Here is a 121896-nt window from a genome sequence, read left to right as displayed (position 1 = left end):
TTTTTCACTTGACTCTTCAAGTATTTGGAAAATATCCAAAAAGTAAAAAAATCTTCCTTCTGTTTTTTTTTGTAGTTTCTACTACAGAAACAATTTCTAATTTTTAACTTGCATATATTTATGTATATGTCGTGACACAGTATAAGCAAATTTCAAGGTTAGTGTAGCCAATCCAAATTAGTGTCATAAAGGTAAAAGGGAGAAGCTGCTTCTCATCAAGTTGCATCCAGTGAAGACCAAGGACTCATTTTAATGACTTGTCAGAAAGGGGCTAACTGGTAAATAGGCATCACACCCAACTCCAGGTTGAATGATCAAACTGCTGATGTTATAGCTCTGATGTCCAACTTCCTCAAAACTTTTATTTTAGTCAAGGTCAAAGTCATCTTGGGTGGCTGACTATGCTCCCAGAAGTAAAATTTGAGACCCAATTTCTCCACTTGCCACAACCTGCATCATCCAAACTTTTTCAAGGATCTGATGCTTCTAAGATGAACATTTTAGCTCGATTTCTTTTGAGTTGGCTGCTAGGAAGTTAGGGCCAGATTTGTAGCCTGGTTCTAACATGCATTTTGTGTACAAAGTTCACTCCTGATTTAATACTGTTTTCTCCTTTGTTTCCCCTTTACTTACTTATCCTAAGTAAATTTCGTCGTGTTGCACCGTTATGTAGCTCTGCAAGCCCTCCTAAAAACTTTCTGGGAAAAGACAATGCATAAACAACCTTTAGCTAAGTTTTACCATAATCAGGATAAAAGTGAATACGCATACTAAATATCACAGGCTGATTCAGGTCAAAGATCTGAGATTTAAAAAGGGAAACATGTCTTAGCAAATTCATATTCTGCAGGATAAAATTCAACTTACAGAAATCTGAATTTCAATAGTTAAAATTAAATGTAAGATGGATTCAAACTGCCCCTAATCAATGCTTTCTAGAAGTTTCTGAATTTCCAAAATGGTTCATGAAAAAATTGAATGATTCAGGTTTTAAAAAAAGTCTGCCTGGAGAGGTGCCTGGCCATGGTACGTTATAGCATACAGGATAACCAGAGGTGGAATCTTTATTTCACAGGTTTCAAGATACAGTACAAAACGAATCTGTACATCTCTCTATTAACAGGATTTGTTTACACAATTATATTACACTTCACCAGTTTATATTGAATTTAATTAAATACAAAATAAATTTACAAAAAGTCTACCATGGTGCTCTTTCCCATGCCAGCTTACGGTCTTTTAAAACGTCTCCTAAATATTGATAGTGGTTACACCTTGATCGTATCAGTATTATGATTTTTTTTTTAATCAAAGAGAATAGTGTCATCTTGTTATTCCAAACAGGAAAGCCGGTGCATGAGACGTGACTCCCTGCACACAACCGAGACATCCTTCTCACGCGCACATCAGGTTTTTACTTGTGCAAATAGTCACTTTAAAAATACAAATCATTTTTACTTGGAATATTTTCAATTCTCTTGAAATACCAAGTGGAAGGAGAGATGTAGCTTCTTTTCAAGGACTACTACACATTTAAAAATCAGGTAGTGCCTCTGACAATATGATATTCAGAAATTTTGTATTTTCATTTACATTTGAGAGCAATGACTAATGAAAAGTATTTTCGTGAAAATAGAAGTTTCTTCTGCTTTATTTCTTGCACAGTTGTAGTCATAATATTGTATAACATAATTAAATTCACTTTCAAAACAAACACTACCTGTTATTGGGACAAATGTAGCCCACGTTGCTCTTCTTGGTAGGTAAAGGGGCTATTTCTCTGAAGCACTTTTTGTTTTGAAATGTGCATGTGAAATGTTAGTCCAAACCTCTGAAAAAGGTTTTCTGCAGATGTAGCTAGACAATATAATACACATGCTACACACATGAAGAGCTGTGGTCTTCATTTATAGGCTTGCATGCATACTTCCAAACACTGGTTTGAAGAACAAACATGAGGAGCAAAGAAAGGGAGAAAAAAAAAGCTTATACAAAATACTTAAGTTTCCTGGAGGCAACAGCAGCTCCTTAATTAAATAAAGCAACAGATCATGGCCAGATCACCAGCAGAAGTTTCTACAACTTCCCAATGGTACAGAGATAAAATGGCTTAGCAGTAAAACTCTCACAAATTAACCTTATATGCACAAAATAACCTTATATGCAAAGGGTAACACATCCTCAACAGTATTAAGATTAATGACTCACAAGTTCATCTAAATGCTAAATAATAATGAATTCTGAAAAAAAGAAACCTTTTGGTTTAATTTTTCTGTGCCATTGGATATTAACCAAAAATAAGATAAGCCTTACCCAGAATACAGAAACAAAAGCTCCAAAAACAAAAAGGAAAAAAAAAACAAACCAAGTCCCAAACCCCAATGCTACCTTTGTTAACATAAAACAAAAAGCAAAACAGATAGTCTCAAGACTCTGGAACAGTTGACTAACCAAGAAACCAAATGCACAAGAGAATAGAAGCTAAGTAGAGTACTATTGTCATCACCTTGAAGGCAGGAAGACAGACTATAAAAGGGATCGGGAGAGAAGGGCTACCACGGAGAAATGAAGCCGTACTCTGCTAGCTCTAAATTCTAACATTAAAACTCCTGAATCCTGGAGTTAGTTTAATGTCACTGACATTAACTAGCTTTAGTTACTGTCATTTTATTCAAATGGATGCCATTTGATTAGGTAGGTATTGAGCATTATTTTAGGAGAAACACCAAACCCAGTTCCTATTTGCTTAGGTATCATGTCTCTTGTACAGAATGAAAAAGGGAACAAAGTATTTTGAGACAGTCTTTAAATGAAGCCATAGGAACGAAGTTATTTTAAATTTACCATTCAAATTTCCAGTAGCAAATGACCCAGGGTAAAACAGGAGGTGGACAAAAGCCAAGAAAAAGATCTATTTGGGAGATTAATAAAAAGGACATGGCTAGTGGTACACTACCGGGAAGTTATTGCCTGGAGAACAAGACCACGCTTTCCCACCTGCCTCTGGGTAGTGCACACTGCTTTAAGAAATGTTTTTTCAAAGTACTAACAGAGGGAAGTAAAGATAGAGATAAGAATGCTGCTAAAGGAAAAATTAGGTGGATGGTAGAAAAATACGGAAGTTTAGTTGTTCAAGTTTTAAATAAATTAAAACAGTTCCTTCGAAATGAAGCGTGGCTGCTACTGTGGATCATACTTATTTTGAAGGTTGGGGGAGAACAGGCAGGGGTGAAGACACCAACATACTGTACCGACTGTACTCAAATCTCTAATGTAAGAGATCAAACAAGTCTTAATATTTACATGAGCTGCCCAAAGCAACATGACACTTCTGAGGGTAAAATTTCTTACCTTTCAGATCTGCATTTGTACATATGGTTCTCGCTGTCATCACCTCTTCCTATTAGAAGCAATTATCTAGGAGGAAAGTTTGCTTACCAGGTTTCTCATAATACTCTAAACACCAAAAAAGCACACTACTTCACATTTAGAGCCTTCATGTTCATTACAGACTAATTCACTCTAGTTCTAAATACAATCTCTACTTCAAAAACCAAAGTCTTACAACTCTTCAAGTTTTCTGGCAGATAAGGGGTTATGGAAAAAGAGTATAAAGATTAATATAAACAGATGAGGTCAGCAGGCACAGAAAGCCTGCTCACACACTAAGAGAGCCTCAGACCAGATACAGGCTGGTGAACGCTGCCATCCGACAACAAAAAGGAATACAATTTGGTTGAAGTTTCAATTTTTTCATTTGTGGTATGTGACCTTCTCTGTTTTCTTTGTTGTTGCTGTCGTTGTTGTTTTCTGCAGTACTTAACCAGACAATTCTGAAGTGTAATAGCCTTGATTTTCCTGATGTTAACAGTGGGAGGGTGGTGAATACGAAAGCTAAGCAAGTGGTTGATCTTCTACTGTAACATCAAACTGCAGAAATAAAAGTCTCCCTGAACAGTACAAACAGGCTTTGGCTTTCCTCAACCACTGATTTTAATGCATCTCAGATTCTCTGAGTGTTAGTATTGTAATGGTAGTCACTGTATGCCATAGCTTGGCAACAGTATTTCATATTTTAAAAATTCAGGAGGGTGGTCTGTTCTTTTGCAATAAGAAATGCAAAGTAAAATAAATCCTGGTAACAAATGCTTCAACTTTTGGGAAAGTGTGTCTGTGATCCTGGTACCCCACTCAGAGTTCTTCAATATTGTTTTCTAATCTCTCCCCTTTAGTCCATCCTCTGGCTTCCAGATAAAGGCTCTGTATACTCAAAACAAGCAAGCAAATTACACTGAGTAATTTGGGGCAAGTTCACGTGTTAGCTCAAGAAGTCAGTTCACAATGTTTTCTATATATTCCATTCCAAGGAAATGAAGTTCACATAAAACTCTTTAACATGGCCTTTCAGTCTTTGAAGGAGAGAAGTATGGTATAAAGTATGACACTCACCAACAGTAAGAAACCTCCCAACCTTGCCTTTTAAAGTAATAAATATGCTGAATATGTATACTTGCATGTGGCCTGGTAAAAGTTCCTCGGTTATCGCAGTTCTGAAACACTTTGAAGACTTTTTTTTTTTTTTAACTTAAAAGGCAGTTCTATTTTCAGACTTTCAAACATGTTAAGGTTAAATCTGCAACTAACTGGGTTTTCCTTTTTACATCGATCAGTTTTTAGTGTCGACGCATGAGACCTTAAAGATGGTTGACAGAACTTATGCACATTGAAAGAATGACCAAAAGGACCCAAGAAAGATAGCTGGACACAGCAGACATTACCTTGAGTGTCTCACATGTTTCCAGGAAAAAAAAAGGGGGGGCAGGGGAGCCACTGAGAGTTGTTATTCCATACGGCACTGAAACGGACATTCAACTCAGTTTAGGTAAGAGTTACTTATCCCTGAAAATAAAGGCATCAGATTCTAAGCAGCTTTAGGAATTCAATGCTTCCTTGTGCCTCTTCCAGGAGGTGGCCACTGATCCAAAGTCCTAAATCAAATGCAAGTGTTCTTGGTAAACGATTTCCTTGTTTGTCACTGGTCAAGGCTGGCCGCCGTGGGTCACTGTGGTGGCTGCTGCTCGGGCGGCCCCTCCTGCTGTGGTGGTGCTGGCCGTGGCCCGGGAGGCCTGGGGACAGGCATGTCCTGGTGCTGCCTCTGCCTGTAAGCGATAACTGTCCCCAACAGCAATGCGATGATGGTCATGAGGTAAAGGTCCCACTCAGGTCCCAAAAGCTGGTCCATATCAAGCTGGGTGAACAGATCTCGAAGCTTAATGAGAAAAGTATAAAAATCATTATGATCATTAAAATATAATAGAAGGAGCTAGGAAAGTTACATCACAGATTAGAGATAAATACAGAATTTATTAAATCAATTGGTTTTAGTAACATTTTGCAATGTGTTCCAAAAAAAAGGGTTTTACTAAACTCAGAACTACCATATGACCCAGCAATTCCACTCCTGGGTATATATCCGAAAAAACAGAAACACTAATTCTAAAAGATACATGCACCCCAATGTTCATAGCAGCATTATTCATAATTGTCAAGATGTGGAAGCAACCTAAGTGTCCATCAACAGATGAATGGATAAAGAAGACGTGGTACATATATACACAATGGAACATTACTCAGCCATAATAAAGAATGAAATTTTGCCATCTGCAGCAAAATGGATGGACTCGGAGGGCATTATGTTAAGTGAAATAAGTCAGACAGAGAAAGACAAATAGTGTACGGTATCACTTATATGCAGAATCTAAAAAATACAACAAACTAGCGAATATAACAAAACAGAAGCAGGATCAGATATAGAGAACAAACTAGTGGTCATCAGTGGGGAGAGGGAAGAGGCGGAGGGGCAATATAGGGGTAGGAGACTAAGAGGTACAAACTATTAGGTATAAAATAAGCTACAAGGATATATCATACAACATGGGAATTATAGCCACTATTTTATAACTGTAAATGGAGTATAACCTATAAAAATTGTGAATCACTATATTGTACACCTGTAACTCTATATAGTATTGTATATCAACTATACTTCAATTAAAAAAATAAAACCCACCGGACTTTAACAAAGAATCCAATCTAATAAAATTAAGGATAAAACAAGACAAAAATATAAAGACAATGAGTTCAACTGAAAAAAAAATTTTTAAAAGCCTGAAACTCAAAATAATGTCTGAGGACCAGAGCTATGGTTCCTTTCCATCAGTAACCTAATGCACTGATTTCCAACCATTTTTCACAGGAAATATTTGAAACAAACACTGGGGACAATGGAGGATGAAGGGGGGGCGGAAATCAGTATCTTGGCACACCTCACCTATAACCTATTTCTAGTGTTGACACACTAGCTAAAAAGCTCTCTTCTAATGAAAGCAGGGCTATTTTACTACTTCTCTCATGTAACTGAAGATGACAGGAATTCAGAAATTTAATAGCTGAACAAATAATGCTTTTTAGTTAGGATTTAACTAAATATTTAACAACTGAAATTGAACTTAAAAGTTATTTTCTTCATCTATGATATTTTAATTGTTTTAATGTCACTTAAGTTATTCCTGGTATTTTCTGACTGATGCTTACCCACAAAGAAAGTAAATATGGGGCATAATCCTTTATGTTTAAATAAAATTACATTTAAAAGGTCCCCATAATATAATATTTGTAGGTACAGGTGCTAAAATTTTTCTGGAAAAAAAATTATAACAAACTATTAACTGTGTTCCCTGGGGTGGGACCCGCAATAGGAGACTTTGTTTTTCTGTATTTTTTGACTTTCTCACCATCAATAGTTATTACTCCTTTTTTTTTTTTTTTTAAGTTGGAATATCTAGGTGGTAGGATTACCGGGCATTTTATTGTCTTCTTGAAACTTCTGTACAAAACACAACAACTTAACATGGTGTATTACATGACCAAATCCTAGACTGTAATCAGTAGTTTATTAGTGATAAAAACTGAGAGACAAGAGTCTGAAATAGTCCTGAGAAAGAAAGAGCAGGCGGCCACACTGTTAGCTTTTCAGTTAAAGGAACAAGGATCCTTTGAGTTAACGGAGCGTACAGCATACCCTGGCTCACGCTATTGAACAATTATAAATTTGACATTACAAATGTATAAGCAATCAAGAGGACAGAGGCCAACATCTCCAGCCCTCTGGAGCCCTATACGTGGAGGACCTCAGTGCACGTGCTAGGGCTGCAAAAGGGAGGAGTTGTCGAATTTCTCTTTATAGATGCTGAAGCAGCATGGACTAAATTTACATCTGTGTAACAAAGAGGGAATGCCCCTTCCGGAATCTAGTGCTGAAATGGTGCATCAACTTGTTCTACAAGATATTAACAAAAGGTTGAAACATCATCCTTTTCTGGTCTGGCGTGAATTACAGTTAAATAGCCCTTCTTTCTGCATACATTTTAGGACTTTCAGAGTTAAATGCTGCACCAGTGAATCCATTAGGAGGAACGATAGGTACTGTAAACCAAACAGAAAACTGGAGAACCCAAGAGCACCAACATTGTGTTGGTAACTAGAGTTGGTAGTTTTGAAGAGAATGGGTAACCCACCCATCTCCTAGCAAAGTTCTAACATTAAGCATATTTAAATAATTCAAGGTATTTTTAGAAAATATAGTTTCAGTGGTATTTTTAACATGTTCCACTATCAGAAGAATCTGAAGTACAAGAGCCTGGACAGGTTCTCAGGTTCTACTTCTTTTCATGTCTTAAATTCTCTTTTTAAGGGGCTGGTCTGAGTCACTGCTAGGCAGTCATCTGATTTAATGTTTACTGGAATTAGTTAACTACTATTTCAAATTGCCATGGTTTAGTCTCAGTTTTCCCTAAACCAGGAAACATCTGCACCAATGAAAAATACTTTAGCACTGGGAACCACTGTCAAATGTTACCTGGGAACTGTTAAGTGCTTTGTGGCTATACTCATCCCTCACCTGATGAGGTCCCTTCATCTGGGAAGAAGGAAAGAGACCAGACACTTGCAGGTCCTTCCTCCCCTCCCCCAACTTTGCAAAAACGAAACTGTGGACTGAGAAGGTTACATCATTTGTATTCTAGTTAAAAGAGACATGGACCACTTACATTTGTTTCCCGTATGTACTGCAAGAAATAGACAATACCCAATTTGCAGAGTGCTAGGAAGACTGGTACTTGTGCATCTGGGCTGGCTTCCGCTGCCATGTCATAAAAACGTTTTGCAAGGTGAATATCCTATAATACGGGTAGTAAACCAAAGTTCATTTCTTGTTAAACTAAGTAAAAATAATTACTATTTATATATTAGGAAAGTTTATTTTACCTTTCAAGTTTCATTTTAAAATTTCCCTTACCTAAAAAAAAAACCCAAGCTTTAATTAGGTAAAATTTGTTTAATTATCTAACTGCTTAATTTTGAAAAACTTAGTTGAAAAATTTAAAAGTTAACTTGTGTTCCCCTGATCTGACATCCCACTTGCTGTGCAGATACGGTGGACACAGCTATATACCTATGCATAACACTGTTAACCTGGAGACTTCCAGGGGTGACCTGTAAGTCTCAAGTTAATATTTTCCTACTTATAACCAGTCAGTGTAAGCAATTCCTGGTTTCAGTCTGCAACAGTGATCTTCAAACTGGGGTAGACATACTCAAAGTTTTCCAAGGGGTGCATGCATGGACAGCGATAAGGGACTTGCATTCTGTGTTTTCCTGTCTTAGATGTATTTCTATAAAGGGCAAAACAAGTCATTACTAATTTTGGCCCAGGTTGGAGTGCTCTGCATTTAGATAAGTGGTAGAATGGGATGGTGGGAGGTGCAAAATTCTCATTTAACAACCTCACTTCTCCCATCCCCTGACTACTGTCAAAGAATACCAAACTCATAGGTAAGAATTCCATGAGACATGGGAAAGAAAGACTAAACATTAAGACTGACTTTTTCTACATATTTAAATATAAGCAGTTACTTTCAGCTGTTCTCCATACTTGTCCCTAAGGTGAATCCTTTTAGTTAAAAAGAAGAGCACCTTCAAATAAAAGTAACAGCATGGTCAGTGTCTTTGACTTTTTAAAAAATGTAACAAATTTTATTTGTAGTAATATTTCAGAAGACTGCCCTGCATCTCTCTCATCCTCGAGCACACACACATATTGATATCTACACTGTTATATTTAGGATATTAAGCCAAAGAGAGATTCATGAAAACGGAAAAGTATATTTTTCAAGATTCATGATAACGGAAAAGTATATTTTTCAAGATCATGCATCAAACTTTATGTGATCTGCAGACTCTGTGTGGATGATTCAATAGGGTAATTAAATCTTATCTATCAATCAAATCCTGAATTATTTATTCCAATTATAACCAATCCTCATCTTGTTTAATACTTAATATTTTTCTATCTATACTGGATGCTGGACTGATTAGCTTTTAGAGTATGAGTATCTCTTTTATTTAAAAAAACAGAAAACATAAGAAAAGGTGATCATAATGTCTTATAAAAACGAATGAAATTATTCTGATTTTTATACATGATTAATTATTCTTAAAAGCTGAATCCCAGGGTTCCCTCCCCTAATGCTAATCAAAGGAATTCTATCCCTTTTATCATAGTCTTTATTCATAAGAATTTGTATAAGCTTTACATTACAAATTAAATTATGAGAAAAGCACACTGATTAATTTTCTTGTTTTCTTGTCTTACAGCCTATTATAAAAACAGACTGTTATATTACTTTAATTCTGATTGTCTTTAGCAAATTATTACTAAGCGTATAAAAACCATAACTTACGGGTAATCTTTACATTAGGCATCAAACCCATATTACTTTTATTTGAATTAACAAAGTCAGACTTTCTGATAGAAACTAAGTCTGATTTGGCTGACTGATCTGACAATGCAGGGAGGCTTCAACAACTATGTTACATGGCAGAGATTGTCCATGAACTGAACGCACTCAGCCTGCAGCTCCAGATTCTTGATAAAACTATATTCAAGTATCTTATATTAATATAAATGTAAAATATCAAAACTTACATATTGGAATTAAAATACTCAAGTGTAATAAAATAAAAAAGCACTTTGACAAAAAACAGTGCATTAACAAAATGAAATGAACAACCTTCTAGATTTAAAAGCACATAAGGTCACAAAGTGTCTCTAAGTGACTGAATGAGCAAGGAGTATCATTAGCTATTGATAAGCCTTGGGAAAGCCTTTTAGACATCACTCCCAGAAACTGAGAAAGTATGAGTCCAGTGATCAGGGAACACCTCCTTTTGCAAGTCTCTAGTTTCCAAATCTTTGCTTTCAACAGAACTGAACAGAGGCTTAACCAAGTTATCAAGTGACAGATCATTAGAAATAATTTTAATGACAGATCAGTCTGATTTTTGGCATATGTTATGGACTAAATGTTTGTGTATCCCCAAAATTCATATGTGAAACCCTACTCCCTAATGTGATGGTATGAGGAAGTGAGGCCTTTGAGAGGTAATTAGGACTGGATGAGGTCATAAGGGTAGAGCGCTCATGAACGGAATTAGTGTCCTTATCAGAATCCCTAAAGAGCTTGCTGCTTCTCTCTCGCTCTTTCCTCTTGAGAGGACACAGAGAGAAGAGGGCCTTTACCAGACACCAAATCTGCTGGCACCTTGATCTTCAACTTCCCGGTCTCCAGAACTGTGAGAAATAAATGCCTGTCGTTCAAGCCACTGCGCTATAGTATTGTCACTGCAGCCCAAACTACCACGACAGCATACAACTCTAAAGCAGTTTAAAGAATTAAGTGACCTTACTATAATAAAATTGTTCCCATTCCCATATACTTATTTATGTGAACAAGGTTCCAGTCATATATTTATAAAATGAAAACAAGAATTAATGGTAAACCTGTTCCATGATACTTAGGCTAATTTTTAAAAATGCTCTATTTATCTCATTAAAAGATACATTTTCAATAATTACCACAAAAAGTAAAATTTTATCAAATTTATAATATCATGAAGTTGATGAGAACAATAGTATATTAATAACTGGCCAACTATGGCTAATAATATCTCGAGAATTTTTCTTAATACTTAAGAGCCTATAATCACAGGAAATAAAATTCAAATTTGAATTTATACATTTTTTTGTTTCAGATAAGCATGATCAGTGATCAGTACATTACACTGGTATACAATTCTGTGGGAATAATGGACTAAAATATAAATTCAGGGAGAAAAGGAAAAGATACTATTTTCATTTAACGAATTTGCTGTGTATTTTTAAAAAATTAATAATGGGGTTATCAAATTATTTTGGTACTTAAAGTAATTTAGTCATTTTATTTATAAAAATGTTAGTGTTTAAAATAGCTAGGACTTAGACCCTTTGAAACTTATGGTGAGATATTTTAAATGTCAAATTAAAAATGTGCAAGAGGATACACAGTTTTTCAAAATTATTTTAAGGGTACACAGGCAAAAACTTAAGACCGTGGGTCTAAAGAATGTTAGACTTCATTAGGAAGGTAAAAGAATGAATATATTAAATTCATTTCAAAATAATCTAGAAATGATAGAATTTGGCTATTGATGGACAGTTTCTCAAACAGCAGTTATCAACAGAGGCAGCACTGCTTTTCCATTTTCATGAATCTATCTTTGGCTTAATATCCTAAATATAACAGTGTAGATATCAATATGTGTGTGTGCTCGAGGATGAGAGAGATGAAGGGCAGTCTTCTGAAATATTACAAAACTGTCTCTTAAGTTAGCACCTAAAATCTGAGCACATTCTAAAGCAAACCTATTTCCTATAAAAATGAAGATGTTTCCCCCCAAATCACAATTACATTATCCATACATTTGTTTCAAAGTCACACTCACCTGTTTAATGCCTAGTCCTTTCTCATGCATATATCCCAGGTTAAACATAGCTTGTGCACTGTGCTGCTGCTCAGATGCTAGGCGATAATGAATAAACGCCGTCTCATAATCTACGTCAGTGCCAAATCCATAGAAATGGTAGTCTCCAAGCTTAATTCTAGCCACAGTATAGCCTGAAACAAAAGGTAAATGCAAAACCGCCAATAAATAAGGTGTGTTGAAAACAGACCAAACCCTTATTTCTCCTCCTGCTAACATGTTTATATAAAATAAATGTTAATTTGTAACAGACGAACTTTGTAACAAATTCTTCAGCCAACATAGAAATTCGGTAAAAATTTAACTAGAAGGGTTGCTTTTCTGAAGAAGGCTTTTGTAATAGTCAGGGAGAGGTAAAACAAAGTGGGTGTAATCTCTATTTCACTAATAATACTCCTCAGATGATCAATCACTCTACTCTGTCATTTAACATTTTAAAATAATTCAACTGGGGACTTCCCTGGTGGCGCAGTGATTAGGAGTCCGCCTGCCGGTGCAGGGGACATGGGTTTGATCCCTGGTCCAGGAAGATCCCACATGCCGCAGAGCAACTAAGCCCGTGCGCCACAACTACTGAAGCCTGCATGCCTAGAGCCCACGAACCACAAGAGAAGCCACCCAATGAGAAGCCCGTGCACGGCAAAGATGAGAAGCCCCTGCTCACAGCAACTAGAGAAAGCCCACACGCAGTAACAAAGACCCAAGGCAGCCAAAAATAAATAAATAAAATAAATAAATTTATTTAAAAAATAATAAAATAAAATAATTCAACTGGACCATTGTTTAGGCTTGGAGAAAGGGACAGGCAGACGATGTTGATAGTAGTATGTGTGAGAAAGAACTATTCAAATAAAAAGGAGTGGGGAAAGGCTGAAATCTTAGGTTTTACACCTATAGTCTATTACACATTCTATTCAGTTCTCATTTAATACAACATACTAGCCTCCAACTAAAAACCAAAGAGTAAAGCATAGTATGATATAAAGGTCCAGTACGATAGAAACCTTGCAGTTCAACTTAGAAACGCTGGGACTGGAACTTCCATTTTAAGAATGAATACCAATCATGAAAGCAAACAAGTTAAGCTATAGTTAGTATCTCTGCTTAATTTTAAAGTGGTGAATGACATGATTTAATCTTTATGTGAGATTAAAAACAAACAAAAAACAATAAAGAAAGGTCCCTGGGTAAAATTCTTATCCTAGAATTAACCAACCACTCACCTTGTGAGGCGGCCCGGTTCCAGTGTAGCAAAGCTCTGGGATAAGTTTCATTCTCACCTACGATGGTTGCTTCTCCTACAAGGAAAGTTGAAATACAAATCAGGTGTTTAAGGAAAGGCCCTAGACTTTTAGGCTTTATCTGCAAACCAGGGTGGATACATGGAGCATAATTTAAATAAGTACTGGGATATAACAAATATTAAATGAAAAAACTATTGAAATTAAACAAGTATGGGAATAAAATACTGAGTTCAAAGGAATCATTGCATTCAGGGCAACACTACTTCCTGAGACATATTTTCACCACAGAACTAATAACGAGATTACTGAAACACTAGAGATCTACATACCACTGGAAAAGCAATGTTTCTGCATCTGCTGTAGTTTGAAAAATGTATTTACTGAAAGCAGTTAATTTTATGATGGACGTCAAATCCATTTCTATTGTCAACTGTATAAAACTAACTTTGATGGCTTAGAGATCTGAGGTAAAATAACTTGAGCATGTGTGCTGTTATGTTCTAGTTATAATAATAGAGGAGTATCTTTGTGGCTTTCCTTTTTAAACAGGTTAACCCAAGGCAGGACTAAAATGAACCTTACTCTGATCGAGAATGAAGGCTGCATTGCTTTGTGCCACTTCATAGCCTTGCTCCGCCAGCAGGAGGTACTGGATCACTGCGGCATTGTAGTCACCATCTTTATAGCTGTTATAGGCAGTCATGAGCCTCTCAGACCACCGGCCCCGTTCACATACATTCTTAAACAACTAAAAAAACAGGAAAAAATAATCAATACAAAATTAAGAAAGATATGTTGGAAAATCATTTTTGCACTTTGGCTATAAGCAATTGTTAAGCTTGCTCTCTCAATCAATCTCTGGCAGTTTTACTAAGTATATATATAAAAGTCTGGGATATTTATTTGAAGCTTTCACCTAGTCTTTAGAACAGGTTTATAAAAATAACAGCAAACAATTACATACCATTTACTCTGGCCAGGCACTATCCTAGTGATTTATGTATAGTATGTATATTGACTCACTTACTCCTCCCATGAGGGACCACTCTCTTATGAGGTAAGTCCTAGTAACAAACAGCTTCATTTTACAAGCGAGGAAACTGAAGCATAGAGTGGTTTAGAAACTTTGCTAAGCGTTTCACAATGTCCTTCTAAAGTGCCAATTACGAGAAAGCTAACAACGTTCACTTAACATACACTTTTTGATGCTGACCATGTCTCAGATACTGTCTTAGGTGTTAGAGAGACTGTAGACAATAATATCTGCCCTTATAAATGCTGATTCCAGGAGGGAGAGACAAATGGAATAAGTGTGATTCTAACACACAGACCCTCAGAGCCTTCTTTCAGTATACCAGTGCTAGTTGGCTAAGTCTGTTTCTACTCTAGAAGAAATCATGCAAAGAAAACCAGAATTAAAACAGTAGGATTGGGGGTGGGGCAGGAGGGAGGTCCAAGAGGAAGGGGATATATGTATACATATAGCTGATTCACTGTTATACAGCGGAAACTAACACAACATTGTAAAGCGATTATACTCCAATAAAAAAATAAAACAGCAGACTTTCCTACGGGGCAAATTAATTTCCTACATACAGGTTGGTAGAAAAGCCCTTACCTCCACTGCGGTGTGACATGATCGCATTACACCTGTGCCGCTGGCATGCATCTGAGCTAGGTTATAGAAAGCCAAGATATGGCCTCCCTGAGAAGCTAAATTAAAATACTTCAAGGCCTGTTTATAATCCCTCTTGACTCCAATGCCATCTGTAAGGAAAATTACACGAGAGGTTAGGAATAGTCTTAAATAAGATTTAGCTGAAGCGTCAGAGAAGCCTTACATAGGAATAAAACTAAATGAAATTCAGAATTCTTACTCTGGAAAGATGTGAATCTTATTAATATAGATTTGTACATCAATACAGATTAATATACTCTACAATGAAACACAAGATGCACACATCATTGTATTGGGAGAACATTAATCAGCTAGAAATTCGATAGCTCTCACTTCCATATCATAGTGGCATCTAGAGGAAAATAGGTAATTTAGATTTGGTGTGTCCATCATTAATTCCAACGTTACTTACTATAGTACATGGAGCCAAGCTGTAGCTGCCCATCCACCCAGCCTTGTTCAGCAGCTTTCTGGAAATACTTCAGTGCCAGATCATAATTCTGTAGAAAAAGAGGTCATATGATCACATGGTAAGAAAGTTCAAATGGCTGATATACTCAGAAGTCAGGAGATTCATTCATAAAAAGAATTAACAAGGCATACAGAAAATATTCTTAAAATCATTAAAAGGATGACCTTCTAATTTTTTATAATACAAAGACGGTAATATTTTTTAAGTCATCAGGGATTAACATTTAGGACTGTTAAAAAAAGCAAATATACTCTTTTGTGAAACAATTTGCATGTCTGCTCTCAGAAAGCATAAACAACACTAGTAGAACAGCCGGCCAGAAATTAAGAAACAGTCATCGTATCTTTTCGATTAACCAACTAACCCTTTTAAACCTCAATATTTCTAATATTAAATAAGAAAAATTCTCTCCTTATTTGTTCTTTCCTGGGTAGCTTATCAAACATTATATGATTATTATATTTCAAATATCAGACATATCCCCAAAGAAAAATTAAAACAAAGGTCACTACTGGATTTCAGTACCCTAAAATGACTAGAAGGAATAAAAATGAGACCACATTACTGTCTTTTGTGCTAGAATACGTACAGATTAGAATTCTATACCTAGCTCTTAGTTTCGGGCCCAAATTAAAAGAACGTATTGCTTGGAGAGACCACACAGAGATGAGGATCCAGGAGCATCCAACGTGAGCAAGTAGCACAGAAGAATGAAGAGCAATGGCCCAGGAAAACCAAGACAGCCCCCGGGAACAAAGAGTTCAAGTAAGGTAGAACCAAAAAACGTCCTGTGGGGCTGACACTGAGGAGGTTACTGGTGAGCTATGTAGAGCAGTTACATGAGGTAAAAGCCTGACTGTTGAGAGCTGAAGAGTGAATGGTAGCAGCTCACACAGTTCATTCTCTGGGGAAACGTGGCTTTGCAGGAAAGGGCTGGAGAGAAGAGAGGTGGTAGCTAGAAGGGCAAGGGGTAGAACAGAAAGCTTTTCTCCCTCTACATGGGAGGACTTAAGAATTTTCTTAGGCTTGGGTGAAGAAATAGCAGGGAGATATTTAAGTCTGGGAGAGATGGCAGAGTAGGTGGGGTAGAGAGCATAGATGGAACAATGAGAAACAGCTTCATACCTTAAGGAGAAGGTGCCAGAGACACAGCTATTCTAAGAAGGCAGCTGCTATGGTGGGATGGGGTAAGGGGTGGTAGGGAACCAAACTCAGAGTTTCAGCTTTGCTTATAATGAAACGGCCTCACCTGGGCTGACTGGGAGCTAGTTAAGGAATACTTCCCTATCTCACCAGCTGACGGCTCATTAAAGTCAGACGTCAGATTGAAGACTTACAACTTGAACTCCTCTCCCGTAGAGGTAAGCCATTCCAAGCCCACTCTGTCCAACTGGGTTGCCCTGCCAATCAGAGACAAAGTGAAAGATTCATTACAAAATAGGCAAGAATAAATGACTGCAAAAGAAATAATTTACAAGCATATTCAAAACATGTTGTAGTACTTTTCAATTTAAAACTAAATTTTCTCCTTCCCATCAGACTAAACATGATACTGAGTTTTAGAGATTTGACTTTCAGTAATTGCTGAAAAAGAGTAAATAGTAAATTCACTTACAATTAACTTTTGGTGACTTACCTTATGACTATCTGTTTCATGAATTTATGATATAAAACATGACATGTATTTAATCTTTTCAAAATTAAAAGTAGGTCATTGTTTTTCTTTTTGGTAGTTTTTCACTGGTAACTTCCCACCCCAATAAAGAAGATGCTGCCATGGGGCAGAATCAACGAATTAATATTGGGATCAGGTGGCAAGGATATGCTTAAGACTGTTGGAATGTTGTGGAGCAAAGACAATCATTGTTTTGAGACCGAAAAGAGAAAAATCTAGTATTCACCTAAACTCAGAAGGACAGAGCCATCTTTAAAAAAAGTGTCACAGTGCCCCTTTGGGAAACACTCCACTGACATTTGGGACTACAGTAACATGTACTAGTTGACAAAGAGGTCAGTGTACACACTGGAGCCAGAGGATCTTAAATATTCATAGGAAGCTTTCTCTGGGCCAAAGAAAGCCTAACTTATGTATCATGGTTATCAAAACTACCCAGTCATGTAAGCTTTAAACCTCAAGTTGCAACACAAATAGGATAAATTATATAACACCCAATTCCATTACTAAAATCATTATTTCCCTGATCAGGAAACTTCTCAATGAAATTGAAACAGAGAATTAATATTCAATAATCCAGTCCCTAAAAAAAATACATACTGCTTTTCACCGAGTAGGTTTTTTCTAGCCAATTCATCCATATGAATCATACTTACATAAGCACTTCCAATAATGCATGAAGTCGATTATGACTAACCCCCTTAACACAATAAACTTTCTTATGAAAATAATAGTAATATGGTACACATTTCAATATACTGAGTCATGAAGTCTTACCATGTCAGCAGCTTTTTTAAAGTAGTGAAGAGCTGTCTCATTACTCTGAGGTACAATATCACTTCCCTCTGAATACATCTGAAAAACAGACCCCAATTTCAATATGAGCTGTAACCTTCTCTCCAATTACATTCTTCTCCTATCTCAGCTCATTCTGGGTTTTGTTAGATTTCATGGAATCTTTCAAAAAAGTTTAAAATTCCCCACAAGATATTTTAGAATTAAAAGCAAAACCTTAAAAGTAGACATTTTTTATATATTCTATGTCATGTCAAATTAATGACTTATCTATAAACATGAATATATAAAATCAGTTCACTGATCAAACTCAAAAGAAGAAATCTTTTTTATTAACTACAGTTATTTTATTTTATTTTTGAAACATCTTTATTGGAGTATAATTGCACTACAATGTTGTGTTAGTTTCTGCTGTATGACAAAGTGAATCAGCTATATGTATACATATATCCCCATATTCCTCCCTCTTGCGTCTCCCTCGCTCCCACCCTCCCTATCCCACCCCTGTAGGTGGTCACAAAGTACTGAGCTAATCCCTGTGCTATGCAGCTGCTTCCCACTAGCTATTTTACATCTGGTAGTGTATATATGTCCATGCCACTCTCTCACTTCGTCCCAGCTTACCCTTCCCCCTCCCCATGTCTTCAAGTCCATTCTCTACGTCTGCATCTTTATTCCTGTCCTGCCCCTAGGTTCATCAGAACCATTTTTGTTTTCTTAGATTCCATATACATGTGTTAGCATACGGTATTTGTTTTTCTCTTTCTGACTCACTTCACTCTGTATGACAGACTCTAGGTCCATCCACCTCGCTACAAATAACTCAATTTCATTTCTTTTTATGGCTGAGTAATATTCCATTGCATATATGTGCTACATCTTCTTTATCCATTCATCTGTCGACGGACACTTAGGTTGCTTCCACGTCCTGGCTATTGTAAACAGCACTGCAATGAACATTGTGGTACATGTCTCTTTTTGAATTATGGTTTTCTCAGGGTATATGCCCAGTAATGGGATTGCTGGCTCATATGGTAGTTCTATTTTTAATTTTTTAAGGAACCTCCATACTGTTCTTCATAGTGGCTGTATCAATTTACATTCCCACCAACAGTTCAAAAGAGTTCCCTTTACTCCATACCCTCTCCAGCATTTATTGTTTGTAGATTTTTTGACGATGGCCATTCTGACTGGTGTGAGGTGATACCTCATTGTAGTTCTGATTTGCATTTCTCTAACGATTAGTGATGTTGAGCATCCTTTCATGTGTCAAAAGAAGAAATCTTAAACCCTGAGACAAATCTTTCTTCTCACTCTGTCCCAGCGCAAATGGTTGAACAATTGGTTGGGATAAGCGATTAAACGAGGAAAAGAAGAGCCGATAGCAATGTCCACCTTCCTTTCTCCTCTACCACTGCTTTCCCCATGATAAGATGCAGGGTATGTCTTAAATTCAGGAAAGGAAATAACTAAAAGGTTATCTTAAAAGGTTTCAAGCACTGAATGTCTATATAGTACCAGGTACGGGAACTGACAAAAGGGCCAGGAGAAAGGAAAACTGAATGACCAGTAGTACTGTTTTTATCAATGTAAGTATTAAGGAAATAAGTAAAGAAAATCTTTTTTTGAGATAAGGAAAATTAGTAAATCAGAGCAAGAATCGAGAGGGCTGAAATGAAAAGTTGTTAAATGCTAACAAAAATAGATAGGCAGTGACTTCCCTGGTGGCACAGTGGTTAAGAATCCACCTGCCAATGAAGGGGACACGGGTTCGAGCCCTGGTCTGGGAAGATCCCACATGTCGCAGAGCAACTAAGCCCATGAGCCATAACTACTGAGCCCACGTGCCAAAACTACTGAAGCCCACGTGCCTAGAGCCCATGCTCCACAACAAGAGAAGCCACCGCAATGAGAAGCCCGTGCACCGCAAGGAAGAGTAGCCCCCGCTCGCCACAACTAGAGAAAGCCCACGCACAGCAACAAAGACCCAACACAGCCATAAATAAATAAATGAAAAAAAAAAAAGATAGGCAATACCAATTTCTATGCTGTAACAGGAAGTCTAAATGTAAAGTTCTCAGGTCCCAAATTACTAGCTGTGGCAAATACTGGTTAGATCTTCTCTTTGTAAAAGCTTTTGAGATATAGTCTATCTGAGCCTCCTAACCTTAGGACTTGGCTATAGATGAAAATATCCATTGGTTTATAATGTGTTAATTTTCAAAATAATGAAAAAAGGAAGTTTTGAGGTTATGCCATGACATATGGAATCTATTCATTAAGTATCTAGACTTAAAGGTTCCCTTGCTTGAGAAAAGAACTGCATTGAGACGTGGGTGATGGCTATCATATTTAAGACAATTAAAAGGTTTGCAGACACATTTCAACACACTCTAAATGTCTCTTATTCAGCATGAAAGTAAACAGGTAATTATGACAGACTTAGCAAAAAACTGCACAGCATAAAGAATAAATTCCTTATTACTGTGTATAATACACAGAAAGTAGGGGTGCAGACAGTGATAGCTAACTTCGATGGAGAATTAACATACTGACAAGCAAATGCTATGTTACCTTTAAGTTACTTAAGAAAATGCCTCAGAATAGCACTTATCTTAAGACAAGATATCATACGCTTGTATTGGAAATTTTATTTCCAGCTTATATTTGGTAAATTGTAGACGATGAATACAATACGTGCTTACTATGTGAACACCTCTTGCTATTACAGAAAATGTTCACAGGATGTACAGTACCTTTCCCAAGAAGGCCATGGCATGAGAATTGCCAGCATTAGCTGCTAAATTGAAGTAGTCAAATGCTCTCTGTGAGAAAGGAATTTATGAAAATTATTAGTTGTTAATAGAACCTGCCCTTGGCTTTTAACCAAAATAATTACCACACGAACATTTTAAAAAATCTTGTTATACTGCAGTATATCTCAGTTTAAGTAAATGACAACACAACGTCTCCTGGATGTCTGAGGTACCCACCCCACTTCCCTCTCATATCCAATCCATCACTAAGTCCTATTTCTTTCACCACCAAATACTGATACATCTTGAATCCATCTACCATCCTCCATTCCCATAATTCTAGTGTAAGCTGCATTATCTCTCAGCAGAACTTCTGGAATGCTCCCCTCCCTGATCTTTCTGCTTTTATTCTTGGGGTCATCCAAAGCGACTGTTCTTAAATCTCAACATGCTGGTCCTTCCAGCCCCTTGAAGTGCTGCAGGGAATACACTGACGTGACCAGACACTGTTTATCTCAGTACTGTTTCACCTTGTTCCCTGCACTCTGGGTACACCAGCCATGTTCCTTCCTGCCTCAGGACCTATACACATGCTGTTCTTTTTGGCCTGGAATGATCGTATTACCTCCAAGGTTCAACTTAAATGTCATCCACATCTCTTCAGAGACAAGTGCCACCTCCCCCTCATTAACCTATCATTGGACTCATTAATTCTCCTTTGTAACAATAACCACAATTTATTACATATTTGTTGGTGTGATCATTTAAAAATTACCTAATGCTTCTATTAAACTTGAAGCTCTGTAAAGGTAAGGACCAAGGGTAAGGTCCAGCATTGTATCCTGAATGCCTTGCAGTGAATGGGACCGGTGGTACTCAAATATTAGTTGAATTCATGCAATTATATATTGGGAATTCCTTTTCTTCTGTGAAAATTTATCACTGTGTAATTGTTTCACAGGTAGGCAGCATACACCACCAAGAATATCCCAAAACTTGTTGTGTAATGGTATGTAGCAAATTCTTAACCAGAATTCTGTTCTCTCACCTGACACTTTTTTACTAACCAGTTCATCTGATGCTTCACTGGCCGAATGACATGTAATTTTAATGACCTAAAGACACTTAAAGTTGTCAAAATGCTGTTTGAATAATAGTTTTAAAAAGCATCAATATTTGGTATAGTTTTAGCGATAAATGTATTTTGTTACAAATTAATTCTTAAAGTTGATATAATATAGTGCTTGAAATAACCTTAATTAGAATACTTAACTGGTGTGGTAGAAAAACAGTTTCATTAGTTTGAAGAACATTTATTGAGAACTTAATATTATACATGCTAGGCACTGCCAGGTGCTGGGAATGAAGTGGCAAACAAGGCAGACATAGTTCATGCTGTTTTGGACCTTATATTCTAGCAGAGGAAACAATTACATAATTAACTAATTTATAATGGACAAAGGCCACAGGGAATACAGATTTTCAGAAGTCATAACTGTGGTCCATGACCTATTCTTGAAGTGGGGTTGTGGTCAGTGGAGACATTCAGGGGAAGAGATCCTGGAATTGAGTTCTGGAGAATGACTAGGATTGTTATGTGAATAAAGGAGGTGGGATAATAATATTCACTCTAGTCAGAGGGACTGGCCTTCCAGAAGTCCGGAGACAGGGAGGTTCTTAATATTTTCAAAGACCTGAGAAAAGGTCCGTGTGCCTGTGACTCAGAAAGCAAGGGGCTGGTGAGGTAAATAGAGACTGGTACAAGGCCTTGGAGGTCATGTTAAAGGTTTTGGCTTCCAAGCTACTAGAAATCACAGACCACTCAAGAGAGTTTTAAGCAATGGAACTGCACGATCAGATGCACAGTTTACAAAGACAGGCTATTGCTTAGGAAATGCAGGCGGGTAATTATTCACACAAGTGATACGTATATTGATGGCAACAAGGGAAGAGACGAGCGATACACAGGACAAAAAGCAGACCGAAGTTGGTGAGTGGATATGGATCTGACCGCTATAGTTGTACACTCCTAATTTCTCACAAACTCAACACTGAATTTTCCTCAGTTCTAGGAAATATTTTCCAATAGGAGTTTTCTAAGACATACTTCTATCACAATACCTATAGAAAACCAAGACACTGTTGATGCATTTTCAGCCGTATTGAGAACTAGGTTTTGGAATTAATAAAACCTTTCCCATCACTACGAGGTATGATCACATTTTTGTTCCTCAGTTTCCTCAGGGGTTAGATCTTGAAAGCTCATTTGTGATGTTACCAACATCCATTAATCACAAAGCTTGATATTGTCACTGACTTAGCAAGAAATATATCTGGAGCATCATTTCTTGCTACAATATGAAATGTAAAGCCCTAAGAACAGGAAGGTTACCTGATGGTTTTGTTCTACTCCACGGCCTCCGTGCAGATGCAGCTGTCCCAGACCAACCTGAAAATGAAAAAGGAGGCAAGAGTAAATGGCAGCACCTGCCTCTGGCATGTAATGAAATTAGACCAACAAGAAACCATTTGGTCACAAAAAAAGGTTTCTGTTCACAACACAGAAAATTAAACATTTAGTCTTAATTCCCTAAGATATTACTCTAACTTACATTTTTTGTTTGTTTTAAAGACTCTTTTGATGTGGACAATTTTTTTTTTTTTTTTCGGTACGCGGGCCTCTCACTGTTGTGGCCTCTCCCGTTGCGGAGCACAGGCTCCAGACGAGCAGGCTCAGCGGCTATGGCTAACGGGCCCAGCCTCTCCGCGGCATGTGGGATCTTCCCGGACCGGGGCATGAACCCGTGTCCCCTGCATCGGCAAGCGGACTCTCAACCACTGCGCCACCAGGGAAGCCCGATGTGGACAATTTTTAAGTCTTTATTGAATTTGTTACAACATTGCTTCTGTTTTATGTTTTGGTTTTTTGGCTGAGATGCATGTGGGATCTTAGCTCCCCAACCAGGGACTGAACCCACACCCCTTGCACTGGAAGGCGAAGTCTTAACCACTGGACCGCCAGGGAAGTTCATATCCTACATTTAAAAAAAAACTAAAAATGTCCGCTTTTAGTTGCAAAGTATCCTGAAATAGAGGTGAAATAAAGGCATTTCCACACAAACTAAAGAAAAGTTCAAATCTTTTGAACTCAAGAGTATTCTTTAAGAGGGAAAATTATCCTGGGAAACTTGGAGATGCAGTAAGAAATAAAGAACAAGAGAAATGTAAATTTGTGAGTAAATCTAAATTGGATGGACTATATAAAATAATAGTATCTTGTGGGGTTCAAAAACATATAGGATTAAAACACAGACAAACTCAAACCAAAATAGGGTAAGAAAGGAGAGAAAAAGGAACTTGGAAAAGCAAAATAAAAGTGAGATAGAAAATTGAAACTCAAATATATCACTAATTACTCTACTTAAAAGACTGAATGGATGAAGAAAAATGAACAAAACTAGTCATATGATGCTTGCAAGAGACATACCTTAAACATTAGAAGGTTGAAAGTACAAGATAGAAAAGATATTCTGGGTAAATACTAACCAAAAAAAAGTAGTGTAGCTATGCCAGTTATCAGGCAAAATACAACTAAAGTAAAAAATATTTCTGGAGATAAAAGAGGTCATTTCATGATACAAAAGTTAGCTCAACAGAAAGATAACAATATTAAGTTACGCATCCACATGGCTTAAAATCTATAAATCAAAACTGATGAAACTAAAAGGAGAAAGAGACAAATCCACAATCAGAGTGGAAAATTTCAGCAATATTGTCTCAGCATTTGACAGAAAAAGCAGCCAAATTCAGTAGGGATTCAAAAGATTTGAACAGTAGGATTAAGAAACACGACAGTTGACACGTATCAAACACTACACCCAACGACTGTAGAAATTCACATTGTCTTTAGCCCACAGAATATTTGCCCAAACTGACCAAGATGGGGCATCAAGCAAGTTTCAAGAACTCTAACAACTGAAGTCATACAGAGCATATACTGACTACAGTAGATTAAGCCAGATATCAACAACAAAAAAGGTAAGCAGAAAATTCCCATGTACAGTTGTCCCTTGGCATCCATGGGGGACTGGTTCCAGGAACCCCACAGATACCAAAATCTGCAGATGCCAAGTCCCTTATATAAAACGGCATAGTATGTGCACGTAACCCATGTACAACCTCCCGTACACGTTAAATCATTTCTAGATTACTTATAATACTTAATGTAAATTCTATGTAAATAGTTGTCAATACAATGTAAATACTACGTAAATAGCTGTCAGTGTGTGACAAAGTTTGCTTTTTGGAACTTTCTGAAAAAAAAAATTGTTTTCAAATTTTTTGATCCACAGTTAGTTGAATCTTTGGATGCAGAACCTGCTGTTACAAAGGGCTGACTGTATGTGGAAACTAAGCAATTCATTTCTAAATTACACCCGGGTCAAAAGAAATCACGATGAAAATTAGAGCTAAATATAATGAAAATATGATAGTGGGAGAATGTATTATACTAGCTATCAAGTTCTATAAAGCTACGAAAATTTGAGACAGTATTTGCACAAGACATGTACAAGAAAATGCAGAGCATTATTTGTAACAGCCCAAATCTGGGAAGAATAAAATGGATAAATTGTGGTAGTTTCATACAATGAAATACTATATAGCAATGCAAATGAATGAATTACAGCTATGTGAAAACACATGGATTGATTTCACAAAAACATAATGCTGAGTAAAAGAAGTTGATACCAAAAAAATGCTGTATGATTTATTTTTACGTAAGACTCCTTCAAAAACAGGCCAAACCAATCTATGGTGTTAGACGCAAGCTCAGTGGTTACCTACAGGCAAGAGGAAAGAGTTAGGGAAGAAGAGTTCCAAAGAGGGGCTTCTAGGGTCCTAGTTACACCACATAAGAGGCTCCCTTGCTGATAATTCATTGAGCTGTACTTCAGTTTTGTGTACTTTTCTGTATTCATGTCATAACTCAGTAAGTAAAAAAAAAGAAAATGATATACTATACCACACACTTTTTTCTTTAACTTGAGATTTTCACTTAATACACTGAAATCAGCTTTCTACATTAAGTAGTATTCTACATAATTTTTAATGACCGCATAGAATTCCATTATATTTGAGTGTCATATTTGAGCCAATTCCCTATTGTTAAGCATTTAGAGTGTTTTGAATTTTAATTGGTGTCATATAAAAGAAAGATGTATAATCAGAAGAGACAACTTTATTTTAATTTCCATGAGCTAAGATACGGCTAAAGTTTTTTTCTTTTTTAAAAAAATATTCCCTTCTATTAGTCTGAAAATTAACTGTTCTTAAAATGGACAGTGAAGTTCTCCTTTTTATTTTAATATCATCAAAACAACCAATGAAACAGCATATTATACATGATACTTTGATGTACTGAATATATCATACAGTTTACATTAAACAAGCCTACTTCTGTCCTTGACCTTGAGAAAATTATAGTCTAAGATAAGGAAAGGAAACAGGGATAGCTCTGAAGAGCATCTGAAATTCCAAATGTGCCAGAGACTTTTTGTTTGGGGGGGGTGACAGTTTCCATCCTGGGTGACCCCCGGAAGAGCCTTCATCACCACCGCAACGCCGCTCCATTTAAGCAGCAGTTTCCAAATGGGGTGCACAGCGGAGTCTCCCCGGCCAGCTTTCACGGAACCATCAATATGCCTGGGCCACATCCCAGGTGAGTCCAAAGGGAAGGTCGTGAGAGTGTGGTAATCATGTAGCTAATAATAGCTCCGTGAAAATGTTATAGATATAAGTGCTTGCCCCCAGAGGCTGTCACATACAAGGCAGTAAGATCTCGCGGGAGATGTTTAAACACATACCTGTGCTTGCACATCACCTTTTTCAGCTAAGAACTGGTAATACTGAATCAAATCTTCTTCAAGCATTCCACTGTTCATTCCTGGATTTTCCACCTCGTCAGGCAGCCGTATTCTCTGTACTACTGAGCCTCCCGTCAGTGAGATATCACTAGCAACTGAAATGTGGACAAAGTAATGATGGGGATGAAAGTCAGAGGGACTGTCCCACAGGGGGAAGTACAATTCCAGCTGCCAAATGCTGACAGACACTATGTTAAAGGAAATTGTTTCCACAGTGGTCTATAGAGTACAAAATAGTAATCTAAATTCAGGGTTTTTTTTCCCCACATAATATTAAGAAGTGGAACCCAAAGCAAATTTTTGAAAAGTACTTCTTAATCAACTAGTGTAAAGATGATTCTACTTGAGAGAAACAGTCACAGTATTTCAAGTAGTACAATGAAAATAGATGTATTTAAAATTAATTCTGTTTGGATTCTTTTTTGGTTTTGGTAAGGTGAAAGGCAAAAAGGTATATACCATGATTAGCAACAAGACGATAATGAGTCAGTGCAGATTCACAGCTCTGGAGGACCCCAATGCCAGCCCAGTATCGGTAACCCTGTAATACAACTTCACGTGAGAAGAAGGCAGTTTCACATGCTTCAGTGGCATTCTTGTGGGAACAAATAAAGCTAACTACAGGCAGAATGTAATTTTGCTGTCCTTTGATCCAAGTACTTGGCTACATCATTTATCCTGAGTTTTACGTTCAGGTAACTTATTCAGCAACTTCAACAGCCAGGCTAAGAACTAGGAAATAAATAATAAAGTTCCGAGAGCAATCAAAATAGATGCCATCAACTTTATGTAATGCAGTGTGCCCATTTACCTATAAGAGGAAATTGCTTGGGCTCTTAGAATAGATTTCAATTTTACTTCAGATACAATTTTAACAAAAACAGGTTAATCTTCCAAAGTAGCTCTTAAAGAAGGAACAAATTAGCAAAATAGGGAAGACAAGAGACTACTAGAACAGGCACAGTAATACCAGCAATAAATGACTTCAGAATAAGCGGGAAGATAGCTAATTATAAAGAGCATAAGACAGAGCTCTCTGGAGCCATTTAGCACAGACTCAAATAGCTTTACCAATTTTAACAATCCTTAGGGAATGACTGTATAATAACATGTATTTTTTTTTTAACTTTTTAAAAAAAATAAATTTATTTATTTTTGGCTGCGTTGGGTCTTCATTGCTGCGCACAGGCTCTCTCTAGTTGCGGAGAGCGGGGGCTATTCTTTGTTGCAGCGCGTGGGCTTCTCATTGCGGTGGCTTCTCTTGTTGCGCAGGATGGGTTCTAGGTGCATGGGCTTCAGTAGTTGTGGCTTGCAGTCTCTAGAGCGCAGGCTCAGTAGTTGTGGCGCAAGAGCTTAGTTGCTCCGCGGCATGTGGGATCTTCCCGGACCAGGGCTCGAACCCATTTCCCCTGCATTGGCAGGTGGATTCTTAACCACTGCACCACCAGGGAAGACCCATAACATGTATAATATTGATACTTAATGTTCTTGTTTTGTAGCCACCATTTAAGGAGATTGATAAGTAGTTTAAAAAGATCTGTGTCAAAAATATCTAATATTTCTTGAAAATTCATCTAAAAATAACTTTTCAATTACTGTTTGAGGAATAAACGTTCCTGGAGATTAAACAAACAAGTGAAAAAGACTTCAAAATTAGTAAGGAGTGTTTCAGAAACCTAGAGCAACACCCTTGTTTTTCACTTACTGAAACTCCTTCAGCAGTTTCCCTCTGTAACAGGACTAAGCCCAAGCTCCCTGGTGTGGCGTACAGCTGTTTACATGAATCCTGTCTACCTGTCCTGTTGACAGACTACCTGGCATTCTATTTTCCAACGTTTTAGTTGCTCCTTTCTTCAGAAGTATCTCCTTCCAATGCCAGTATGGGTGAGGTGCCTTTTAGGTGATTCCCTGACATTCTCATGCTGTATTGTAACGACCTCCTTACTCACGTCTCCCTTTCTACATTAAAAGTTTGTTGTGCGATAGTATTATATCTTACTGATCTTTGGAATTCTAATGACAAGTATTCAGTAAATATTTTTGGAATACACATAGGGAAAATTATCCAGGATCTACCCAATTGGCCAGAAAACTAGATTTTCCTTCTTTGTTAAGTGTCATAATCCCATCAATGACCAGGCCTAAAGACCCCTCCAGATTTTGGACTGGTTTCTCTGCTTTCAGTCTCATTTCTGCTCAATCTATTCTTTACATTCCTGCACGAACTTACATATTCATTTGGAACAGTAATATGGGTCAGAGGTCATGTGGACTCACCCAAAGTCAATTTATAAAGTAGAAGGCAGATTAAACACCTCAGCAAAAAAAAAATGTGGTGGAAAGATTCTATATTTTAACACTAAGCCGTTTAAGTGATCAACACTATCAGGTAATACATAAGAGATACTCTGTAATGAACTTTATAGGACACTGGTTATTTGTATATTTAGTCCTTCATCTATTTAAATGTAAAATCTGTCATAACCCAATCTAAAAAATGATTCTGACAAACAATTCCAACTTATAGAAAACTGAAAAAGAACCATTTATCAGATTTCTATTTTAAGGGAAATCAGCCAAACTAATCATTTTAAAGACAAACTGTGGACTCTACCAATTTTCATCCACACGTAGATTCAACTGCTGTATCCATTAACAAGAAGCTGAAGGACATTCAATTGAATATTGGGTCTTAATGAATATAAGTAAATTTCAATCATGAAATCTAGAAAAGTTGCGGCCACTTGTAAACCAACTATTCAATGTTATTAGCCTTCAATTTAAATCTTACTTACCAAAACCATGTGGGCTATTAGGTTGCCCCCAAGAGCTCCGAAAGTATAATAAACAAGGGCCTGTGAAAGAACAAAAGATGCTTAACTCAACATAGTTACATATTTACCCAATTCAAATTATAATATACAATAAAGTTTTAATAATATTACCTTTGCCTGACTTGAATTAACACCAAGTCCAGAAGCATAGAGAAAGCCAAGAGCCTGAAACAAAATGATAAAAGGCAGACAGTTTTATGAACCATGAAAAGATGCAAGAATCTTTAAATGCTAAAAGATTTGAACAGTTGCAAATATGCACAGCTGTGGAATTAAAAAGCCTCAGAAATGCATTCAAGGTTTTACAAATTACACAATGAAATGTAACTTTAAGCAACTAAAAAAGCTTAGCTTGAAGATTAAAGACAATTTAATAAAACATCAACTAGAAAACTGAAGCTGAACACATTTAAATATGACCTTTACTTGATTCTTGATGAACAGCTATTATGAAAACAAAATGTCTCCTATACCATTACATCAACATATTATCTATGTGAAGGGTGATACACAATGATAGTGGGTAAGAGATTACTAAATAAGCTATTGCAGGAATAAAAAGAGGCAGCAAGGGGCTAAGTTGAAGGGATCAAGGGAGAAAGGTCACTTTACAACACTAGAGCATACACAGTTTTCTTAAAAAATCCCAACCAACCAAACAATGTATTGGTAAGGTTCTACCCTCTGCCCTCTGAGGATTATCCCTGATGACATGAAAGCATAAGCTAAAGTTGTAAACGCAGGTGCTATTCTCATCAAAAGCCACGAGCTCTTCTACATTTCCCAGCCTCCCTTGAAGTTAGGTAGGGCCACTGCCTGGGATGTGACCAGAGGGGATGCAAGCCATTTTCAAACCTGGCCCTTAAAAACATCCCAGAGAATCCTCCAGTCCTCCCTTCTCCCTTCATGATGGCTTGGAAGCCCCATGTTCCAGATGGTATATAACTACATGACGGAAGCAGCCCCTGACCCTGAGTCACCATATGAAGAGTAACTCAGGCAGGAGAGCTGCATGGGACCTGGCATAAACAAGAAATAACTCCTTGCTGTGTGAAGCCACTGTGATGTGGTGCTTTGCTTCATCAGCTAGAATTAATTATGGTGGAGAGAGTGCTTTGCAGTGTATAAAGCACTGTGGCATTATAAGGTTCTATTATTAGAGGGAAAAGATGCCTTAAAAGTAAAACCATTCCTCAGAACAGAATGTGTCTGAAGATAAAGAATATATGTGTGAATTTTACATAACCTGATTTATGTAAAAAGGGAAAAAAAGCTTTGAAAACAAAGGGGAGCAATTAAGATATAACCTGTTTATAAACCAAAACCAAGACTACATAAGAGTTGCATACTGATCAGGTTATCAGTCCTGTGGAAAACAATGGTCCAAATGCCTTTACTGTTTATAGTCTGAAAACAGACTTCCTCTGTGACTAGAAATTCTGTGTTATCTTTAAGCAAATCCCACACCATCGATAAATCTTTATTATTGAAGGCATTTTTTTTTAAGTGGGCAAAACACCTTTGTAAGTAGGACACAAAACCCAGAAACCATAAAAGAAAAGATGAATAAATTCAACTAAAGTTGCTTATTTTACATGAAAAAACGTATAAACAAAATTAAAAGACAATATAAAGAATATAGATAAACAGCCAGATGCAGAGGTACAAAGGGCGAGGTCCGTAAGAGTCCTGAGCGCAGGAGCTTCTGTCCCCATGGAGTTGGAGTGTACCACCTCCTGCCACATGGATGTATTCACCAACCTGGAGGCTCTCCAAACCCCAGAGTTGAGGGATTTTTATGGAGGCTTCTTCACATAGGTATAATTGATTAGTAACTCAATCCCCAGCCCCTTTCCCTTCCCTCTATTGAGGGCATTTTAAATAAACGTGGCCCCTAAATCCAGGCATCAATCCTACCATTACTAGTGGGGAGTCAAGCAGATATTATGTATCAACTGGCTCAAAGGGCAATATGGAATCAGAACATCTGCTACACAGTAGCCTAACTAAAAACATTTTACTTGAGTTCATCAGCCTTTAGCTGTGTCATTCAGTTTTAGGAAACACAGATGATGAAGAAACAAACTAAAGGACACCATGAGGAAACAAATAGACAAACTGAGGCAGAACATTCTGTAGAAAAACTGGCCCTATCTCTAACACAGAAAAAAAAAAGAAAGGTGCGGGCTATGCTAGAAGTAGCGACCAAATATAAGTATAGTCCTGGACCAAATACTGATTTGGACAAAACAGATGTAAAGAAAATGTTTTCGCTCAACACCGTACGAATATGGTATGGGTGTTATATGATGTAAAAGTTTACTGGAATTGGAAGAGCTAAAGGCTATTGATTGAAAAGAGCAAGTTATGGAACAGTAGGCAATGACATTTTATTTTAATAAAGAATTTACACGAAGAGAAAGGTCTAGAAGGGAGGGTATGCATGGACTAACATATTACCAGTGCCTATGTCTGGGAGGTACATATGTGGTGCTCACTTTCTTAGCTTTTTTAGTTTGTATTTCTAGTTTCCTTATAAAGGACATGTACTGCTTCTGTAACAAAATATCTTTTTACAAAAACACCAAGATTAACAGGAGCTGGAGCACCTGACCTTAGGAAAAAAAATACAACGGTGAGTAATTTCAGACAAAAAACAATTACCTTCGTTTAATTCTCTGAAGATTTAAGTTGGAAAACTACAAATATAATTTTGGCAAGATGCAATTGCAAAAACGCCTTAAGTGACTATAAATGTTCTCAAACTAAGGAAAAAGACTGTCCAAGAAGACTGGGAAAATGATCTGCCACAAAATTAATATTTACAGTTTTACTTGTTAAAGGAAGTCAGGGCAAAGAAGAGTACCACGCTGTTAAAATAAACCAGTGCTGTATGCGGAGAGATCCTCCACGGAAAGTATACTTACAGTTTGTCCCTTGGGAGAACCTTCCTCAGTCAGTTTCTCAAACATCTCTTTAGCTGCCTGGATATTCTGTGTCAGGTAATCACCAAACAAAAGAGCATAGGACACTCTCTCCAGGGCCTTGGTATGGTTCATGCTTGCTGCCTTTTGAAGATACCGATATGCTCTTTAAACAGAAGTAATGAAAAAACAAATTAGCAATATTTTGGAGCTGCCATTTTTTTCAAGATCTCCTAAAATGCAGCTTAATTTCCTTATTCTACAGAATCCCTCTGATATTTTATTTTTACTAAAGTAGCGTTATTTACAAAACTTACTTTTGTTTTTACATAAGGTACCAGTTCTGTTATTGCAATATCTTGGAATTCTAATTACATTAATAGTAATCCTAAAAAATTCGATTAAAAAAGTTAACTAGATTTGCAATGTGAGAACTATAATATGGTGTCCGGTAAATAATCTAATGAATGATATAATCACCATAACTGTCTTCTTTGCACAGACTATAACAAAAATCAGCTGAAATTAAAGGGACATAAAATGTTACAGGACAATCACTTGTTTTATGTTCTTTCATTCCTAAATTCTAGACTTTGCAAGAAAATTACAAAGCAAAACCAAAAAATCAGAAAACACCTGACAGCAATTCCTTGTTTGTTTTATGTCACTTTGAATTCTGGATACTGTATGTATTCCTGGCTCTGAGAAATTACTATAACTTAATCAAATATTGCGATTTGCTCACTGTTCATTCTTGTGTCTGGTTTTAGGACCTTTTTACCCCAACAAGCTAAAATCTGATAAAAGTAATGCCCCTAATATTCATATATCATATTGAGTTTTCTTGTAATGCAACTTAAGAAATCCTTTGTCTCTGGCAGTACATTAAATTTAAAAAGTACTTATCCATTTATCTCAGTAATGGCCTATCTCAGGGTAAGAATGGAGTTGGCTGTGCTACCTACTCTCTTTTTTGGCTTTTCTTATTGCTTCCATTGAGAATTTTCATCCCAGTCTGGTACATCATTTCCGCTTCCTGCATTTGCCGTCTTTTGGCAGCCTCTTCTTCAGCTAAAAATAAAATTTACATTTTGAATTTACATGGATAATTCTGCACCAATTATTTATCAAACATCAGTATGTATTCTTTCTTTTGGGTAGTCATGCAAACATAATCCATGATCTTTCACCATTTTCAAGTCTGACTCTAAAGACACATGGTTTTCAGTGTGGCCTTTATCTGACAAAAGATAAGGCAGGAAAATCATTGAAATCACTTTCTTTCAGAGAAAGCAATATCAACCTGCTTTTGGAGGGTACTTTTCTGCTAGTAATTCTAACTTTTTATATAATTCAACTAAAATTTCAGTAGGAGCTTATGATTATATATGCCAAGGTCAGCTAAAATCAGGACAGTAAAAAACAGAAAAATACTGTTGTAGTCAAAGAACACTTCAGTCTCACCTGAAATGCTGTATATTTTACAAGGAGAAAGTATTTGATTAATTACATAACAAAAATTAGTAAAAAAATTGATTTTTATTAACTACAGATCCTGATTAATTAGTGTTCAAGTTCTCTACTTTTTTTCCTATGCACTAATACAACCCTGAAAATCACAGAATTATTGCAGATTTCTCAAAAATTATTTTGTTACTGTAATATAGCATTTAACAGAAATATAGAACTCACCAAGAGACATCTGAGTATTTCATGAGGACTAATATTTACAGGAACAGAAGTGAGCTGTTCTTGCAATATAAAAACAAAATCTGATGTGTTAAACTGGAGTACTTAATCATACTGGCCTACATCCAAAGACGGACTGTAAGACATATTCTAGGAAAGCCTAAATAGTCTATCAGAGCCATTATTCTGAAAATGTCATTTGGTATCAAATGAGGTATATTCAAGGTTTTCCGTTGTTTTTTATTAGTTAGAAAGTTTTTCCCAAAAACACAGCTTGCTTGAATTTAGAAGTCAGTCCCTTCGTACTGACATGAACACTTAGGACAGTTAAATATACTATATTTGTCAAATGTTACCTTAGCACAGTGCATTTCGCTCAAGTATTTAGGAAAGGTATGATCTATCTTTCTTTTTTTTTTTTTTTTTTTTTTTGGTGGTACACGGGCCTCTCACTGTTGTGGCCTCTCCTGTTGCGGAGCACAGGCTCCAGACGTGCAGGCTCAGCGGCCATGGCTCATGGGCCCAGCCGCTCTGCGGCATGTGGGATCCTCCCGGACTGGGGCGTGAACCCATGTCCCTTGCATCGGCAGGCAGACTCTCAACCACTGTGCCACCAGGGAAACCCTATCTTTCTTTTAACCACTATTAATTAGCCTTCACCATAATGTTCTATTTCCTTTATTGCCAAAAAATGTTTCACATTAATTAATTTAGCAGCCTGCCTGAGAGTTTCAGAACAACCCGTGCACACCAATGGAAAACCACCTCTAAATAAGGCACAAATGTGATAAGCCGCTTGAGTGACGGCCTGGAAGTAAGTACACTGCACGCTTCCTGCACTGACGTCCAGGCTTTAAGGCAACAACCTCGTCATCGACGTTGACCATTTCTCACAAAGGTGGAAAATGGACGGCTACGAAAAGGCCTTTAAACTGTTGCCTGAGACACAAAACAATGTGGATGTGCCGCCTACTGAGCAATACTTACTTTCACAAAAGCCCCACTTTTCATCTGCCTTGTAGTCATAGGTTGTAGCACACCACAGTCTGCCATCTTCCCTCCCATCTGAGGTACATTCATCATATTCCTTATCCAGGAACAGAAAAGGGAAGTGACAGGGCTCCCCGTGTGCTGTGCCTTCAATGGCGGTCAAAGCTGGAAAGAAAAAAAAAAAATCTAAACATGAACAGCACCTCTGGTATTCATGGATTTAACACTGTCAATTTCAACTATGAGAATCCAAAGACACAGATACATGATTTGTAATGGGGAACATAAAAGACCCGGCACTGATTTTGTTCAGGGACGACGTGAAGGTGAGTCAACTTATTGAGCATGGCTAGCTGACTACCCAGCTCTATATCTAGGTTAGAATTTTGGAAGGTCTTGAGATAATAACCTTAGAATATGAAAAGTCTACTGAAAACAGCTGCCCAACCAGTGAGCAAAAAATAAGGCAAATGCAACTGAATCAATTCCACTGCTCAGCACAACTCTCCTTTTTTTCCTATCTGAATGCTGTAAGTCAATTTCTTCAATAATATAAAGTTACACAGGGAAAATGCTCCCCCAGGCAAAGTTAATCACTCACATACTCCTCTGTGATCCCCCAGCATTTTATTAGAGTACTGATCACACTCACTGAGCTTCTTTCTTTACAATACTCTAGCTCCCACTAGACTTTGAGCTTGTTAAGGGTAAAAACCATATCTCTGGGCTTCCCTGGTGGCGCAGTGGTTGAGAGTCCACCTGCCGATGCAGGGGACATGGGCTCGTGCCCCGGTCCGGGAAGATCCCACATGCCGTGGAGCAGCTAGGCCCGTGAGCCATGGCCACTGAGCCTGCACGTCTGGAGCCTGTGCTCCGCAACGGGAGAGGCCATAACAGTGAGAGGCCCACGTACCGCAAAAAAAAAAAAACAAAAAAAAAAAACCATATCTCTAATTTGTTCTGTAAGTTCTTTCCAAGTATCTCCTAGGTGCTGGGAATTATGCCAGGTGCTGGAAATGACGTGGAGCAGAGGTCTCTGCTACATGGAACTTACTGCCTAGCAAGGAAGAGAGACATTAAACACAAGTATGATTGATGTTATGGAAAGGAAAGCTCCCCGTCAGGAACTGCAGTTTACACTGAACCTCATGGATGTCTAGGAAGAGGTGGTGGATGAAATGCTTTGGGGTGGGGTAGGGGGACAAGCATTGTAGACAAAGGGAAAAGTACGCGTTAAGAATCAAATGAAAGACAGCATGGCATATTAGAGAAAATAAGGTTCATTATCTCACAACATGTAGTGTGAGTGTCAAAGTGGACAAGAGAAGAAGCTAAAGAAGCACAAAGAAGCCAGACTAGGGAGGTCCTGACAAGTCTTACTAACTCAATTTGGATTTTATCCTGAGAACAATGGAAACTCAAGAGTTTAAAGTAGGAATGACATGCGCATACTTATACTTTACTTAGAGAGGGGACAATGGAATGCCAGGCTGGATGCAAGGTGACTGGTTTAAAGGTTGTGATAGTGGTCTAATCGAGAGGTAATGGTAGCCTGAAGAGGACAATGAAATGAAAAAAGTGGATGTACTCAAGTGATGCTAAGGAAGTAGATATGGTACTACTTACTGACTAGATGTGCAGATGAGAGGAGAGAGGAATCAAGGAAGGCTCCCAGGTATTAGGCTTCAGGAAGTGAGTAGGTGGTTGTCCTTACTAAGATAGAGAACACTAAAGGAGGAGTAGGTTACTGGGTAGGGATGAAATGGATCAGGAGAGAGACAAGTTAAGCTTTGCTCCTGCTACGTTCAAGGTAGCTAACAAAAAATAAAACAAGTGAAATGTCTTAGACATCTTTTCAGCTGTAGCCAAAAAGAAAGTTCTCCAGTTTACAGATATATTTGAAGGCAAGAGTATGCATAAGAATGCCAATTAAGAGGTATATGAGAATACCAAAGGGCCAGGCCTGAGCCTAGGCTCCAACCATACGGTAAGTATGAGTACATATATGCCAACGTTCATTTTGCTTTTACATGGAGAATTTAATTAGGCAGCAGAGCTTAGTAAGTAACAGTATAGGTTCTGGAGTCAGAACACCTGACTCAAACCCTACTGATTATTAGCTGTGAACTTTGAGTAAGTTATTTAATCTCTCTCCTTACCCATAAAATTATTTGGAGATAACCTCCTTATCTACAAATAGGGATAACAGTCCTTGCTGCATAGAGTTACTCACAAAGATGAACTGAAATAATACGTGTAAGGGACTCATCATGGTGCCTGCCACGTAAGGCGGTAAGAGTCTAGGAGATGGCAATTGCTATTTTATTCCTGGCACTTCTGCTCTGAAAGGCTAGAAAATGTATGCTCTTTCTTTCCTGTGTAAAGAAGAATACATTCTAAGACTAATTTGAAAATTATTTTCAGTAAGTTATGAAAGGCAAACAAATTCAAAATGGTTTACCACCAGATAAATGTCATTCATCATCCTGGTAATCACTGACCAGAGGCAAATAACTTTTTCACCTTTGATTTGTCCACTTTTTAAGAAATGATCTTTAATGCAACATATAAGCAAAGCATCCTTTATCAACAACCTCAGAGGCATCACTTTGACTACATAATCTGAAAAAGACGCTCCCATGCACTGCTACTAGATTCAAATTTGCTTTGGAAAGATAATATCTGTACAACTGCAGTTTGTAAACTTGAATTTCAACTTAAATAACATACAGTGGTTTAAAGTATATTTGATTTTTCCCTATGATAACAGAAATTTCTGTTTTAAAAGTAAATAAGAATTGTCATAAGAATTCTAATTTGCCAGAACTTATATTTTCTAAGTGGTTCAAATACAGGAAAGCATTCGTTTTCATGTGATGGAACAATACAGCAGAAAAGAAACTGGAGAGAACCCAAAGGTTTTTAGCAACAAAAGGTTTTAACCTACTACGGAGTCAGCACTAGTTTTAACCTACTACTGAGTCAGCACTAACTTAAGCAGGAAGAACTCCTAGGGTACACCTGCTTTATCAATTTAGTAAAACCGAAATATCTTGGTCAAAATAATGTGTTTATTATTAAGTTAGTGGAAAGAAAATTTGTATCTCTCAGCTATCTTCTCCAAGCAAAATCACCACAGGGAAACTGCTGTTACCTTTTAAACTTATTTTAAAGTCTTCCAAAAGGTACTGACTAGGACTTGCTGGTTTCAAGTCAATAATCTCAAGTTGATATTCCTCACAATAGCGTTGATTTCAGTTAATTTTCTTCCATGGAGAAATTCTCTAAGAATTTTGAAGCTATTATTTTTAAAACAGCCATGAAAACAGTACCAGTTTTAAAAACAATGGTAATCACTGCTCTGGCATAATGAGGCTGACTGAATATGCAATTTGAGTTAATGATAGCCAGTAATCAAATGTGACACTTAAAATGAAAGGGAAAAAAATGTGTTAAGTCAACTCTGCACCTTCATGTAAAAATGACATAGTATCACAATCTATTTAGACCTTGAGAGTAAGATATTTAACTTAACGGTATTTGAGAACTTATAATAATGAACAGACTGCTGCTCTATATTTAAACTAGTAGAAATTTGCTCTTGCAAAGTCAATTAGAATCATTTAGGAAAGCTAGAAAGGTTTTTAACAAGCCCCCACCCCCCTGCTCCCGCCCCAAACCCTACCTGAACCTGTAATCCTTCAGCGCTGGCCAGAATATAGGTAAATGGGAACTTCCATACTGTTGGCAGGAGTGTAGAGGGGCATTCAATAATATCTGTTAGAATTGAAAAGCTCCATACACCTTTCAATCCCATTTTTTCACTTCTGGGATGTTTACTTAATAGAAGTGCTCCCACGAAGATAAAAAGAGGTATGTCCAAGAGAGCATTTGTGCATCATCATAATTTTAAAAACATAAAGCCAAAAAGAACTCAAAGGTTATGATAAGTAGGTTGGTTAAATCAACTACAGTGCAGGAGTTACAGAGAAACCTGGGCATCAACACAGATGGAATCAAAGGTCACTAGAGAATGGTGTAGACAGAGCAGAAGATAAAGGCTGAGTCTTGGGGGCAACCTTACGTTTCAACATCAGGCAGGTTCCGAGGAACCACAGCCAAGTGAAGAAAGCATCTTCAGAGAAAGGAAAAAAATACATGAGGGGTCGGTAAGGTAAGGACCAAGAACTGACCAGGTATTCAGTAATTAGAATGCGCCTGGAGGAGAGTGGCTTTAGTGGTCTGGAGGGGACCAGGGCCTCGTCACACTCCGATTAGAGAATGGAAAGAGAGGAAGCAAAATCAGTGAATAGAGACAACTCTTCCAAAGAATAATGCTATGAAGGGGAGTAGAGGAGTAAGGTGGTTGTCGGAGGGGCACTGGGGGCCAAGTCTTGGTTTTTCTAATGTTCAGATATTATAGCATGTTTGAACGTTGGTGGAAAGAATTCAAGAGTGTGGGCAAAGACTGTCGTTTGCCATTCAGTAAACAAAGAATGCTGTCTGCCATAGAGCCACCAGCCACTGCAGCTGCATCCCCAACAGTGCACCCTGAGGGGAATTCAGGATGGAGAAAAACAGGATACTGGCTCTATATAGTTAAGATGCATATCTAAGGAATAATTTCAATGAGCCCAGACTCTTGCATCTTCCCAAACATAGAAAAGCACTAAAATCATTAACTTGAGATGTCTGATTTTTGTGATTAGCAGTAATATTTTGATGTCTGACTACATGCATTTTTTTCTTCCCAGCAAAAACTATATATCCTGGCTCCTCCCTTACCTCTTAGGAGCAGGTCCTCAGAGCTATCTGAGAGGCTGTCTCCCACCATACAGTCCTCAGTAAGGTCCCCGAATAAAACATAATTTGCAACTTTTAGGTTGTATGTTTTTCTTCAGTTGCCAAGAGAAAACAATGTAAATGTGGCTAGAATGTTGCTATTGGTACTGAATTAAATGTCCTCGAATACAAATACTCATCTTTTCCTCATTTTTAATTGTAAGATCAAAACAAAACAAAAACATCAACCTCTTGATCCATACAGATAAAGTCAAGGGATTTAGCTCTCAAATTCCTCATTTTAAGAGCATTTATACTCTGTTAAAGACTGATAGCATATCTATAAGTTTAGATGGGTATTCTGTTAATAAGACGACTATTTAATCATGCTGCTTGTTTGAAGCAATTTTGTACTTCCAAATATACAGCAGTAAGTAGCATTTTACTCAAATATATTTAGAGTCAAAAATATACTTATAGTCGGGCTTCCCTGGTGGCGCAGTGGTTGAGAGTCCGCCTGCCGATGCAGGGGACACGGGTTCGTGCCCCGGTCCGGGAAGATCCCACATGCCATGGAGCGGCTAGGCCTGTGAGCCATGGCCGCTGAGCCTGCGCGTCTGGAGCCTGTGCTCCGCAACAGGAGAGGCCACAACAGTGAGAGGCCCACGTACCACCAAAAAAAAATAATAATATATATATATATATATACACACACACTTATAGTCAAAAATTATATTTATAGTCAAATGTATTTATAGTCAAAAATTGAAACACATTTAACGTTAAAAAGGTACCAACCTCAAGATAACTGTCATATAGTGTTCAGCAATTTTAGTAAACACAAAGATAAAAACTCAATCAACCAACCAATTAACATCAAACTTCCTAAAGTACTACAGACGGAACACAAATAACAGATGATTTGAAGCAAACCATACTTGAGATAAAGCAAATGGTATAGGCCAAATAAAGAGGTATTTACCGTTGACTGAGAAATATGGTATAGTAATCTTCTAGAGAAAATAACAATTTTATGTTATTTGCTACAAGAAGACTGTTTTCACCCAAGGTTGAGAATTGCTAACTAGAGTTGAGAAATTACATTAATGAAGGACAGACATGCAGACTATACTAAGGAAGGCACTGCTTTAAGGATTAAGATGTATTTTTCAGAAAACTAATGAAATGTAGTCACCTAGAGAATGAACAAAAACATTAAGATCAGAGTTCATATAAGCTCAGTTCTCTCTGTGAAAATAATCATTCAAAAGAAGAAAGCACTGGCCCATGTGCCCAGAAGAAAGTGACAAAAGCTTCACGACACTTAGGTGACAGGCAGTCAGAAACTAGAGTGAAACTTGCTCAGGAAAACTGCTGCTTAAGAACAGTGAGTTTGGGGACTTTCTGGTGGTCCAGTGAGTAAGACTCCACACTCCCAATGCAGGGGGCCAGGGTTCGATGCCTAATCCCACGTGCATGCCGCAACTAAAGATCCTGTGTGCTACAACTAAGACCCGATGCAGCCAAAATAAATAAATAAATATTAAAACAAAAGAAAACAGTGAGTTTCACTAAATAATGGCTGTAAAGGCATTTTGAGTTCAAAAGCCCTGGTGGGGTGCTTTTCCACAAGGATGGTCTCCCAAAGGCGTTTCTTTCCACAAATAATTTCTTGTACAACCAAACAAAAGAAACAATGATAAAAGAAAGCTCTACATTATAGACCTGTTGTAGGTTATGGCCTATGTTTCCTTAACCATTTATCTTCTGTTTAGTCAGAGTACTAAGGTTTGTTTATTCCTTTCCACCCCCCCGCCTTGCATGTGACAATGAAGCAAAAATGCTATCCTATTACTCAACCAACGTTCTTACTTCAGAACCCAATTTTAAGCATGTTTAATTAAGTTTAAGCTCAGTGCCATTCAAAACAGACCAAGATGCTGATTTTTTTTTTTTAAGACTATTAGGGTAGTGTGTTTATTGTAGAAAAGACAATCCAAGCAATGGGAAAGTATACAAAATTAAAGAAAAATCACTGTCATCTTTAGTTACCACTGAAAATTATCTTTCTCCAAAGGTAATGACTGTTCCTAGAAAAGAGGTTCATTTTTCTTTTCAAGTGCAAATGTGGGGAAACAAATGGCCTTCTTTCCCATAAGGGACCTGTGATGGTTAACTCTTGTGTATAAACTTAGCTGGGCCACAGCATCCAGATGTTTGGTCAAACACAACGCTGGGTTTCTGTGATGGTGTTTTTTGGATGAGATTAACATTTAAATCATGGACTTTGAGTAAAGCACATTACCCTCCACAATGTGGGTGAGCCTCAATCAATCAGTTAAAGGCCTAACAGAACAAGAGCAAGAAGGAATTCTGCCAGCAGAGGGCCTTCAGTTCTATTGATATTTCTCTGCAGCACCCTGAGCAATAGAGGATCAATGGGGCGAGAGCTGGTTCCTTATACGGGGTGAGGGTAGGGGTGTGTCCAGGGGCTGGGCCGGAGCGGTGGCTTAGGTGGTCTGCCCACCCCTATACGGTGGCGTGTGCAGGAGGCATGAGCAGTGCCCTGCTTTTGCTCCCGACCCCCTGCTTTTGCTCCAGGCTCTTCAAAAGTGGCTCTTCAAAAGTGGCAGTTGGTTTTTTTGGTCTCTGTTATCTTTTGTCCATAATTTTGCCCCGCTGTCACACGCACACAGTTATTTTTAGTCCCATACAGTTTCTATATATTTGTTGCTTGAGGAGAGATGTGTCCAGGGGCAAGCACTGCAGCACTGCAGCAAAGGGTCCCGGGTCCCAGGCTTCTCTCAATACTAAGTGAATTATTTACAATGTGACATTTTCACTTATCACTGACATTCCTTCAGGTGGAGCCAGTGTAGACTGGCTAACAATTCGTAACCCCTTCCTCACCTCTGTGGGGCTGGGGATGGTCAAGTGATAGTTTTGGCAGTTCTACTAGTGACTTCCGAGGGAGGCTGCTGCTCCTCTGATGCAGGCACCACTTCTTCCTGCGGACCTAGGACCTGGAGATACAGCTACCACCAGGTGTGACCGGCTGGGACAAACATGACGATGAAGTCAATTTACTAAGGAGACTGAACAGGAGAGAGAGGAGCTGGAACCCTTGATGGCACAAGCCCTGAACCACCTTATCTATGGAGTTCTGGTTATGTGAGCCAAATAAACCTCTGCTCCTGCCACTGGTTGATGGATTTTCTGTTATTTGCCAACAAAACTTGTTCCTTTTAAAATGACTATTGAGTATTCTGTAACAGGGGAATACCACAGTGTAATCATTCCCCTCTTGGTGGCCTTTCATTCATTCCTTTTCAACAAATGTTTACTGAGGTGATATGCAGAAAACAGTTAACACAACAGACATGACTGCTATCCTTTGAAAGGTTGGCCCTTGGCTGGCATCTGGGAACTTAGACTCTGGGAGGGTTCCTGCCACCCTAACCCTAGTGGCTCACTGTACCTAAACTGCTTGTACAAACCATGTGGTTCATGCTCAACATCTGCTTTCCTTCTGGGAGTCTGCAATTTTGGTAGATTCCAGGCGGACAGTGATTATATGACTAGTCTCCACTAAAACTCCAGGCACTGGGTCACTAATGAGCTTCCCTGGAAGACATTTCACATGTGTTGTCACTTGTGCTAGGGGAATTAAGTGCATCCTGTGTGACTCCACTGGGAGAGGACCCTTGGGAAACTTGTACCTTGTTTCCTTTGGACCTCATCCCACGCTGATTTTGCTTTGTATCCTTTCACTACAATAAATCATAGCTGTGAGTACAACTATATCCTGAGTCCTCCCAGCAAATCATTGAACCCAGGGGTGGTCTAGGGGGTCTCCCAATATCAACTGGCATCAGAAGTGGGGTTCCCTAAACCAACCCTGACTCACTAATAGACGGTGAAATTTTGGGAAAAGAAGAATAAGGGGCCCGGTGTGATGTATCTTTGGTGCCCAGCTGATTATGGGGTTATCCATGGTATGCAGCAGTAGCTGATCTGCTGTATGTTATGAGAGGTAAAAGTTACCTGTGGAATCTGAAAATGATAGATCCAACTCCTGGAGAGTAGGCCTGCTGCATCCCACACTGCTTCTGGCCATACTGGCTAAAGTGATGCCTTTGGGTTTTGCTCTCTCCTCCATGGGAGGAAAAAGGGGCCCCAAATGCCCGAAGGTGAAAAGGCCAAAAATGTTAAAAGTCTGCATTCTGCTCTTCTCCAAGTGGGCTGGGGGTGGGGTTTAAATCAGGTCCCAGGGCTGGAGCAATATTTTAGATAAAACAAAACAACAAAAGAAAAAGGGAGGGAGGTCACACCACAGCAGTTTTTTCAGCCTAGCTGCTGCTGCAGTACCTCCTCCACTCCCCTTCCTCCCCTGCATTCCAGCCTGGATCTTCCCTGGCAGCTGCAATGCTAACACTGCAAACACTGAACATATTGCTAGGAGTTTAAGTAAATTTGCAATGAGGAAAAAAGAAAAAAGGAAAATTTTTTAGTGACTTTATATTTTGTGGTTATGACATCTGGATGTATGGTAAAAATGGATATAAAATGTTAAATGCTTGTAACTGCATACATGCCAGAGGAATCATCCTGATCAAGGGAAGCTGCAAAAAAAGAAATGTGTTAGTGGGACACAACTTCCTTGCATTTTGCCGCCAGTGGGCGGGTTGGAATTTAAACTCTCTGAGTATTGGAAACAGAACAAGTCTCTGTAACTGATGAGTTTTGCTATGGAAGATATGAATTTTTGCTTGTTGGAGCCTCTGGAAAAAGGGAGGCAATAAGAAAGAAAGGTGACCTACAGATGGAGATCTACTTTTAGAGTTCTAAAAAGCAGGTTTTAGTTGGCTAATGAGAGCTTGTGAAAGTGGAGGTCTGTCCCTTAGAGACCGATGTGCATACTTGTGAAGGGGTCGATTTGGACTTGAAGAATGACAAAACCAGACGGTCATAGGAAAGCCTTATCTGCCACCTGGCCTTTCTGGCCTGTAGCATCTAGTCTTTGCTGCTGAAGAAAAGTCTCTGACTTTTTTTAAACTCCTGAATTCACAGATCCTAACTGCCTGTATCTGATTCTAAGCTGAGGCCTGATATTGTCTGGTGTAAGCTTCCAACCTAAGTGGGAGCTGTGTTGAACTGAAAACAGGCATAGGCTCATAAATAAAACTCATACTCTGTGACCTCTGCACATTAGGCCACCTCGCTGTGGGGTCTACCCTATGAGGACATCATAGCTGCTCAGCTGCACCGTCTGGGTCCCATACAAATCCCAGCAGGAAAGGACTTGTTCTTTGATGGGACCATCTGAAATCAAGCTGCTGACTGCCTGTATAGTGCTGACACAGAGCCTGACCACATTCTTAACTTGTGGCTATAGCTGAAAGCTGCAATTTGGGAGAGGGTACATCATAGCAACTGTGACCTCTGATCACTCCTGACAGGCTGAGCCGACTCCAACCCCCTCTAGAGCATGTCTAACTGAGGTCAACTCCCTGTGCCTGTGTCTCCTGAAGAGCAGCCATTCGCAACGATGGACTACACCTCTGACTCTTCTTCCCTCACCTCTCTCCTGCTGCACACGCCTGAGTGCAAGCTGATTAGTCATGCAGCCATCCTCAGAAAGGGGCTGATCTTTTCTAGGCTGTTCACCAGATAAAGTCACCAGAGTGAAAGGGGTGGGAGGTTATGTAAAACTATTTTGAAATTTTTTGAAAATTTAGGAGTTTTGTCCTGATCGATTCGTGAAAATGACGTTTTTTCCGGTTTGGCTGTATAAAGGGGATTTTCTATGAAGATGTTTTGCACCTCTTTTACAGAACCCCTCCAGATGAAAGGTCTGGATGAGAGTAGGGGATGACTGTAAAAACATAAAATTATGAATGTTGAGTGGAAAACACTGATTTTAGAACAACCAAGGGAAATAAACCAAAACCCCTGCAGCTGGAAAGGCACAAGAGAGGGGAGAGGGCGTTATGATCTTTGTTCTTCGAAATTACTTCTGGAAGCTTCTTCCTTTTCCTTAAGGAAAACTCTCTGTGCACCCCTCCAAGCTGTTGAGAGCGCTCTGAGTTCAGACAGCTGAGCTATGATCATACCCGGCAGCGCTGACTGAGGCGGCAGGATCTGACCCAACCCCTGCACTTTTCATGCAGAAAACCTCCCGATGCTGACCACACTCACGAGGTGGATGAACTGTTGTCACAGGCAACAAAACTGTTTGGAACTGATTGGCAGTCCCCCTGAAACCAAGCACTGAACTAAATTTTTTGGATTGGACTGGGATCCCTAGGATAAGATACCCACAGTGGGCAGCCACATCATACTGCCTAATTTATGTCTTGCTCGGGGTGCCCAACGATTGTAAACTTTCCGTTTCTTGGGAATCCCCAAAAATTCCTTCTGGGATTGTACTTCTGTATGTGTACCCTGACTATCACGACACTGCCTTAGCCCTGGAAGGCTTTCAACTCAGCTTTAACTTACTGGCCAGACTTGTACTGGGCCTGAACTGATGCTTAGAGCCAGGTAAAAAAGGTTAAAACAGAAACTTAAGGAGGAAGCTACCTGTCTAAGATAGACCTTTATGATTAATGGGATTTCTTATTTGGCTAAGACACGTGAAGAGCACAACTGAAATCAATACTGCAGGTTGGTCTCACTCTGCTGTCTGGGTCATATTGATAATAATTTTGCTGTGAAGACAACCTGGCCAATGACCAAAGAGGTATGCCACGTAGAGTAGAGTGAAAATAGCAGGCCTAAACTTCTATCCTTGAAAAGGCCTGCTTACAAGGCTGGCCCTTGGCTTGTGTCTGGGAACTTAAGATTTTGGAAGAGTTCCCACTACCCTAACTGTTATGAGTGACTCACCTCAACTGTACAAAAAATATGATTTATGCTGAACACGTGCTTTCCTTCTGGGAGTCTGCAATTTTGGTATGTGCTAGGCACAGAGAACCTATATGACTAGCCCTCTATAAAAACTCCGGTACTAGGTCTCTAAGGAGTTTCCCTGGTAGACATTTCACACGTGTTGTCACAACTTTTTGCTGGGTAAATTAAACACATACCGTGTGACTCTTCTGGGAGAAGACCCTTGCAAGCTTGCATCTGGCGTCCCCCAGACTCACCCCATGCACCATTCCCTTTGCTGATTTTGCTTTGTACTCTTTTTCTGTAATAAATCATAGCTGTAAATACGACTATATGCTGAGTCCTGTGAGTCTTTCTAGAGAATCATCGAGCCCGGGGGTGTGGTCTTGGGGACTGGGAATAAGTGTGAAATGTTCAAACGAACAGCAGAAAGCAAGTGTGACTGGAGTCCTGTGAGTGACAGATGAGGTCAGAGAGGAGAGGCTTGATCACATAAAGCCTTGTTTGGATTTTATTCTGAACATGACAGGAAGCCACTGGTGGCTTGTGAACAGGAAGTAGGATCAGTCTGCCTGCTGTTAGATAACTGGCATCAGGGGAAAGGGTGAAAACAGGGACACTGGATAAGAACTCCTTACATACAAGAGATTCATAACTACCCTTGGGTGGTTCAGGAACTACTTTAGAAAAGAGAAACCTAAGTTCATCTTTAAGGATGAGCAGAAAGGCGATACATGGATTTGGGCAAGGGGGTGAGGAAGGCATCCTAAGCAGTGGGGTGAACTTGTATATGCCTCTGAAGAAGGGTGATGGGTTTAGCATCGCTGGAAAAGGGCAAATGGGGGGAAGCTTTGGGAGATGAAGTCACAGAAGATGGCGGCCACATGCACCCAGAGGCTTTGTGAATCTTGCTAAGAGGCAAGCACTTCATCTCATAGGCAAATGGAAAATAATGGGGGTTGTAAATAGGGGAGTTATAGGATCAAATTTGGGTTTTAGGAAGATCAATATGCAGAGACATGGGTAAGAGGCTGACAAAGGAAGCAAGTCTAGAAGTAACTGTCATATAACCCAGGTCTAATGTAGCTGGGAGTACACAAAAAGTCATGCATATGCAACTTATATGTATGTACATAAGCCTTTTCGTGTATTAATAATACATTAAAAACAAGTTTGAATGAAAAAAAAAAGCAATTATTGAAAAACTAAAACAAGTGAATCTGAATGTTTATAAAGTTGTTGGTATGACCACACAGAACATTACTGAAATGATTTTAAAACACATCATATTATTGATACAAATCACTAGTAAAATAAATACTAAGAACAAAAAGAACCACAAAGAAACCTTAAACTGCATTCGGTGGTTAGTGGTAAGGTTGCCATTGTTATTTTGAAATGATATATACTTTATTTGTTTGATTAAAGTAATATAACAATGTTGTTAGGTACCATGATTTTCAGCATCAGGGCAAGGAGACCCAAACATAAAAGAAAGAAGCAAAAATCCTGATGGGTGGAAAGGACTAACAGCAGACTTGAAATCCACTCTCTCTTTTTACTGCCCAAGAAACAGAGAGACAGAGAGGTGACGTGATCAAATCATCTGAGACATGCTAAACAAGAGGCCTTCTGGCAAATGCACTCAAGGTATTTACCACCAGGAGAGTCCTTACTTGTGCACTGCTTTACCAGGTTGGACCTGGTTTGTCCAGACTGTTCACTGTACATAAACCTAGGATGTAAGTATTTATCAGGCGTGACTTCCTAGAAAATACCACACAAGCCATGCAGTTATCAGGGAATAAACTGGAGATGTTTCATAACCGAAATAGCTCCCTTTTGTGGAAGTGACACTCCATATCAATCACTCAAAAGGCCTCATATATTAAAAACATATGTTAAAGTAAGCCAGAGCGCACCTTAACTGAGGTTAAGACAGGACCTGGAAGCAGCTCTGGCAGCCACAGATCTGTGACTTGTGTCTTGTGATAATTATATCTTTGAAAATATTAGTCAAGTTTGATAGTGGGTAGGATCTCTGATTCTTGTGAGTTTGTCACTCTGACCCTCTGTGTTATCTCACTTGTAATATTTAATTTGAACTAGAATAATCAATATCAATGTTATATTTCCTAACCTTACCCACCAAAAAGGCCTATTAGTAATGACAATTCAGTTGCAATGCATATCCTTGGTGTCTAGATTACAGTATCTAAAATAAATACAATTTCCCACTAAAAGGAATATGGATTCCCTGGAGAAATGGCTGAGATTCATTTTGGGGTAAGGAAAAGTATAAGATGAATTTGGGACATCTTGTCCCGCTTAAAAAGGAAGAAGTTTAAAAGTTACCTACGATTAGTCAAAAGGACAAAGGAATGAACTTAAAGGGACTCTCAAGAGCCAAAAATGCAATAATGTGAGCAATAAAAAAGCATGATTGCAAAAGAGTAAAGCCTAGCTGTATAAAACCCATGGATTTGTAATGATGCTCAAAAGCAAAGCAAAACGAACAGAAAACATATTCACTGGTCTCTTTTGGAGGTCGTTAGGGCACCAAATCATTATCTGAAAATATTTCAAGGGAAAGAATCAAGCATTTATCTTGCTGTGTGGATTATATTTCTGGGTAACCAAATAGTTGATGAGGGAAAGTTCTTTAGAAAAGAACTCCTGATAACAAATGCAGGAGGAATGATAAGTTAACAAGTCATTATTTTGAAACTCCTAATGAAATAATGCATCCAGACAACAAACGAAATGGTTCCCAAAAGCTCTGGGTGAAAGGTCAATGAGGAACTTTTGAATGGCTGGGTCAGGCTGACACCACCCAACCTTGCTGACCAATCACTAGGAGTGGGACAATCAGATACTATGTAACTCCCAGGTAATGCAATGGGAAGCATACAACACTAACTATAAATATTATCGATTAAAAAATAGAACTAAATCTACCCAGGCCTTCGGAGCCAACTTCCAGTTCATAGACTAGACAGCAGATAGTGGAACAAGTTCAATTACATTACTAGCATATGACCAGCTAGATCTAGAATGAGGGAAATCCTATGGCACAAAGGATATTCTTTCTTTAACACATAAAATGACACTTAAAAACAAGGAAGGGAAAATTGTTACAGGTTAAGAGAAACCTAACATCTTAGTGTGGACACCGACTGACAGAAACCAATTCCAAAAAGACATTTGAAACAAGTGGGAAAACTAAACGGAATCTGGGTACTGGGTGATAAAGGAATAATAGCTAATTTCGTGGGTGTTATAATACTATTGTATTTTTCATTTTGTTGAAAAAAAATTCTTACTTTTAGAGATATGTACGCAGGTAAAACAATGTGGAATTTCTTAATAATCTAGGGGAAAAAAAGAGTAAATGGATATGGAGTGGCAAAGATGAAACAAGAACAAGAGTGTTGATGGCTGTTGAAGCTGGGTGACGGTGCGTACATGGGGGTCATTACACCCTCTACTTTTGTACTTGTTTGGAAGTCTCCCTAACAAAAAAGAAAGGAATGAAAATAAATATTTGGCAAAAATTAAAAATGGTAATATACACTTGGCTGAGGTACAGGAAAAGGAACAGACTTACTTTTCTGCAGAACAGTTTAGCAATATGACTCAAATGTCTTTTCAAATTTTATACTTTACTTTTAAGAACTAACTCTAAGGAAATTTTCATAGATGTGTACAAAGGTATACTTAAAATGGTCTCCCAGCAAAAAAAAATATTATGGTATATTTACATGTAAAATTTTTTATAGCCATTAACCATTAAATTGTAAAAGAATATTAAATAATATGGGAAAATGTTCAAGACAAACTGTTAAGTGCAAAACGCAGGCTGTAAAATAGTATATACATTTTGAACCAGTTTAGTCTTCTTGAAACCATACATCTAGAAAAAAGCCTGAAAGAGTATTCTCCACTATGTTGACAGCTGTTATTTCTACTTGATGGGATTAAGATACTTTTAATCAAAGAAAAAAATGGTTTCTCTTTTTTTTGTATAAAATATTTGTAATAAAAATTATATTTTTAAAAGGTAAAACGTGGATCAATTCTCGAGATTGGCTAATAACAGAATAAGCAGATATGGCAGCGATCTTTGAAATAATAAACCAAATGACAGATGGGTGGTGGGACAGGGCAGAGTGGACACATTAATAACTAATTTTTAAAAGAATAGGTATTTAGCACACTCTACTGTGAGAAAGATCAAGCTGTAAGTTTAAAAATTAGAGTGTCAAGAAAGCAAAAGTTAGAAGAGGATTAAAGTTTTTATGTAACTTTAGGATAAACAACTAAATCAAATTACCTAGGATGACTGAAAAGATTATTGTAGTAAAAATCCTAACACAGTTCTGAAAATAACCAAAGCAGCAAGTTAGACAACACTTCCTGTCTGAGTTTCTATTTTCTGTACCACTGACAGACTGTTACATACTGGAGTCCAAAAAGAAATGTTCGAATACTAATATAATACAAATGCAATTGTGACCATCAAATTCAGCTTCTGTAACTTATCCTGTAAAATTATACGCTATACATTATATGTGGTGAATATCAGTAAAATAGGACTACTGCACCTTCTATACTAGCTTTAAAATTTCAGTTGCCTCCTTCCTAAATAAGGCAAAAGTAAACAAAATGTCCAGACTACCTGGTTTCCGTACTTTCATTGGCTCTTCATAGTCCTTGTTTTCTGGATTTGCAGATTCTAGAAAGCTGATTTCTTCTGTGACAGTTTCCCCTTCTTGGCTTCTGAGGCCATCTTCCTCTTCTTGAATAGGTGATTCCAATTCTGATTCTTCTGAATCAAGGAATATCTGACCAGCGACTACTCTGCCTGCTGGGCTATGGTCCTCTACCGACTCATCTGACGGCAAAGAAGTCTGACAATATAAAGTATTTTTAGTTTCCACTACTAACAAGACTCCCTCCAACCTAATTTGACCATTTCTTTCACTAATCCAGATACACCTCCTTCAGTTCCTTGAATGTGTCATACTCATTCGCCTCTATACACTTTGGCATGTGTCCATCACATGCCTTCATCACCTGCCTAAAACTGACTCTTCGGATTTCAACTTAGATGTTACCTCCCCACAAGAAGCTTTCCTTAAATTCCCCAAGTCTAGGTTAGGGTCTCCCCCTACTTGCTCCCAATATATCTTATACTTCCCTGTATGACAGCCCTGTACTATAACCTCCTGTTTCTTACCTACATTCCTTCCAATCTAGAGATCAGGGATCATAACTGATCGGTCTCTTTGAAGATGTAATAATCAGCCTTATTCATTCAATCAACCAAGTAAGTGCATTAACAGATTTTTTTTAATTGATAAGTGTAAACAAATGGCAGAGGTTAAATCTTCAAATTAAAAAACTAAAAAAAGAAAGAATAAAATCAATCTCTCATTAGGCAGTAAAAAATGTAACTGCCTTCAGGCTCTTCAACACACACACACACACACACACACACACACACACACACACACACACACAGCACATTTAAGTTGGAATTAAATCTAGTAACCAACACTCTTAGAAATATTATTCTCTCTCCTATAGGTCAGTGATTTTTTCCTCCCAGAAGAACTAATATTGGCAGTAGCTATCTTTCTTTCCCTTTTTTAAAAAAATATAGTTCTGTTGCTCAGAAGATGCAGATTTCACATCTTTTTGAAGATACATCATTCGTGCTTTTAAATTGCGCATCAAATACTGGTCAATGTAAATTTGAGTACACACCTTGGAATCTAAGGTTTCATCCTGGTTGCCTTCTTCATCTGTAAAGAAATTTTAAGACAATTTAGTCATTTTTCTTGTTTGGAAATTGCAGGTATGTTAAATGAAAGCATTTGATAACACAACAAATAATAAGACACTGGATAAATAAATCTATAATTATCTAAAAATTGGTTGTATTCAACAACTGTTCAGAAAAGATTAAGTGAAAGGAGAAAAGGGCGTTGGGGGTGGTATTTTTTTTCTCTTTATTCAGGAAAGACATTAGCTTCATCTGGTACACAGGTAGGAAGACCAAGACCACCACCACCAAAACCAGACATTTCTTCAGATGCCATCCAGTTCTTTTGTTATAGTTAGTCCACTACTGAGAATGAGTTGCTAAATTTATAAAAATAGAGCCCTGATTTTGCGGTTCGGGATTCTACCCATTCTTCTCCTCAGCTCAGAATCTGGAGTTACTCTAGCTTATTTTAGTGATAACTAGCATTTTATTGTTCACTAAGACTACTAAAGATGGACATTAAGAATTATTATTATCTGACAGCAGAGTGGCCAAAGATAGTTAGAATTTGTGTTCGACTTTACTGAAGACATAACCAGATATGCATTAAAAAGTAGCATCACACTATCATGTATTTACTCACAAGAGATCTATTTATTAAGAAATCAATAGCTTATATCAAATAAATAATAAATCCAGCCACTATTTACATCTTTCTTCCAAATTCATATTGGCTGTTTTGGTTTTGTCCAATTACATTAAGTTTCCTTCTATTATTCTTTCTGCATTTCTCTGCTACTTCTATTCTGGCTGCTTGCTATTCTTTTTCCTGCTCTTATATAAACACATTCAACAACCCAACGGCCATTCACAAATATTTGATCTTTGTATTCCAAGCCAGTTAAAAAAACAATTGTCAGATGATCTCTAAGTTTCCTTCTTACTATTAAAATTACCTGATTTTATCCAGGTGTAAGCTTCAGTACTGCCAGCTCCGTAAATTATGTGAGAAATTAACCAGCAGACAAAATGCTATAAGACCATGTGATTTTTTTACTAGAAAATTTGGCGTTATGGTTGCCATTTATCTTTACTTCATATGGTTAGATCCTAAATATGATTGGTAACTTGTAACTCCAAAATACAACAAAAACATGTTTTGGAGTTTGTGTTACCAAAGTACTGAGCCAACTTTAAGAAGTATAATCAACTCATTATGTACCAAATACCCAACTCTATTTCACAGTATTTGTTTCTTTTGAATATCTGAGAAAAATCAGTCTACAGGTGAGGTTGTGCCATATATAAAGTGCTGTAAATTCAAAGAAAACTTAAATTATAGCTATTTTCACACTCACTACTTTTAGATTACCTTCCAAATATTTTATTTCTGGTGGGTGGGGAGGAGAAGGGTATAGCATGTATTAGTCCCACAGTGCCCATAACGTTTAGGTAGTGATGTCAATTAATGAACAATCATCCTTCATGCTCACTTCTTCACAAGTATTACCCAAAGCCCAAGTTCTAACATATGGTTCAAAGTCCATTCTCAGCAGATCTTTGGATAAAGGAAAAAAAATTCATCTCTAATAACAAAGTTGTATGTGTGAATGTATTTAATTAGTCATAAACATTAGCTAGTTAATAAATCAAGAGCAGACATTAAATGTGAAATGTATAGGGTATATCCCCAAATACTGAAACTTTAGATTAGTTGGAACTCAAATCACTAATCACTCAACTGAGTACCTTGTCACAATAGTTCACATATGTAGCTAATAAGTAAATAATATAGATGCCTATAAATAAATTTTAAGACATGTACATTTGAGACACTACAAGCTGTTAGGCATTAGAGTAGCAAAATGTGTTTCTGAACTCCCAGAGACATGGGAACTTGTGACATCGGGGTTACTCTGTATGAATGGCATCATGCTTCTCTTTCTTTTCTCTCCACGAACTAGGAATATATACTCAGGTTACTGGTAAATAAGAGCTTTCCTTCTCATTTACTAAACTGGGAAAGCATACTCCAGATGGTAATCTTAAAGCAAAGGTATTTTCTCTTTGAAACTAATATGTCCATTCACATAACACTTTAAAGAAGTTTCTTATAAGCTAGAGACTTACGACAGGCAGTCAGGTAAGGATTAAAAATACTGAAGTTACACATAAATAAAAAGAATATAGTAATGCTTTTATCAGAACACATACATCAAGCAACAAGAAAAATGCAAAAGGAGTCAATGAAGAGCTATGGATTTCTCTCAAGAGTATCATATCCAAAATACCATGGTTTACATTACTTTGGTAATCATACCCCTTCCTTTGAAAAAGACCAATTTTCATTTTTATTATATCAGCTAACAAAACGGGAAAACACCAGGGATACTCTTTCAGGGAAAAGTGGTCATTACAAATTCATTTTCCAACTTGGCATGTAAATTAAACAGACTGATATATCTTCAAACACAGAAAGTCTTACAAGTTTAGTGAAAAGAGACCAGATATCCTGTCTTTGGCTTTGCCATTGAATCTGTGCAGATCCTAGGATACTGCTGATTCCCAATTACTCCAAATCCAAGGCCTGGAGAGCCAGGCTCAAAACCTGGCTTCATTACATGTTAACGTTGCACACACGGTTCAATATAGCAAGTTTGCTCAGCCTCCTCTTCCTCAAGTGTCAAAAGGGAATAATATCATCTGCCTTGTTGACTCTCAACAAAGTTTTAAGGAACAAAAGAACAGTGAAATGAAACATATTCTGCAATCTGAAATCTACTCTTTAAATACATGGTGTTAATTAATATAACTGTTACCTGAGATACCTAGCAATGGACCTAACTGACAAGACTCTGTAATATTATTTGGCATAAAGAAAAAAAGTAAACCATTTTAACCAGTAAGACACTTCCTGTCAAAAACAAGAAAACATGTGAGAAAAGTTAAAGCATTTTTCATTATTATCTTGAGAAAATGAGAGTAGTATCTTTTAAATCTCCTCCTTTAAATTTATCTATTCACAAGGAAAAGAAAACATTTCTAATAAAAGTATTATACTTTTACATGCCTTTAAGACAAGATATTAGATAACAGCTAGTAACAATGATAGGATCAAGATTCCCTTTGTTGGCTGATCAAATTCTACCTGGCAATAAATGCAACTTGCTCTGGGTAACCACCAACACTCAAACATTATGTCAACACAAAATTATGACCCAAAACTTGATTTTTAAATAGGAGTAAATCTTTAAAATAAAAATGAGGCCGATATCCTGTATAAATAAGCAATTTAATGAATAAAAAAGTCAACTGAAAATCCATGTACTCAACTTATAAAACTTTATCTCACAAGCGTTTTATGATATTTGCACTTCACGTGAGAACAGCAGTGCCTTTATTACTGATCAGCATGCACATCTATATAGTTTTAGTTCTGGCTGAGTAAGATTTTTGCCTCTCCCAGAGAAACGTTTTGGCAGTTTAACTATGATGGAAATCAGAACAGATGTTTTGTGAACATAGTCCTTTGAGTACATCAACACAACCCAAAGATTTAACACTTCAGTATTAACAGTCTTCTATTATAATATATGGAGAATCCCAACTGTTGACTAAAAAACTTCTTCAAGCATCATCTCCACTGACATGATGCTTTAGATATGTGCAATCTAGTCAAAGGAAGATGCAGGAAAATGTTTACATGCTTTAATTTTCTTTAAGTTCTGCAAATTGAATTCAGAGGGATATGCACCATGTTCTTTAATTAGTAGTTCTTACACTTTAGGGTGAAGAATCACTTGTGGAGCTTTTTGAACTACAGATACCCCAACCTGTTCCAGACCTAAAACTGCATTTTTAACAAACCCTTAAGAGGAATTCTGATGCAGGTGGTTCATGGTCCATCAGGTACTCTACAGTACTGATTTCATACTTCCTTTGATCAAATAACTGCTAGCAGTGGCTTCAGGAGTTACACAGAGTTTTAAAGATTTGGTCAGGAACACAAATCAACACTAGAAGGCGGGGGGCGGACCTCAGAGCATGATGTTGGCAGTAAAGTAACTGGCATATGCTTGTTGCTTTTGAAATGGTATCTTAAACCACACTATGGATAGAATTTTAGGTTTAGACCTCTTATTTTAGAAGCGGAATGACATTACAGCATTGACTTACAACTAGGACGGATAATTTGAGGATTCAGATAACCATCTGGGAAATTTTCTGTTGGGGAAAAAAAAAAAAAGAGTTGACATTTATACCCTGCCTTGTTCCAAAAAAAATTTAAAGCCACAGAACTGCTGTTTTGTTAACTGAAACTGATTAAAATTCAAAAGCTTTATTGTACTGATTGTTTTTTTAACCAATACTCAGAAACACTAAATGCTTCTTTACCAACACTCTCAAAATAGACGTTTTCAGATGTAGGTGGATTAAACTATTAAAAAAGAAATGATAATTTTCAGAGCCAGGGTATAAATCAGCTAACTGGAAAATCAAATCAAAAGCATATGAGTTTCTCTATCTATGTAAAAAGTTAAATCTAGATGCTGTCCAGTTTACATTTATAAGAACAAAGATTTTTTTTCAAAAATCATAAAATTACTGTCAGCAAACATGGGGCGGCTCAGAAACACTGTGACACAGTAAAAAATACTTTCTTAAGAATATTTCTTTAAAAGGGGTACGGAGTAGGCACATTTACATGAAAAGTCTTCATTTTTTAAACAAAGAGGGCAATCTCAGGTGCTAAGCAAACCCACCAAACCACTGTCAACATCCTGGTTTTGATGGACCTGGCTCTGCCCAGACAACCCCAGGTGTACCAATTACTTAACTTACAAATCCCAAAGCCAAAGTTTCAAAACCGATACAGCACATAATCTACATGAGAGTCGTGGAAGCTCCGGAAGGGCTCCTGTGTCACTGTGGGTCTAAGCCAGCTGTCAGGATTCATTCTCATGGAGTCACTACTCCTTCGGGAGGAGTCGTGTAAAGTTTGTGAAGTGAGGAGAGGTGTGAGCAGGGGGACCGCCCCTTCTTTTCCTCCCCTCTCAAGCTCCCCTAAACACCCGCTCTGACCCAGGCCAACCGAAGCCCAAGAAATGACAGCGAGTGACAGGCTACTGCGAGGTGTGAGCTGGAGCCCCCCCGGCCCTGCCCCGGGATGGAGGCCGGGGGGGCGGTGGCTCCTGGCCTCCAGTCCGAGGGGGCGGATACTGACCCGAGGAGGCGGAGGCCGAGCCCAGCAGCACCGCACAGAGCAGGAACGTCAGCCCAACCCAGACCCGCATCCTGCTCTCAGGGCCGCTACCACCCGCTGGAGCTGTCGCTTTCTCCTCTGCCACCACCAACTCAGCCGCCGCCACCGCCGCCGCCTCGCTGCTGCTCTTCCTGCTCTGGTTTCCTTCCTCCGCCCCTTCCCAGGCCTCCCTGCCCTAGCATTCAGCCAATCCCCGCCCGCCGTCGTACGCTCCTCGCCCAATCGCCGCGGCCTTCCCGCCCACCTTATTGCCCCGCCCCTAGGGTCAAGACTTGGCCAATCATTACGCGAGATTCTCACACCGGCTTTCCCGGTTGGACCACGGCCTCACCGACATGGCCCCAGCTAATTGGTAGCTCCTGTGTTTAATCATCCCGGAATCAGAGCATGAGTCCAGGGTTGGACGAAAAGTTACCCAGGACTACAATTCCCACAATGGACTTCAAGGGCCTCTCTCTGTGTGTGCTCTTGGGAAACGTAGTCCATCATGGGGCAATATTTAAAAGTGCAGGTGGTTGTAGAAGTTAAGAGAACTTAGCTAACACCTGGGCTAGACACCAACTCCAGGCCGTGAACTCACAGGTTGTTTTTTTTTTTTGAGCCAAATAAATATCAAGAAACACACATTATAAGGTTAAGAGTTTGTAATATGTTAAGCTCTTCCTCTTTGTTTTGTTTAGAAAATTTGAATTGGACATAGTGGTATCAGCACTGAGGAAAAATACAACAGCTAGACTGAATTCGAGGTACTTTTTTTTAACGTAAACGAAACAGTACCATATATACGGAAACCAGGATGGAACTCACTACTGGTCCCCCTTTCCCCTACAAAACAAGAGGAAATAAACCCCACCCAGTACAGACTATGTCAATGCTAGTATTCATTTTTACGACATCCACCAGATAATAATAATCTGGAAAAAGGGGTAAACAGTCTTCACAAAACCCTTCCAAACATTTGTCCTCATCCCTCTCCTTTTGTAAGTTACATTGTTTTCTTCTTCATTGACTACCTAGGTCTTACATTGACTAGGTTCAAGAGTCAAATGGTGTATTTGGAGATAAAGGTGACAGATTGCATTGTAGAAGTGGAAATAGTCTTGTGTATTAAGTACTAACTCCAGGCATGCTCCAACTAGGTAGCAGAGCAGTGGCTTAGTGTTCCTACCCTTTCATCAAATTGTCATTCTGCTTTCCCTAGTATTCACCCACAGTCAGCTCTTAGGTCTACAACCTAGACATTCTGAGTTCAGGATTTTGGCAAAGTCCACACTGGCCACATATCTTCATACCATCTGTGTTCCATCTTCTTTGCGGAAGAGTCCTCTTTTCCAGGAAGAGGATAAAAAACTATTGTCAACATTCACATTGGAGAGGATGAAGGAAAAATATTGTCCCATGAAAGAGTTCTCTTTTCTACTACTACCACACTCATCTCTATTTTTGTCATTAACAATGCTTCCTCAGAGTTCCTCTCATTTTAAATCATAGAGTAAAATCTAGTATAGCATGTGACCATTTTTCTCTTTCTCACTGAAAACTTCCTTACTGACCCTCATTTTCCCTTACCTTCTTGATGCACCTGAGTTCTAGCCATACTCACCAACACCATTCTCTCTTCACTGTAAACTAAACTGCATACTATGGCCAGATGAATTTTCCTTAAACACTGCTTTCATCTTCTTTTTCAAAAATTTTTAATGGCTGCCTTAAAACTGACAGTTCTACTTTCTTGTGGGAAGTATTGGGGAAGAAACTTCTGCCCTCCATAAGAGAAACAGTGATTATCTGACTGATAAGATTGAGGAAGTTTCACTGTTTGGTTGAGACCCAATTTCTTTTTTCATCTTTTTCTTTACTGAGTGCTTCTTATATTCAAAGCCCTGTGCTAGGTGCTGCAATGACAAATTTTCAGCTTCTCTTTTACTACTTTCCCAGTTTCCACATTCACACTCTCTTGCCTTCTCATGGGCTCCCCTACCCTCTCCCCACTGCCCTTGCTTCTTCTTCTTCTTAGCCACAACCCTGGCATCTTCCCAACTTCACTTCCATGTCATCTTGGCTGAGTCTTCTCTGTCCAGGCCAGTCCTCATTAATCCTCATTTCTCTAAGTGTCTACAGAACAGTCACAAACTTGCCTTTTAAGTGGGTGGTAGCTTGCTGAGGCCAAAGACAACTATGCAATTCAATGTATAGGAATATAGCATTGGACTTGTCACCTACTAGCACTAGATAATTATTTGTTGATTAATGAATACACCTTACCAATAAAGTGTTTTTAAACTATTTTCAAAGCACATGCTGTCGACCATAGTTTAATCTTAAAAAAATCTACCATACTTTTATCTTAGAGGAAATATTAAGGAGCACTTGCACCCCTATTATACAGGAAATTTACTTCACTCCTCTTACCTCATCTGAAAAATGGGTATGTTAATAATACCCTCTTCCCCAGGACACGAGGTCTGTTGTGAAGTTCGAGATATACAGGGAGGAAAAAGTGCTTTCTTCATTATAGAATCGTCTACAAATATTCTTTCTTTTTTTTTTCCCCCACATTTCAATTGACAAGTTTTATTTTATTGTTGACAAAAAATCAGTATTTCCAAAATTGGTCCTGTTATAAACATTACAGGAATGCTTGTTAAAATACAGACTCCCAGCCCTCTTTTTCTGGGTCTGGGGCCTAGGTTTAATCATATCCGCATGTAATTCTTTTTTTTTTTTTAACATCTTTACTAAAGTATAATTGCTTTACATTGTTGTGTTAGTTTCTGCTGTATAACAAAGCGAATCAGCTATATGTATACATATATCCCCATGTCCCCTCCCTCTTGCGTCTCCCTCCCACCCTCCCTATCCCACCCCTCTAGGTGGTCATAAAGCACTGAGCTGATCTCCCTGTGCTATGCGGCTGCTTCCCACTAGCTATCTATTTTACATTTGGTAGTGTACATATGTCAATGCCACTCTCTCACTTCGTCCCAGGTTGCCCTTCCCCCTCCCGGTGTCCTCAAGTCCATTCTCTACATCTGCATCTTTATTCCTGTCCTGCCCCTAGGTTCTTCAGAACCACTTTTTTTTTTAGATTCCATATATGTGTGTTAGCATATGGTATTTGTTTTTCTCTTTCTGACTTACTTCACTCTGAACGACAGACTACAAACATTATTTCTTATTGATTCTTTGTTTGAAGCAAAGGAGCAAAGCAAATTAAAAATTAATTTTTATTAAGACTAATAAAGTTAGCTTTATTCCCTTAATTTGAAAAAGATTTAGAGCTGCTAAAGCTATTGTCTTTAGCCAGCAATGAGTAATTGACATGTTCTGAGACCTTGACTCCCTGGGGGAAATTCCAAGTCTCCAGAGCAGATCTAGAATATGGCGTGGGAAAGCCAGGTTTATTTTGTCAGCCTACTACATTGCATTTTGATTAATTAGTGAAAAGGTTGTGAATTCTCCATGGCCTTATCCAGTCTGAGCATACACTCCTCAAGGCTTCCTGCCAACATTCCCAGTTAAAGTTGTGTACTCATTCAATTTGTACAAAATGTTAGTATTATTTAATTCATAGACTTTTTTTTAACTGTTTGCTCAGCTGTCTGTACTCTGTTCTACTTGTTCATATCAGTGTTCTAGGTCATTGTCACAGATTTCCGAGTTGCAGAAAACCTGTTTGCTCTGCATTACAACACAGCATAGGACCAAATAGAGGTAGATAATAAGTGCCTTTTTATGCAGTTGACATTGATGTGACCTTATTCCATTGAAATGAATCAAACAATCAGCAAATATTGAGAACCTCCTGAAAGTGTTGAGGACGTGAATCCAGCTTGTTCTTCGTTTAAGGATGGTGAGATAACCCTCAGAGCCTTTTCCCAAGAATGGAGTGATTGTCACCAACTCTAGTTGAGTATCCTTGCCTGTGCTATTCTTAGAGATCTATTTGAGTTGGCAATGTGTGAAGGCTGCCAGCACTTGCATGAACATATCTGCCAGGGCAGGATAAGGGCGAGACAGGGAGCAGGATATTTTCCCCGCAGGGATTGGAGAAGAATGTACAGTACTTTCTTTGAGGTAGATGAGGTGAATTAAAGTCATTAGTTTTATGTTTCTTTTTCATGGATAAATGAAAATATAAAACCTTGCACCATATTGTGAGATAGAACCTGGCATCTCTTTGTGTACATTCCACGCTCCTTGAGTAAACAGACAATGTTTTTATATCTTATCGTATACCTAGAATTCCAGGATTGTATATGACAGGTAGATAATTTAGTAATCAAAATAAACAAGCTTTGAATATTCCAGTCACTTCCTATGGTTATAATTAAGTCTTGTAAAAGTCAGGATGTGGATCCCAGATTACGGAGAAGTGTATTTGGTATACTACCTAAGTTTGCGGTAATAGAATGGATGGGGTCGTGTGTATGAGTGTAAGGCTCTATTTACCAAGTGTCATCCTGAAGTGACATTTACTTTGGAGATGTGTATTCTTTCTGAGCAGTGTTGACTCCCACCAGATAAAGGAAAAGCCAGGATACCTTTATGCCCTGAATAGATGGACAGGCATCTTTTGACCTGACTTTTTCATAGATTTAACTACCAGTTCTGGAGAAAGACTGGATTAAAACTAAATTTCAATAAGAATTTGATTAAGTGAATCTTAGAAAATGGAGATAAACTGCTGGGAGCTCCCATTAGATTCAGAATACTTAACTCCTGCGTAGATGGCAGTGTGTTTCATTTGTGAATGTTGGATTAGGGACATTATATTCACAGGATAATCCTTCCTTTCTTCCTTCATTGATTCAACACATATTTTGGGGGCACAGTCAATGTCTTCCAGCCAAAGACCACCAGGAATACACCAGTAGTTGAACACATTAGGTTTAGTACTTATGGCAATGAGGAAGAACACACACACTCTAGGGTGTTTCAGGAAGGGGGCTTTAAATAGAACCTGTTATAGGACTTGGGCTTTGGTTGTGTTATTTGTGGGAGGATCCAGGAAAGCCAGTTTTGCTCTGGATTGGATGCTATTAGAAATACCCCTGATTTCTATGATTTCGTAGAAATCAATCAATAAATCTTGTCTTAAGGGAGAGGAGACTAGAAGGAGGATAAAACTGTCATTGGTGAAGAAGTAGCCATTGCTCATTTTGGCCAAGAGAGGAAGTGTTGTATTTTGTGGGTGGTCCAGGGAACTTGTTTTTGTCTGTGCTTAGGTAAAATTATGAAACGGCCTTGCTTTGTCTCATTTTACCTTGGTCTCAGAGTAACCTGTCTGTGGTTGGTATTCTGTGACATTGTTTATGTCCAGCAGGAGAATAACATGGCCTGGGTGTGGATGCCAGGCCAGCTGCTGGATGTCACGGGCTGCTCTTTGTTTACCTTTCTCAGCACCTCCTGTGAGGCTCTTGTTGCTTGGGATTTAGCAATCCACAAAACACACAAAAGTCATGGAGTTTACATTCTAGCCAGGGGGAGAAAAAAGAATACAATAAATAAGTAAATTATGATCTATTAGAAGCTCATAAGTGCTCTAGAGAAAAAACATAAAGCCAGGGAAGAGAATAAGGATACTAATGGGAGGGTTGGGACCATTTAAATTTAAAGTAGGGAAGTCAGGAAAGGCTTCCCTGTAATGCACACATTTGAACAAAGACTTAAATTGATGAGGAAGTGAATCATGAAGATGTGAGAGTGAAGAGTCTTCCGGGAATAAACAGCAGGAACCAAATGAAGGTTCCAAGGGAAAACCTTACCTGTTAGGGTCTAAGAACAGAAGGGAGGCCTGTGGCTGCAGAAGAGGGTGAAGGAAGGCATAGCAGGTGAGGAGAAGCAGGGGATGTCAGAGAAGAGATTGGGGCCAGAAGGTTTAGGGATTTGGGGTCAATATTAAACGGTAATCAGAATGCGATTTTTTAATATTCTGAGACTGGCTATCTTGAAGTGTGGCTTGAGTAATGGCCTGGAGATTTCCCCTCTGCTGCACCAGAATGACCCAATTAATTACACAAACGTCTTTATTAATTGTTTGGACATAATGCTAAAGTAACCAATTAAAACAATTGTACTCAAAAGTTTGATTCAGAGGAAGTTTATACACTGGTTAGGAATTGAGATAGATAAGTGCAAAATAGCCATTATCAAGAGAAGGATCTTCAAGTAAGGATTTTTAAAATATTCAAATAATATTGTAAATGAAAATCCCTTGGAAGTAAAATAGGGTTTTTCATCATTTCCTATACTTGAATAGGCTCCCACCTATACCGGATTGACTTCATATAAATCCAACTCAAAGGGGTGCATTGACAAAAAAGAAATATGAGTTATATATATTAAAATATACATTAATAAATATATATCCATATATGCATGAAAAATGTGTGTATACACAGGCACACATGTATGTAATGAAAACAACTGAGAATAAATTGCAGACATGATGCCTCTTTATCCCTAAATATGTTAGTGTGTATTTTCTGAAAACAAAGAATTCTCTAACATAATCACAGAACTGTTACCAAAGTTAGGAATTTAGCACTGATTCAAATACTGTTATCTAATCTACTGACGTTATTTGGGTTGCCCCAATTTGTCACAATGATGTGTCTTTTTTTTTTTTTTGCGGTACGTGTGCCTCTCACTGTTGTGGCCTCTCCCATTGCGGAGCACAGGCTCCGGACGCGCAGGCTCAGCGGCCGTAGCTCACGGGCCCAGCCACTCTGCGGCATGTGGGATCTTCCCGGACCGGGGCACGAACCCGTGTCCCCTGCCTTGGCAGGCGGCCTCTCAACCACTGCACCACCAGGGAAGCCCCCAATGATGTCTTTTTTAACAAAGGAAAATCCAAGATGGTGAGGTGTATCTAGTTTGTCATGTCTCATTAGTATCCTTTAACCTGGAACAGTTCCTGAGGCTGTGTGTGTGTGTGTGTGTGTGTGTGTGTGTGTGTGTTCCTGAACCTCACTATATTGACATTTTTAAAGTGTATAACATGTTATTTCACAGAATGTGCCCTAATTTCAGTTTGTGTCATGATTAGATTCAGGTTATGCACGTTTGGCAAGAACACCTCAGAAGTGATGTTAAATTCTTCTCAGTGCATCACATCAGGAGCCAAGTGCTATTGGTTAGTCCAAATCCTGGCAGTGATCATTTTAATCAGTTGTTAAGGAGGGATGTTTCCACTATATTTACCTTTTATAATTAATACATGTCTTGTAGAGGATACTTTGAGACTATGTCAACATCTCATCATCCCTCAAACATTCACCCACTGGTTTTACCATGTGTATTCATGATTCTTGCCTGAACCTATAATGAACATGATGGTTGCCAAATGGTTATTTTCTAATTCCATCTTTATTTCTACATTTTTTATTAGCTTTCTCGTGTAGGCAGAGCTTTCTCTTCTTATTTATTTATTTAATTAATTTACATTGGTGCAAATTCATAGATTCTTTATTCAATAGTTTATAATCTTCACTATCATTATATTTTGAGATTCAGATCATCTTATATTTGGCCAGTGGGTGCTCCTTCAAACTGAGTCCTGTATCTTTCTGACATGTCCCCATCATTATTTGAGCATCCCCTTACATTTTGAACTATTTATATATTTTCTGCTTTTCCTAACCCAGCCCTGGAATCAGCCATTTCTCCAAGGAAGCCTGCTTTCTTTCAGTGGAGAATGGTGTTTACATTCCAGGAATACTCATTGCTACTGTGGGTTTAATGCTTCCAAAATCTCTTAGTGGATTGAGTTGGGGAGTGTGTGTGTGCGTGTGTGTGCGTGTGCGTGTGTGTGTGTCTACATATGCATATAAACATGTGCATACATATGAATGCATACACACACCCATAATATACATGTACACAGCCACACACATCTATATCCATTTTTATATCTATTTATCTCTTTATATTAAAACCTCTGAGGAAATGAATGAATGAATCATAGAGAAAATAGAAGAAAATATTTGCAGTATATATATATATATTTATTTTTTTGGGGGGGGTATGCGGGCCTCTCACTGTTGTGGCCTCTCCTGTTGCGGAGCACAGGCTCTGGACGTGCAGGCTCAGTGGCCATGGCTCACGGGCCCAGCCGCTCCGCGGCATGTGGGATCTTCCCGGACCAGGGCACGAACCCGTGTCCCCTGCCTTGGCAGGCGGCCTCTCAACCACTGCACCACCAGGGAAGCCCCCAATGATGTCTTTTTTAACAAAGGAAAATCCAAGATCGTGAGGTGTATCTAGTTTGTCATGTCTCATTAGTATCCTTTAACCTGGAACAGTTCCTGAGGCTGTGTGTGTGTGTGTGTGTGTGTGTGTGTGTGTTCCTGAACCTCACTATATTGACATTTTTAAAGTGTATAACATGTTATTTCACAGAATGTGCCCTAATTTCAGTTTGTGTCATGATTAGATTCAGGTTATGCACGTTTGGCAAGAACACCTCAGAAGTGATGTTAAATTCTTCTCAGTGCATCACATCAGGAGCCAAGTGCTATTGGTTAGTCCAAATCCTGGCAGTGATCATTTTAATCAGTTGTTAAGGAGGGATGTTTCCACTATATTTACCTTTTATAATTAATACATGTCTTGTAGAGGATACTTTGAGACTATGTCAACATCTCATCATCCCTCAAACATTCACCCACTAGTTTTACCATGTGTATTCATGATTCTTGCCTGAACCTATAATGAACATGATGGTTGCCAAATGGTTATTTTCTAATTCCATCTTTATTTCTACATTTTTTATTAGCTTTCTCGTGTAGGCAGAGCTTTCTCTTCTTATTTATTTATTTAATTAATTTACATTGGTGCAAATTCATAGATTCTTTATTCAATAGTTTATAATCTTCACTATCATTATATTTTGAGATTCAGATCATCTTATATTTGGCCAGTGGGTGCTCCTTCAAACTGAGTCCTGTATCTTTCTGACATGTCCCCATCATTATTTGAGCATCCCCTTACATTTTGAACTATTTATATATTTTCTGCTTTTCCTAACCCAGCCCTGGAATCAGCCATTTCTCCAAGGAAGCCTGCTTTCTTTCAGTGGAGAATGGTGTTTACATTCCAGGAATACTCATTGCTACTGTGGGTTTAATGCTTCCAAAATCTCTTAGTGGATTGAGTTGGGGAGTGTGTGTGTGCGTGTGTGTGCGTGTGCGTGTGTGTGTGTCTACATATGCATATAAACATGTGCATACATATGAATGCATACACACACCCATAATATACATGTGCACAGCCACACACATCTATATCCATTTTTATATCTATTTATCTCTTTATATTAAAACCTCTGAGGAAATGAATGAATGAATCATAGAGAAAATAGAAGAAAATATTTGCAGTATATATATATATATTTATTTTTTTGGGGGGGGTATGCGGGCCTCTCACTGTTGTGGCCTCTCCCGTTGCGGAGCACAGGCTCTTTACGTGCAGGCTCAGTGGCCATGGCTCACGGGCCCAGCCGCTCCGCGGCATGTGGGATCTTCCTGGACCGGGGCACGAACCCATGTCCCCTGCATCGGCAGGCAGACTCTCAACCACTGCACCACCAGGGAAGCCCCTGCAGTACATATATTTTAAAGAGAATACAACTGGTGGGGCTGTAAAGGCTTTCAACTGTTGAGTAAAATTTTTCTTATACGTTGAAACATACACCTACTGTATAACTCAGGAGTTTCATTCTTAAGTATGTACTCAAGAGAGATGAGATCATGTCCACAAAATGTCTTGTGCAAAAATGTTCATAGTAGCTATATTCACAATAGGGAAGATCTTACAATAACTTAAAATGTCCACCTTCTGGTGAATGGATAAACAAGCGGTAGTATATTTATACAATGGAATATTACTCAGCAAAAAAAAAAAAAAAAGAAAAAGGAAAGATGACTGGTTTGTACACATCATGGATGAATCACAAAAACATTATGGTGAGTGAAAGAAACCAGACACAAAAGAGAGTACCTTGTTTATGATTCCATTCTATGGAGCTTGAGAACAGGTGAAACTAATTTATAGTGACAGCACTCAGAATAGCAGCTGCTTCCGGTGAGGGTAGGTAGGGCCGCTGGAAAGAGGCAAGAGGGACATTTTGGATGGTGCAATCTTCAGTAGTCTGATTAGTGTGTGGTTCACATGAGTATATCTATTTGTCAGAATTCATAGAACCATGCCCTTAACATCCATGCATTTTACTGTATGGAATGATACCTTGGGGCAGGCAAAATAATGACCCCCGCCAAAGGTGTTCATGTCCTAATCCCCAAACCAGGGAATATGTCACCTTGTAAGGCAGCGGTCCCCAACGTTTTTGGCACCAAGGACCAGTTTTGTGGAAGACAATTTCTCCACGGGGGGTGGGGGGATGGTGCAGGCAGTAATGCAAGTGATAGGGAGCCATGAGGAGCCATGGGGAGCGGCAGATGAAGCTTCGCTCCCTCGCCGCCGCTCATCTCCTGCCGTGCAGCCCGGTTCCTAACAGGCCACAGACTGGTATCAGTCCACCGCGCAGGGGTTGGGGACCCCCGTTACAAGGCATAGGACTTTGCTGATGTGGTTAAGGCTCTTGAGATGGGGAGATTCTCCTGGATTATCCAGATGGTCCTAAACATAATCGCAAGCATCCTTACAAGAGGGAGGCAGGAGGCTCCAAGTCAGAAAGAGAAGAAGTGATGATGGAGGCAGAGGTTGGAGGGATGCTGTTGCTGAAAGGGGGTCGTGAGGAATGCAGACAGCCTCTAGAAGCCTCTAGAAGCTGGAAAGGCAAGGAATGGGTTATCCCTTAGAAGCTCCAGAAGGAACACAGCCCTGCCAACTTGGCGATTTTAGCCTTTGAAGGCCTATTTTTGGACTTCTGACATCCAGAACTGTAAGAGAATAAATTTGTGTTCTAAGGCACTACATTTGTGGTAACTCGTGATAGCAGTAATAGGAAACTAATATACGCCTCATTTTAAAATATAGTAAAAAAAAAAACACTTCTTAAAAAAGTAGTCTCATGTGCTACTAAGAAAAAAGCCGTGTTGTAGGACAGACCTGGGTCCTACTCTGGATTGTGTCATCTGCCAGCTCAGCCAGGGAACTTTGTCAATTTATGGAACCTCCCTGAGGCTCAGTTTCTTAATCTACAAAGTCAGAATCACTACACTTGCCTTACTTCTCAGACCTGTCATGAAAATTAAAAGCAATAAAATAAGAAAGGATTCTGTCAACAGAAGACCAAAGAGTAAGGTCTTATTATTGTCAGACTTTTATCCAGCACATATGCATTAATGACCAATTGTGGTCGGGCAGTTTGAATTCTACCTCTTGTGTGAAAGGTAACTAGAGGAGAGGGGCAAAGGTCATGGGGAGAACTTCTTATCAGGCTGTCCTTGTTCATGTTTTTAAAAATAACTTTTTATTTTGAAATACTTTGACTCATAAGACATTGCAAATATGTACCTATTCATTTTCAAAGGGTGCTTATTATTTCTCTCTATTTATTCCACTCCTACTGACAATCTGGACAGATCCTAGGTTTGCTGAGTTCCTAATCGTAGTAACTCAGCTTTGCTGTGCACTCGCAGTGTCCCTAGCACTGTGGTAGCACTTTACATATGCAGTTGTCATTTAAGCTTGATGTTAATAGTAATATGAGGAAGGTACTTCAATTTTCCCTATTTTGTAGACAGAGAAACTGAGGCATAGAAATGTTTAGTAACTTCCCCAAGCTGAGTGTGGGCACCAGTATTTCAACCTGGAGACTGATTTCAGAGACCAAGAATGAAGAGGAAGAAGGCATCCATCCTTGTATCACAGAATCATTTAGAGACATTTCTATATTTTGTACACAAATATACATGCAAAAGGAGTGCATGTACACATACGAGGGAGTGGTTTTTGTGCTAAGTCAAGGAATAAAGGAAAAAAAGGATTTATGATAAAGAAAGAGAGGGGAGGAAAAAGTTGGAGACCATCTGGAAACTGTGAACATTTTTAGCAATTTTTTAAAAGCACCGATTAGGTGGCGACTAAGAAAGAGGGCGACCTGGGTATTCTGTCCTTGAGCAGTGTCACTAAAGGTACCAGAAACCATTTTTAGTTATTTATGGATTCTCCAGAAGACCTTGGGAGTTTAGCCAGGGAGTAGGCAGGACAGGTACCTCCAGTAATGAGAGCCAGGTCCCTACGTCAACTCCTCCATGCTAATTAGCCAGGCCTCCACCATTTTCCTCATCAGTATTTCTCACTTGTCAGGCTTAAGAACGGAGTTCATAGTTTAATAACAATTAAATTCATCTCCAAGTCCTGGCAATTCTTGTCCCCTAATGTTTCTTGAAAGTTCTACTTTCTTTTCTATTTCCATAGTCACCATCCTAGTCATAACCCTTATTACTTCATGTCACATAAACTTGCTGATGGGACCATCATCAGATTCATTTTCCTCAAACTCTCTCACTTAAAAACTTACAAAGTTTTCCTATAACCATGGGTAATGAGTTAAAATTTCCCCATGTGACCACCAAACACCTTTTTTTCTCTCCTGTCCTCTACAACTCCAATTTTATATATTCCCCCCTAACATATATGTATTAGGGCAGCTTGGGCTGCCATAACAGAATACCATAGACTGGGTGGCTTAAAGAACAGAATTTATATCTCACAGTTCTGAAGGCTGGAAGTCTGAGATCAAGGTGCCAGCATGGTTGTATTCTGGTGAGAGCTTTCTTGCAAACAGATGTCTTTTTGCTGTGTCCTCACAAGGCACGGAGAGTGAGTGAGTGTGCCCTCAGATTCTGATGTCTCTTTTTATAAGGACATTAAATGTATCACAGGACCCCACCCTCATGACCTCATCTAATCACCTCCCAACGGCTCCATCTCCAAATACCATCACATTGGGGGGTCTAAGTCTTCAACATATGAATTTGGGGGGAGGGTGCATGCAATTCAGCCCACGGCACATACATTCTGCTTCAGGTGCAATTATACTGCTTGGGCACTCCCGCACTTTCCTGTATCTGTCCTCTAGCTAGACTGCTTGCACTTATTTCCTGATTGTCTTAAGACCTTTCCAAAAACCAATTCTAGATTCGAAGAAGCGTACATCCAGTTTAATCCGTCTTTTGTTGGACTTTTTCCCTTTTCATAAAATATTCCTTTGTGCTATTTTAGTTTGTATGTATTTGATCTTAAGGATTTTGTTACATATTTTATTCCAAAATTATAATTGGGTTGTAGTGAGGCAAGTACCGCGTCTTGCAGAATAAATAGCGTTATAAAGAGAATCTCCTTATTATGAAAAGATTTTGAAAACCTAACTAATGGGCTACTTATCTCTAGCACTACAAGACGCCATTACCAGCAAGACAGGAGAAAAGCACAGTAACTGAGAGTTTATTGTGGCAAGATTTAGAATCATAGAATTTTCAAGCTTTTGTCTCTCACATTACATATTTTAAAAACCTCATGCCTTAAGAAGTGACTTGTTTAAGATCATATAGCGGGTTAATGATGGTGATATAGACCCTGATCGCTTTGTTTCCAGCCTAAAGTTTATTTATTAAAATGTATGTTTTTCATTGGCTGTTGTATTAGTTTTCTATTGCTGATCAACAAATTTAGCAGATTAAAAACACATTTATCATCTCATAGTTTCCATGGGTCAGGAGTCCCGGCATAGTTTAAATGAGTCCTCTGATTAGGGTCTCACAAGGTTGCAACTGAGGGGTCTCAGACCTAGGTTCCTTCTCTGAGCTCATGTGGATATTGGCAGAGTTCATCTCTTTGAAGCGATAAAACCCATGGCAACAAACTCACTGCTTCTTCAAGGCCAGCAGAAAGAGAGTCTGTTGCTTCAAATCTTTGGACGGTAAACTGTCTTTTAAAGGGCTCATCTGATTAGGTCAGGCCCTCCCTGGATAACCTGTCTTTTGATTAACTCAAAGTCAACAGACTAGGGACCTTATATTTGTAAAAATCCCTTCACTTCTGCCATATAATGTAACCTAATAATGGGAGTGACATCCATCAGAATTAAAGGTCTGTCCTCCACTCTAAGTCAGGGTATGTACACTGTGTTAATTTTTAAAAATTAGGAAAAACACCTACAGAGAAAACAAAGTCACTTCTTGTTTGATTTCCTAAACTAAACATCATATTGATGTATCAATATTTCTTTCTAGTCATTTGTCCCTATTGCTGTTCCCTGTGCATTTTAGGGTTTTTTGTTTTTTGTTTTTCACTTTAAAAATAAAGTCATACAGTGTACACAACTAAATTTGATACTTTGTTCATTTGGTATTACTTTGTAAGAATTTTTTCATGTTGTTATATATTTCCCCTCCCCCCCAAAGACATACTGTTTTCCTCTACTAAAAATATCTTTTCAGTGGGGGAAAAATGAGAAATATAGATAAGCAAAAAAGGAAAACAAGTCAACTGAAATTGCAAGATTTAGAAGTCGCATTGTTTAGGAAAAATATTTTGATAACTCTTTGAGGTGTAAGATGGAATCCTGAGTTTCAGGATGTTGGAGGATGTTAAGATTTTAGAGAAGGGGAAAACTACTTTGAAGCTAGAGGGGAAGAATATGGAGCTCCTGGGATTGTGGGAGGGGGGAGTGAAGAGCAAAGGGAGGAAAAAAGGAGAAGCAGAACAGATGATGGTGTGCCAGGCACTGTGCAGCCTGACTGTCCACGCCCCTCTCCCCAGCTCAGTCTGCATTACGTCTGCTAAGACTTAGAAATCTTGGTATGGGGCTTGCCTGGTGGCACAGTGGTTAAGAATCCACCTGCCAATGCAGGGGACATGGGTTCGAGCCCTGGTCCTGGAAGATCCCACACGCCATGGAGCAACTAAGCCCGTGAGCCACAACTACTGAGCCTACATGCCACAACTACTGAAGCCCGCACACCTAGAGCCCGTGCTCCGCAACGAGAAGCCACCGCAATGAGAAGCCCGCGCACTGCATCAAAGAAAGCCTGCGCACAGCAACAAAGACCCAACGCAGCCAAAAATAAATAAATTTAAAAAATAAAATAAATTTTAAAAATGCAGTAAAAAGGAATCTTTTTTTTTTTTTTTTAAAGAGAGTAATAGGAAATGATGGATAGGTATTTTTTTAAAAAAAGAAAGAATTCTTGGTATGAAGGACTTGTTGTAAGGCAGGGTTTCTCAACCTTGGGATGACTGGCATTTGGGGACTGGATAATTCATGAGGGCTCCAGGTGTTGAAGGGAGTTTAGGATCATCGCTGACTTCTACCCACTAGATACTAGTAACAGCCCCACCTCTCAGTTGTGACAGCTAAAAGTATACGTAGACGTTGTCAAATATCCCACCGTGGGGCGAAATCAGCCCAGCTGAGGACCGTTGTTGTAACGGAAATGGTAGAAGGGGCTAAGCTCCGTGTTGGGTGATTACGTTGACTTTGTGATATGCCAACTTGCTTAAGCTGAACTGCCTTCCCAGAATTCCTCTTCCTGTACGTTTCTAGTTAGGGTGGGTCCCAAGACTTTTGTGGGGGATTCAGAGGGCAGAAGGGAAGCAGCAGCTCACACAGGCTGTAGAGCCCACACACGTTCTTGCTGATCTGCTGACTCACCCCATTGGTGTGAAGCAGCAGCTAGACCTGCAGCTGCTTTACTTCCTTGACTCCTCCTTCAGCATCTCCAACTCCAGGTATGTTAAGCTGAATGGAGAACGGCTCTGGCTTCTGTAGGACACTGATGTCCCTGTATTAGTCTGCTAGGGCTGCCATAACAAAGTACCGCAGACGGGTGGCTGAAACAACAGAGATATAATTCCTCACAATTCTGAAGGTTAGAAGTCTGAGATCAAGGAGCTGGCAGGGCTCGTTTCCTCTGAGGCCTGTTGATGGAATCTTCTCTCCATGTCTTCACATCATCACCCCTCTGGGTGTGTTTGTGTTCTAATTTCTTCTTCTTAGGAGGATACCAGCTGTATTGGATTAGGGCCCACCCTAACGACCTAATTTTAACTTACTTAACTCTTTAAAGATTTTATCTTTATATACAGTTATATTGAGATACTGGGGTATATTAGGGTTTTGTAGAAAAACATAAACAATAGGTGTCTCTAGCTATCTATCTTCCTATTTATATTTATAATACATATTTATGTGATCTATCTATCTATCTATCTATCTATCATAACAAATAGAGGCTAAGAAGTCCCAGGATCTACCATCTGCAAGCTGGAGACCCAGGAAAATCAGTGGTATAATCCCAGTCGGAGTCTGAAGGTCTGAGAACTTGGGGAGCTGAGTCCAAGGAAGGGAAGGAGAAGACTGATGTTCCAGCTAATGCAGGCAGGGGAAGGGAATAAATCCTCCTTTCCTCTACTATTTGTTTTATTTAGCCCCCCAGCAGATTGGGTGATGCTCACCCATGTTGGGGAGGGCAATCTGCTTTACTGACTCGATCCATCCAAATGTTAATCTTATGCGGAAACACCCTTACCGACACACCCAGAAATAATGTTTAATCTGGGCACCTCGTGGTCCAGTCAAGTTTATAAAATTAAAAAATTAAATAATAAAAATAAAATGAAAAATTTAAAAATTAAATTTAAAAATTAAAATAAAATTAATCACCACATGGAAGTTAGGATGTGGGACATACATCTATATAACACCACATGGGAGTTATATATGTATATATGGAATATCACTCAGCCATAAAAAAGCATGAAATTCTGCCATTTGCAGCAACATGGATAGACCTAGAAAATATCATGCTTTGTGAAATGTCAGACAGAGAAAGACAAACACTGTATGATGTCAGTTACATGTGGAATCCAAAAGATAATACAAATGAATGTATATGCAAAGCAGAAACGACTCACAGATAGAGCAAACAAATTAGTGGATACCAGTGGGGAGAGGGGAGGGGGGCAAAGTAGGGGTATGGGATTAAGAGATACAAATTACTACATATAAAATAGGTAAGCAACAAGGATGTATTATATACCATAGGGAATTTATAGCCATTATCTTGTAATAACTTTTAATGGAATATAATCTGTAAAAATACTGAATCATTATGCTGTACACCTGAAGGTAATATAACATTGTAAATCAACTATACTTCAATAAAAAGTGGCTACCCACTCTGCCTCTTGATGTTCCGTGATGGACCCCAAACCAGGCCAAGATTTGGAAAAGCACAATTCAAACGTGCCATTTCTACATAGAACTAGAAAGGTCTGACTTGAGCGTCTTGAGTATAAAATAAGGGCACAATTTCTTTTCTTCCCCAGTCTTATTGAGAAATAACTGACATACATCACTGTATAAGTTTATAAGGCATACAGCATGATGGTTTGATTTATATATATCGTGAAATTGTTATCACAATAGGTTTAGTTAACATCTATCATATCATATAGATAGAATACAAAGAAAAGAAAGAAGCGATTTTTTAAATTTATAAATGTTATAAGAGATTAAGATTTAAAACCTCACCTCTTCTTCCTCATCCTCTCCCCCAAATTTTATCATGCTTTTAATTATATCAATAATTAGCGCTTGCATCATTGTAACGATGTAAACATTGTTCACCGCAGAACCCATTAGAATACTGAGATTACATGTCCTTTCTGTTTTTTTAAATTGAAGTATAACTTACAACACTATTTTAGTTCCAGGTGCACACTATAATGAGTTGATATTTCCATACATTACAAAATGATCACCATGATACCTCTGTTTACCACACAAAGTTATAATATAATTGACTGTCCTTCCCATGCTGTACATGTCACCCCCAAAGGGCACAGTTTCTTAAATATTTAAAGTACAGTAATTCTAAGCTCTTATCTGCTATCATTAGCATAAACCCATTTTCTTTTTCTGGCGTTCTTTTCTTCAAAGTCAGCGTGGATAGCTTTCTAAAGTACTAACTGATGTGCTATTTCTCAGCCGCCAGGAATAGCTGTTATCCTTCCTTATTTGAAAACTAAAGGAAAGAGCATCCACAGCTGTGGAAACAATTCACCCCGTGAAACAGAGATGCCAGGTTCTTGATTTCTGTCACTCTAAAGTGGAGCAGGATGGATTTTCATATGACACAAAGGGAGTTTATTTTTCTATTCCAGGAATAGGAAGGAAGAGAGAGAGGCAAAAGGATCCCCAGTCTGCAGCAGCAGAGCTGATGAACTGCAGAGAGGGGACGAAGACGGGTGCTCTGCAAGACCCATCCCCTCCCCACTCACGGACCTGTCGTGGGGTGTGTGTGTGTGTGTGTGTGTGTGTGTGTGTGTGTGCGCGCGCGCGCGCGCACGTACACGCACTGACAGGAGTCATGAGGAATGTCCAGGACAGGAGGAAAATTCCTTCCTCGAATTTGAAATTCCTTGGGTGTGAAATAAAGAGATTTTGTAGCTCACTTTCTACCCGGTCCTTTGGAGACATTGTCTTCCTCTATTTGGGATGCTATAACAAAATACCACAAACTGGGTGGCTTATAATCAACAGAAATTTATTTCTCACAGTTGGTTCTGATGAGGACCTTCTTCCAGGTTGCAGACTACAGACTTCTTGTGGTATCCACACATGGCAGAGAGCAAAGAGAAAGTAAGCTCTCTGGGGACCTTTATGGGGGCACCAATCCCATTCATGAGGTCTCTGTCCTCATGACCTCATCCAAACCTAATCACCTCCCTAAGGCCTCACCTCCTCATACCATAACATTGGGAGTAGGGTTTCAACAAATGAATTTGGGGGGGACACAAACATTGTCCATAAGAGATGTTAACCTTATAGTGTCTCCTCATGTCACCAGGCATAGAGAAGCTGTGAAAATGGGGACATGGAATGTCTAGTCACAGGAGGGTCAAGAGTGTGGTTTGGAGAGGCTCTGAATGTTCTTAGGTACCTGAGGAGAGAGAGTGGAGCATGAGAGCCAGTAGGCGTGTTGCTGGGAGCCGGGAGGGTGGCTGAAGTCCCATCGAATCTTCTACGTCACAGCGCCAAGCTGTGAGCCAGGTCAGCAGGGAGAGGTCAGAGGCAGTGCTGGGCTGAGAGGACAGTGGGGGGAGATCAGGGACCAGGACTACTGCCTCGCCTTCGTGCCACTTTGTGATTTAAACTTTCCCTAATGTAAGATGTCCCCCTGGGATGGGGGTTGTGTGCGGGTCAGTAGATCTTAGATTGGTTCAATTTTAAAGTGAAGGTGAAAAAACCTAAACCAAAGCAACAAAAAACATTTGCTTTATGAGACTGAAGGAAACCTAACCCCAAAAAGACTAAATTGTCTGCCATCAGAGAGGTGCCTGGCACAAAGATCAGAAATTAAAATGAGTAGTATTGCATTTTATTCACTGCCGTGACTCTGGAAATACACACCTGGTACAACCTCAGTCACCCTTACAATCCTCACAGCGACCTGAAAATCATATGTGTGGTTGTTTTGCTGCCTGCTCCCTTCTAGGGGAGCAGGAACTCAGACCTGCCCTCCAAGGTCGGAGTCCAAACTGCCCACCTGCGGACTGCGCTGCCTGCCTGCTGCTCTTGATGGTCTCATGCGCCACCTTGTGGCCATCACTTGATATGGCGCCCGCTCAAGGTCGGAGGCAGGAAGGTCCTTCCCTCAGTGCCTTTAAGGTCAGAGGCTGCTTGGAGGGAAAATGGTCTTAGGCTCCAGGAGTTACAGATCTTGGTGACATACACATGACTGTTTCCCACAAAGCATGTCCATGGCATCAGGATGGCGGAGGCAGAACGGTGCCAGAATCAATACCCTGCTCTGCCCAGACTAGGCGTCTCCTAGGACTACCTGAGCCCTGGCTGACGGTCACAAGCCTACCTTCCTCTCTCTCTGCGGTGTCTTCTTAGGTTCTCCTTTCCAGCTAAGAGGCCTCATTTGAGGCCATTTTGTCCTTCAGACGTGTTCTATTATATTTTTAAAAAAATAAACTTTTAACCTTAGAATGGTTTTAGATTTACAGAAAAGTTGCAAATGTAGTACAGAGTTCCCACATGCTCCACACCCAGTTTCCCCTATTGTTAATGCGTTCTTACATTGATGTAGTACCCTTGTCACAATGAATGAACCAGCACTGATACATTATTATTAACTAAAGTCCATACTCTATTCAGCTTTCCCTAGTTTTCAACCTCATGTCCTTCTGTTCCAGGATCCCATCCAGGACACCGTATTGCATTTAATCATATCTCTTTAGGCTCCTCCTGGCTAGGAGAGTTTCTCAGATCTTCCTTCTTTTTTATTTGTTTATTTATTTTTTTTTGAGATTGACAATTTTGAGGGATCCCGGCAGGGTATTTTGTAGAATGTCTCTAAATTAGGATTTCTCTGACGGTTTTCTCATGATTAGACTGGGATTATGGGTTTTGTAAGAAAGATCACAGAGGTGAAGGGTTCCTCTTACCACATTAGGTCAGGGGTACATACAATCAATAGACTTGTCACTGCTGAGGCTGACCTTGATCACCTGGCTGAGGTAATGTTTGCCAGAGTGCCCCACTGTAAGGTTACTCTTTTTTTCTCCCTTCTGTACTGTACTCTTAGGAAGAAAATCTCTGTATGAAGCCTTTTTGTTATTTTTGAATCTCAATGAAAAGATCCTGTGTCTCCAGCAGCGATTCTGTTTTCCAGGGTCCTTCCATAAGCAATTTATTATTTGTGGTTCAAGGAACATTAAAAAATAATATTTGGACCCATTTTCATGTATAACTATCCTCTGAAGGCTATTGTCTTGCAAAGACAAGATACTACGCTGGATACCACAGTAGTGGGGGAGGAAGCCTTCACCTGCCATGCTGAGCTGGTGTCACGCTTGTGTTCCTCCGATGACGGGCGCAAACGGACACACCTGCCAGACCTGTGCCCCACGTTTCAGAGCTCAGGGGTGAGTACAAATGGAGGCTTATACTCTGTGTTTCCAATGAACTAAAACTTATAAATTAAGCAAACCAACTGTTGAATCCGCCTGCCAAAACAAATGCCCCCCACAAAAAATGTGCAAAGCTACAGATTTAAATAACTGCGACTCGGCAAATATCAGACAGCTGAATTTAATTACTATCACTCAGGCCTGGGTGTTCTGTTGATGGTCATGTTTGGGTGAGTCATAAGGACATATGTAAGTTACCAATTACACATTTATTCCAAAATTTTAATTTTTCTCGCCTTGATTTCAGCGATATCTCTACTTAGGTTGTTTAATCAAGATTTTTCAAAAAATTTCTGCTCTATTAAGGAGTGCCAAATTACGTAATCTTTCTGGAGGCATTGACGTTCTTAGATAGCTTTTTTCTCCAAATTGGAGAAACCACTTTGCTGAGGCTATAGCAATTTGAATGGCCAATAAAGTTTTTAAAGCACTACTTAAATTCAGAAACATACAGCAAATATTATATAACATGTTCAAATATTGTGATAGGGTTGCATGTGGTAAATTGTATTTATATTACAGAAAATATTACATATTTTAATTCATTATACAATTGCTATTTTTATACCATAATTTATTTTTTAAAAAATACTTTTATTTGTTTTTGGCTTTGTTGCTGTGCACGGGCTTTCTCTAGTTGCGGCGAGCAGGGGCTACTCTACATTGCGGTGTGCGGGCTTCTCATTGCGGTGGCTTCTCTTGTTGCAGAGCAAGGGCTCTAGGTGCGCAGCCTTCAGTAGTTGTGGCGTGTGGGCTCAGTAGTTGTGGCTCACAGGCTTAGTTGCTCTGCGGCATGTGGGATCTTCCTGGACCAGGGCTCGAACCCGTGTTCCCTGAATTGGCAGGCGGATTCTTAACGACTGTGCCACCAGGGAAGTCCCATGTACCATACTTTAAATTGTTCCCTAGAGTAGTATCTAGATCCATTCATGGATCTTCTTTCAAACTTTTCAATGCTGAGGTATTATAAAGAGAACTTAAAAATAGTAGTTAGATATTCAATTTGTTAAAAATCTCTCTTCAGTTAGCAATATACCCTGATCCGTGATTTGCCAGAGATAGGCTTTCTAAAATTTGTTTGGGAAATATTTATACATAATCATGAAAACATTTTCATTTTTTCTAAATTCTTTATATTTTATTAGATTATCACTTTGTTGCATATTTTACATCAGTTTCTTCCAATTTGGAAAAATATTCTCTAAAATTAAAAATATATAGTTTAATAGCTTTTTAAAAATATTTATTTATATATTTGGCTACACCGGGTCTTAGTTGTGGCACGTGGGATCTTCGTTGCGGCCCTCGGGATCTTTAGTTGCGGCATGTCGGATCTAGTTCCCTGACCAGGGATCGAAGCTGGGCACTGGGCCACCAGGGAAGTCCCTTAACACAGGGGTCCCCAACCCCTGGGCCATGGACTGTATCCGTGGCCTGTTAGGAACCAGGCCGCACAGCAGGAGGTGAGTGGCGCGCGAGCAAGCAAAGCTCACCGTCGCTCCCCGTTGCTCCCATTACTGCCTGAACTTCCATGAAACCGGTCCCTGGTGCCAAAAAGGTTGGGGACTGCTGCCTTAATGGCTTTTGAAGTGGAATATTATAGTAGATCTATTTTGTTTCTTCTTTAAAATTAAGCAATGGGGCTTCCCTGGTGGTGCAGTGGTTGGGGGTCCGCCTGCCAATTCAGGGGACGCGGGTTCGTGCCCTGGTCTGGGGGGATCCCACATGCTGCGGGGCGGCTGGGCGGGTGGGCCGTGGCCGCTGGGCCTGCGCGTCCGGGGCTTGTGCTCCGCGGCGGGAGGGGCCGCAGCGGTGAGAGGCCCGTGTACTGCAAAAAAAAAAAAAAAAAAAAAGTAAGCAATGGATCATGCCAAATAAATACAGATAGCACAAATTCAAAATTAATTTTATTTTTGATGATTATTCACTTTTTATTTGGGTATACGATTTTGCTGAACTCTCCTAGTACATCTTAGATCTTCTCTAAGTGGAATTAGTTGCTTTAACAGAATGTAGCACACACCTCATTATGAGTCAAATTTTGGTATAGGGTCAAATATCATGTTCCATCATGGTAATCCATCTTTGGGCAGATCCAGAAACCCTGCATTTCATCTCTGGAACTGTTCCAAAGACTAGCATTCCTATTGGTGCAGATAAGCCCATTTCACCAGCAATAAATTCCAACTATGTTCGTGTGGAACATAGCACAAACAAATGCTTCTGGACTTTTGGTAAAAATCCTGGCTTACTCATCTTTTTGTTTGCCAGCCATGTCAGTGAGATTCGGCAAGCCTTTAAGCTTTTCTCATCAATCTCTTAAGTCAACACCTAAAATTGCAAGTTATTTTCTCAGTTTTTCAGTAAAGTCTAAACGTATTTTCACAACTGCTGTAAAACCAGTGAGATATATACATTTTGACTTGTTTTCCTTTTCTGGTAGTTCAACAATACATGTAATGAATATACATTTTTTTTATTTGAATTTTGATGCTTGTACAACCTGACTGAACTGAGTAATAATAACTTTTTAAACTTTATGTATGTTTTCTTTCTTCATCTCATTACTCCTGAAATAAGTGGCCTCATTTTCTGTCCTCGAGAGTGATCATTTACTTCATTATGTTTATCTGCATTTTATTTTTGTTTATTTTAGCACCAAAAATTGAAACCATCTGTACTAAACATTTTCCATTGTTTTCTGTAAATACTATGCTTATAGTGAGCCAAAAAGCATCATTATGCCTGGCAAATTCTGGATACATAACATCATCCTTTTAAGAACATCACGGTAAGGGTCTCAACTGGCACTGTTTATGTTTATTGAATATTATCGATTGTTCTTTATTCATCCCTTTCTTCAGTGCTATAATTGCATTTATTTGCTCTCTGTGTGCACATTATGTTTTGTGATACGTAATTGTATCTTTATTTGATAAAGAATATGAGGTTGTAGGAACTTCATCTGACCTATCCATATTGTGAATTGATGAGAAAAATCTGCTAATTAAAAAGAAAAATAGCAATTAAATTTTCATTAGAGAATATATAATAAATTGGTCAGGAATTTTATGTGAGTCATGCTTGACAGAAATTTGCCCTGTTTTTTGGTTTCCAGTTTTAAAATATTTACGTAATGTGTTGAGTTCCACTTTCATATATTTTATTAATATTTCTATCATGATCTCAATGACCTAAAGCATTAGGCAATAGAACTCAAAGTGTGTATAATTTAGACATATTTTCATCTAAAATATGTATGTAAATAAATTTAAAAATAAAAATTTTATGTATATTTTCAAAAAGTATTTTTCTTTTGAAGTATTCAAAATTATGTTAAAATTAAAGGTGATGTGTAAATTATAATTAATGAATATGAACTTTTAATAAAAATGAAAGTTAAAACATTTTAATATAATTTTTCTTAAAATTTAATTAAATTACATTAAATATTTTATAAAAATAAAACTATTTGCAATTCCAGCATTCAGGGTCTATATAGTTGCCAATGTAAAGCGTCACACGTGTTATATTTAAACCTATTTCTACAAAATTTAAGAGTAATTGCAAAATGTCCCTTCATTACCATTTGCAACTGCTATGAACATCGTGAAGTTTTTGAGACTCTTCAGAAATGTGAATTGGAATAGGAAATACATCAGGAAAAACAAATGCTTGGCACTACTGGGAAATGATAGTTTATTTCGAAAGAATCTGTCTCAGTTCCTTCAGACTGCTATAACAAAATACCATTAATTGAGTGACTTATAAAGAGCAGAAATTTGTTGCTTACAGTTCTGTAGGCTGGAAGTCCACGATCAGGGTGCTAGCATGGTTGGGTTCTGGTAAGAACCCTCTTTTGGGTTGTAGACTGCCAGCTTCTTCTTGTATCCTCACGGGACAGGAAGGGGTTAGGATTTCAAAGTATGAATTTTAGGGGAATGCAAAACATTCAGACCATAGCAGAATCTATTACCTTTTTTTTTTTTTTTTTTTTTTTTAAATAATTTTATTATTTTATTTTTGCGGTATGCAGGCCTCTCACTGCTGTGGCCCCTCCCGTCGCGGAGCACAGGCTCCGGACGCGCAAGCCCAGCGGCCATGGCCCACGGGCCCAGCCGCTCCGTAGCATGTGGGATCCCCCCGGACCGGGGCACGAACCCGCGTCCCCTGCATCGGCAGGCGGACTCTCAACCACTGCGCCACCAGGGAAGCCCCAGAATCTATTACCTTTATGCTGAGAGGGAAAAGTTATTTTGTGGTCTCTTTCCAAAGCAGTGTCTACACTTCCTACATTGGCCGCAGAGCAATACATCTGGACACAACTACCTTCTGTTTCAAGGGTTTAGAGCAAGAGATATGCAGAATCATTTTTCCAGCCTGGATGGCGGTAGTTATGAATGATGTTTATGTTGCAGGTTGCACTGAGCCTGAGTACATTCTGGGTGCTTGCACATGCCTCTGTGTGTGAGTGTGTGTGTGTGTGTGTGTGTGTGTGTGTATACCCTAAGACATACGGTCCAGGGCAGCTCTCATTTTGCTCAAAGAGCAGTACCGACACCTGATATCAGACATTAAAGCAGTGTGGGTAGAAGAGTAGATTCAGAGTTAAGAATTCATTTCGTCTTTTTTTTTTTTAAATTAAAGTATCGTTAGTTAAATACAAAGATGGTTTTAAATTCTTATAAGGGAATGGCCCCAAAACATACAAACAAAACTAAAAAATCCATGCAAAAACCCCACCAGAGAACTCCAAAGCATTATGTGAATTTTTGTCGAGATGATCACACTTTTTTCCCCAGACTACCTATTGTTTTTTACAGCCCAAAGTGCACATGTAATCCAAAAACGATTCATCCGAAAATGAAAAAGGTCTTGTGCATAATATCAACAGGTTGTGGTTTCCCTGTGTGAGATAATAGAAAATAGATATATTCGTCTTTGCCTCTGGTTTCTGACACAGGGCTCCTGAACCCTTGTAATTTGCTGGGTGATAGGACAGTCTTTTTTCTAATGAGATGACTCTTGGGCTCCTGGATGGGGGCTGGTCACCAGAAAGATAAAGCCATGATCAGGAGCTTGGAAGTTTCAGCCTCAATCCCCGCCCCCTCCATTCTTTAGAGAGGGGAGAGGGGCTAGAAATTGAGTTACTGATTGATTATGCCTACTTGATGAAGTGTCCATAAAAATCCCCAAAGTACAGGGCTGGGGAGCTTCCATGTTGGTGAACTCACGGAGGTGCTGGGACAGTGATGCCTGGAGAGGGCATGGAAGCCCTGCCCCTTCCCCACGTTCCTTGCCCTGTGCATCTCCTCCATCTGGATGTTCATGTGTCCATATCCTTTTATAATAAACTGGTAGACAGTAAGTAAACAGTTTTTTTGAGTTCTGTGAACTGTTCTAGCAAATTAATCCCACCCGAGGAGGGGCTCCAGGGAACCTCCAATTTGTAGCTGATTGGTCAGAAGCACAAGTGACCACCTGGACTTGAGATTGGCATCTGAAGTTGAGGGGGAGGCAGTCTTGTGGGACTGAGCCCTTAACCTGTGGGATCTGATGCTATCTCCAGGTAGAGAGTGACTGAATTGAGTTAAATTGTAGGACACCCAGCTGAGGTCGGGGAAAAACGCCACACATCTGGTGTCTGAAGGGCTGTGAGCATGGTCATGTGAGAGTAAAGAAGAAACACAGGAGGACTGAGGTACTTTTTATACACTCTGTTATTCTCCATGGCGCTTATCCCAATGCGTAATTAGTTTAAAATTTTTATGTTATCTGTTTAACATTTGTTTTCCTTGTTGGGGTTTGAGGAAGATAATAAATCCTACCTCATTACTTCTCTGGGTTCAGAATCAATTAAGAAATAAAACACAGAAGACAGACAGGGATAAAAACATCAGTGTTGTTACTGATGACACTGCCTTGACAACTCCACTTGCTGCTGATGTTCATGAATCATTCAAAGGGAGATGCCTGAGTTTTTACAAGTTTAACTGGGTCCTTGGAGGATATATGCAATACTCACAATCCCCCACTCCCCACTTCTTTCAGGAGATACTGTAAACATTTCCAGAGATTAAAACAATTAATTTCAATCTCTTTTAACAACAACAACAACAAAAAAGGCCATATGGCTTGCTGGGAGCAGAACTGCAAGAGGAATGGGGCGGGGGGGGTGGGAAGGGATAACTTGGGAGATTGGGATTGACATATACGCACTACTATATATAAAATAGATAGCTAATAAGAACCTACTGTATAGCACAGGGAACTCTATTCAGTACTCTGTAATGACCTATGTGGGAATAGAATCTAAAAAAGAGTGGATACATGTATATGTATAACTGACTCACTTTGCTGTACACCTGAAACTAATACAACATTGTAAATCAACTATACTCCAATTAGAAAAAAATTTTAAAAAAACAGTACTCTAAATTCAAATTGTGTGATTATCCAATACACAGTACAGTCTCAAGGACAAATGCTATTTCAGTTTCTAGCTCTGTTACTTACTCAGTCTGAGTTTGGGGTCATGTTCTCAAGCATGCAGACTCAAGTTCTTCATACGCACAATTAGAATATTAACATCTAGAAGAAAAAAATGAAATAGGAATATGACGTAAGCAAGTTGTCCACTAAGCAGACTGTGGTGTGCAGAGACAGCTCAGAAAGCATGTATCAGTCTAGAAACATGTTTAGAAACCCATCTCCTACTATTAAATGTATATGAATGTCTTTATAAGTAGACTATTTTATGTCCGAACAATATGAATTGTTTCCACAGATGGTTAACCTGTGTAAGGCATATTTTTTTATTCAATATATGTGACATATTATATTTACTGAAAAAAAAAAAAGTATTGCAACAGGAAGGACTTACACGTTGGCAGCACCAACTGCCCAGCAGGACTGGGTCGCGGAGGGGAACGCACGGCGCCTGCCTGCGCGCCTGCGCAGCCACGAAGGCGGGGAACGGGGACTCTTTCCGACGTGTTCGCTGGTGTTGGTTGGTTCGCAGCCTGGCGAGTTCTCTGGGTGAAGTCTGAAACTGGCTCCTGTACGTGGAGGGCAAGGAGAGACTGAAGAAAGAGGCAGGCACTCCAGATTGGTAGGTGGCAGGTTTAATAAGCAAGGAAACTTACATACGAGGCTTGTCTTGGGCGGCCCCAAGACGAGTCGATTCTGCCCCCGCCGGCCAGAATCGGAAAAGTTAATATAGAGGCCTTAACAAGGTTCAGTGGTGCATTCTGTCCAGATGGCCAACACAGCACCTTACTCTCTCAAGGCTGCATCCTTGAAAACAGCTCCCAGTGTGGGGCCACAGGGCAGAAGGTACAGAGGAGGGCTGGGAATCTCTTATTGCCCCAGTCCAACGGGTGGGTCAACCGGTGGTCACGTCCTCTCAATAACCTCCTCCAAACCGGGTCCTTCTTTCTATCATGTTGGGCTGGGGGTGATGGAGATGGATATTTAGGGTAAGGTGTCGGGGTTGGGGGGGAATCACCAAGATTCCAGAGTTCTGAGCCTGCTGTCATCCTAGGATCTCTGGTTTAAATGAGAGACGCCAATTTTCACTCCTCTTGAAAAGATGGCTTGCTTGAGAGAGGTAGGTCGGTAGGTAGGTAGGTAGTGAGGTTGTGTGAGGTCACCAGGGGTCTTGAACTGGGAGGGAGAGAAGGGAGCGAATTCAATGAAATTGGGGTAGCGCAGAATGAATGTTCAGACAGAGTAGAAACGTTATATGTTCTTGGAAGGTGGGTAAGCAAAGCCAGGTTGTTGCTTAGAGTGAGATGGATGGATGGGGAAGGATCAGCCGTGTCTGAGCCCTGGAGGTGACCAGGTGGAGGTGAACCTGGTTGTGGAAGGTAAATTAAGGTGAGGAGGTATAGGAAGACACAGGGGCTTGCCTGGCGTACAGATTTCAGCTTCCCGCCACCCCCGCCCCCAATAGAAACGCTGTTACCTCTAATGAAATTGAAGTCAGGATCCTGCAGCTCATTTGAAGGGTTGCTGCTAGTGGCAAAAACTAACAAGTTTGTGCTCAAAGGGGAGCTGAGTAAAAAGCCATGGCTAAAGGAATGTAAAGAAACTTGCCAGTTAGGCTTGGAGGCCAGGCCGCCTTGCGGAAGAGCATTGCATGTGTTTGAATTTTAAGAAACACTGGTTTGAATTCAAGGTTATGTGGAGTTTTGAGTGACTGCTCAGTATGGTTTACTTAAAAGACATATCTGCACACAAACCAAAATGACCTGTATAAAGCTCAGGCAGTGACTATATGTGTATGCTAGTCTATACACATCGGACATCCCAGCCATTCCTTATTTAGTCATCCAGTTTTACATTAGATACCATTTTTACTAGGGCTACCATAGGAAATTGAAGAAATCCAACCACAGGGACAAAGTGGCCTTCAAAAATGTAGGTAGTAGCCAAGCAAATTTTACATGTCTTGTGCAGTTTTGCAAGGAAGTAGGTAAGAAGGTGGAAATGTGTTTGCCAATCTGCAGCTGCTGAAGCATTTGATTTTAAAGGCTAAGGGGGTGACCTAGGATGGCAAGTTTCTTTCACTTTTTTTTAAAGGAAAGTTTAGGGCCATATTGATCCTGTGGTATCATCGAATTCCGCCTTCTCATTTTAGAAAAGATAACAGACCCACAGAGAGTCAGAGTTTTGCTAAAGATAATAAGACCTTGCTAGCAGTCAAGCAGGATCTGGTAATCTGAAGGCATCGTGCTCTGATAAGACTGGATGTCTGTGGGGTTTACGTGACTTGCTGGGCAGCAGGGTCTCCTGAGGGTGCCCTCAAATCCCTCTGCCTGCTTGTCCCCATGCATAGGCCTTGTGGAAGCCTCCTGTTCCCCTGACACCCCCGGGGATGACTTAGGAGAGCCTCTAGGAGGATGAATGAATCCTGCGTGTGTACTTCCTGCCCCCACTGTGTGACCTCTGGCTGCCTGCCGTGGCGAGCTAGTTAAGAGAACACAGAGGCTTTAGGGCTATTTTCTTTCCTTAGTAATCTCTCAGGAAGCTTCATTTGTATGCAATCTCTCAGGAAGTGTCGTTTGTATGCAGTGACACTGGAGGAAAGGGAGGATTCAGCTTTGGAAGCTGGGACATCGGATTTGAGGAGGGGAAGGTCAGTGCCCCCTGCAGTTGCGCAGCTGAGTCTGCAAGACGGACCTCCTTGCCTGTCCCCTTCTCATGACCACTCCTCAGGCAGGAATATCCCCTTTAGGGTTTAACTCACTACCAAAGCCACCTCCTCACTCCTGCTCTGCCACACTTTGGAGGCCTTTCAGCCTTTGGAAAGATGCTTACCTACTGTGCGCCCCCTCCCTTTAAATAGAAGAGAAAGACACAGCCAGGGAGGTCAAAGGAGTGATGCTGAAGAGAGAGTGTAAATCAGTGATGTCAGCTTTCCTTCCCTGTCAAACCCAGCCCCGGAGCTATGTTCAGCTAGTGCACATAGCATTATTCAACAGATCTTGGCTGATTGAAAATAAATTTGCGGGTAAAAAAAAGAAGATTGAGATTTCAGAACACGGTGGGAGTATGTTTAACATTGATTCTCTGATCTCAGAGAAAAGAAAACAAAGGCAATTTTCCTGTGACTTTTTTTAAAATTAATTAATTTAGTTTTGGCTGCATTGGGTCTTTGTTGCTGCGCGTGGGCTTTCTCTAGTTGTGGTGAGCGGGGGCTACTCTCTGTTGTGGTGCACATGCCTCTCATTGCAGTGGCTTCTCTTGTGGCGGAGCACCAGCTCTAGGCACACAGGCTTCAGGAGTTGTGGCTCGCGGGCTCTAGACCGCAGGCTCAGTAGTTGTGGCGCACGGGCTTAGCTGCTCCGCAGCATGTGGGATCTTCCCAGACCAGGGCTCGAACCCGTGTCCCCTGCATTGATAGGCAGATTCTTAACCACTGTGCCACCAGGGAAGCCCCAATTTTCTTCTAATTGCAATCAGAATATCTTGGAGATGAAAGGACTCTTAGTGATTATTCAGTTTCCTTGTTGTTTTACAAATAGGGATTTAATGACTTGTATTTCTCGCTCTCTGAACCTTGCTTACATAACCTGTACTCATATATTTTCATTTTTGAATTGAATAGAACATCTGTTGGATAGATACCCTAACACTTCTTCCCTCACATTTCCCATTCCTTGCTCATGCTTCCTGAATGTCTGGCTGTCGAGTGGCTCATTAAGCTGGGAAGCAGGCAGTGGCTTTGGGGTCTTTATGCTTTAATCCTGAGTCTTGTCATGGGCTCATGACTTCTGAAGCAGGCCCCTGGACAGTTACAAAAACTGCCCGAGGTTCAGATTTACAAACACTGACAATTTTACCAGGGCTGTTTTGATGAGTGCAGTTAAAAAACACAATGCAAGTTCCCCCACCCCTACCCTTCCCCTTTTAAAGTGCTATTACATGCTACAAACTGTTAAGTAATGTAGATAATCTAGGATGTTAATAACCAAGGTCCGTCCTCCAGAACTACACAGCAAATAGGTGCAGGATTGAGGTCCAGTTCCAGCTCATGGCGATGTGAAATGAAGGCAGCAAAGTGGCTATGAGGCTTGAGACACATCACCCAAGCTTCACCAAAGCCTGAACTGTACTTGGCCCATAGTAGTTTCTTAATGAATACTTGTTGAATGATAAATTTGTGTGTTTATAAAAAGAGGGGGCTTAAATGCTTTAAAATAATGAGCTAAAAAATATATCAGAACATGTCAACTTTGCCCTGCTTGCGCATACTCAGATGATATGTGTGCATGGCAGGCAATCAACACGTGATATATATATATATATATATATATATATTAATTATATATGTGTATATATATGTGTATGTGTGTGTATACATATAAAATACTGCTGTTGCAAAGCTACAACTGCTGCTACTGTTATTCATCCACCCAACAAATATTTTGTGAGTATCCACTATCTGTAGGATGCTGGAGCTACAACTATGAACGACAATCATTTGTATGATGTAGTGGAAAGCGTATGGGCTTTGGAATCAGACACACCTGGGTCTGAATCCTAGCTCTTTCACTTACTACCTCCAGAGTGAACTGGGCTTGCTCACTTCTCTGAGCCTTAGTTTTCTCATCTGTAATGTGGGGATATTAGTAGCATCCTTGAAAGTAGGGCTGTTATGAAGACTAAATGAAGTAAATAACATCTGTTAAGTTTACAGAGTCACAGAATGTGGTCAGTATAGGAAGTTTTTCCACGGAAATGTTTCAGATGCTGTGGCCTTTCGCCACGAGAGGGCGGCATAACCACAGTGTTTGGAACTCGCCTTTCTCACCACACAGATGGCTTTCAGCCTTGAACACAGCGTTACCCTCGTACTGTGAGTTTAATGCAACATTTAAAGGCTTAAACAGCTTAGTATAATACTTTAAAAGTGGCAGGTGCTAACCTCCAGGCTTCTATTCAACTGGGTATCGATAGGAATGATCAATTAAGTGTTCCACATTTCCAGATGTTGAGAATATTTTTGCAATTAGGACTCGGCTGGATCTGACTTTTTGAGTCTTAAAAATTAGGCTATGTTATCTAAAAGCATCAGGCTGTCTGTGGGTATATCCAGAATTTCATGGGGAGTTGGCCCAGCTGTTCAACCCGGGCCTCCTGGCAGTCATTTGAAGTTTGTACAAATTCTTTACTCTGTATAAGACAATCTTTTATTCAACAGATATTTATTGAATACCTACTATGTATCAGACGCTGTTCTAGGTGTTGAATATTCAGCAGGAGGTTAAAAAAAAAGACAAATCAAGACATCATCACTGTTAGTAATATATGAGATTTATCAAATTCCTAAATGAAAGTAACAAATAGGAAAGAAGCGGCACAATAATAGGGCAGGACTACCCATTCTCACCCCTGGATCTGGAACTATTGTAGGTCCCTAGGAATGGCCCAGCGCTGGCCCTCACCCATGGCTGAGGCTGGACTTTGCCAGTGTGATGTCCCAGCAGGGAACATGCATATCAGTGATTCTAAACCTTTGTGCCATGACACACAGGTGTGTTACTAAGAATTATAAAGAGTACACAAGAGGAAATTTGCTATTACCATGAATCTCAGCCTGGAAATCAGGGAGCAAAAGCTGTAGCTTGCTTTATCCTCCTATGAGTCATTCTAATTTTATTTTGTTCCCTGATTCTGTTAGGAGGGCGGAAACTTCATCTCAGTCAGTTCATGGCTCTAATTCTGCGTTGGGTGGTGCAGCAGGGGGTGATGTGAAGGCACTGGTGAGTTGCTGGGGGCGGTCTTTCAAGTCATTGATGTCATCTGGGCCGAAGGCGTCTGTTTAGAAGTCCATGACTCATCTGGTACTTGGTTATCAGTTCGCTCAGGTTGACAAGGAGACATCCATCCTCTCTCCCATAAGTTTCAGACTCATTAGCTCATTCTGCTACCTCCTGTGCCTCTAGGGGCACAGGAATTAATCTTTCACACTCTGTGAGGCCGCAGTAGCCCTGTCTAGCTGTCCCGGAAACACCAGGTAGCCTTTTCTTCTTTGCATCTTGCTGCCTCCTCCAAAGGTTCTTCCCTGAGAATGGGGATCCTCTTTCCTGCTCCCAGATGCCTCGTCTCACACCTCCCTGGGATTTTAGTGCCTCCCTGGGGTTAAAGTGCCCCTTTCTCAGCATTCCTGGCTTCTAGGATCTCATTCCTTCCCCGGTACACTATTTCAAGCTTAAAAATTCTTTTAAGTCTAGGATTGGGAGAAATCCTTGCTCTTTTATCCATGATTTCTCTCTAAAAACTGATATCCCAAATTCTCTGTTTCACCTAAATTCCTAGTCTTATGCAAAAACCCAAATCTAGAATGAATCTTAAAGGCTGCAGGATTTTCCCCTTGCTGTGACTCTCTACCTCCCTTCGTACTCCAAAATAAGCACAGGCTAAACTTGCTGCTTGGGTGTGGGGAGAAGGATAGAAGGGTGAAAGGAAATACAGGGAAAAAATATCGGTTAGTATTTCAAATACATTATCCTGCCACACCAATAATAAAGCACCCGCATTTGTGAATGATTTATCCTTTTTATAAATTGGAGTAGTTTCAAGGTTATCCTATAACAACTTCCATGCTATTGTTCCTTTGGATTTCAGCTCAATCATTTCTTCCTCAGGAAAGGGTCTTCTGACCTGCCCTCATCTATGCTTTCACAGCACGATTTTTCTCCCTCTCATAATACTTACTCTCATTTAAAAGAATTATGACAAAGTACACATGACAGAATTTGCCATCTTAACCATTTTTTAGTGTACAGTTCGGGGGCATTAAGGACATTCACATCGTTGCGTCACCATCACCACCAATCTGTCCACAGAATTCCTTTCATTTTATAAAACTGAGATAGTTTTAAGTTATTTGTGTGATTCTTTGATTAGTGTCTGTGTACTCCACTAGGCTCTAAGCTCCATAAGGGCTCAGACTATGCCCCGTTGTCCTCATTGCTATTTTAGTCTCTGGTACAGTGTATACCACAGAGTAGTTGCTCAACTGGTCCTTACTGAATGAGTGGGTGGCTCTCACTTGCTCTACTTATATGCATTCTTTTTTTTTTTTTTAACATCTTTATTGAGGTATAATTGCTTTACAATGGTGTGTTAGTTTCTGCTTTATAACAAAGTGAATCAGTTATACATATACATATGTTCCCATATCTCTTCCCTCTTGCGTCTCCCTCCCTCCCACCCTCCCTATCCCACCCCTCCAGGCTGTCACAAAGCACAGAGCCGATATCCCTGTGCCATGCGGCTACTTCCCACTAGCTATCTACCTTACGTTTGTTAGTGTGTACATGTCCATGACTCTCTCTCGCCCTGTCACAGCTCACCCTTCCCCCTCCCCATATCTTCAAGTCCATTCTCCAGTAGGTCTGTGTCTTTATTCCTGTCTTACCCCTACGTTCTTCATGACATTTTTTTTCTTAAATTCCATATATATGTGTTAGCATACGGTATTTGTCTTTCTCTTTCTGACTTACTTCACTCTGTATGACAGACTCTAGGTCTATCCACCTCATTACAAATAGCTCAATTTCGTTTCATTTTATGGCTGAATAATATTCCATTGTATATATGTGCCACATCTTCTTTATCCATTCATCCGATGATGGGCACTTAGGTTGTTTCCATCTCCGGGCTATTGTAAATAGAGCTGCAATGAACATTTTGGTACATGACTCTTTTTGAATTTTGGTTTTCTTAGGGTATATGCCCAGTAGTGAGATTGCTGGGTCATATGGTAGTTCTATTTGTAGTTTTTTAAGGAACCTCCATACTGTTCTGCATAGTGGCTGAACCAATTCACATTCCCACCAGCAGTGCAAGAGTATTCCCTTTTCTCCACACCCTCTCCAGCATTTATTGTTTCTAGATTTTTTGATGATGGCCATTCTGACTGGTGTGAGATGATATCTCATTGTAGTTTTGATTTGCATTTCTCTAATGATGTTGAGCATTCTTTCATGTGTTTGTTGGCAGCCTGTATATCTTCTTTGGAGAAATGTCTATTTAGGTCTTCTGCCCATTTTTGGATTGGGTTGTTTGTTTTTTTGTTATTGAGCTGCATGAGCTGCTTGTAAATTTTGGAAATTAATCCTTTGTTGGTTGCTTCATTTGCAAATATTTTCTCCCATTCTGAGGGTTGTCTTTTGGTCTTGTTTATGGTTTCCTTTGCTGTGCAAAAGCTTTGAAGTTTCATTAGGTCCCATTTGTTTATTTTTATTTCCATTTCTCTAGGAGGTGGGTCAAAAAGGATCTTGCTGTGATTAATGTCATAGAGTGTTCTGCCTATGTTTTCCTCTAAGAGTTTGATAGTTTCTGGCCTTACATTTAGGTCTTTAATCCATTTTGAGCTTATTTTTGTGTATGGTGTTAGGGAGTGATCTAATCTCATACTTCTAAATATACCTGTCCAGTTTTCCCAGCACAACTTATTGAAGAGACTGTCCTTTCTCCACTGTACATTCCTGCCACCTTTATCAAAGATAAGGTGTCCATATGTGCGTGGGTTTATCTCTGGGCTTTATATCCTGTTCCATTGATCTATCTTACTGTTTTTGTGCCAGTACCATACTGCCTTGATTACTGTAGCTTTGTAGTATCGTCTGAAGTCAGGGAGCCTGATTCCTCCAGCTCCATTTTTCGTTCTCAAGATTGCCTTGGCTATTCGGGGTCTTTTGTGTTTCCATACAAATTGTGAAATTTTTTGTTCTAGTTTTGTGAAAAATGCCATTGGTAGTTTGATAGGGATTGCATTGAATCTATAGATTGCTTTGGGTAGTAGAGTCATTTTCATAATGTTGATTCTTCCAATCCAAGAACATGGTATATCTCTCCATCTATTTGTATCATCTTTAATTTCTTTCATCAGTGTCTTATAATTTTCTGCATACAGGTCTTTTGTCTCCTTAGGTAAGTTTATTCCTAGATATTTTATTCTTCTTGTTGCAGTAGTAAATGGGAGTGTTTCCTTGATTTCACTTTCAGATTTTTCATCATTAGTGTATAGGAATGCCAGAGTTTTCTGTGCATTAATTATGTATCCTGCTACTTTACCAAATTCATTGATTAGCTCTAGTAGTTTTCTGGTAGCATCTTTAGGATTCTCTATGTATAGTAGCATGTCATCTGCAAACAGGGAGAGCTTTACTTCTTCTTTTCCGATTTGGATTCCTTTTACTTCCTTTTCTTCTCTGATTGCTGTGGCTAAAACTTCCAAAACTATGTTGAATAAGAGTGGTGAGAGTGGGCAACCTTGTCTTCTTCCTGATCTTGGTGGAAATGCTTTCAGTTTTTCACCATTGAGGACGATGTTGGCTGTGGGCTTGTCATATATGGCCTTTATTATGTTGAGGAAAGTTCCCTCTATGCCTACTTTCTGCAGGGTTTTTATCATAAATGGGTGTTGAATTTTGTCAAAAGCTTTCTCTGCATCTATTGAGATGATCATATGGTTTTTCTCCTTTAATTTGTTAATATGGTTTATCACATTGATAGATTTGCGTATATTGAAGAATCCTTGCATTCCTGGAATAAACCCCACTTGATCATGGTGTATGATCCTTTTAATGTGCTGTTGGATTCTGTTTGCTAGTATTTTGTTGAGGATTTTTGCATGTATGTTCATCAGTGATATTGGGCTGTAGTTTTCTTTCTTTGTGACATCCTTGTCTGGTTTTGGTATCAAGGTGATGGTGGCCTCGTAGAAGGAATTTGGGAGTGTTCCTCCCTCTGCTATATTTTGGAAGAGTTTGAGAAGGGTAGGTGTTAGCTCTTCTCTAAATGTTTGATAGAATTCACCTGTGAAGCCATCTGGTCCTGGGTTTTTGTTTGTTGGAAGATTTTTAATCACAGTTTCAATTACAGTGCTTGTGATTGGTCTGTTCATATTTTCTATTTCTTCCTGATTCAGTCTTCGCAGTTTGTGCATTTCTAGGAGTTTGTCCATTTCTTCCAGATTGTCCATTTTATTGGCATAGAGTTGCTTGTAGTAATCTCTCATGATCTTTTTTATTTCTGCAGTGTCAGTTGTTACTTCTCCTTTTTCATTTCTAATTCTATTGATTTGAGTCTTCTCCCTCTTTTTCTTGATGAGTCTGGCTAATGGTTTATCTATTTTGTTTATCTTCTCAAAGAACCAGCTTTTAGTTTTATTGATCTTTGCTATTGTTTCCTTCATTTCTTTTTCATTTATTTTTGATCTGATCTTTATGATTTCTTTCCTTCTGCTAACTTTGGGTTTTTTTTGTTCTTCTTTCTCTAATTGCTTGAGGTGCAAGGTTAGGTTGTTTATTCGAGATATTTCCTGCTTCTTAAGGTAGGCTTGTATTGCTATAAACTTCCCTCTTAGAACTGCTTTTTCTGCATCCCATAGGTTTTGGGTCGTCTTGTCTCCATTGTCATTGGTTTCTAGGTATTTTCTGTTTCCTCTTTGATTTCTTCAGTGATCACTTCGTTATTAAGTAGTGTATTGTTTAGCCTCAATGTGTTTGTATTTTTTACAGATCTTTTCCTGTAATTGATATCTAGTCTCATGGCATTGTTGGAAAAGATACTTGATACAATTTCAATTTTCTTAAATTTACCCAGGCTTGATTTGTGACCCAAGATATGATCTATCCTGGAGAATGTTCCATGAGCACTTGAGAAAAATGTGTATTCTGTGGTTTTTGGATGGAATGTCCTATAAATATCAATTAAGTCCATCTTGTTTAATGTATCATTTAAAGCTTGTGTTTCCTTATTTATTTTCATTTTGGATGATCTGTCCATTGGTGAAAGTGGGGTGTTGAAGTCCCATACTATGAATGTGTTACTCTCGATTTCCCCTTTTATGGCTGTTAGTTTTTGCCTTATGTATTGAGGTGCTCCTGTGTTGGGTGCATAAATATTTATAATTGTTATATCTTCTTCTTGGATCGATCCCTTGATCATTATGTAGTGTCCTTCTTTGTCTCTTCTAATAGTCTTTATTTTAAAGTCTATCTTGTCTGATATGAAAATTGCTACTCCAGCTTTCTTTTGGATGCCATTTGCATGGAATATCTTTCTCCATCCCCTTACTTTCAGTCTGTATGTGTCTCTAGGTCTGAAGTGGGTCTCTTGTAGACAGCATATATATGGGTCTTGTTTTTGTATCCATTCAGCCAATCTGTGTCTTTTGGTGGGAGCATTTAGTCCATTTACATTTAAGGTAATTATCGATATGCATGTTCCTATTCCCATTTTCTTAATTGTTTTGGGTTCGTTATTATAGGTCTTTTCCTTCTCTTGTGTTTCTTGTCTAGAGGAGTTCTTTTAGCATTTGTTGTAAAGCTGGTTTGGTGGTTCTGAACTCTCTCAGCTTTTGCTTGTCTGTAAAGGTTTTAATTTCTCCATCAAATCTGAATGAGATCCTTGCTGGGTAGAGTAATCTTGGTTGCAGGTTTTTCTCCTTCATCACTTTCAGTATGTCCTGCCACTCCCTTCTGGCTTACAGAGTTTCTGCTGAGAGATCAGCTGTTAACCTTATGGGGATTCCCTTGTGTGTTATTTGTTGTTTTTCCCTTGCTGCTTTTAATATGCTTTCTTTGTATTTAATTTTTGACAGTTTGATTAATATGTGTCTTGGCATATTTCTCCTTGGATTTATTCTGTATGGGACTCTCTGTGCTTCCTGGACTTGATTGACTATTTCCTTTCCCATATTAGGGAAGTTTTCAACTATAATCTCTTCAAATATTTTCTCAGTCCCTTTCTTTTTCTCTTCTTCTTCTGGAACCCCTACAATTCGAATGTTGGTGTGTTTAATGTTGTCCCAGAGGTCTCTGAGACTGTCCTCAGTTCTTTTTATTCTTTTTCTTTTTTCTGCTCTGCAGTAGTTATTTCTACTATTTTATCTTCCAGGTCACTTATCCATTCTTCTGCCTCAGTTATTCTGCTATTGATCCCATCTAGAGTATTTCTAATATCATTTATTGTGTTGTTCATCGTTGCTTGTTTCATCTTTATTTCTTCTAGGTCCTTGTTAAATGTTTCTTGCATTTCGTCCATTCTATTTCCAAGATTTTGGATCATTTTTACTATCATTATTCTGAATTCTTTTTCAGGTAGACTGCCTATTTCCTCTTCATTTGTTAGGTCTGGTGCGTTTTTATCTTGTTCCTTCATCTGCTGTGTGTTTTTCTCTCTTCTCATTTTGCTTATCTTACTGTGTTTGGGGTCTCCTTTTTGCAGGCTGCAGCAGGTTCGTAGTTCCCGTTGTTTTTGATGTCTGTCCCCAGTGGCTAAGGTTGGTTCAGTGGGTTGTGTAGGCTTCCTGGTGGAGGGGACTAGTGCCTGTGTTGTGGTGGATGAGGCTGGATCTTGTCTCTCTAGTGGGTAGGTCCATGTCTGGTGGTGTGTTTTGGGGTTTCTGTGGGCTTATTATGATTTTAGGCAGCCTCTCTGCTAATGGGTGGGATTGTGTTCCTGTCTTGCTAGTTGTTTGGCATAGGTTTTCCAGCACTGTAGCTTGCTGGTCGTTGAGTGAAGCTGGGTGCTGGTGTTAAGATGGAGGTCTCTGGGAGAATTTCGCCATTTGATATTATGTGGAGCTGGGAGGTCTCTTGTGGACCAGTGTCCTGAAGTTGGCTCTCCCACCTCAGAGGCACAGCATTGACTCCTGGCTGCAGCACCAAGAACCTTTCATCCACACAGCTCAGAATAAAAGGGAGAAAAAGTAGAGAAAATTAGTAGAAGTAGGAAGAAAGAAAGAAAGAAAGAAAGGAGGGAAGGAAGGGAGGAAGGAAGGAAGGAAGGAAGGAAGGAAGGCAGAAAGGAAAAGAAGGAAAGAGGCAAGAAGGAAAGAAAGGAGGGAGGGAGGGAGGAAGGAAGGTAGGAAGGAAGGAGGGAAGGAAGGGAAAAAGACAGAAAGAAAGAAGATACAGTAAAATAAAATAAAGTATAATAAAGTTATTGAATTAAAAAATAATTATTTAGAAGAAAAAAAAAGGGACGGATAGAACCTTAGGACAAATGGTGGAAGCAAAGCTATACAGACAAAATCTTACACAGTAGCATAAACATACACCCTCACAAAAAGAGGTAAAGGGGAAAAAATCATAAATCTTGCTCTCAAAGTCCACCTCCTCAATTTGGGATGATTTGTTGTCTAAAGGAGGGAAGGAAGGAAGGAAGGAAGGAAGGAAAGAAAGAAAGAAAGAAAGAAAGAAAGAAAGAAAGAAAGAAAGAAAGAAAATTAAAGTATAATAGAGTTATTAAAATTAATTATTAAGAAAAAATTAAAAAAAAAAACATTGGATAGAACCCTAGGACAAATGGTGGAAGCAAAGGTATACAGACAAGATCTCACACAGAAGCATACACATACACATTCACAAAAAGAGGAAAAGGGGAAAAAATCATAGATCTTGCTCTCGAAGCCCACCTCCTCAATTTGGGATGATTCGTTGTCTATTCAGGTATTCCACAGATGCAGGTACATCAAGTTGATTGTGGAGCTTTAATCCGCTGCTCCTGAGGCTGCTGGGAGACATTTCCCTTTCTCTTCTTTGTTCTCACAGCTCACAGGGACTCAGCTTTGGATTTGGCCCCGCCTCTGCGTGTAGGTCGCTGGAGGGCGTCTGTTTTTTGCTCAGACAGGACAGGATTAAAGGAGCCGCTGATTTGGGGGCTCTGCGCACTCAGGCCGGGGGGAGGGAGGGGCACGGCGTGCGGGGTGGGCCTGTGGCGGCAGAGGCCGGCATGACGTTGCACCAGCCTGAGGCCCGCCGTGCGTTCTCCCTGGGAAGTTGTCCCTGGACCCCGGGAACCTGGCAGTGGCGGGCTGCACAGGCTCCCCGGAAGGGAGGTGTGGATAGTGACCTGTGCTTGCACACAGGCCCCTTGGTGGCGGCAACAGCAGCCTTAGCATCTCCTGCCCATCTCTGGGGTCCGCGCTTTTAGCCGCGGCTCGCGCTCGTCTCTGGAGTTCCTTTAAGCAGCGCTCTTAAACCCCTCTCCTTGCGCACCAGGAAACAAAGAGGGAAGAAAAAGTCTCTTGCCTCTTCAGCAGGTGCAGACTTTTTCCCGGACTCCCTCCCGACTAGCTGTGGTGCACTAACCCCTTCAGGCTGTGCTCGAGCCGCCAACCCCAGTCCTCTCCCTGGCATCCGACCGAAGCCCGAGCCTCAGCTCCCAGCCCCGCCCACCCCAGCGGGTGAGCAGACAAGCCTCTCGGGCTGGTGAGTGCCGGTCGGCACCGACCCTCTGTGTGGGAATCTCTCCGCTTTGCCCTCCGCACCCCTGTTGCTGTGCTCTCCTCCACGGCTTCGAAACTCCCCCCTCCATCTCCCGCAGTCTCCGCCCGCGAAGGGGCTTCCTAGTGTGTGGAAACCTTTCCTCCTGCACAGCTCCCTACCACTGGTGCAGGTGCCGTCCCTATTCTTTTGTCTGTTTTTTCTTTTTTTTCTTTTGCCCTACGTGGGTAGTTTCTTGCCTTTTGGGAGGTCTGAGGTCTTCTGCCAGCATTCAGTAGGTGTTCTGTAGGAGTTGTTCCATGTGTAGATGTATTTCTGGTGTATCTGTGGGGAGGAATGTGATCTCTGCGTGTTACTCTTCCGCCATCTTCCCAGCACCCCCACCTATATGCATTCTTGAGTAGGAAAGGTGGGAGGTACAGCTAGTGTGCCAGAAATTTCTCACAACTCTGAGTGCACGTGGGCATGTGTTGTACAATTTCACATCTTCTAGGAAAATTTGAAGACTTTGGGTTAACGTGGCAGACTCAAACTGCGTCTTTCCCCTAAAACCTAATGAAATAAAGAAAAATCATAAACAGTAACCAAAGGAGGAAAGAGATATAGTTATAAGATTATAGGTATATAGTATCTATCTCTCTATATATAGATAACATTTATCTATATAATTATCTAGCTATCTAGTTATAGACTTACAGATATAAGATACAATAACTTTAACTTTAACAATAACTTTAAAAAACTAGTCTTGGGCTTCCTGGGTGGCGCGGTGGTTGAGAGTCCGCCTGCTGATGAAGGGGACACGGGTTTGTGCCCCGGTCCAGGTGGATCCCATGTGCCGCGGAGCGGCTGGGCCCGTGAGCCATGGCTGCTGAGCCTGCGCGTCCGGAGCCTGTGCTCCACAACGGGAGAGGCCACAGCAGTGAGTGGCCCGCGTACCGCAAAACAAACAAACAAGCAAACAAACAAAAAACCTAGTCTTTATGGAAAGACTCAGAAGATGCAGGAACAGTGCAGAATCCTAGCCATGCCCAGACTCTCCAGAAGCTAGACTGGTGAGACAACAAAATTCTGAGAATTCTCACTGATAGCTCCAAATTTGAAGAGAAGCCAACTGAGCAAACTGACCTTTATTTTTCTTCATCTGACTGAGGAATAGTGGAATGGATACTGAAAGAAAGCAATGAGTGGGGGTAGCTCCATGGTCAGGCATGGAATTGGAGAAGCCTGCTGAAGCCCAAGGTCACCTGGTGAAACCCAGGGTCACCCAGCAATGGGAGTGAGATACACACATTGCCATGTGCGTGAAATCGGGTAAGGTGGCCCTTTGTGCAGTACAGATATCAAATAGTGGAAGAGAGAGCAGGATTAGGTTTTCCAACCAAATATGCCCTGCTCACCATCTCAGGTGAGTTCTTCCATCTGAGTCTTGGACAGGAAACTAGAAGTCTCAGATGCAGTGCAAAGAGAGTCAAGCAGTCAGCCCACTGCATCAGGTCAGATAGAAAGTCTGCTCAGGGCTGTCAAGCATGAGCAAAATATAAATAGCATGGCAGCAATGCAAACCTACTACAACAAAAGAAACAACAAGCAAACCACAAACCAAAGCAAGCAAGCAAGAAGTATAATACACAGACTTCATTTTAGAAGAAAACATAACTCAAGAAACAGAAGAAAATTCTTTGCAGTCACTTTATGTTATAGAACGGTTTGTTACAAGAGAATAAATATAATCAGTCAAGAACTTAAAGATAAAACAATAGAGTAAAATCAGAGAGTTACGGAAGAGCTATGAAATTAAGTTCAAGAACTAAATAATGTCACTATAGAACTAATAACTGGTAACAGCAAAGAACAAAATTTAAACATTGCTGAAATTTGAATTATTAACCCAGAAGAAAGGCTTGAGACAATCTTGGTAAATGTAATTAAGAAAACAAACATTAAAGCAAGTAAATTGGGGACTTCACTGGTGGTCCAGTGGTTAAGACTTTGCCTTCCAGTGCAGGGGGTGCAGGTTCAACCTCTGGTCAGGGAGCTAAGATCCCACATGCCTCCGGGCCAAGAAACCAAAACATAAAGCAGAAGCAATATTGTAACAAATTCAGTAAAGACTTTAAAAATGTTCCACATCAAAAAAAAAAAAAATCTTAAAAAAAAGCAAGTAAATTGAAGCTAATAGATACAAAATGCAAAAATATTCAACATAAAAGTATTGGGCATCTCTGAAGTGTTCAGGGAGATAATGAAGAAAATGTTCTCTAAATTGAAGACAAAACTGAGTCTGCAAATCCAAAGGGCATACTGTATTCTAGGAAAATTAGAAGCATAAAGCTCAACACTAAGACATATTTTAGTGAAGAAGGTGAAATTCAATGATAAAGAAATAATTCTGTAGGAATTTAAAGAGAAAAAGCAAGTCCTCTACAAGGAGAAAAAAACCACCGGTTGGTCTCAGACTTCTCCACAACAGTATTTAATGGCAGAAGACAATGGAACCAGACCTCTAAAATCCTGACGGGGAAATATTTGACCTTGGACTTTTTTACCTATCTAAGATGACGTTCAGGTGCAAAGGGACTTTGAAACACAAAAGAACTTAATAGCACCTCTAGGAACTTCTTGGAAAAAAACTACATGCAAGTAGAGCCAGCCATTTAATGTATGAATCAAAATACAGAATACAGGAATGTTAGAAGCCCTGGTAAATATTGGTGGTGAAAACTGAATTCATGTAAATGTAGAATTAATACTAATTAACTATGGGACATACAGGTAAAGAACAAATGTAAATGTTATAAACATAGACCATGTAAAAATAATAATATAACTAGCAAATATCAAGAAGAGGGGGAAAGAAGAGGAAGAAATGTAGAAATAACAGAGTGAAGAGAAACTCTACCGAAATATGCAGCCTTAAAAAAGACTGCAATTCCCCGATGTTTTAAATAAATTCATTTCTTAAGAGAGACCTTTAAAATAATTTTTTTTGAGAAAGTGAGAAAACATTTGTTTGATGTTAAATAACTCCTTCTATTTCACCATAGTTTCCTTTACTTTTGTAAAATGAAAGTAAATTTGAAACTAATACTTTTTACTGAAAAATTCATATCTTAAAAATAAGCTCACTTTAATAAACACATTTCCCCCTTTTCTCTTTTTCATTCACCTATCTTTCCTTCTTTCTGTATTTATGCCTAGAAAGGCATGTGTGATCATTTTAACTTAATACTAACAGTTATTCCTGGCTATGGGATTTGGATTTTTTTTTTACCTTTGGCTTTGTGATTTTTCTGCATTCTTTCCATTTTTCTAATAGGTATGTACCATTTTTATGAAAATGAGTGATTTTTATTTAAAAACCAAAGAAAAGAGTGGAAATCAATATGATGTGTTAACAGTGGTTAATTCTGGGTGGGTGGAAATTGGATGATTATTAGGCTTTTCTTTGTAATTTTCTATATTTTTTTAATTTTAAAAAAATTTGAAGAGAGAAAAATAAGAAGGATAAGTTGAGAATATCTGCTTTTTATCAACTGAATAGCAATCATGCGAGTGTCATTTGTGGCCTGCCATAAATTCAAGGACAGGTTGATAGGACTGGCTGGCCAGAATGGGTTGTAGGATCCGTCATAGTAAGCCACAGGATGACAGGCTGGCGTGGCAAACGGCCACTCTTGGGTGGTCCAGGAGAAAGGTGACAGCGTCTGGGTATTAGGAGTCTTTTTCAAGGCATTGGGAGAATCATAGAAATTTCAAGAGAACAGACAGACCTATTCATCATTGCATATACTTAAATATGCCATGACTCAATTTACCCCTTGAAGTGTAACACCTAGTAAAGTCTGGGAACGCACATAGGTGTTAATTTTTTCATTGACTTTGTAATTGAATTTTATTCTACTTATTAAGTGTTAATCACAGGGGGAAATATATCAATGAAAACTGGTGAAACAATAAAAGCTTTATACCAAAAATAAGAGCAGATTGATTTTGTTTTATTAATAGGAAGAGGATAGGATGCCCAGACAATAGGTAAAACATAAAACTAGTGTGGCTAAAAAGTAGCTGCACATTATAATGTCCGTAACCATGCTGGTCTGACCCTTCCCTTGGTGCTCTAAGACAGGCAGGCACAGTAAAGTTGAAAGAGCATGAAGTTTAAAGTCAAATTCCTGCTCTTCTACCTACAGTTGCCTTTTCTAGGAAGTGGAGATACTATGGCCAGCTTGGTTGGGTTTGATTCAGATGACCTATGTGTAAAGAGCAATGAACAGTTCAAGGGAGGTAATTGCTATTGGAGCACATGATGAGCAGGGCAAACCTCTTCCTCTTCTCTGGAATGACCACCGACTAGCTGTTGCCTGAAAAGTGTGCTCTCTTTTCCTTACTGCTGTCTTTATTTCAAATTGACCAATTACCGACCCACGCAGGGAGTCCCCTGGGGCACCTGCAAAGTTAAACATGAATTAAACTTTATTCAGAGGGAGAGGTGGGATGTTCTAGCCCTGATGCTGTAAGAGACGAACATGTGCGTGAGGCCCATGTCTTATCTTGGGTACCGGAGAGCTGGAGGGAGCGCAGAGGTGAGTTGGCTCAGCATTCCTCACTTTCTAGGTAAAGACTGTGACCTAGAGGGGAGAAGGCTTGCTTCACATATTGCTAATTAGTTGTGATGCTGTGATAAAAGGACTCAGCATCCTGACTTAGCATAAGCACCTCTACTTTGGGCCACCAGGGGAGTTTGAATGGAAGGACTGGCTTATAAGGAAGTGCGGAAGCTTAGAAACTAGACTGGGGGAAAAGAGTTGACCCTCAACACCCCTGGCCTAGCCTGTGGGCCCTCCATGAGGATGCTGTAATTCCAGCAGCCTGCATGTCCTTGTGGGAAAACGGTCATTTCCTTGTTGCCAGGAAGCGTTGCTGTCTTTTCCCCTCTCCTCGGTTCACCTGCTGATCAGCACATTGTCCAATTCCAGAAGCACCGCTGGTCAATAACTGTTCTCTGCGATGTGTCCATGGAATAGACTTGAACGTGGGCGTTCCTGAGCCTTGAGAAGACCACGTGGAGGAACAAAGCCAGAGATGGCACCTGGAATGCTCCTGGACACAGAGCAAGGAGCCAAGGGCAGGGTGTGGTCAGCAGTGAGGGAGTTGAGAGCAGTACAGTCAGAAAGAAGGTGGGTCCCTGACATAAGTGTTGAGGTCTCACCTGTGGGTTTGTTTCAAGACCCTGGGAGTGAGAGCGTTGGTGATGAGGTACTGCAGGGTATAAGCAGTTAGTTCATAGAGGCTTCAGGACAGGCCCGTCTTTAGCCTGCAGTTGGTGGATTTGACCGACCGCGATTCCCTCATGTGGGACTGAAAGTCTGTGTCTTGGAAGTTTGCGCTTCTTTTGAGACAAGCCCCTTGCAGACGCTCTGACAGGACTGGGCTGAGATTTGTGCTTTGCCACACTTTTATCTTAAGACCCACCTGCCCTCTTCTCTGCTCACTCTTTTCCTTTCTCCAGGGTCTTCCCATTTGCAAAATCGAGAAAGCACACGTTTAGAAATTCCAGGAGAATGGAACAAAGATGCTTTATGAAAAGGAGACATGATCTCATAGAAGAGGGCTGTTTATTTACTCCAGCCCTGGAGAAGTTCATTCTAAGGGCACAGTTTTGAAGCCGATGACACCTGTGAGGGAGCTGGGTGCTTAAAGTAAATTGGGAATATAAAATGCTCATTGCCTCGGGCCCTAAAATCTAAAGGAACTAGCACAAATTTAAAGACAGACTCTCAAAGTTACTCTTTCCTCCCCACTGGCTTTAATTTCTATTTTTGCTGTTTTTTTTCTGAACTTCTTTTTATATTTGGAGAGAGGAGGAACATGTTCTTGGGGACTTGGGAGAATTGGGTTTAAGCTGATAACTCTAGACATCAGGTATTAGTAATGGCTCTCAGAGAAAGTTGGTCAGAGCAGAAGAAGGTGGGTATGGAGTTGGGTTTGCTCACCTCCAGGTCCATTTTCTCCAGAATTTCCCTTTTCCTTAACTTGTTCCCATTTGGTCCTCCCCCCAAGGCTGTGGCAAGTCCATTGGCCTCCCTGGCTTTTATATTCTGAGCCAAAGATTCCATAAACAAGATCACCCTGCCCCCCCACCCCCGCCTTCCCCCCAGTTCTGAAGAAATGGACTGTTGTTAGGCTTGACACGTAGTAGGTACTCAGATATTCATTCAGGTAATAAGTGAATATGTTCTAGGTTTAAACACAAATGGAGGAGGTGAGGCTCAGAGACCTTCTCATTCTTTCCAAGGTTGCATCCTAGCAAGTAGCGGAACTTAAAGTCTGGTCGAAGTAAGGGAAAATGCATATAAAAGTAGTAAACCTAGTGGAAGCAGGGTCTCCTCAGCGTCCCAGGATTAGTATGGGGTGTTCATTGTTGGAGTTATAGGATGAGGGCTGTGTAGGCTGGAGTCACTGATAAGACTTCCTGGAAAAGCTGGGGCTTGGATTGAATGAGAAACAGTGAGAGGAGGTGGGAGGAGCACGGTATCCCAGGTGGGAGGCAACAGTGAGCCAATCCTGAGAGGCAGCACAGTTTTATTATTTAGGGAGCATCTGGGAGGGAGACCAGTTGGCTGAAGAAGTCTGAGTAGAGGCACTGCAGTAGATGAGGTTGGAGAAGCCAGCAAATGCCAGTCTGGGAAGCACTGACCATCTTTATCATTTGCACCATCCTGGTTCTTGATCCCCAGGGATGAAGTGGACTCTGTGGTGCGTACACTGCCCGGATGCCACCTCTGAGATCCAGCATGTGTTCCCCCAGCTGCCAGGTGTATTGCCTGCTGAGAGCTCATGGCTGAGTCCATCCCTGGGTAGGGAGCTGCCTCATTCAGTGTTCTGCCCTCTAGTCAATGACTAGTTGAGATGGGGGTGCAAAGGCCTGGTCCTCTTGCCCCAGATGTGGGCCAACCCCCAAGAGCTGTGTCGGTTTTGGAGCTCCCGTGGGACGGGCTGAAGTCGCTGCCCCAGTGCAAGGCCTCCCTCCGTCCAGTTCTGCCCCTCTCTCCCCTGAAGGTGTGGTTCAGGAGTGTGCCCTCCACTACACTCTCTGCATGAAAATGTACTATCTCAGCATCTGTTTCCTAGGCAACCTGCCTTAAGCCAGTTGAGACAGCAGTTGTTCTAGAAAGCAGACTAAGAAAACCGCTTGCAGTGAAAACCCCATTGCCGGTGGCAGGTAGAGTAATGCTAGTACTTGGCGTGCGGTAACGGTGCAATCAGAACTTTCACCAGTGGTGAACTGGGATGGGACACCAGTAAAACAGATCAGACTGGTGGGTTCAATAGCTCAGGCACAGGGACGGTTTTGGGGAGTGGTTATTATAGGGACTACTAACTGAATAGCTCTTGCTGGGGGCTATCTACGCACTGGTGAAAGACTGAGGGTGATCAGTGGCCCATTTAAGGCCACTGACTAGTGAAAGCTAGAGGTCCTCCTTGGTAGATAAAAATATTCTTTTCTCTTGCAGCCAGAGGGCAAAAAAAGCTAAAGAGCAGGTTCAGTATTTCATTACAGGAACTGCGATCTCCAGAGGAGGTTGAATTCACAGCCCAGCAGGTGCACCTCACCAGGTCATGACCCTGCTTGGGAGGAAAGAGGACCCTGAGACTTGGCCTGGGGAGGTCTGAAATGATTCACTCAGAATTTTTTAATCCCCTGAACCCTCTGGACCCCATGGACCTGCAGAAGTAGCTACTCTGTCCTGCAGTAATCTGAGGCTTGAGCTGTTAAGTCTGGGACAAGGATGTTTATAGTAAGACTACAAGAAGGGAAGGACGTGGAGATGCTAAGAAGAAATGAGTTTTGTGTTCCAGTGGTCACTAATGCTCCAGTGGTTACTGCAATAGTAGGCAATTTAATACATTGATGAATAAGGTATTGTAATAGCAATAAATACGGTTTATCTATGTATAGATTAGGTATAGTAAATCTTACATGTCCTCAAGATAGAATGTATTTTTCTCTTTCCTATTTTCCAATTTCCATTTTCAGTTTTATGTCATGAAATAATAATAACAATTCTAACAACAGTGATTAAACTAATAAATAACATTGTGCACTAGTGCATGAGAATGAAGAATGTACATTATAAATAATGATAGTTTATTTATGATACTGTCTCTACTCACCCTTTCTCCCAGCAAGGTGTTTGGGGATCTCAAAAAAGCTACCAAACAAATACACCCGCACATATACATAGGAGATACAGTGTAGTATGTATTATATCACAAATAAGAAATCTTCCAGATGACAGTTCATAAAGAAAATGGTAGTCCTAGAATAAAAATCATTAGAGATGGTGGACATTTATTACATTTATATACTACTAAAGCTTGGTTTTATGAATCTCAAACTTAATTTAGATGTTTTTGGAATACAAATAGATACAAATCTTAGTAAAACATTATTGACTCTCAGGTGGAAAAATACATTCCTATGGGTTTTTTTTTCCCCCGACAAAGCTATGCATATCTTGTCAGTTTCAGTGGTTTACAGATGTCTGGGTTTTTGGACTAATACATTAAAAAAAAACCCAACCTTTTGAGGACCACCATAGGGCAGCAATCTATTTTGCCAATTAAATTTATTTGGAAAAAGTCATTGTTCTTTTACTACTATTATTCTATAAAAAGAATGAAGATTTAACAGTAAAAGTTAGGAAGGATATCATCTCATGAGAAAGGGCTTTCAATTTCTTTGACGAAGAAAAGAAAATTGCTTCATGAAAAACTCTTGGTTTTTTTCACTTATTTCGTTGGGAAACAGTGAAAAGTTTTGTCAAGATGGGCATTGATGCTATACATGGACAGAAGATTAGGAACCAGTAATGTGATGCATTTCTATGAATTAGATTTAAGAAAGTTTTCATTATTTCCACTGGCTAGATGCAGAACGCACATTACGGGTTGATTTGAAGTTACCTGCTCTGGGGCAGCTGTTCTCACACTTAAGCATCAGCATTCTCTGGAGGACATCTTAGAACACACTGCTGCCCCAGACCCAGAGTTTCTGAGTCAGAAGGTGGGGGCTAAGAATCTAACAGGTTCTCAGATGAGGTTCACACTGCTGGCCTGGAGATCACTCTTTGAGAACCACTGTTCTAGAGTATTAAAAAAGGCAATTGCTAAAATGTATTTTCTTTTTTTCAGGAATGTTGTACTAATTTTGCAGTCTTTCTTCTTCTCATTACTCAAAGAGTACATTCAGACTGCAAGCTCTGTTTTACGGAACAGAAAATGCAAATATCTTGCCCAAGTGTTCCCATGGCCTGGAACACCTTTATCACCTTGCCTTTTCTTTTGGCTGCATTGGGGCTTTGTTGCTGCACGTGGGCTTTCTCTAGTTGTGGCAAGCGGGGGCTGCTCTTCTTTGCAGTGCGTGGTCTTCTCATTGCGGTGGCTTCTCTCGTTGCGGAGCACGGGCTCTAGGGTGTGTGGGCTCAGTAGTTGTGGCTCGCAGGCTCTAGAGCACAGGCTCAGTAGTTGTGGCACACGGGCTTAGTTGCTCCTCAGCATGTGGGATCTTCTTGGACCAGGGATTGAACCCGTGTCCCCTGCGTTGGCAGGTGGATTCATAACCACTGCGCCACCCAGGAAGTCCCTATCACCTTGCCTTTTGGGTGAATGCTGACACATTTTTCTAGAGCCTGTTTAAACATCATCTCCTCTTTCCTTAACCCCCCCATGTAGAATCGATCTCCCACTTTTATTTCTCCATCTCTCTCATTTTCTCCCTTTTCCCCTTCCCCTTTCCTTCTTCCCTCCCTTCCTTCCTTCCTTTTTCCCTTCCTTCCTTCCGTCCTTCCTTCTTTTCACCATTGTCCCTATTAGGTTCTGACCTTGTGAAGAGCAGGTGCTAAACTTCGAAACCTAGAATCTAGCATCATGCCTGCTGTTGACTTTGTCCATCTGTTTGGCATATCACAGCAACAACCAAGTTAGTGAGTTGAATAATCATCTAGTGCATTTGTTCTCTGTAGATGGTCTGAATTATCCAGGTTCAACATTTTGTCTCCTTCCCCTCACCTCCTGCCCCCTATCATCTATAGCACAGTGTTATTTTTTTTGAATAAAATCATGTGATAGCTGCTTAAGCTGCCCACTTTAAGTGTCTACTGTACCAGCCAACAAGTCAAATATTGAGGTAAATATATGGAAGTCCCCAGTCCCCATATGTGTCAATTTCTAGCCTAACTGGCTTTCCTAGACTAGAATCCTATTCAGTATATCCCTGGCAAAAATTTGTGTACTGTGCCTACCAGTTTGGGGGAACATCAAAGTGTGATGCTTTAGATATATAAATACCAAAACTCTTCAAGGTCCTTTCAAATATAAAAAAATATATAGAGAGTAATACATGTGCTTTGGGTATTTTTCCAAATTCCATAGGTAGGAATAGAAAACTGGAGCCACCTGGAGCTCTTGAATTTTCCAGTGGCTTAATGTCCCTTCTTTCCATTACTTACAGACTGTATTTCTTTTGAGATCAGGGGACATTATAATGGGGTAGCAAAAATATTGACAGGTCAAATATATGCCAAATATAGATGACTTTTTATTTTTGATATTGTGGATTTGTTTTTGCCAGTCTGGCCAAAATCTCAAGGCCAAAGACTCTCGATGGTGTGACCCAAGCACTCAAGTGCTCAAGAAGAAGCTGAGTGAGTGTGGAAAAGACAGGTTCACAAGCTACATTACATTTATCACTGTTTCCAAGTCCATGAAGACAGAGATGAGGGAGCAAAACATATTTGGACTGTAGACCTGCGCTAAGGAGCAGAAAGACATGCAAATAAAAGAATCGGATAGGGCTTCCCTGGTGGCGCAGTGGTTGAGAGGATAACAGCTAAATCTTCATTAGAACTGATTTTTTTTTTTTTTTTTTGGCGATACGTGGGCCTCTCACTGTTGTGGCCTTTCCCGTTGCGGAGCACAGGCTCCGGATGCGCAGGTTCAGCGGCCATGGCTCACGGGCCCAGCCGCTCCGCGGCATGTGGGATCTTCCCGGACGACCCGTGTCCCCTGCATCGGCAGGCGGACTCTCAACCACTGCGCCACTAGGGAAGCCCTAGAACTGATTTTTATTGTATTTGGTATGTAAATTTTATGACGCTTGTTTCTATGAGTAATGTGGAAATTTTTTATAAATGTGAACATATTAAAAAAAAAAAAGTTGTCTACGAAATGCCACATGCTAATAGAAGCAGCCATCCTTGTTTTGTCTGTAGACAATTCAATTATGGAAAATACCCAGAAAGAAGTTGTGAAAAGAAATTCATTAAACAACCAAGTAGCTCCCATCTTGCATGTATGTTTTAAAGAAGGATCAGCTTGTAAACTTGCTGGTAATTGACTGAAGAATTGGGCTGTTCATTGAGCAAGTATTTATTGAGATTGTAAGGGGTGAGAAATAGTACACAGCAGGCTCCCTTGTAAGAATGTGCAGGTTCTGGGGGAGAAGGGGAGGAGTAGGTTGGTCTCTGGCCTTCCTTGATGGGAGGAACTCTTCTATGTTTAAGGCAAGAGCAATTCTGTCAAATAATATCTCATTACCTCTTTTATTATTCTGGCTCAAAGTGAATTCACTCTTTGAGTTTTATAGTGTTCTCTGTCTGCCATTTTCTTATCAATTAATGATGTATTGCTTCATATTAGCATAGGGGAAAGAGAGGTGAAATTTCTGTCCACCAATAGGGCCATGTTTACTACGGTCAGGGCAACTGTGTGTTAAAAAGCCTCAGGTACTTCTTCCCTTCAGTGACCTCAGTCGCTGAACCAGAGCTTGGAGAGGTGGCCTCGGTAGGTGCAGCCAGCTTTACTCTCTCTTCCCCCTCTCCCATGAGTGCTCAGGGTCTCTGCCCTGTACCATATGCCTCCAGCCAGAAGGTGGTGCAATCCCAAGATTTGGGTTTGGGTTTAGGAAGATGGCAAAGGCCCATTTGGCCTTCAGGTAGAACATGTGCACCCTTCAGGCTTTCAACCAACTCTTCGCAGGAGTTTAGAGCATAATTCCAGTTAATTAAAGATAGCATAGATCTTCCATTCCTATTTGTCATTGTCCCTTGTGTGAGGGATCTCAAGGTGGGGAAGGGAGGCTGGCAGGATTTGGGCATTGCTAGGTGCCTTTGACAAGAGCATCTTAAGCTTTATTAAAACCCTGACAATAATTTTTTAACTTTTCATTGTATATATGTTATTCATTTAACGAGCTGTTATTGAGAAGCTAATAGGGTTCCCTGTACTAGAGACAACTAGATGTAAATTCCTGGAAGGACCAGTGGCTACATTTTAAACTTCTTAGTAGCTGTTCTCTTTTCTTCCTTATTTTATTTTATTTATTTATTTATTTATTTATTTATTTATTTATTTTTGCGGTACACGGGCCTTTCACTGTTGTGGCCTCTCCTGTTGTGGAGCACAGGCTTCGGACGCGCAGGCTCAGCGGCCATGGCTCACGGGCCCAGCCGCTCTGCGGCATGTGGGATCTTCCCGGACTGGGGCACGAACCCGTGTCCCCTGCATCGGCAGGCGGACTCTCAACCACTGCGCCACCAGGGGAGCTTTCTTCCTTATTTTAGAATCTAGCAAAGTGCTCTGCACTTCTTAGGCACTCAATAATTATTTCTGATTAAATGAAACACTGAATAAAGTCCCAGCTTCCTGAGAAGATTTCAGGCCAGTAGAAACGTTATTAGGTACAAGAGAGGAGAACCTAGGGATGATTGAGTACTACATGCCAGAGACTTGCTGGATACATTATCTAACAGGGATAGAGAGCCCAGGGTCTTGTTCTAGGAGTTTGGAAAGAGACTGTCAGGGCCTTCCATAGAGATAATTCACGAGGGAGAACATTCTGAGGCCACCCCAACTCTTTATTCCTGGAATGACAGTCCATGAATGCCTAGTTTGAGAGCCAGACAGAAGAGGAAAGATAGAGTACAGGGGACTCCAGGGATTGCGAAAAGGCCGCAGTGGGAAGGCCTCAGGGAGAGGTGTGTGTGGAGCTTGACGGGAAGAAAGAAAGGACAGGTGGTTTGGAACAAGTCTCATGTTTTCTAATGCTCCCCGTGAATTGACGAAAGGAACTGTTGGGCAGATAGGAACTGTTATTCTCGTCACAATGGGTCAAGAGAGGTCTGGGATGCATTGAAGGTTGCTAGTGTACAAATGACTGAAGAAATACTGAAAAGTATATTAAAAAGTAGGTGTTTTTTTTAAAACCTTAAAAATATTTATCCACATACAGATTTTATTTGAAGACAGTATAAACAATCTAAACATAAGTCTCTTTTAAATGTGGGCCAAATGTCCCTTATGCCCACTCTTTGATAGGCCCCATCCTCATACTACTGATAGGGAAACTGACGCTCATAAAGAATGAGTGATTGGAAGAATGTCACACTGGTAAGTTGTGGCGACAGGATTGGACCTGGATCTTTTGGACTCTAAAGCCTTTTTTTTTTTTTTAAACTATATCATACTATCAAAGCAGCATAGGATCAGACAGCAAGGGTTGTGTTGCAGGTCAGGGCATCCAGAACACCCTACAGCTGTACCTGCTGTTTGATCTGTGTTCAAAGAGCCCAGGGAATGGTGACTGTCCCCTACCACCACTGCTGCCCTGCTGGCCGTGACCGTTTTTTTTGCAGATCAGATGAGAAACGTGTTTGAGAGTCTTGTGCAGTTTGATTCTGTCAGGTCAAAGAACTTGCCATTGCCCCCAAGCAGAACAAAATGTTTCAAAGTGCCACATCACTGTCCTTAATGACTTGATAATTAAGACAACAATACATAAGTACAGTTTAAATGTAAGCAAATTACTTGGAAAGAAAAAAATAAGCAAACTCAAATGATTCACTATTTGTTTAATTAGAGCAGAATGTTTTTTCTTTTTAAACATCTTTATTGGAGTATAATTGCTTTACAATGGTGTGTTAGTTTCTGCTGTATAACAAAGCGAATCAGCTATACTAGAATCTTTTTTGTTTGTTTTTAAAAGCCATTAACAATGGAATCCTAAATGAATTGATGGAAAACAATAGTAATTAGAGACATCTCTGATAATAGTGCAGGAAGAAGAGCTCTGTGTGTGTTGTTAAGTCAAAGGATACTTGGCTTGGGTCCTAGAAGGAGGGATCGTGAAAACGTTTGAATGGTTCTCTTGATTTGATCCCCCTGAAGTAGAGCTGAGACAAACACTGGGGGGCTCAGGGAGTTTATTTGGGAGGTGATCCCAGGAAACATGAGTGAGGGAAGGTAAGGTAGGAAAGGAGAAAAATCAAAATCTGTGTTAGTGAGCAAGCTATTGCTGTGGGCATTGGGGGCTCAATCCTGCTGGAGACCCCCTGAGAGACTGTAGAACACACTTCAGAATTGTTCCACAGAGGGACTGCTGAAGACAGTTTTTTCACCAACCTTCTCGGTTGAGGGTCGCTCCTGGGAGCATTACGTCCTGGGCCCTTCTCAGCTGCCCTGACAAGCTCCTAGGCCCTCGAGCAGGCCTTCAGGCAGAGAAGCAGAAAGACATCTCCTTGACAGGGGGTGTTGGGAACCTGCTGGCATGCATGTAAGTGTCCTTGGAGGCTGCTGGTGAATTCAGAAATGTGCCACGGGGACATGGGGCAGGACATCAACAACATCTGTTACAGATGGACAGAGCTGTCATCCTTCTAGACCAGCACTGTATGATAAAAATATAATGTAAGACCCAAATATGAGCCACATATGTAATTTTGTATTTTCTATTAGCTACATTACAAAATCAAAAAGAAACAGGTGATATTAATTTTAACAATGTTTTATTTAATTCCCTATGTCCAAACTGTTTATATTTCAACATGTATTCAATATAAGAAATTACTCATGAGATATCTTACCTTTCTTTTTTCTTACCAAGTCTGTGAAATCTAGTATGCATTTTACACCTACCGCTCATCTCAGTTTGGACCAGCCACATTTCAAGCGCTCAAGAGCCATATGTGGCTCATGGCTACTGTGCCACACAGTTCTAGATGACTCTGAGAAGGACTGTCCATGAGTATCCATTCCCATTTTGCTGAAGGAGCCGCTGGTTCCTTGTCCTGTGGGGAACTTGTTTCTCAAGGAGGGGAAGACCATGGCTTCTGTTTATGCAGCTCCCTTGTGCGTACTTTTATTAGGCAATAGGCTAGTTAAGAAGATTGTTTCTATGTGCTGTATATTTTGCACCTGTTTACACTTCTAATATTGATATAACTGATATTTTGAAAAACAAATGAAGAGGAAACATCCTGTTAAAATAAAACCTAACCAGCATCAAGGAAAAAAATAAAAGGACACTCATTTGGAAATTGCATAAAGCAAAAACATGTGATTTTCTTCAAAGTAACATTTAAGTCATAATCTCCCCCCAGTATTTTAGGGTTTTCCTTTCTTATTTTGTGAACATTATTAAGTGATCTCTCTTTATAATTTATAGACCTTTTCAGAAGCTTTCTCTGTCCTTTTGATTTCAGATTCCCTTCTTCTGGTTTATGTGGCAAAGACCGTCATGACGAATTTTTCTTGAGGACATTGATTATTGTTTACAGCTTTTGAGGCCCTTAACCAGGGCTTGCTGTGGAGGTCTGGGGAGCACTGGGAAGGCAGGGCACCATTTGGCCTGACCACTCAAAGGCTGGTAGCACCAAATGAGATTCTACCTATGGTTACTACATTGAAAAAAACCTTTCTTGTTGGATAATAAAAATGATATATACATTTAAACTATACTACATTTCTTGCAACTTCCCTCTTTTTTCATATTCCTTTAAAAAATATCTAGGAACCCTAAAAAATGGCCTCTCTTTATAGGTGAGAGGAGTGACAGATTTTCGTAACTGACTAGCGTTTCATTTCCAATCTCCTCTTTTTTTTTCTGACTCTATTAGAGAGGCTGTTAAGACAACAACAACAACAAACAAATATTAATTTTCTAGTCTTCCTTGAAGTCAGCGGGTGGCCATGTGGTAGTGTTGGCCAATGAGATATAAGTGGAAATCTGCTGGCGTCTCTTCTTCCTTATTCCTTTCTGGAACTCAGACATGATGGTTGGCAATGTAGCAGCCCTTTGGACATCAGGAGACAATTGGCATGAGGATGGTAGAGAAAAAGCTAGAAGATTTGGTATCTGATGGGAATTTTGAGCTTCTCTGTCAGCCCTGGAAGTACTTTCAGACTTCCTGTTTTGTGAGACAAATACCTTATATGTTTAAGCCACTGTTAATTCGATTTTCTTATACCTACAGAGAAATGTATTTCTGTCTGATATAGAGGCCCCACCAAAACCACCACTGAAACAAACTCAGTATGCATTTGCTTTCTTGCCCCTCTCTACAAGTGGCTAATTAAGCAGTCACCCAGAAACACAATTAAAACAAACAAATACACAAAACACTGCAAGTCTGAAGTTATCAATTCTCCAGAGTCCCAATTAGATATATCTTTGAAAAAGTATAGACTAATCAAATCATTTACCTGTGTGTTCCAACCCAGAAACCCCTTATTTAAAATGACTATAATTTCTTATTCAAATCATCACTCTCTTCATTTAAAGGGGAAAAAAATCACTTAGGATTAATCATCTTGCCTTGAACCTGGCATATAGAAAGCAATCAGCAAATGTTTATCATATTGATAAACTGATAAAATCATGCAAGTAAAAATAACTTCTTATTCAGGATTTGTTCATTTTTGTCCCTTTTTGGGAAAGCTTCCTCAAACTTTTAACAGGCTGCCCCAGTCCATGGACAATATTGGCTCAGAATGTCACTACCCCAAAGATGCCTTCTGGAAGCTGAGACCTTCCCATACGGGGAGGGACAAAAGGAACAGGTCACCTAAATTAGGGAGTTGTTTCCTCCGAAGACTTTCCCCTCCTATGGTAACTGCCCAGTACTTCTAGTAACTGTAAGTAAGGAGTTGTTAGTTTCCATGTCGTCTTTACTTTCTGAGACAAATAACCCCAAATGAGTACCTTTTAGAACCATGTGGAAGTTTTCTCCCTACTCCATGTGGGTGAACCTGAAGAAAGCTATTATAGGAGGATGAAAGACTCAGAGATCAGATCTGGATCCCAAACAGGAGGATCAAAATCCAGTCTTGATACTTTCTGACCAAACCCACCTTGTATTGTTAAAATATTATAAATTATTATAAAAATAATTATAAATATATATTATAAATATCTATAAATATAAATATATATTACAAATATATACTATATATATATGATTATAAAAATATTGTAAAATAGTATAAAATATTATTAAAACAAAGCTGCTCTGTTGGCTTATCCAAATCCTCTGTGGTTTCTCTGAGGACAAAAACCTGCAGGCTTCTGCCTTCAACCTTTACCTATCAGGCCATCACTTGATGGCCGAGCAATGTAACTTTGGGTTGAAACAAATATGCTAGCTGTCTGACCTTGGATAAGTCATGTAACTTCTCTGAGTGTCAGTTTTCTCATCTTTAAGATGGGAATTATAATACTACTGATCTCATCAGGTTGTTGTGATGGTTAAATGAGATAATACGTGTATAAGGCTTAGCACAGTGCCTTGCATAGACTAAGCCCTCAAATAAATATTATTAAATTGTTAATTATGAATAATATTTACTAATAAAATAATATTTACAACTGCCTGACAGTTTATTTTAGATTAAGGTAGGTAGTGCTGACTTGTTTTCGGGAGGGCATGGCCTCCATGTTTTTTTTTAAAAACAAATAGTTGTAATGACTTTTAGAGTCACTTTGGTTCTCTTGTTGGATCTGCTGAATGGTTGGTTTAGAAATCATGACTAAGAACTAAAGCATCAGCTTGAAAGAAGAGGTTAAGGGCTTTCTTTCCAAGTTATCCTAGAGAGTAATGAGAAGTGAATCATTCAACTTCCCTTCCCCTAACCTGTGCATCTGGATCAGAACAATATCTAACATAAGTGTGTTAGTTAGAACATCCTCCTTTTCAAGAATTCTTCAGTTGTGTCTTTATAGCAATGGCGAAATAGAATTGGGATTCCTAATACCCAAAGAAACCTCATTTGTGTTAGTTGGGACCCTGCTTGGGTCTGAACAGCAGCTGAGTGCTTGGCAGTCATGGAAGACCAAAATTGTTCAACATTTTTAGAGTTGAGAAAGCTTAACCTTTAATTCAAATCAGCAGCTGGGAGAAGAAGGGGGATGAAGAGGAGGAGGGGTTCTTTGTTTCGTTCCAACTAGTTTACCCTGAGTCTGCAGCTGGTTAGAGTTTCTAAGAGGCTGTTAGTTCCAATTAATATGGCATACACTCTTGTATGTGTGCTTGATGAATTAAGAGGCAGCAATGAATTTATCTGTGCACCAGCCATAAAATTTCCATTACTTTTTTTTTTTTTACATCTTTATTGGAGTATAATTGCTTTACAATGGTGTGTTAGTTTCTGCTTTATAACAAAGTGAATCAGTTATACGTATACATATGTTCCCATATCTCTTCCCTACGTGTCTCCCTCCCTCCCACCCTCCCTATCCCACCCCTCCAGGTGGTCACAGAGCACTGAGCTGATCTCCTTGTGTTATGCGGCTGCTTCCCACTAGCTATCTACCTTACGTTTGTTAGTGTATATATGTCCATGCCTCTCTCTCCCTTTGTCACAGCTTACCCTTCACGATCCCCATATCCTCAAGTCCTTTCTCTAGTTGGTCTGTGTCTTTATTCCTGTCTTACCCCTAGGTTCTTCATGACATATTTTTTTTCTTAAATTCCATATATATGTGTTAGCATACGGTATTTGTCTTTCTCTTTCTGACTGACTTCACTCTGTATGACAGACCCTAGGTCTATCCACCTCATTACAAATAGCTCAATTTTGTTTCTTTTTATGGCTGAGTAATATTCCATTGTATATATGTGCCACATCTTCTTTATCCATTCATCCGATGATGGACACTTAGGTTGTTTCCATCTCTGGGCTATTGTAAATAGAGCTGCAATGAACATTTTGGTACATGGCTCTTTTTGAATTATGGTTTTCTCAGGGTATATGCCCAGTAGTGGGATTGCTGGGTCGTATGGTAGTTCTATTTGTAGTTTTTTAAGGAACCTCCATACTGTTCTCCATAGTGGCTGAACCAATTCACATTCCCACCAGCAGTGCAAGAGTATTCCCTTTTCTCCACACCCTCTCCAGCATTTATTGTTTCTAGATTTTTTGATGATGGCCATTCTGACTGGTGTGAGATGATATCTCATTGTAGTTTTGATTTGCATTTCTCTAATGATTAAAGATGTTGAGCATCCTTTCATGTGTTTGTTGGCAGTCTGTATATCTTCTTTGGAGAAATGTCTATTTAGGTCTTCTGCCCATTTTTGGATTGGGTTGTTTGTTTTTTTGTTATCGAGCTGCATGAGCTGCTTGTACATTTTGGAAATTAATCCTTTGTCAGTTGCTTCATTTGCAAATATTAGCTCCCATTCTGAGGGTTGTCTTTTGGTCTTGTTTATGGTTTCCTTTGCTGTGCAAAAGCTTTGAAGTTTCATTAGGTCCCATTTGTTTGTTTTTATTTCAATTTCTCTAGGAAGTGGGTCAAAAAGGATCTTGCTGTGATTAATGTCATAGAGTGTTCTGCCTATGTTTTCCTCTAAGAGTTTGATAGTTTCTGGCCTTACATTTATGTCTTTAATCCATTTTGAGCTTATTTTTGTGTACGGTATTAGGGAGTGATCTAATCTCATACTTTTACATGTAGCTGTCCAGTTTTCCCAGCACCACTTATTGAAGAGGCTGTCCTTTCTCCACTGTACATTCCTGCCTCCTTTATCAAAGATAAGGTGACCATATGTGTGTGGGTTTATCTCTGGGCTTTCTATCCTGTTCCATTGATTTATCTTTCTGTTTTTGTGCCAGTACCATACTGTCCTGATTACTGTAGCTTTGTAGTACAGTTGGAAGTCAGGAAGCCTGATACCTCCAGCTCCATTTTTCGTTCTCCAGTTTGCTTTGGCTATTCGGGGTCTTTTGTGTTTCCATACAAATTGTGAAATTTTTTGTTCTAGTTCTGTGAAAAATGCCAGTGGTAGTTTGATAGGGATTACATTGAATCTGTAGATTGCTTTGGGTAGTAGAGTCATTTTCATAATGTTGATTCTTCCAATCCAAGAACATGGTATATCTCTCTATCTATTTGTATCATCTTTAATTTCTTTCATCAGTGTCTTATAATTTTCTGCATACAGGTCTTTTGTCTCCTTAGGTAGGTTTATTCCTAGATATTTTATTCTTTTTGTTGCAATGGTAAATGGGAGTGTTTTCTTGATTTCACTTTCAGATTTTTCATCATTAGTGTATAGGAATGCTGGAGATTTCTGTGCATTCATTTTGTATCCTGCTACTTTACCAAATTCATTGATTAGCTCTAGTAGTTTTCTGGTAGCATCTTTAGGATTCTCTATGTATATAGTATCATATCATCTGCAAACAGTGACAGCTTTACTTCTTCTTTTCTGATTTGGATTCCTTTTATTTCCTTTTCTTCTCTGATTGCTGTGGCTAAAACTTCCAAAACTATGTTGAATAAGAGTGGTGAGAGTGGGCAACCTTGTCTTCTTCCTGATCTTAGTGGAAATGCTTTCAGTTTTTCACCATTGAGGACGATGTTGGCTGTGGGTTTGTCATATATGGCCTTTATTATGTTGAGGAAAGTTCCCTCTATGCCTACTTTCTGCAGGGTTTTTATCATAAATGGGTGTTGAATTTTGTCAAATGCTTTCTCTGCATCTATTGAGATGACCATATGGTTTCTCTCCTTCAGTTTGTTAATATGGTGTATCACGTTGATTGATTTGCATATATTGAAGAATCCTTGCATTCCTGGAATAAACCCCACTTGATCATGTTGTATGATCCTGTTAATGTGCTGTTGGATTCTGTTTGCTAGTATTTTGTTGAGGATTTTTGTATCTGTGTTCATCAGTGATATTGGCCTGTAGTTTTCTTTCTTTGTGACATCCTTGTCTGGTTTTGGTATCAAGGTGATGGTGGCCTGGTAGAATGAGTTTGGGAGTGTTCCTCCCTCTGCTATATTTTGGAAGAGTTTGAGAAGGGTAGGTGTTAGCTCTTCTCTAAATGTTTGATAGAATTCACCTGTGAAGCCATCTGGTCCTGGGCTTTTGTTTGTTGGAAGATTTTTAATCACAGTTTCAATTTCAGTGCTTGTGATTGGTCTGTTCATATTTTCTATTTCTTCCTGATTCAGTCTTGGCAGGTTGTGCATTTCTAAGAATTTGTCCATTTCTTCCAGGTTGTCCATTTTATTGGCATAGAGTTGCTTGTAGTAATCTCTCATGATCTTTTTTATTTCTGCAGTGTCAGTTGTTACTTCTCCTTTTTCATTTCTAATTCTATTGATTTGAGTCTTCTCCCTTTTTTCCTTGATGAGTCTGGTTCATGGTTTATCAATTTTGTTTATGTACTTGAAGAACCAGCTTTTAGTTTTATTGATCTTTTCTATTGTTTCCTTCACTTCTTTTTCATTTATTTCTGATCTGATTTTTATGATTTCTTTCCTTCTGCTAGCTTTGGGGTTTTTTTGTTCTTCTTTCTCTAATTGCTTGAGGTGCAAGGTTAGGTTGTTTATTCTAGATATTTCCTGCTTCTTAAGGTGGGCTTGTATTGCTATAAACTTCCCTCTTAGAACTGCTTTTTCTGCATCCCATAGGTTTTGGGTCGTCTTGTCTCCATTGTCATTTGTTTCTAGGTATTTTTTGTTTCCTCTTTGATTTCTTCAGTGATCACTCCGTTATTAAGTAATGTATTGTTTAGCCTCCATGTGTTTGTATTTTTTACAGATCTTTTCCTGTAAATGATACCTAGTCTCATAGTGTTGTGGTCAGAAAAGATACTTGATACAATTTCAATTTTCTTAAATTTACCAAGGCTTGATTTGTGACCCAAGATATGATCTATCCTGGAGAATGTTCCATGAGCACTTGAGAAGAATGTATATTCTGTGGTTTTTGGATGGAATGTCCTATAAATATCAATTAAGTCCATCTCGTTTAATGTATCATTTAAAGCTTGTGTTTCCTTATTTATTTTCATTTTGGATGATCTGTCCATTGGTGAAAGTGGAGTGTTGAAGTCCCCTACTATGAATGTGTTACTGTCGATTTCCCCGTTTATGGCTGTTAGTATTTGCCTTAAGTATTGAGGTGCTCCTATGTTGGGTGCATAAATATTTATAATTGTTATATCTTCTTCTTGGATCGATCCCTTGAACATTATGTAGTGTCTTTCTTTGTCTCTTCTAATAGTCTTTGTTTTAAAGTCTATTTTGTCTGATATGAGAATTCCTACTCCAGCTTTCTTTTGGTTGCCATTTGCATGGAATATCTTTTTCCATCCCCTTACTTTCAGTCTGTATGTGTCTCTAGGTCTGAAGTGGGTCTCTTGTAGACAGCATATATATGGGTCTTGTTTTTGTATCCATTCAGCCAATCTGTGTCTTTTGGTGGGAGCATTTAATCCATTTCCATTTAAG

The 121896-nt window shown here is 39.6% G+C and overlaps 1 protein-coding gene across 1 annotated transcript; it reads right to left on the bottom strand.

Annotated features, from left to right (window-relative positions):
• Positions 1–1056: 1056 nt before the first annotated feature.
• On the bottom strand, positions 1057–57740 carry SEL1L (SEL1L adaptor subunit of SYVN1 ubiquitin ligase). The gene is made up of 21 exons (XM_082647425.1): positions 57568–57740; positions 52343–52380; positions 51252–51483; positions 34898–35065; positions 33187–33292; positions 32225–32387; positions 29409–29462; positions 29259–29318; positions 26923–27004; positions 26404–26558; positions 22932–22988; positions 20540–20608; positions 17766–17843; positions 16651–16713; positions 15254–15341; positions 14782–14930; positions 13746–13911; positions 13143–13217; positions 11881–12053; positions 8109–8237; positions 1057–5269 (listed from the first exon to the last, which is right to left on the bottom strand). Exons 1-21 carry the CDS (start codon positions 57635–57637, stop codon positions 5060–5062), a joined length of 2385 nt encoding a protein of 794 aa, XP_082503551.1. The 5' UTR covers positions 57638–57740; the 3' UTR covers positions 1057–5059.
• Between the last annotated feature and the right edge of the window lie 64156 nt (positions 57741–121896).

The sequence above is a fragment of the Grampus griseus genome, assembly GCF_964374135.1.
Source record: "Grampus griseus genome assembly, chromosome: 2".
Lineage (NCBI taxonomy): Eukaryota > Metazoa > Chordata > Mammalia > Artiodactyla > Delphinidae > Grampus > Grampus griseus.
The sequence above is the reverse complement of the archived record's forward strand: the minus strand, read 5'-3'. Positions and strand labels throughout refer to the sequence as shown.

Bases quoted from the DNA above. Each gene is read 5' to 3' on its own strand.
- SEL1L (XM_082647425.1), bottom strand. From the start codon at position 57,637: ATGCGGGTCTGGGTTGGGCTGACGTTCCTGCTCTGTGCGGTGCTGCTG. The intron at 20,609-22,931 runs GTAACCTTCCTG...CCTTTCTCACAG, and splicing joins GAGTAGAACAAAACCATCAG to AGAGCATTTGACTACTTCAA. The intron at 5,270-8,108 runs GTAAGTGGTCCA...TTTCTCATTAAG, and splicing joins AGTACATACGGGAAACAAAT to CTTCGAGATCTGTTCACCCA.